Raw genomic sequence first — 144179 nt, 5'->3', positions numbered from 1 at the left:
GGCGGCTAATGTAAAACTTAAAAGTGTCATAACTTTGCAAAATGCAATTCTACTAAAAAATGTCGTATGCAAAAAGTGTTTAGAAACTTAATTTGCATTTAAAAACAATTTTTGAATATTTTTTTTTCAATAAAAACCGAGTCTTGCGGTATATTGACAGGGACCCCGAACGAGCTTTTATGCGACTCTGCATATAGTTAACGCTCGTATTTGGTTCCTATTTAAGATATTGACTTAAATTTTTCAACAAAAATAGAGCTTTAAAATATGCTTACGATACAGTTTAGAAAAAATTCTAAATAATGAAAAAAAGGTTTTTTTTTCAAAACACGTTTAGTGTTATGAGTCGATCGACCCACCATACATACGCTTATAAGATTTGCAATATAGTTAAGGTCAGTGTGAGCTTATTTATACATATTTTAATTTAAATTTTTGTGACGGTAAAGAATTCTTCAGCATCCTGTGTATGTTTGTTAGCAAAATCCATTGTGTCAATATTTTGCAAAATGGCGACAAGTATAAAAATTCAATCATTCATAACTCAGAAGTGTTAACTTTTACCAAAAAGTTTGCTTTATATGAAACGTTAAGAAGCCTTAAATACATATAAATAAAATATAAAAAATATATATTTTTGCTTCAAAACAAGCGATGTATCAGTTCGATATTACCCCCATACTAGCAATTTTTAACTTTCGGAAGATTTAACGCTCTTAACTGCTTGGTTTATAAGATTAAAAATTACATTTTTAGTATAGCATAAAAAAACCGTGCACCCCCTATACGTTATGTATTAAAAAAATATATAATTATTTTTTTCAAAATGGCGGCTAATGTAAAACTTAAAAGTGTCATAACTTTGCAAAATGCAATTCTACTAAAAAATGTCGTATGCAAAAAGTGTTTAGAAACTTACTTTGCATTTAAAAACAAATTTTGAAAATTTTTTTTGTTAATAAAAACCGAGTCTTGCGGTATATTGACAGGGACCCCGAACGAGCTTTTATGCGACTCTGCATATAGTTAACGCTCGTATTTGGTTCCTATTTAAGATATTGACTTAAATTTTTCAACAAAAATAGAGCTTTAAAATATGCTTACGATACAGTTAAGAAAAATTCTAAATAATGAAAAAAAGGTTTTTTTTTCAAAACACGTTTAGTGTTATGAGTCGATCGACCCACCATACATACGCTCATAAGATTTGCAATATAGTTAAGGTCAGTGTGAGCTTATTTATACATATTTAAATTTAAATTTTTGTGACAGTAAAGAATTCTTCAGCATCCTGTGTATGTTTGTTAGCAAAATTTATTGTGTCAATATTTTGCAAAATGGCGACAAGTATAAAAATTCAATCATTCATAACTCAGAAGTGTTAACTTTTAACAAAAAGTTTGCTTTACATGAAACGTTAAGAAGTCTAAAATGCATATAAATAAAATATAAAAAATATAGATTTTTGCTTCAAAACAAGCGATGTATCAGTTCGATATTACCCCCATACTAGCCATTTTTAACTTTCAGAAGAGTTAACGCTCTTAACTGCTTGGTTTTAAAGATTAAAAATTACATTTTTAGTATCGCATAGAAAAACCGTGCACCCCCTATACGTTATGTATTAAAAAAATATATATTAATTTTTTTCAAAATGGCGGCTAATGTAAAACTTAAAAGTGTCATAACTTTGCAAAATGCAATTCTACTAAAAAATGTCAACTGCAAAAAGTGTTTAGAAACCTAATTTGCATTTAAAAACAATTTTTGAATATTTTTTTTAATAAAAACCGAGTCTTGCGGTATATTGACAGGGACCCCGAACGAGCTTTTATGCGACTCTGCATATAGTTAACGCTCGTATTTGGTTCCTATTTAAGATATTGACTTAAATTTTTTAACAAAAATAGAGCTTTAAAATATGCTTACGATACAGTTTAGAAAAAATTCTAAATAATGAAAAAAAGGTTTTTTTTTCAAAACACGTTTAGTGTTATGAGTCGATCGACCCACCATACCTACGCTCATAAGATTTGCAATATAGTTAAGGTCAGTGAGAGCTTATTTATACATATTTTAATTAAAATTTTTGTGACAGTAAAGAATTCTTCAGCATCCTGTGTATGTTTGTTAGCAAAATCCATTGTGTCAATATTTTGCAAAATGGCGACAAGTATAAAAATTCAATCATTTATAACTCAGAAGTGTTAACTTTTAACAAAAAGTTTGCTTTACATAAAACGTTTCGAAGCCAAAAATACATATAAATAAAATATAAAAAATATAGATTTTTGCTTCAAAACAAGCGATGTATCAGTTCGATATTACCCCCATACTAGCAATTTTTAACTTTCGGAAGATTTAACGCTCTTAACTGCTTGGTTTATAAGATTAAAAATTACATTTTTAGTATAGCATAGAAAAACCGTGCACCCCCTATACGTTATGTATTAAAAAAATATATAATTATTTTTTTCAAAATGGCGGCTAATGTAAAACTTAAAAGTGTCATAACTTTGCAAAATGCAATTCTACTAAAAAATGTCGTATGCAAAAAGTGTTTAGAAACTTACTTTGCATTTAAAAACAAATTTTTAAAATTTTTTTTGTTAATAAAAACCGAGTCTTGCGGTATATTGACAGGGACCCCGAACGAGCTTTTATGCGACTCTGCATATAGTTAACGCTCGTATTTGGTTCCTATTTAAGATAATGACTTAAATTTTTCAACATAAATAGAGCTTTAAAATATGCTTACGATACAGTTTAGAAAAAATTCTAAATAATGAAAAAAAGGTTTTTTTTTCAAAACACGTTTAGTGTTATGAGTCGATCGACCCACCATACATACGCTCATAAGATTTGCAATATAGTTAAGGTCAGTGTGAGCTTATTTATACATATTTTAATTTAAATTTTTGTGACAGTAAAGAATTCTTCAGCATCCTGTGTATGTTTGTTAGCAAAATCCATTGTGTCAATATTTTGCAAAATGGCGACAAGTATAAAAATTCAATCATTCATAACTCAGAAGTGTTAACTTTTAACAAAAAGTTTGCTTCACATGAAACGTTAAGAAGCCTAAAATACATATAAATAAAATATAAAAAATATAGATTTTTGCTTCAAAACAAGCGATGTATCAGTTCGATATTACCCCCATACTAGCCATTTTTAACTTTCGGAAGAGTTAACGCTCTTAACTGCTTGGTTTTAAAGATTAAAAATTACATTTTTAGTATCGCATAGAAAAACCGTGCACCCCCTATAGGTTATGTATTAAAAAAATATATAATTATTTTTTTCAAAATGGCGGGTTATGTAAAACTTAAAAGTGTCATAACTTTGCAAAATGCAATTCTACTTAAAAATGTCGTATGCAAAAAGTGTTTAGAAACTTAATTTATATTTAAAAACAATTTTTGAATATTTTTTTTAATAAAAACCGAGTCTTGCGGTATATTGACAGGGACTCCGAACGAGCTTTTATGCGACTCTGCATATAGTTAACGCTCGTATTTGGTTCCTATTTAAGATATTGACTTAAATTTTTCAACAAAAATAGAGCTTTAAAATATGCTTACGATACAGTTTAGAAAAAATTCTAAATAATGAAAAAAAGGTTTTTTTTTTAAAACACGTTTAGTGTTATGAGTCGATCGACCCACCATACATACGCTCATAAGATTTGCAATATAGTTAAGGTCAGTGTGAGCTTATTTATACATATTTAAATTTAAATTTTTGTGACAGTAAAGAATTCTTCAGCATCCTGTGTATGTTTGTTAGCAAAATCCATTGTGTCAATATTTTGCAAAGTGGCGACAAGTATAAAAATTCAATCATTCATAACTCAGAAGTGTTTGCTTTACATAAAACGTTAAGAAGCCTAACATACATATAAATAAAATATAAAAAATATAGATTTTTGCTTCAAAACAAGCGATGTATCAGTTCGATATTACCCCCATACTAGCCATTTTTAACTTTCGGAAGAGTTAACGCTCTTAACTGCTTGGTTTTAAAGATTAAAAATTACATTTTTAGTATCGCATAGAAAAACCGTGCACCCCCTATACGGTATGTATTAAAAAAATATATAATTTTTTTTTTCGAAATGGCGGCTAATGTAAAACTTAAAAGTGTCATAACTTTGCAAAATGCAATTCAACTAAAAAATGTCGTATGCAAAAAGTGTTTAGAAACTTAATTTGCATTTAAAAACAATTTTTGAATATTTTTTTTTCAATAAAAACCGAGTCTTGCGGTATATTGACAGGGACCCCGAACGAGCTTTTATGCGACTCTGCATATAGTTAACGCTCGTATTTGGTTCCTATTTAAGATATTGACTTAAATTTTTCAACAAAAATAGAGCTTTAAAATATGCTTACGATACAGTTTAGAAAAAATTCTAAATAATGAAAAAAAGGTTTTTTTTTCAAAACACGTTTAGTGTTATGAGTCGATCGACCCACCATACATACGCTTATAAGATTTGCAATATAGTTAAGGTCAGTGTGAGCTTATTTATACATATTTTAATTTAAATTTTTGTGACAGTAAAGAATTCTTCAGCATCCTGTGTATGTTTGTTAGCAAAATCCATTGTGTCAATATTTTGCAAAATGGCGACAAGTATAAAAATTCAATCATTCATAACTCAGAAGTGTTAACTTTTACCAAAAAGTTTGCATTATATGAAACGTTAAGAAGCCTTAAATACATATAAATAAAATATTAAAAATATATATTTTTGCTTCAAAACAAGCGATGTATCAGTTCGATATTACCCCCATACTAGCAATTTTTAACTTTCGGAAGATTTAACGCTCTTAACTGCTTGGTTTATAAGATTAAAAATTACATTTTTAGTATAGCATAGAAAAACCGTGCACCCCCTATACGTTATGTATTAAAAAAATATATAATTATTTTTTTCAAAATGGCGGCTAATGTAAAACTTAAAAGTGTCATAACTTTGCAAAATGCAATTCTACTAAAAAATGTCGTATGCAAAAAGTGTTTAGAAACTTACTTTGCATTTAAAAACAAATTTTGAAAATTTTTTTTGTTAATAAAAACCGAGTCTTGCGGTATATTGACAGGGACCCCGAACGAGCTTTTATGCGACTCTGCATATAGTTAACGCTCGTATTTGGTTCCTAATTAAGATATTGACTTAAATTTTTCAACAAAAATAGAGCTTTAAAATATGCTTACGATACAGTTAAGAAAAATTCTAAATAATGAAAAAAAGGTTTTTTTTTCAAAACACGTTTAGTGTTATGAGTCGATCGACCCACCATACATACGCTCATAAGATTTGCAATATAGTTAAGGTCAGTGTGAGCTTATTTATACATATTTAAATTTAAATTTTTGTGACAGTAAAGAATTCTTCAGCATCCTGTGTATGTTTGTTAGCAAAATCCATTGTGTCAATATTTTGCAAAATGGCGACAAGTATAAAAATTCAATCATTCATAACTCAGAAGTGTTAACTTTTAACAAAAAGTTTGCTTAACATGAAACGTTAAGAAGTCTAAAATGCATATAAATAAAATATAAAAAATATAGATTTTTGCTTCAAAACAAGCGATGTATCAGTTCGATATTACCCCCATACTAGCCATTTTTTACTTTCAGAAGAGTTAACGCTCTTAACTGCTTGGTTTTAAAGATTAAAAATTACATTTTTAGTATCGCATAGAAAAACCGTGCACCCCCTATACGTTATGTATTAAAAAAATATATATTATTTTTTTTCAAAATGGCGGCTAATGTAAAACTTAAAAGTGTCATAACTTTGCAAACTGCAATTCTACTAAAAAATGTCGTATGCAAAAAGTGTTTAGAAACTTAATTTGCATTTAAAAACAATTTTTGAAAATTTTTTTTGTTAATAAAAACCGAGTCTTGCGGTATATTGACAGGGACCCCGAACGAGCTTTTATGCGACTCTGCATATAGTTAACGCTCGTATTTGGTTCCTATTTAAGATATTGACTTAAATTTTTCAACAAAAATTGAGCTTTAAAATATGCTTACGATACAGTTTAGAAAAAATTCTAAATAATGAAAAAAAGGTTTTTTTTTCAAAACACGTTTAGTGTTATGAGTCGATCGACCCACCATACATACGCTCATAAGATTTGCAATATAGTTAAGGTCAGTGTGAGCTTATTTATACATATTTTAATTTAAATTTTTGTGACAGTAAAGAATTCTTCAGCAACCTGTGTAGATTTGTTAGCAAAATCCATTGTGTCAATATTTTGCAAAATGGCGACAAGTATAAAAATTCAATCATTCATAACTCAGAAGTGTTAACTTTTAACAAAAAGTTTGCTTTACATGAAACGTTAAGAAGCCTAAAGTACATATAAATAAAATATAAAATAATAGATTTTTGCTTCAAAACAAGCGATGTAACAGTTCGATATTACCCCCATACTAGCCATTTTTAACTTTCAGAAGAGTTAACGCTCTTAACTGCTTGGTTTTGAAGATTAAAAATTACATTTTTAGTATCGCATAGAAAACCGTGCACCCCCTATACGTTATGTATTAAAAAAATATATATTAATTTTTTTCAAAATGGCGGCTAATGTAAAACTTAAAAGTGTCATAACTTTGCAAAATGCAATTCTACTAAAAAATGTCAACTGCAAAAAGTGTTTAGAAACTTAATTTGCATTTAAAAACATTTTTTGAATATTTTTTTTTTTATAAAAACCGAGTCTTGCAGTATATTGACAGGGACCCCGAACGAGCTTTTATGCGACTCTGCATATAGTTAACGCTCGTATTTGGTTCCTATTTAAGATATTGACTTAAATTTTTCAACAAAAATAGAGCTTTAAAATATGCTTACGATACAGTTTAGAAAAAATTCTAAATAATGAAAAAAAGGTTTTTTTTTCAAAACACGTTTAGTGTTATGAGTCGATCGACCCACCATACATACGCTCATAAGATTTGCAATATAGTTAAGGTCAGTGTGAGCTTATTTATACATATTTTAATTTAAATTTTTGTGACAGTAAAGAATTCTTCAGCATCCTGTTTATGTTTGTTAGCAAAATCCATTGTGTCAATATTTTGCAAAATGGCGACAAGTATAAAAATTCAATCATTCATAACTCAGAAGTGTTAACTTTTATAAAAAAGTTTGCTTTATATGAAACGTTAAGAAGCCTTAAATACATATAAATAAAATATAAAAAATATATATTTTTGCTTCAAAACAAGCGATGTATCAGTTCGATATTACCCCCATACTAGCAATTTTTAACTTTCGGAAGATTTAACGCTCTTAACTGCTTGGTTTATAAGATTAAAAATTACATTTTTAGTATAGCATAGAAAAACCGTGCACCCCCTATACGTTATGTATTAAAAAAATATATAATTATTTTTTTCAAAATGGCGGCTAATGTAAAACTTAAAAGTGTCATAACTTTGCAAAATACAATTCTACTAAAAAATGTCAACTGCAAAAAGTGTTTAGAAACTTAATTTGCATTTAAAAACATTTTTTGAATATTTTTTTTTATAAAAACCGAGTCTTGCAGTATATTGACAGGGACCCCGAACGAGCTTTTATGCGACTCTGCATATAGTTAACGCTCGTATTTGGTTCCTATTTAAGATATTGACTTAAATTTTTCAACAAAAATAGAGCTTTAAAATATGCTTACGATACAGTTTAGAAAAAATTCTAAATAATGAAAAAAAGGTTTTTTTTTCAAAACACGTTTAGTGTTATGAGTCGATCGACCCACCATACATACGCTCATAAGATTTGCAATATAGTTAAGGTCAGTGTGAGCTTATTTATACATATTTTAATTTAAATTTTTGTGACAGTAAAGAATTCTTCAGCATCCTGTGTATGTTTGTTAGCAAAATCCATTGTGTCAATATTTTGCAAAATGGCGACAAGTATAAAAATTCAATCATTCATAACTCAGAAGTGTTAACTTTTAACAAAAAGTTTGCTTCACATGAAACGTTAAGAAGCCTAAAATACATATAAATAAAATATAAAAAATATAGATTTTTGCTTCAAAACAAGCGATGTATCAGTTCGATATTACCCCCATACTAGCCATTTTTAACTTTCGGAAGAGTTAACGCTCTTAACTGCTTGGTTTTAAAGATTAAAAATTACATTTTTAGTATCGCATAGAAAAACCGTGCACCCCCTATAGGTTATGTATTAAAAAAATATATAATTATTTTTTTCAAAATGGCGGGTTATGTAAAACTTAAAAGTGTCATAACTTTGCAAAATGCAATTCTACTTAAAAATGTCGTATGCAAAAAGTGTTTAGAAACTTAATTTATATTTAAAAACAATTTTTGAATATTTTTTTTAATAAAAACCGAGTCTTGCGGTATATTGACAGGGACTCCGAACGAGCTTTTATGCGACTCTGCATATAGTTAACGCTCGTATTTGGTTCCTATTTAAGATATTGACTTAAATTTTTCAACAAAAATAGAGCTTTAAAATATGCTTACGATACAGTTTAGAAAAAATTCTAAATAATGAAAAAAAGGTTTTTTTTTTAAAACACGTTTAGTGTTATGAGTCGATCGACCCACCATACATACGCTCATAAGATTTGCAATATAGTTAAGGTCAGTGTGAGCTTATTTATACATATTTAAATTTAAATTTTTGTGACAGTAAAGAATTCTTCAGCATCCTGTGTATGTTTGTTAGCAAAATCCATTGTGTCAATATTTTGCAAAATGGCGACAAGTATAAAAATTCAATCATTCATAACTCAGAAGTGTTTGCTTTACATAAAACGTTAAGAAGCCTAACATACATATAAATAAAATATAAAAAATATAGATTTTTGCTTCAAAACAAGCGATGTATCAGTTCGATATTACCCCCATACTAGCCATTTTTTACTTTCAGAAGATTTAACGCTCTTAACTGCTTGGTTTATAAGATTAAAAATTACATTTTTAGTATAGCATAGAAAAACCGTGCACCCCCTATACGTTATGTATTAAAAAAATATATAATTATTTTTTTCAAAATGGCGGCTAATGTAAAACTTAAAAGTGTCATAACTTTGCAAACTGCAATTCTACTAAAAAATGTCGTATGCAAAAAGTGTTTAGAAACTTAATTTGCATTTAAAAACAATTTTTGAAAATTTTTTTTGTTAATAAAAACCGAGTCTTGCGGTATATTGACAGGGACCCCGAACGAGCTTTTATGCGACTCTGCATATAGTTAACGCTCGTATTTGGTTCCTATTTAAGATATTGACTTAAATTTTTCAACAAAAATTGAGCTTTAAAATATGCTTACGATACAGTTTAGAAAAAATTCTAAATAATGAAAAAAAGGTTTTTTTTTCAAAACACGTTTAGTGTTATGAGTCGATCGACCCACCATACATACGCTCATAAGATTTGCAATATAGTTAAGGTCAGTGTGAGCTTATTTATACATATTTTAATTTAAATTTTTGTGACAGTAAAGAATTCTTCAGCAACCTGTGTAGATTTGTTAGCAAAATCCATTGTGTCAATATTTTGCAAAATGGCGACAAGTATAAAAATTCAATCATTCATAACTCAGAAGTGTTAACTTTTAACAAAAAGTTTGCTTTACATGAAACGTTAAGAAGCCTAAAGTACATATAAATAAAATATAAAATAATAGATTTTTGCTTCAAAACAAGCGATGTAACAGTTCGATATTACCCCCATACTAGCCATTTTTAACTTTCAGAAGAGTTAACGCTCTTAACTGCTTGGTTTTGAAGATTAAAAATTACATTTTTAGTATCGCATAGAAAACCGTGCACCCCCTATACGTTATGTATTAAAAAAATATATATTAATTTTTTTCAAAATGGCGGCTAATGTAAAACTTAAAAGTGTCATAACTTTGCAAAATGCAATTCTACTAAAAAATGTCAACTGCAAAAAGTGTTTAGAAACTTAATTTGCATTTAAAAACATTTTTTGAATATTTTTTTTTTTATAAAAACCGAGTCTTGCAGTATATTGACAGGGACCCCGAACGAGCTTTTATGCGACTCTGCATATAGTTAACGCTCGTATTTGGTTCCTATTTAAGATATTGACTTAAATTTTTCAACAAAAATAGAGCTTTAAAATATGCTTACGATACAGTTTAGAAAAAATTCTAAATAATGAAAAAAAGGTTTTTTTTTCAAAACACGTTTAGTGTTATGAGTCGATCGACCCACCATACATACGCTCATAAGATTTGCAATATAGTTAAGGTCAGTGTGAGCTTATTTATACATATTTTAATTTAAATTTGAGTGACAGTAAAGAATTCTTCAGCATCCTGTGTATGTTTGTTAGCAAAATCCATTGTGTCAATATTTTGCAAAATGGCGACAAGTATAAAAATTCAATCATTCATAACTCAGAAGTGTTAACTTTTAACAAAAAGTTTGCTTCATATGAAACGTTAAGAAGCCTTAAATACATATAAATAAAATATAAAAAATATATATTTTTGCTTCAAAACAAGCGATGTATCAGTGCGATATTACCCCCATACTAGCAATTTTTAACTTTCGGAAGATTTAACGCTCTTAACTGCTTGGTTTATAAGATTAAAAATTACATTTTTAGTATAGCATAGAAAAAAGTGCACCCCCTATACGTTATGTATTAAAAAAATATATAATTATTTTTTTCAAAATGGCGGCTAATGTAAAACTTAAAAGTGTCATAACTTTGCAAAATGCAATTCTACTAAAAAATGTCAACTGCAAAAAGTGTTTAGAAACTTAATTTGCATTTAAAAACATTTTTTGAATATTTTTTTTTATGAAAACCGAGTCTTGCAGTATATTGACAGGGACCCCGAACGAGCTTTTATGCGACTCTGCATATAGTTAACGCTCGTATTTGGTTCCTATTTAAGATATTGACTTAAATTTTTCAACAAAAATAGAGCTTTAAAATATGCTTACGATACAGTTTAGAAAAAATTCTAAATAATGAAAAAAAGGTTTTTTTTTCAAAACACGTTTAGTGTTATGAGTCGATCGACCCACCATACATACGCTCATAAGATTTGCAATATAGTTAAGGTCAGTGTGAGCTTATTTATACATATTTTAATTTAAATTTTTGTGACAGTAAAGAATTCTTCAGCATCCTGTGTATGTTTGTTAGCAAAATCCATTGTGTCAATATTTTGCAAAATGGCGACAAGTATAAAAATTCAATCATTCATAACTCAGAAGTGTTAACTTTGAACAAAAAGTTTGCTTCATATGAAACGTTAAGAAGCCTTAAATACATATAAATAAAATATAAAAAATATATATTTTTGCTTCAAAACAAGCGATGTATCAGTGCGATATTACCCCCATACTAGCAATTTTTAACTTTCGGAAGATTTAACGCTCTTAACTGCTTGGTTTATAAGATTAAAAATTACATTTTTAGTATAGCATAGAAAAAAGTGCACCCCCTATACGTTATGTATTAAAAAAATATATAATTATTTTTTTCAAAATGGCGGCTAATGTAAAACTTAAAAGTGTCATAACTTTGCAAAATGCAATTCTACTAAAAAATGTCGTATGCAAAAAGTGTTTAGAAACTTAATTTGCATTTAAAAACATTTTTTGAATATTTTTTTTTTCATAAAAACCGAGTCTTGCAGTATATTGACAGGGACCCCGAACGAGCTTTTATGCGACTCTGCATATAGTTAACGCTCGTATTTGGTTCCTATTTAAGATATTGACTTAAATTTTTCAACATAAATAGAGCTTTAAAATATGCTTACGATACAGTTTAGAAAAAATTCTAAATAATGAAAAAAAGGTTTTTTTTTCAAAACACGTTTAGTGTTATGAGTCGATCGACCCACCATACATACGCTCATAAGATTTGCAATATAGTTAAGGTCAGTGTGAGCTTATTTATACATATTTTAATTTAAATTTTTGTGACAGTAAAGAATTCTTCAGCATCCTGTGTATGTTTGTTAGCAAAATTTATTGTGTCAATATTTTGCAAAATGGCGACAAGTATAAAAATTCAATCATTCATAACTCAGAAGTGTTAACTTTTAACAAAAAGTTTGCTTCACATGAAACGTTAAGAAGCCTAAAATACATATAAATAAAATATAAAAAATATAGATTTTTGCTTCAAAACAAGCGATGTATCAGTTCGATATTACCCCCATACTAGCCATTTTTAACTTTCGGAAGAGTTAACGCTCTTAACTGCTTGGTTTTAAAGATTAAAAATTACATTTTTAGTATCGCATAGAAAAACCGTGCACCCCCTATAGGTTATGTATTAAAAAAATATATAATTATTTTTTTCAAAATGGCGGGTTATGTAAAACTTAAAAGTGTCATAACTTTGCAAAATGCAATTCTACTTTAAAATGTCGTATGCAAAAAGTGTTTAGAAACTTAATTTGCATTTAAAAACAATTTTTGAATATTATTTTTAATAAAAACCGAGTCTTGCGGTATATTGACAGGGACTCCGAACGAGCTTTTATGCGACTCTGCATATAGTTAACGCTCGTATTTGGTTCCTATTTAAGATATTGACTTAAATTTTTCAACAAAAATAGAGCTTTAAAATATGCTTACGATACAGTTTAGAAAAAATTCTAAATAATGAAAAAAAGGTTTTTTTTTTAAAACACGTTTAGTGTTATGAGTCGATCGACCCACCATACATACGCTCATAAGATTTGCAATATAGTTAAGGTCAGTGTGAGCTTATTTATACATATTTAAATTTAAATTTTTGTGACAGTAAAGAATTCTTCAGCATCCTGTGTATGTTTGTTAGCAAAATCCATTGTGTCAATATTTTCCAAAATGGCGACAAGTATAAAAATTCAATCATTCATAACTCAGAAGTGTTAACTTTTAACAAAAAGTTTGCTTTACATAAAACGTTTCGAAGCCAAAAATACATATAAATAAAATATAAAAAATATAGATTTTTGCTTCAAAACAAGCGATGTATCAGTTCGATATTACCCCCATACTAGCAATTTTTAACTTTCGGAAGATTTAACGCTCTTAACTGCTTGGTTTATAAGATTAAAAATTACATTTTTAGTATAGCATAGAAAAAACGTGCACCCCCTATACGTTATGTATTAAAAAAATATATAATTATTTTTTTCAAAATGGCGGCTAATGTAAAACTTAAAAGTGTCATAACTTTGCAAAATGCAATTCTACTAAAAAATGTCGTATGCAAAAAGTGTTTAGAAACTTACTTTGCATTTAAAAACAAATTTTGAAAATTTTTTTTGTTAATAAAAACCGAGTCTTGCGGTATATTGACAGGGACCCCGAACGAGCTTTTATGCGACTCTGCATATAGTTAACGCTCGTATTTGGTTCCTATTTAAGATATTGACTTAAATTTTTCAACATAAATAGAGCTTTAAAATATGCTTACGATACAGTTTAGAAAAAATTCTAAATAATGAAAAAAAGGTTTTTTTTTCAAAACACGTTTAGTGTTATGAGTCGATCGACCCACCATACATACGCTTATAAGATTTGCAATATAGTTAAGGTCAGTGTGAGCTTATTTATACATATTTTAATTTAAATTTTTGTGACAGTAAAGAATTCTTCAGCATCCTGTGTATGTTTGTTAGCAAAATCCATTGTGTCAATATTTTGCAAAATGGCGACAAGTATAAAAATTCAATCATTCATAACTCAGAAGTGTTAACTTTTAACAAAAAGTTTGCTTCACATGAAACGTTAAGAAGCCTAAAATACATATAAATAAAATATAAAAAATATAGATTTTTGCTTCAAAACAAGCGATGTATCAGTTCGATATTACCCCCATACTAGCCATTTTTAACTTTCGGAAGAGTTAACGCTCTTAACTGCTTGGTTTTAAAGATTAAAAATTACATTTTTAGTATCGCATAGAAAAACCGTGCACCCCCTATAGGTTATGTATTAAAAAAATATATAATTATTTTTTTCAAAATGGCGGGTTATGTAAAACTTAAAAGTGTCATAACTTTGCAAAATGCAATTCTACTTAAAAATGTCGTATGCAAAAAGTGTTTAGAAACTTAATTTATATTTAAAAACAATTTTTGAATATTTTTTTTAATAAAAACCGAGTCTTGCGGTATATTGACAGGGACTCCGAACGAGCTTTTATGCGACTCTGCATATAGTTAACGCTCGTATTTGGTTCCTATTTAAGATATTGACTTAAATTTTTCAACAAAAATAGAGCTTTAAAATATGCTTACGATACAGTTTAGAAAAAATTCTAAATAATGAAAAAAAGGTTTTTTTTTTAAAACACGTTTAGTGTTATGAGTCGATCGACCCACCATACATACGCTCATAAGATTTGCAATATAGTTAAGGTCAGTGTGAGCTTATTGATACATATTTAAATTTAAATTTTTGTGACAGTAAAGAATTCTTCAGCATCCTGTGTATGTTTGTTAGCAAAATCCATTGTGTCAATATTTTGCAAAATGGCGACAAGTATAAAAATTCAATCATTCATAACTCAGAAGTGTTTGCTTTACATAAAACGTTAAGAAGCCTAACATACATATAAATAAAATATAAAAAATATAGATTTTTGCTTCAAAACAAGCGATGTATCAGTTCGATATTACCCCCATACTAGCCATTTTTAACTTTCGGAAGAGTTAACGCTCTTAACTGCTTGGTTTTAAAGATTAAAAATTACATTTTTAGTATCGCATAGAAAAACCGTGCACCCCCTATACGGTATGTATTAAAAAAATATATAATTTTTTTTTTCGAAATGGCGGCTAATGTAAAACTTAAAAGTGTCATAACTTTGCAAAATGCTATTCAACTAAAAAATGTCGTATGCAAAAAGTGTTTAGAAACTTAATTTGCATTTAAAAACAATTTTTGAATATTTTTTTTTCAATAAAAACCGAGTCTTGCGGTATATTGACAGGGACCCCGAACGAGCTTTTATGCGACTCTGCATATAGTTAACGCTCGTATTTGGTTCCTATTTAAGATATTGACTTAAATTTTTCAACAAAAATAGAGCTTTAAAATATGCTTACGATACAGTTTAGAAAAAATTCTAAATAATGAAAAAAAGGTTTTTTTTTCAAAACACGTTTAGTGTTATGAGTCGATCGACCCACCATACATACGCTTATAAGATTTGCAATATAGTTAAGGTCAGTGTGAGCTTATTTATACATATTTTAATTTAAATTTTTGTGACAGTAAAGAATTCTTCAGCATCCTGTGTATGTTTGTTAGCAAAATCCATTGTGTCAATATTTTGCAAAATGGCGACAAGTATAAAAATTCAATCATTCATAACTCAGAAGTGTTAACTTTTACCAAAAAGTTTGCTTTATATGAAACGTTAAGAAGCCTTAAATACATATAAATAAAATATAAAAAATATATATTTTTGCTTCAAAACAAGCGATGTATCAGTTCGATATTACCCCCATACTAGCAATTTTTAACTTTCGGAAGATTTAACGCTCTTAACTGCTTGGTTTATAAGATTAAAAATTACATTTTTAGTATAGCATAGAAAAACCGTGCACCCCCTATACGTTATGTATTAAAAAAATATATAATTATTTTTTTCAAAATGGCGGCTAATGTAAAACTTAAAAGTGTCATAACTTTGCAAAATGCAATTCTACTAAAAAATGTCGTATGCAAAAAGTGTTTAGAAACTTAATTTGCATTTAAAAACAAATTTTGAAAATTTTTTTTGTTAATAAAAACCGAGTCTTGCGGTATATTGACAGGGACCCCGAACGAGCTTTTATGCGACTCTGCATATAGTTAACGCTCGTATTTGGTTCCTATTTAAGATATTGACTTAAATTTTTCAACAAAAATAGAGCTTTAAAATATGCTTACGATACAGTTAAGAAAAATTCTAAATAATGAAAAAAAGGTTTTTTTTTCAAAACACGTTTAGTGTTATGAGTCGATCGACCCACCATACATTCGCTCATAAGATTTGCAATATAGTTAAGGTCAGTGTGAGCTTATTTATACATATTTAAATTTAAATTTTTGTAACAGTAAAGAATTCTTCAGCATCCTGTGTATGTTTGTTAGCAAAATCCATTGTGTCAATATTTTGCAAAATGGCGACAAGTATAAAAATTCAATCATTCATAACTCAGAAGTGTTAACTTTTAACAAAAAGTTTGCTTTACATGAAACGTTAAGAAGTCTAAAATGCATATAAATAAAATATAAAAAATATAGATTTTTGCTTCAAAACAAGCGATGTATCAGTTCGATATTACCCCCATACTAGCCATTTTTTACTTTCAGAAGAGTTAACGCTCTTAACTGCTTGGTTTTAAAGATTAAAAATTACATTTTTAGTATCGCATAGAAAAACCGTGCACCCCCTATACGTTATGTATTAAAAAAATATATATTATTTTTTTTCAAAATGGCGGCTAATGTAAAACTTAAAAGTGTCATAACTTTGCAAACTGCAATTCTACTAAAAAATGTCGTATGCAAAAAGTGTTTAGAAACTTACTTTGCATTTAAAAACAAATTTTGAAAATTTTTTTTGTTAATAAAAACCGAGTCTTGCGGTATATTGACAGGGACCCCGAACGAGCTTTTATGCGACTCTGCATATAGTTAACGCTCGTATTTGGTTCCTATTTAAGATATTGACTTAAATTTTTTAACAAAAATTGAGCTTTAAAATATGCTTACGATACAGTTTAGAAAAAATTCTAAATAATGAAAAAAAGGTTTTTTTTTCAAAACACGTTTAGTGTTATGAGTCGATCGACCCACCATACATACGCTCATAAGATTTGCAATATAGTTAAGGTCAGTGTGAGCTTATTTATACATATTTTAATTTAAATTTTTGTGACAGTAAAGAATTCTTCAGCAACCTGTGTAGATTTGTTAGCAAAATCCATTGTGTCAATATTTTGCAAAATGGCGACAAGTATAAAAATTCAATCATTCATAACTCAGAAGTGTTAACTTTTAACAAAAAGTTTGCTTCATATGAAACGTTAAGAAGCCTTAAATACATATAAATAAAATATAAAAAATATATATTTTTGCTTCAAAACAAGCGATGTATCAGTTCGATATTACCCCCATACTAGCAATTTTTAACTTTCGGAAGATTTAACGCTCTTAACTGCTTGGTTTATAAGATTAAAAATTACATTTTTAGTATAGCATAGAAAAAAGTGCACCCCCTATACGTTATGTATTAAAAAAATATATAATTATTTTTTTCAAAATGGCGGCTAATGTAAAACTTAAAAGTGTCATAACTTTGCAAAATGCAATTCTACTAAAAAATGTCAACTGCAAAAAGTGTTTAGAAACTTAATTTGCATTTAAAAACATTTTTTGAATATTTTTTTTTTTATAAAAACCGAGTCTTGCAGTATATTGACAGGGACCCCGAACGAGCTTTTATGCGACTCTGCATATAGTTAACGCTCGTATTTGGTTCCTATTTAAGATATTGACTTAAATTTTTCAACAAAAATAGAGCTTTAAAATATGCTTACGATACAGTTTAGAAAAAATTCTAAATAATGAAAAAAAGGTTTTTTTTTCAAAACACGTTTAGTGTTATGAGTCGATCGACCCACCATACATACGCTCATAAGATTTGCAATATAGTTAAGGTCAGTGTGAGCTTATTTATACATATTTTAATTTAAATTTTTGTGACAGTAAAGAATTCTTCAGCATCCTGTGTATGTTTGTTAGCAAAATCCATTGTGTCAATATTTTGCAAAATGGCGACAAGTATAAAAATTCAATCATTCATAACTCAGAAGTGTTAACTTTTAACAAAAAGTTTGCTTCATATGAAACGTTAAGAAGCCTTAAATACATATAAATAAAATATAAAACATATATATTTTTGCTTCAAAACAAGCGATGTATCAGTTCGATATTACCCCCATACTAGCAATTTTTAACTTTCGGAAGATTTAACGCTCTTAACTGCTTGGTTTATAAGATTAAAAATTACATTTTTAGTATAGCATAGAAAAAAGTGCACCCCCTATACGTTATGTATTAAAAAAATATATAATTATTTTTTTCAAAATGGCGGCTAATGTAAAACTTAAAAGTGTCATAACTTTGCAAAATGCAATTCTACTAAAAAATGTCGTATGCAAAAAGTGTTTAGAAACTTAATTTGCATTTAAAAACATTTTTTGAATATTTTTTTTTTTATAAAAACCGAGTCTTGCAGTATATTGACAGGGACCCCGAACGAGCTTTTATGCGACTCTGCATATAGTTAACGCTCGTATTTGGTTCCTATTTAAGATATTGACACAAATTTTTCAACATAAATAGAGCTTTAAAATATGCTTACGATACAGTTTAGAAAAAATTCTAAATAATGAAAAAAAGGTTTTTTTTTCAAAACACGTTTAGTGTTATGAGTCGATCGACCCACCATACATACGCTCATAAGATTTGCAATATAGTTAAGGTCAGTGTGAGCTTATTTATACATATTTTAATTTAAATTTTTGTGACAGTAAAGAATTCTTCAGCATCCTGTGTATGTTTGTTAGCAAAATTTATTGTGTCAATATTTTGCAAAATGGCGACAAGTATAAAAATTCAATCATTCATAACTCAGAAGTGTTAACTTTTAACAAAAAGTTTGCTTCACATGAAACGTTAAGAAGCCTAAAATACATATAAATAAAATATAAAAAATATAGATTTTTGCTTCAAAACAAGCGATGTATCAGTTCGATATTACCCCCATACTAGCCATTTTTAACTTTCGGAAGAGTTAACGCTCTTAACTGCTTGGTTTTAAAGATTAAAAATTACATTTTTAGTATCGCATAGAAAAACCGTGCACCCCCTATAGGTTATGTATTAAAAAAATATATAATTATTTTTTTCAAAATGGCGGGTTATGTAAAACTTAAAAGTGTCATAACTTTGCAAAATGCAATTCTACTTTAAAATGTCGTATGCAAAAAGTGTTTAGAAACTTAATTTGCATTTAAAAACAATTTTTGAATATTATTTTTAATAAAAACCGAGTCTTGCGGTATATTGACAGGGACTCCGAACGAGCTTTTATGCGACTCTGCATATAGTTAACGCTCGTATTTGGTTCCTATTTAAGATATTGACTTAAATTTTTCAACAAAAATAGAGCTTTAAAATATGCTTACGATACAGTTTAGAAAAAATTCTAAATAATGAAAAAAAGGTTTTTTTTTCAAAACACGTTTAGTGTTATGAGTCGATCGACCCACCATACATACGCTCATAAGATTTGCAATATAGTTAAGGTCAGTGTGAGCTTATTTATACATATTTTAATTTAAATTTTTGTGACAGTAAAGAATTCTTCAGCATCCTGTGTATGTTTGTTAGCAAAATCCATTGTGTCAATATTTTGCAAAATGGCGACAAGTATAAAAATTCAATCATTCATAACTCAGAAGTGTTAACTTTTAACAAAAAGTTTGCTTCATATGAAACGTTAAGAAGCCTTAAATACATATAAATAAAATATAAAACATATATATTTTTGCTTCAAAACAAGCGATGTATCAGTTCGATATTACCCCCATACTAGCAATTTTTAACTTTCGGAAGATTTAACGCTCTTAACTGCTTGGTTTATAAGATTAAAAATTACATTTTTAGTATAGCATAGAAAAAAGTGCACCCCCTATACGTTATGTATTAAAAAAATATATAATTATTTTTTTCAAAATGGCGGCTAATGTAAAACTTAAAAGTGTCATAACTTTGCAAAATGCAATTCTACTAAAAAATGTCGTATGCAAAAAGTGTTTAGAAACTTAATTTGCATTTAAAAACATTTTTTGAATATTTTTTTTTTTATAAAAACCGAGTCTTGCAGTATATTGACAGGGACCCCGAACGAGCTTTTATGCGACTCTGCATATAGTTAACGCTCGTATTTGGTTCCTATTTAAGATATTGACACAAATTTTTCAACATAAATAGAGCTTTAAAATATGCTTACGATACAGTTTAGAAAAAATTCTAAATAATGAAAAAAAGGTTTTTTTTTCAAAACACGTTTAGTGTTATGAGTCGATCGACCCACCATACATACGCTCATAAGATTTGCAATATAGTTAAGGTCAGTGTGAGCTTATTTATACATATTTTAATTTAAATTTTTGTGACAGTAAAGAATTCTTCAGCATCCTGTGTATGTTTGTTAGCAAAATTTATTGTGTCAATATTTTGCAAAATGGCGACAAGTATAAAAATTCAATCATTCATAACTCAGAAGTGTTAACTTTTAACAAAAAGTTTGCTTCACATGAAACGTTAAGAAGCCTAAAATACATATAAATAAAATATAAAAAATATAGATTTTTGCTTCAAAACAAGCGATGTATCAGTTCGATATTACCCCCATACTAGCCATTTTTAACTTTCGGAAGAGTTAACGCTCTTAACTGCTTGGTTTTAAAGATTAAAAATTACATTTTTAGTATCGCATAGAAAAACCGTGCACCCCCTATAGGTTATGTATTAAAAAAATATATAATTATTTTTTTCAAAATGGCGGGTTATGTAAAACTTAAAAGTGTCATAACTTTGCAAAATGCAATTCTACTTTAAAATGTCGTATGCAAAAAGTGTTTAGAAACTTAATTTGCATTTAAAAACAATTTTTGAATATTATTTTTAATAAAAACCGAGTCTTGCGGTATATTGACAGGGACTCCGAACGAGCTTTTATGCGACTCTGCATATAGTTAACGCTCGTATTTGGTTCCTATTTAAGATATTGACTTAAATTTTTCAACAAAAATAGAGCTTTAAAATATGCTTACGATACAGTTTAGAAAAAATTCTAAATAATGAAAAAAAGGTTTTTTTTTTAAAACACGTTTAGTGTTATGAGTCGATCGACCCACCATACATACGCTCATAAGATTTGCAATATAGTTAAGGTCAGTGTGAGCTTATTTATACATATTTAAATTTAAATTTTTGTGACAGTAAAGAATTCTTCAGCATCCTGTGTATGTTTGTTAGCAAAATCCATTGTGTCAATATTTTCCAAAATGGCGACAAGTATAAAAATTCAATCATTCATAACTCAGAAGTGTTAACTTTTAACAAAAAGTTTGCTTTACATAAAACGTTTCGAAGCCAAAAATACATATAAATAAAATATAAAAAATATAGATTTTTGCTTCAAAACAAGCGATGTATCAGTTCGATATTACCCCCATACTAGCAATTTTTAACTTTCGGAAGATTTAACGCTCTTAACTGCTTGGTTTATAAGATTAAAAATTACATTTTTAGTATAGCATAGAAAAAACGTGCACCCCCTATACGTTATGTATTAAAAAAATATATAATTATTTTTTTCAAAATGGCGGCTAATGTAAAACTTAAAAGTGTCATAACTTTGCAAAATGCAATTCTACTAAAAAATGTCGTATGCAAAAAGTGTTTAGAAACTTACTTTGCATTTAAAAACAAATTTTGAAAATTTTTTTTGTTAATAAAAACCGAGTCTTGCGGTATATTGACAGGGACCCCGAACGAGCTTTTATGCGACTCTGCATATAGTTAACGCTCGTATTTGGTTCCTATTTAAGATATTGACTTAAATTTTTCAACATAAATAGAGCTTTAAAATATGCTTACGATACAGTTTAGAAAAAATTCTAAATAATGAAAAAAAGGTTTTTTTTTCAAAACACGTTTAGTGTTATGAGTCGATCGACCCACCATACATACGCTTATAAGATTTGCAATATAGTTAAGGTCAGTGTGAGCTTATTTATACATATTTTAATTTAAATTTTTGTGACAGTAAAGAATTCTTCAGCATCCTGTTTATGTTTGTTAGCAAAATCCATTGTGTCAATATTTTGCAAAATGGCGACAAGTATAAAAATTCAATCATTCATAACTCAGAAGTGGTAACTTTTAACAAAAAGTTTGCTTCACATGAAACGTTAAGAAGCCTAAAATACATATAAATAAAATATAAAAAATATAGATTTTTGCTTCAAAACAAGCGATGTATCAGTTCGATATTACCCCCATACTAGCCATTTTTAACTTTCGGAAGAGTTAACGCTCTTAACTGCTTGGTTTTAAAGATTAAAAATTACATTTTTAGTATCGCATAGAAAAACCGTGCACCCCCTATAGGTTATGTATTAAAAAAATATATAATTATTTTTTTCAAAATGGCGGGTTATGTAAAACTTAAAAGTGTCATAACTTTGCAAAATGCAATTCTACTTAAAAATGTCGTATGCAAAAAGTGTTTAGAAACTTAATTTATATTTAAAAACAATTTTTGAATATTTTTTTTAATAAAAACCGAGTCTTGCGGTATATTGACAGGGACTCCGAACGAGCTTTTATGCGACTCTGCATATAGTTAACGCTCGTATTTGGTTCCTATTTAAGATATTGACTTAAATTTTTCAACAAAAATAGAGCTTTAAAATATGCTTACGATACAGTTTAGAAAAAATTCTAAATAATGAAAAAAAGGTTTTTTTTTTAAAACACGTTTAGTGTTATGAGTCGATCGACCCACCATACATACGCTCATAAGATTTGCAATATAGTTAAGGTCAGTGTGAGCTTATTGATACATATTTAAATTTAAATTTTTGTGACAGTAAAGAATTCTTCAGCATCCTGTGTATGTTTGTTAGCAAAATCCATTGTGTCAATATTTTGCAAAATGGCGACAAGTATAAAAATTCAATCATTCATAACTCAGAAGTGTTTGCTTTACATAAAACGTTAAGAAGCCTAACATACATATAAATAAAATATAAAAAATATAGATTTTTGCTTCAAAACAAGCGATGTATCAGTTCGATATTACCCCCATACTAGCCATTTTTAACTTTCGGAAGAGTTAACGCTCTTAACTGCTTGGTTTTAAAGATTAAAAATTACATTTTTAGTATCGCATAGAAAAACCGTGCACCCCCTATACGGTATGTATTAAAAAAATATATAATTTTTTTTTTCGAAATGGCGGCTAATGTAAAACTTAAAAGTGTCATAACTTTGCAAAATGCTATTCAACTAAAAAATGTCGTATGCAAAAAGTGTTTAGAAACTTAATTTGCATTTAAAAACAATTTTTGAATATTTTTTTTTCAATAAAAACCGAGTCTTGCGGTATATTGACAGGGACCCCGAACGAGCTTTTATGCGACTCTGCATATAGTTAACGCTCGTATTTGGTTCCTATTTAAGATATTGACTTAAATTTTTCAACAAAAATAGAGCTTAAAAATATGCTTACGATACAGTTTAGAAAAAATTCTAAATAATGAAAAAAAGGTTTTTTTTTCAAAACACGTTTAGTGTTATGAGTCGATCGACCCACCATACATACGCTTATAAGATTTGCAATATAGTTAAGGTCAGTGTGAGCTTATTTATACATATTTTAATTTAAATTTTTGTGACAGTAAAGAATTCTTCAGCATCCTGTGTATGTTTGTTAGCAAAATCCATTGTGTCAATATTTTGCAAAATGGCGACAAGTATAAAAATTCAATCATTCATAACTCAGAAGTGTTAACTTTTACCAAAAAGTTTGCTTTATATGAAACGTTAAGAAGCCTTAAATACATATAAATAAAATATAAAAAATATATATTTTTGCTTCAAAACAAGCGATGTATCAGTTCGATATTACCCCCATACTAGCAATTTTTAACTTTCGGAAGATTTAACGCTCTTAACTGCTTGGTTTATAAGATTAAAAATTACATTTTTAGTATAGCATAGAAAAACCGTGCACCCCCTATACGTTATGTATTAAAAAAATATATAATTATTTTTTTCAAAATGGCGGCTAATGTAAAACTTAAAAGTGTCATAACTTTGCAAAATGCAATTCTACTAAAAAATGTCGTATGCAAAAAGTGTTTAGAAACTTAATTTGCATTTAAAAACAAATTTTGAAAATTTTTTTTGTTAATAAAAACCGAGTCTTGCGGTATATTGACAGGGACCCCGAACGAGCTTTTATGCGACTCTGCATATAGTTAACGCTCGTATTTGGTTCCTATTTAAGATATTGACTTAAATTTTTCAACAAAAATAGAGCTTTAAAATATGCTTACGATACAGTTAAGAAAAATTCTAAATAATGAAAAAAAGGTTTTTTTTTCAAAACACGTTTAGTGTTATGAGTCGATCGACCCACCATACATTCGCTCATAAGATTTGCAATATAGTTAAGGTCAGTGTGAGCTTATTTATACATATTTAAATTTAAATTTTTGTAACAGTAAAGAATTCTTCAGCATCCTGTGTATGTTTGTTAGCAAAATCCATTGTGTCAATATTTTGCAAAATGGCGACAAGTATAAAAATTCAATCATTCATAACTCAGAAGTGTTAACTTTTAACAAAAAGTTTGCTTTACATGAAACGTTAAGAAGTCTAAAATGCATATAAATAAAATATAAAAAATATAGATTTTTGCTTCAAAACAAGCGATGTATCAGTTCGATATTACCCCCATACTAGCCATTTTTTACTTTCAGAAGAGTTAACGCTCTTAACTGCTTGGTTTTAAAGATTAAAAATTACATTTTTAGTATCGCATAGAAAAACCGTGCACCCCCTATACGTTATGTATTAAAAAAATATATATTATTTTTTTTCAAAATGGCGGCTAATGTAAAACTTAAAAGTGTCATAACTTTGCAAACTGCAATTCTACTAAAAATGTCGTATGCAAAAAGTGTTTAGAAACTTACTTTGCATTTAAAAACAAATTTTGAAAATTTTTTTTGTTAATAAAAACCGAGTCTTGCGGTATATTGACAGGGACCCCGAACGAGCTTTTATGCGACTCTGCATATAGTTAACGCTCGTATTTGGTTCCTATTTAAGATATTGACTTAAATTTTTTAACAAAAATTGAGCTTTAAAATATGCTTACGATACAGTTTAGAAAAAATTCTAAATAATGAAAAAAAGGTTTTTTTTTCAAAACACGTTTAGTGTTATGAGTCGATCGACCCACCATACATACGCTCATAAGATTTGCAATATAGTTAAGGTCAGTGTGAGCTTATTTATACATATTTTAATTTAAATTTTTGTGACAGTAAAGAATTCTTCAGCAACCTGTGTAGATTTGTTAGCAAAATCCATTGTGTCAATATTTTGCAAAATGGCGACAAGTATAAAAATTCAATCATTCATAACTCAGAAGTGTTAACTTTTAACAAAAAGTTTGCTTCATATGAAACGTTAAGAAGCCTTAAATACATATAAATAAAATATAAAAAATATATATTTTTGCTTCAAAACAAGCGATGTATCAGTTCGATATTACCCCCATACTAGCAATTTTTAACTTTCGGAAGATTTAACGCTCTTAACTGCTTGGTTTATAAGATTAAAAATTACATTTTTAGTATAGCATAGAAAAAAGTGCACCCCCTATACGTTATGTATTAAAAAAATATATAATTATTTTTTTCAAAATGGCGGCTAATGTAAAACTTAAAAGTGTCATAACTTTGCAAAATGCAATTCTACTAAAAAATGTCAACTGCAAAAAGTGTTTAGAAACTTAATTTGCATTTAAAAACATTTTTTGAATATTTTTTTTTTTATAAAAACCGAGTCTTGCAGTATATTGACAGGGACCCCGAACGAGCTTTTATGCGACTCTGCATATAGTTAACGCTCGTATTTGGTTCCTATTTAAGATATTGACTTAAATTTTTCAACAAAAATAGAGCTTTAAAATATGCTTACGATACAGTTTAGAAAAAATTCTAAATAATGAAAAAAAGGTTTTTTTTTCAAAACACGTTTAGTGTTATGAGTCGATCGACCCACCATACATACGCTCATAAGATTTGCAATATAGTTAAGGTCAGTGTGAGCTTATTTATACATATTTTAATTTAAATTTTTGTGACAGTAAAGAATTCTTCAGCATCCTGTGTATGTTTGTTAGCAAAATCCATTGTGTCAATATTTTGCAAAATGGCGACAAGTATAAAAATTCAATCATTCATAACTCAGAAGTGTTAACTTTTAACAAAAAGTTTGCTTCATATGAAACGTTAAGAAGCCTTAAATACATATAAATAAAATATAAAACATATATATTTTTGCTTCAAAACAAGCGATGTATCAGTTCGATATTACCCCCATACTAGCAATTTTTAACTTTCGGAAGATTTAACGCTCTTAACTGCTTGGTTTATAAGATTAAAAATTACATTTTTAGTATAGCATAGAAAAAAGTGCACCCCCTATACGTTATGTATTAAAAAAATATATAATTATTTTTTTCAAAATGGCGGCTAATGTAAAACTTAAAAGTGTCATAACTTTGCAAAATGCAATTCTACTAAAAAATGTCGTATGCAAAAAGTGTTTAGAAACTTAATTTGCATTTAAAAACATTTTTTGAATATTTTTTTTTTTATAAAAACCGAGTCTTGCAGTATATTGACAGGGACCCCGAACGAGCTTTTATGCGACTCTGCATATAGTTAACGCTCGTATTTGGTTCCTATTTAAGATATTGACACAAATTTTTCAACATAAATAGAGCTTTAAAATATGCTTACGATACAGTTTAGAAAAAATTCTAAATAATGAAAAAAAGGTTTTTTTTTCAAAACACGTTTAGTGTTATGAGTCGATCGACCCACCATACATACGCTCATAAGATTTGCAATATAGTTAAGGTCAGTGTGAGCTTATTTATACATATTTTAATTTAAATTTTTGTGACAGTAAAGAATTCTTCAGCATCCTGTGTATGTTTGTTAGCAAAATTTATTGTGTCAATATTTTGCAAAATGGCGACAAGTATAAAAATTCAATCATTCATAACTCAGAAGTGTTAACTTTTAACAAAAAGTTTGATTTACATGAAACGTTAAGAAGTCTAAAATGCATATAAATAAAATATAAAAAATATAGATTTTTGCTTCAAAACAAGCGATGTATCAGTTCGATATTACCCCCATACTAGCCATTTTTTACTTTCAGAAGAGTTAACGCTCTTAACTGCTTGGTTTTAAAGATTAAAAATTACATTTTTAGTATCGCATAGAAAAACCGTGCACCCCCTATACGTTATGTATTAAAAAAATATATATTATTTTTTTTCAAAATGGCGGCTAATGTAAAACTTAAAAATGTCATAACTTTGCAAAATGCAATTCTACTCAAAAATGTCGTATGCAAAAAGTGTTTAGAAACTTAATTTGCATTTAAAAACAATTTTTGAAAATTTTTTTTGTTAATAAAAACCGAGTCTTGCGGTATATTGACAGGGACCCCGAACGAGCTTTTATGCGACTCTGCATATAGTTAACGCTCGTATTTGGTTCCTATTTAAGATATTGACTTAAATTTTTCAACAAAAATTGAGCTTTAAATTATGCTTACGATACAGTTTAGAAAAAATTCTAAATAATGAAAAAAAGGTTTTTTTTTCAAAACACGTTTAGTGTTATGAGTCGATCGACCCACCATACATACGCTCATAAGATTTGCAATATAGTTAAGGTCAGTGTGAGCTTATTTATACATATTTTAATTTAAATTTTTGTGACAGTAAAGAATTCTTCAGCAACCTGTGTAGATTTGTTAGCAAAATCCATTGTGTCAATATTTTGCAAAATGGCGACAAGTATAAAAATTCAATCATTCATAACTCAGAAGTGTTAACTTTTAACAAAAAGTTTGCTTTACATGAAACGTTAAGAAGCCCAAAGTACATATAAATAAAATATAAAAAAATAGATTTTTGCTTCAAAACAAGCGATGTAACAGTTCGATATTACCCCCATACTAGCCATTTTTAACTTTCAGAAGAGTTAACGCTCTTAACTGCTTGGTTTTGAAGATTAAAAATTACATTTTTAGTATCGCATAGAAAACCGTGCACCCCCTATACGTTATGTATTAAAAAAATATATATTAATTTTTTTCAAAATGGCGGCTAATGTAAAACTTAAAAGTGTCATAACTTTGCAAAATGCAATTCTACTAAAAAATGTCAACTGCAAAAAGTGTTTAGAAACTTAATTTGCATTTAAAAACAATTTTTGAATATTTTTTTTAATAAAAACCGAGTCTTGCGGTATATTGACAGGGACCCCGAACGAGCTTTTATGCGACTCTGCATATAGTTAACGCTCGTATTTGGTTCCTATTTAAGATATTGACTTAAATTTTTTAACAAAAATAGAGCTTTAAAATATGCTTACGATACAGTTTAGAAAAAATTCTAAATAATGAAAAAAAGGTTTTTTTTTCAAAACACGTTTAGTGTTATGAGTCGATCGACCCACCATACATACGCTCATAAGATTTGCAATATAGTTAAGGTCAGTGTGAGCTTGTTTATACATATTTTAATTTAAATTTTTGTGACAGTAAAGAATTCTTCAGCATCCTGTGTATGTTTGTTAGCAAAATCCATTGTGTCAATATTTTGCAAAATGGCGACAAGTATAAAAATTCAATCATTCATAACTCAGAAGTGTTAACTTTTAACAAAAAGTTTGCTTCACATGAAACGTTAAGAAGCCTAAAATACATATAAATAAAATATAAAAAATATAGATTTTTGCTTCAAAACAAGCGATGTATCAGTTCGATATTACCCCCATACTAGCAATTTTTAACTTTCGGAAGAGTTAACGCTCTTAACTGCTTGGTTTTAAAGATTAAAAATTACATTTTTAGTATCGCATAGAAAAACCGTGCACCCCCTATACGTTATGTATTAAAAAAATATATAATTATTTTTTTTAAAATAGCGGCTAATGTAAAACTTAAAAGTGTCATAACTTTGCAAAATGCAATTCTACTAAAAAATGTCGTATGCAAAAAGTGTTTAGAAACTTAATTTGCATTTAAAAACATTTTTTGAATATTTTTTTTTTTATAAAAACCGAGTCTTGCAGTATATTGACAGGGACCCCGAACGAGCTTTTATGCGACTCTGCATATAGTTAACGCTCGTATTTGGTTCCTATTTAAGATATTGACTTAAATTTTTCAACAAAAATAGAGCTTTAAAATATGCTTACGATACAGTTTAGAAAAAATTCTAAATAATGAAAAAAAGGTTTTTTTTTCAAAACACGTTTAGTGTTATGAGTCGATCGACCCACCATACATACGCTCATAAGATTTGCAATATAGTTAAGGTCAGTGTGAGCTTATTTATACATATTTTAATTTAAATTTTTGTGACAGTAAAGAATTCTTCAGCATCCTGTGTATGTTTGTTAGCAAAATCCATTGTGTCAATATTTTGCAAAATGGCGACAAGTATAAAAATTCAATCATTCATAACTCAGAAGTGTTAACTTTTAACAAAAAGTTTGCTTCATATGAAACGTTAAGAAGCCTTAAATACATATAAATAAAATATAAAAAATATATATTTTTGCTTCAAAACAAGCGATGTATCAGTTCGATATTACCCCCATACTAGCAATTTTTAACTTTCGGAAGATTTAACGCTCTTAACTGCTTGGTTTATAAGATTAAAAATTACATTTTTAGTATAGCATAGAAAAAAGTGCACCCCCTATACGTTATGTATTAAAAAAATATATAATTATTTTTTTCAAAATGGCGGCTAATGTAAAACTTAAAAGTGTCATAACTTTGCAAAATGCAATTCTACTAAAAAATGTCGTATGCAAAAAGTGTTTAGAAACTTAATTTGCATTTAAAAACATTTTTTGAATATTTTTTTTTTTATAAAAACCGAGTCTTGCAGTATATTGACAGGGACCCCGAACGAGCTTTTATGCGACTCTGCATATAGTTAACGCTCGTATTTGGTTCCTATTTAAGATATTGACTTAAATTTTTCAACAAAAATAGAGCTTTAAAATATGCTTACGATACAGTTTAGAAAAAATTCTAAATAATGAAAAAAAGGTTTTTTTTTCAAAACACGTTTAGTGTTATGAGTCGATCGACCCACCATACATACGCTCATAAGATTTGCAATATAGTTAAGGTCAGTGTGAGCTTATTTATACATATTTTAATTTAAATTTTTGTGACAGTAAAGAATTCTTCAGCATCCTGTGTATGTTTGTTAGCAAAATCCATTGTGTCAATATTTTGCAAAATGGCGACAAGTATAAAAATTCAATCATTCATAACTCAGAAGTGTTAACTTTTAACAAAAAGTTTGCTTCATATGAAACGTTAAGAAGCCTTAAATACATATAAATAAAATATAAAAAATATATATTTTTGCTTCAAAACAAGCGATGTATCAGTTCGATATTACCCCCATACTAGCAATTTTTAACTTTCGGAAGATTTAACGCTCTTAACTGCTTGGTTTATAAGATTAAAAATTACATTTTTAGTATAGCATAGAAAAAAGTGCACCCCCTATACGTTATGTATTAAAAAAATATATAATTATTTTTTTCAAAATGGCGGCTAATGTAAAACTTAAAAGTGTCATAACTTTGCAAAATGCAATTCTACTAAAAAATGTCGTATGCAAAAAGTGTTTAGAAACTTAATTTGCATTTAAAAACAAATTTTGAAAATTTTTTTTGTTAATAAAAACCGAGTCTTGCGGTATATTGACAGGGACCCCGAACGAGCTTTTATGCGACTCTGCATATAGTTAACGCTCGTATTTGGTTCCTATTTAAGATATTGACTTAAATTTTTCAACAAAAATTGAGCTTTAAAATATGCTTACGATACAGTTTAGAAAAAATTCTAAATAATGAAAAAAAGGTTTTTTTTTCAAAACACGTTTAGTGTTATGAGTCGATCGACCCACCATACATACGCTCATAAGATTTGCAATATAGTTAAGGTCAGTGTGAGCTTATTTATACATATTTTAATTTAAATTTTTGTGACAGTAAAGAATTCTTCAGCAACCTGTGTATGTTTGTTAGCAAAATCCATTGTGTCAATATTTTGCAAAATGGCGACAAGTATAAAAATTCAATCATTCATAACTCAGAAGTGTTAACTTTTAACAAAAAGTTTGCTTTACATGAAACGTTAAGAAGCCTAAAGTACATATAAATAAAATATAAAAAAATAGATTTTTGCTTCAAAACAAGCGATGTAACAGTTCGATATTACCCCCATACTAGCCATTTTTAACTTTCAGAAGAGTTAACGCTCTTAACTGCTTGGTTTTGAAGATTAAAAATTACATTTTTAGTATTGCATAGAAAACCGTGCACCCCCTATACGTTATGTATTAAAAAATATATATATTAATTTTTTTCAAAATGGCGGCTAATGTAAAACTTAAAAGTGTCATAACTTTGCAAAATGCAATTCTACTAAAAAATGTTGTATGCAAAAAGTGTTTAGAAACTTAATTTGCATTTAAAAACAATTTTTGAATATTTTTTTTAATAAAAACCGAGTCTTGCGGTATATTGACAGGGACTCCGAACGAGCTTTTATGCGACTCTGCATATAGTTAACGCTCGTATTTGGTTCCTATTTAAGATATTGACTTAAATTTTTCAACAAAAATAGAGCTTTAAAATATGCTTACGATACAGTTTAGAAAAAATTCTAAATAATGAAAAAAAGGTTTTTTTTTTTAAAACACGTTTAGTGTTATGAGTCGATCGACCCACCATACATACGCTCATAAGATTTGCAATATAGTTAAGGTCAGTGTGAGCTTATTTATACATATTTAAATTTAAATTTTTGTGACAGTAAAGAATTCTTAAGCATCCTGTGTATGTTTGTTAGCAAAATCCATTGTGTCAATATTTTGCAAAATGGCGACAAGTATAAAAATTCAATCATTCATAACTCAGAAGTGTTTGCTTTACATAAAACGTTAAGAAGCCTAACATACATATAAATAAAATATAAAAAATATAGATTTTTGCTTCAAAACAAGCGATGTATCAGTTCGATATTACCCCCATACTAGCCATTTTTAACTTTCGGAAGAGTTAACGCTCTTAACTGCTTGGTTTTAAAGATTAAAAATTACATTTTTAGTATCGCATAGAAAAACCGTGCACCCCCTATACGTTATGTATTAAAAAAATATATAATTTTTTTTTTCGAAATGGCGGCTAATGTAAAACTTAAAAGTGTCTTAACTTTGCAAAATGCAATTCTACTAAAAAATGTCGTATGCAAAAAGTGTTTAGAAACTTACTTTGCATTTAAAAACAAATTTTGAAAATTTTTTTTGTTAATAAAAACCGAGTCTTGCGGTATATTGACAGGGACCCCGAACGAGCTTTTATGCGACTCTGCATATAGTAAACGCTCGTATTTGGTTCCTATTTAAGATATTGACTTAAATTTTTAAACAAAAATAGAGCTTTAAAATATGCTTACGATACAGTTAAGAAAAATTCTAAATAATGAAAAAAAGGTTTTTTTTTCAAAACACGTTTAGTGTTATGAGTCGATCGACCCACCATACATACGCTCATAAGATTTGCAATATAGTTAAGGTCAGTGTGAGCTTATTTATACATATTTAAATTTAAATTTTTGTGACAGTAAAGAATTCTTCAGCAACCTGTGTATGTTTGTTAGCAAAATCCATTGTGTCAATATTTTGCAAAATGGCGACAAGTATAAAAATTCAATCATTCATAACTCAGAAGTGTTAACTTTTAACAAAAAGTTTGCTTTACATGAAACGTTAAGAAGCCTAAAGTACATATAAATAAAATATAAAAAAATAGATTTTTGCTTCAAAACAAGCGATGTAACAGTTCGATATTACCCCCATACTAGCCATTTTTAACTTTCAGAAGAGTTAACGCTCTTAACTGCTTGGTTTTGAAGATTAAAAATTACATTTTTAGTATTGCATAGAAAACCGTGCACCCCCTATACGTTATGTATTAAAAAAATATATATTAATTTTTTTCAAAATGGCGGCTAATGTAAAACTTAAAAGTGTCATAACTTTGCAAAATGCAATTCTACTAAAAAATGTCGTATGCAAAAAGTGTTTAGAAACTTAATTTGCATTTAAAAACAATTTTTGAATATTTTTTTTAATAAAAACCGAGTCTTGCGGTATATTGACAGGGACTCCGAACGAGCTTTTATGCGACTCTGCATATAGTTAACGCTCGTATTTGGTTCCTATTTAAGATATTGACTTAAATTTTTCAACAAAAATAGAGCTTTAAAATATGCTTACGATACAGTTTAGAAAAAATTCTAAATAATGAAAAAAAGGTTTTTTTTTTAAAACACGTTTAGTGTTATGAGTCGATCGACCCACCATACATACGCTCATAAGATTTGCAATATAGTTAAGGTCAGTGTGAGCTTATTTATACATATTTAAATTTAAATTTTTGTGACAGTAAAGAATTCTTAAGCATCCTGTGTATGTTTGTTAGCAAAATCCATTGTGTCAATATTTTGCAAAATGGCGACAAGTATAAAAATTCAATCATTCATAACTCAGAAGTGTTTGCTTTACATAAAACGTTAAGAAGCCTAACATACATATAAATAAAATATAAAAAATATAGATTTTTGCTTCAAAACAAGCGATGTATCAGTTCGATATTACCCCCATACTAGCCATTTTTAACTTTCGGAAGAGTTAACGCTCTTAACTGCTTGGTTTTAAAGATTAAAAATTACATTTTTAGTATCGCATAGAAAAACCGTGCACCCCCTATACGTTATGTATTAAAAAAATATATAATTTTTTTTTTCGAAATGGCGGCTAATGTAAAACTTAAAAGTGTCTTAACTTTGCAAAATGCAATTCTACTAAAAAATGTCGTATGCAAAAAGTGTTTAGAAACTTACTTTGCATTTAAAAACAAATTTTGAAAATTTTTTTTGTTAATAAAAACCGAGTCTTGCGGTATATTGACAGGGACCCCGAACGAGCTTTTATGCGACTCTGCATATAGTAAACGCTCGTATTTGGTTCCTATTTAAGATATTGACTTAAATTTTTAAACAAAAATAGAGCTTTAAAATATGCTTACGATACAGTTAAGAAAAATTCTAAATAATGAAAAAAAGGTTTTTTTTTCAAAACACGTTTAGTGTTATGAGTCGATCGACCCACCATACATACGCTCATAAGATTTGCAATATAGTTAAGGTCAGTGTGAGCTTATTTATACATATTTAAATTTAAATTTTTGTGACAGTAAAGAATTCTTCAGCATCCTGTGTATGTTTGTTAGCAAAATCCATTGTGTCAATATTTTGCAAAATGGCGACAAGTATAAAAATTCAATCATTCATAACTCAGAAGTGTTTACTTTTAACAAAAAGTTTGCTTTACATAAAACGTTAAGAAGCCTAACATACATATAAATAAAATATAAAAAATATAGATTTTTGCTTCAAAACAAGCGATGTATCAGTTCGATATTACCCCCATACTAGCCATTTTTAACTTTCGGAAGAGTTAACGCTCTTAACTGCTTGGTTTTAAAGATTAAAAATTACATTTTTAGTATCGCATAGAAAAACCGTGCACCCCCTATACGTTATGTATTAAAAAAATATATAATTTTTTTTTTCGAAATGGCGGCTAATGTAAAACTTAAAAGTGTCTTAACTTTGCAAAATGCAATTCTACTAAAAAATGTCGTATGCAAAAAGTGTTTAGAAACTTACTTTGCATTTAAAAACAAATTTTGAAAATTTTTTTTGTTAATAAAAACCGAGTCTTGCGGTATATTGACAGGGACCCCGAACGAGCTTTTATGCGACTCTGCATATAGTAAACGCTCGTATTTGGTTCCTATTTAAGATATTGACTTAAATTTTTAAACAAAAATAGAGCTTTAAAATATGCTTACGATACAGTTAAGAAAAATTCTAAATAATGAAAAAAAGGTTTTTTTTTCAAAACACGTTTAGTGTTATGAGTCGATCGACCCACCATACATACGCTCATAAGATTTGCAATATAGTTAAGGTCAGTGTGAGCTTATTTATACATATTTAAATTTAAATTTTTGTGACAGTAAAGAATTCTTCAGCATCCTGTGTATGTTTGTTAGCAAAATCCATTGTGTCAATATTTTGCAAAATGGCGACAAGTATAAAAATTCAATCATTCATAACTCAGAAGTGTTTACTTTTAACAAAAAGTTTGCTTTACATAAAACGTTAAGAAGTCTAAAATGCATATAAATAAAATATAAAAAATATAGATTTTTGCTTCAAAACAAGCGATGTATCAGTTCGATATTACCCCCATACTAGCCATTTTTAACTTTCAGAAGAGTTAACGCTCTTAACTGCTTGGTTTTAAAGATTAAAAATTACATTTTTAGTATCGCATAGAAAAACCGTGCACCCCCTATACGTTATGTATTAAAAAAATATATATTAATTTTTTTCAAAATGGCGGCTAATGTAAAACTTAAAAGTGTCATAACTTTGCAAAATGCAATTCTACTAAAAAATGTCGTATGCAAAAAGTGTTTAGAAACTTAATTTGCATTTAAAAACAATTTTTGAAAATTTTTTTTGTTAATAAAAACCGAGTCTTGCGGTATATTGACAGGGACCCCGAACGAGCTTTTATGCGACTCTGCATATAGTTAACGCTCGTATTTGGTTCCTATTTAAGATATTGACTTAAATTTTTCAACAAAAATTGAGCTTTAAAATATGCTTACGATACAGTTTAGAAAAAATTCTAAATAATGAAAAAAAGGTTTTTTTTTCAAAACACGTTTAGTGTTATGAGTCGATCGACCCACCATACATACGCTCATAAGATTTGCAATATAGTTAAGGTCAGTGTGAGCTTATTTATACATATTTTAATTTAAATTTTTGTGACAGTAAAGAATTCTTCAGCAACCTGTGTATGTTTGTTAGCAAAATCCATTGTGTCAATATTTTGCAAAATGGCGACAAGTATAAAAATTCAATCATTCATAACTCAGAAGTGTTAACTTTTAACAAAAAGTTTGCTTTACATGAAACGTTAAGAAGCCTAAAGTACATATAAATAAAATATAAAAAAATAGATTTTTGCTTCAAAACAAGCGATGTAACAGTTCGATATTACCCCCATACTAGCCATTTTTAACTTTCAGAAGAGTTAACGCTCTTAACTGCTTGGTTTTGAAGATTAAAAATTACATTTTTAGTATCGCATAGAAAACCGTGCACCCCCTATACGTTATGTATTAAAAAAATATATATTAATTTTTTTCAAAATGGCGGCTAATGTAAAACTTAAAAGTGTCATAACTTTGCAAAATGCAATTCTACTAAAAAATGTCGTATGCAAAAAGTGTTTAGAAACTTAATTTGCATTTAAAAATATTTTTTTATTATTTTTTTTTAATAAAACCGAGTCTTATGGTATATTGACTGGGCTCCCGAACGAGCCTTTATACGACTCGGCAAATAGTTAACGCTCGTATTTGGTTCCTAATAAAGATATAGACTTGAATTTTTGATAAGAAATAGAGCTTTAGAATATACTTACGATACTGCTTAAAAAAAATTAAAATTAAAAAAAAAAAAGTTTTTTTTTTCCAAATCCTAAGCTACATCCGAATAAAATATAAAAAAATAGTCTTTTGCTTCAAAACAAGCAATGTAGCAGTTCGATCATACCATCATACAAGCCATTTTGAGACGTTCAGACAAGTTAACGCTCTTAACTGCTTGGTTTTAAAGATTAAAAATTAAGGTTTCAGTATAGCATAACCATACCCTGTACCTCCTTTACGAAAAAAATATATAAAAATGAAATCCTACTGAAAAATTTTGTATGCAAAAAGTGTTTGGAAACGAAATTTTCAGTTAAAAATAATTTTTAATAAATTCCGAGTCTTACGGTATATTGACCGTGCCCCCGAACGAGCTTTTATACGACAGAGCATATAGTTAACGCTCGTATTTGTTTCTTATTAAAGATATAGATTTGAATTTTTGATACGAAATAGAGCTTTCGAATATACTTACGATGCTGTTAAAAATAATTTAAGATTAAAAAAAAAAAAAATTTACTAAAACACGTTTACTGTTATGAGTCGATCGACCCATCATACATACACTCATAAGACTTGCAATATAGTTAAGGTCAGTGTGAACTTATTTAAACATATTTAAATTGCAATTTTAGTGACAGTCTAGAATTCTTAGGCACTTAGTGTATGTTGTTTGCAAAATATCGACAATTATAAAAATTCAAACACTTGTTACTCAGTAGGTTTAAATTTAAACAAAAAGATCGCTAAACATAAAACGTTAAGAAGCCTAAACTAAATCTAAATAAAATATAAAAAAAATAGTTTTGTGCTTCAAAACAAGCGATGTATCAGTTCGATCGGACCCCCATACAAGCTATTTTGAGACTTTCAGAAGAGTTAACGCTCTTAACTGCGTGGTTTTAAAGATTAAAAATTGAATATTTAGTATCGCATAGAACTAATGTGCACCCCCTATACGTATTGTATAAAAAAATATATTAAATTTTTTTTAAAATAGCGGCTAATGTAAAAAAATTAAAGTGTCATAACTTTGCAAAATGCAATCCTACTGAAAAATTTCGTAAACAAAAAGTGTTTATAAACTTAATTTGCATTGAAAAACAATTTTTCATTATTTTTTTAGTAAAAAACGAGTCTTATGGTATATTGACCGGGCCCTTGAACTTGCTTTTATGCGACTTGACATACAGTTAACGCAAGTATTTGGTTCCTGTCAAAGATATAGACTTGAATTTTTGATACGAAATAGAGCTTTCGAATATACCTACATAGAGACGTAAATTCTAATAACTGCTAAAAAAATATTAGATAAATAATATATTATATTTAAAAAATATTGACGTAAAATTTTACTACATAGATTTTTTTTTTAAATAAATTTAATTTTTAGTATAAACATTCCTATTTTACAATAAACTGATTTTATAATCGTCTTTATATTTTTAGGGAAATCTACACCTTGATGAATATTGTAATTCAATAAGTTATAATTATATATTTTTCAGATAGTTGCGCAAAGTAAGTTGACAATTTTTCTTTGTAATTACTTTTAATTGGAATGAACAAAATACGGCTCTACAAGTTATGGTTTAATATTATATATTTATATATTTTGTTATAAAATTTTCGCTACACGGTTATCATTTGGTTAAGTTTGAACAGTAAATAAACGTTTCGCAACTGTTACAATGAAGTTACATTTTTAATAGTATGAATATAATTTTATTAACTAGGCCTGGTAAAATGTATAAACCCATTGATTTATAATTCCACTGGATAATATCAGTGACACTGTATTTTTTTCACTGCGTGAATTATCCGTCAAAATGTCACGTCCGTTGGGAACATGTTGGCCTTAACAGTTGTGTTCATAACTATCAGTTTAAAACCACCACTTACGTACCTACTGTATTATTCACGCAAAACATCCAACGTATCTAAATTTTATACGGTAGTAGGTAAAAGTCCAAGTGAAAAATGCGCCAAAGGAAGCCATAAGAAAAGTGCAAAAGCTGCGAACGCTGTCGCATTGACAATTCCGGGTATTCGACCACACTTTCACTTATATTCTAGGATGAACGGACGCCATGATGATACACTTACATCTCCAACGCTTCCAGTTTCTACAAATTTTTCACTACTAATGGTCGCTTAGTATGACGATGAAATTAACCATATTCTTCCCGCAAAATTTCGATACACAAAACGTACATAAATGTGTTGTTGTAAACTAACATTTGACACTTTGAACACACGTGTGTATTGACAGCTGTCTGATTTATTGTTGCCAACACAGGAAACTTGAATTGGATGACCCTGTATGACGTGGGTTACATTAGGCATGCAAGCCCGCCAGAGTTGACAAGAGAAGAGAGTCCGTCACGCCAGTGTTACCAGAGTGCCGCCAAGTTTTACCCATAATAAACACATACATAAATAGGCCCCCTAAAGACACAGCTCTAATTGCTGTGCACGATGGTGAATCGACTCATTCGGGTCCTCCTCAATACTACACTCCACCGCAGAAACAACTTCGGTGAGCACTGTACGACGTCTCTGCGGATGCGTATTGTCAATTAGAGTATGCGTAGTGCGAAAACGATCTATGGTTATCCGAATTATTTGCTTGAAAGGACATTTATGTCGACCGTAAAATGGACGTAGCACACGGTAAGTTTCGCTAACTAAACCACGATTTTCGAAATAAATTTGCTTAATTTGCAAGCGTTGTTCTGGCGCAAGTCTATTCATTATGAAATGACAAACCAAACAGCTTAAATCAGTGTAAGCTGCCAAATTAGCTGCCGCTAGAAAGTGTTACCAATTCGAAAACCAAACCTCTAAAAAAACACGCTTTAAATAGTACATATATAATTAATTAAAAGCTATGTTTCAAGACCAGATTATTTAAGAGAAAATTTAAATTTATCTCGTTAATCGTACATTATTTTTAATTCTCACTCGGTCTCAATCGTTATTTGATATTTTCCCGGTCGATTTTGGACTTATATATTTGTCGAAATCTCCTCATCTTTCAAAGGTTGTTATGCACAAATCGGATAGTTTTATTTCATATTTGAGATTCGAGTCTAATCGTTCCCGCGCAACGGGAGCGGTCGCCCGATAAAAATAGACGGCTCGGGAAATCGCCGGCGAATCCGGGTCAGAGCATGGAAAACGACGAAGAAGAACCGGCGTACCGCGCGGCGCACTGGAACTACAGGGGCCTCGCCTCGTTCCCAGAAGATCTGGACGAGTCGGTTCGCGACGCCTACCTGAAGGGTAACCGTATCGATGGCTTTCCCGACGAGCGGCGGACGCGAAGGCTGCGCGGCCTTCGAGAGCTGTACCTGTGTGACAACCTGATCCGCTCGATCCCCGAAACGTTGCACTCCCTGAGGCACCTGCGACGATTAGACCTCTCCAGCAACCGTCTCGTTTCGCTGCCAGAGAGCCTAGCCGAACTCGAGAGTCTGGAGACTCTGGTGCTCGACGACAATCTGCTGTTGCGACTGCCGGAGTGTCTGCGGAGGATGCGGAGACTCGAGACGCTCCGCGCGAGCGGTGAGTGTAAACGGAGTCGACTCGAGCCTCGCCCTTGTTTGTATCTCGCTTTCAGATAACCGGCTGCTGTGGCTGCCACAGCGCGTCGGGGCGAGCTTCTATTCGACGCGATTCACTTTCTGGAGGAATAGGAGCCTGCACCACGTGCCCTTCGCGGTGTGGCTGCACGTTCTGCGTGGCGGCCGCCTCTCGTCCGACGCCGGCTTGAGGTGATCGCTTTTCCTAGGACTCTCCGGATATAAAGAGGCGTCGACTGTGACCTTCGATAAAATCGAGTTTTAAATTATGTAACGAAAGCTTCTAAAGCATCTGACTTTAGCCCTTATGACGTCAATGACGATCGTCATGAATGCATATTTGCTGCAGTGGCGTAGCTATGGTGGGGCGAGGGGGGCGGTACTTGCTTGGGGGCGGTATATTTGCGATGGGGTCGTCTAGTGTGGTACTTAACCTAAAATGCACGAAAAAAAAAAAATATATATATATATATATATATATATATATATATATATATATATATATATATATATATATATATCCACGAATAGCAAGAGCTTAACAGAGAGTGTTACTACATGATCGATTGCCTAAACTACTGCCGTTACCGGTATAGGGCCCTACGAGTCCAACCCAATGGGTGGCATCCAGCTTTTTTAGGGCTAGATGAGCGGGAACCACCCCCCATAGTGCTACGTTATTTGTTAGAGTCTCGGTAGTGTTTCTCCTTTTGCTACGTTATTTGTTAGAGTCTCAGTAGTGTTATTGGGAAACGCTCTCCTGATCACCTGCAATCTGTTGCATAGCATTAGCCTTGCATGCTCCTGGATTTCTATGCTTCATCCTTGAACATCACTTTCGTGATGCCTCAGTTCCAGTTTCGACTCCCGTTCCCTAAGGGCCGGACCCTTATTAGCCTGCTGGTTTAAAATGCAGTGCTTTGCTCGTCATTGGTAGTCCAAAGGACGCTACCTCGGTTGGGGTTCACAAAGTTTACTTCCTCTTAAGAGCCTGGGGGTTTTCAAGCTCAAAAGAGGTCCCTCACTCTCCCACTGTTAACGGCGAACTCCAGCGTGTGGTCGACTGGCGCCAAGCAAGAGCTTAACAATAACTAATTAGTTATTTTAAGAAATTCTGATTTTATGACCATGCAAAAAATGTATAGGGAGAGGGGGGGGCAATTTTAAGGATCGCCCCGGGCACCACATACCCTAGCTACGCCACTGATTTGCTGTTATCGCGAATGACAATTTATCGCCGTTTAACAGTTGGAAGGGTTAAGCACCATCAAAACGCAAAGGTCTAGTTACCGTCGAGGACGATTTACCGAAGGGTGGAAGTATGAGAGATCCAAATGAGATCCATAGTGCACCTTCCGTCCGAGGAAGAGTCCGGCTGGATACGAATAATCTAATAAAAAATAATGAGCAGTCATACTTTTAACCTACGTTATTGCTATGAAAAAGAAACATGTAAAATCTGTAAGTAAAAAAACGCCGAAGACAATTTTTAGCTTTTAACCTTTACCAAACAAAATCTTTTTTATAATTGAATCCACTGCGGTCCAATTTATTTAATCACAAAAATTAAGCTTATAGAAATATTGCTTTTGGCGTGAATATTTTACTTCTAAGAACTGATCATTTTTTTGTTCCCTCCCATTGACTACAACTGAACGACTACTCTTGATCAAAATAAAACATTCATCGTAATTAATCCTCGCGACGTTATAGACGTTATAAGGCACAAAATCATAAATACATGGTAATTGATTCGTCAACATCAACTTCACGATTTGGAATTTAATGCTCTCAAAATATATTGTCTAAATATTGAGTTGAATTAATAATGGTAATTTAAACTATTTTTAAAAAAATGTACGTAAATGAAAAAACAAAACCTTTTAGATTGAGAACCATGGATAACTATTTACATGTCTAGGTTTTGAGCGGCTGATACAGACTGGTCAAAAAATTGTTAACAAAATCCATCGATGGATCAACAGATTTTACGACGAATTTTAGTAATTTAACAATTCCAGGTAAAATGGTTTAAAATTACTAAATCTTTTTATCATAATATATTGATAGAAGTATCTCTGAGTAACTAATAAAATAAAATACTGGAAATTATATCATCAAATAATTTTAAATGGCTCCAGAAAATATAAAATATATTGGGCATAACAGCTGTCTTTGAGCTGTAATAGTAAAACCATTTTGGGCATGACATACATACCTGACATTGGACTTCTAAAGGTTAAAAATGAATAATCAAACATATTTATTTTTTTAAGTGCACGTATTAAAAGATATACTAGTAACTATTGTTATTTTTATTTAAATTTCAATTTAGTTTGTAATATAAGATAAATTTTATATACAATTATTATTAATCTAAATGTTTTAATAGATTCCGTTTTAATGTTAAACAGTCATATATTCCTAGAAAAAATAATTGCGTTTTTCTTCAGAGCACTAGAGAACTATTAGGTGATTCTAAAAATAACATTATATTAGAATATATAAGATTATAACGCAACAAAACGAAAAGTTGATACCTGACAAAATGACAAATAGATTGCCGAGTACTATTTTCGCTAATATATTATGTACATATATATCAGTATCGAATGCATTTATTTTATTTATATATAAGTGCTTGTCTAGGTTGGAATGTTAAAAAACATTAGTGACCAAAAAGGTGGCAGATGTCATATTTGCCAGAAATCAGACTATAAATATACATTACAATGTATATTGTTTATATGCACATTCTCAAAATGTATGTAATAAATTAATGTATTCATATTTCTTAAAGAGTAGAAGCCACTAAATTGTGATCACTATGGGATCTGTAACTCTTGATAACAATAACTAATTAAACATTAACAGGGCGATAATAAAATACATAATTATTGAATACAATTTATTAAAATATAATACAATCTGCATATATTTAACCAAAACTATATAGTATGTATCAACATTTTTTTAAAACTAAAATTTATTTGAAAAATTCATTGTTTTGTTTTTTTTTATTTTAATTCAATAACTCCTGAATATATTCATAGTTTATTTTCAAACAAGTTTGCTCTGCATTGAGCACAAGGACGAATAGTCCGTAGTGCATTTTGCATCCATTAGTTGGAGGAGCTTCTAAAATTTATTCTTCTTCTGTATCAATGTTACACTCACTATTTTGTGATAAGGATCATGTTGTAGGAATTTCCTAAAAATTTACATCTTTTGTATCATGTATAATTACATAATCTATAACAATGGCTGAATTTTTATTATAATAAGTGATCCGTGATTATAATATCCAGCTTCCTCTATATTACTGTTAAATATAATGTTTCTAAGAAAATAAATATCAATATTTTATGATTTATATCAAAATCTCTATATGGGTAGAAAATGATAGGAGAAACTTTAGTGTATAGTCGATTTAAGAGACGGATGAATGTTTGATTGCTTTTCATTAATTTCGGGTAAAAAAGGACCTTTCAATTCTATATCCTTACTCGCCGTGGAAAATAAAGATTTTCCAGCCTAAAAATTAAATATTTTTGCTGTCTTCTGAGGATTCGATCGAAAATTATAGATTCACTGTACCAATAAAACGAAACAGAAAATAAACCAAAGTAAATTACTGTTAGCATATTTAGTATCTGTTCCATGGAATTCGGTCCAAACGAGCAGCCGTCAATTTTATCAATTGTAATATCACCGGCTCGATAATTAGGAGTCAATGAAAAATGCATAATCGCACCCTGCTTACATTGTATTTTATATGATTGCTGTTAATTTATGTCGCATACTATTCGAAAAGTTATATTAATTATTAATTAAAATTCATATAGTCTAATGTTGAATTGGCAATTTACTACATATCACAACACAGACAGTCATTCTTTAACATCGCTAGGATTGAAAATAAATAGTGAATTACTTGTAATGTAATAAGTTTTTAATAAATTTTAAAAGTTTAAACAAATCAACTCGAGCTGAAAACTTGACTTTATTATGCCATTTCACTTTTTGTTTATGGATAGTGAAATACTATTTTTATAACGCACGTTATATTTGTGTTTTATTCTTCGTACGTTAAATTATTTTTACGTTACTCTTTGAACACCTTGTATTCTCGACGTCTCTCATATATACTCACCTTCGTGGATAGGTTTGCCGACGAAGATCTGCAGTACGAGTGCGATGTCGCTAACACCATCGAAATGAAAGACACAGGCGCCAAGTTGATCGTGTCGCCCTCTCTGGAGCGCATCGACGACGCCATAGGAACGAGTCCTCCTCCACCTCTGGCCGAGCTGTGCCTCCGACGGTTGCGACCGGACGATGAGACGCCCGCTGCCGTTTGCGATTTTCCAAAGTGCGAGACGCCGCTCTTCACCCATGCGGTGCTTGTCGTCTCTAGCGGGTGAGCTCGGCGACGACTTTGCAACATCGTTATTCGCTTACTCAACGATTTTCTGGTTTAGCTAATTAAATATTTTAGAATATTTTTAAAATAATGCATTTTGAATAAATAAAATTGACCCTATTTAAAAAATTACTATCTGAAAAAATAAAAGTAGAGCTGAAATCTCACACATCTGTCAACATACATATACACTACGGTCGAAAGTTTCAGATCAAAAACCTGCAATCCACCTTTATTTATTATAAACATTAAAAATATTGTTACCCAATTAATAAATCGATGATTTTCTGTATTATCCATAATAATAATATTAAGTCATTTTTTTTAGATATTTTATTCTATTCAAAGGGTCGTAAAAGGGACAAGCAAGGTCCAGCTGTTAAATATACAACGGCGAGAGTTTAACAACTCTTTTAATTTTGTATATATGCACATTCATTTACGTATATTCTAAAACTATACAAATCACAACTTGGAAAAAATTGTTTCTTTTTTTCATTAAATTTCATCTTATAAACTTACTACGCGTTGGTTATATGGGCGTTAAAAATTAAAATCTCTTTCCAATGAGGCGGAAAAATAATTTGATGGCAAAAAAAAGAACTGCAATTGCCACTCTTCACCAGGACAATAGAACTCGGTGACATATTGCCTATAAATTAAAGACTTATCTAATAAGGGTAATTTTTTGATGAAAAGGTATTAAAATTATTTTTTTTATTTTGTTTCAAAAATACTATTTAAAATATTATTATTAAGTTTAATGGTAAATATGTATTTGATCTTTCATAAAACTTTTTTTTATAAGTTATCTAATTTATATTAAGAATATCAACAAAAAATAGTTTTTGACCTGTAGTGTATATGTACGTAGGTGTTTCGATCACTTCATCGGTGACAGGAATCTACTCGAGATAGGCAATTTTATGTCGCAATTTCAAAAAATAATGAAAAATAGATACGTATGTTTATTGATTTATTGCTACTTTTTATAAATTTTTATTCTACTATTCTTATGGAATAAGCGAAAACGTTTTTATCTAGACAAACTTTGCGCTGAATTCAAAATCTAAGCAGTCTCTTACAATTTTCCGTGCGTGCTCTATTATAAAATATTTATAAGGAGATCATTCGACGAATATGTAGATTTACAAGTATTTTATTTATAAATTATTCATACGAAGTATACTTACGAGTGATTCGAACAGTCGGCTGCTATTCTTATTAATTAGCCAAAGCGGTAACATTACGAACGAAATCATATCTAGGGGCAGAGCCGTCGATGTTATTTATTGAACATTTTTTCACTTTCAGGAAGGCCGGAGCAAATGAAACGAGAGACATTTGGATAACAGCATATTTTTGTTCGAAACGGTGCGGCCGCGAATGGGCGGCCCTTTACAAAATGAAAACGTTCGAGTGGACGCGCAGGCGCTGACTCTCCGGGTCAGCGCTTGTCTTCGACGGAGGAAGACAGTCTCTCCCGCCGCTCCTCGTCCAGCTCTCCCCGCAGGCGCGAGACCTCTTTCTTCAGGCATCCGACGTCGGCTTCGAGACGGACGAGCTTCGGCCACGGGCTGGACGGGCCTCCGGAGCCGTAGTGCAGCGGAAGGGACGGAGACCTCACAAGCCAGTCGCTTCCGTTCCTTACCGAAAAGCTCTCTTCGGATTCTGCTTCGCAAACAATACCACTTTATTACGGAGCCGAACGAACGGGGGACGGACGACGTGAAATAAAACGTTCACATATACGGCAACATCTATTTCCAATACGTATATATATACACAAACATGTCCCGTTGCGAATAAATTACAATAATATCTTCTTAAGTTAAAATACATTTCAGATCACAGTAGTGTTTTTTATTTTACAAACGAACGCCCTTTGGTTAATAAATTATTATATACGAACCCTTAAAAACGAATTAGTGGTTATCGACAAGAAAGTTATTGAACAGTTTAGTACGGAGGAAACGCCACACTGACTACGATCCGAATCGCGAGCTGCGGCAATGAGAAAATATTAAAAAAATTGATTCGCAACGGAGAATTCGGATCGCAGTCGACGAGCTCCTATTCGTTTTCGGATATGTTTCTACTCGTACGATTAGCGACGAAAGTTACGGTCGTTTCGTCCGACAGTTTTAGTAATATAAAAAAAATGTTAATCCACAATATCCCAAAACGATTTTTAAAATCACCGCAGGCGGTTACGGGAAAACGTTCTCATACCGAAGGTGTAGATCGTTTCGCAGAGCCTAGGATACGTTTTGGAAACGACTCTTTGGCGTCCTACGAGTCGCATCGCAGTATACTTGAAACTCGATCGAGTCGAAGGCGAACGCGAAAACTCGCTCGAAATATGAGAACACCTTCCTCGGAGGGTTACGGAGGGTCAGTCGAAGTGGTGAGTCTTCCTCAGCTGCTTGGCGAAGGAGCCGCAGCACCACGCCGAGGCGAGGGGGAGCGAGGGAGCCCTGGCGGGAAGCAGGACGGCGCCCCGGTCGAGGCGCGCACACCCGACGGGAGGGCTAGAAGCCTTTCCGGTGGGTGCGGCGTCGAGCGGGGGCGCGGATCTCCTGGCGGGATTACCGCGGCCCGAGTCCGCGACGGAAAGGTTAGAATTGTTAGATCTCGTCTTGCGCTCCGTCAGAAGTTTTCTAGTCTCGGGTCTCCCGGGACAGTCCGCCTCGACGGAGCGCTCGAAGGTACCTTTACGGTTAGAGTCGGAGGACGCCCTCGATCGCGCGTTACCGCAGGACGATCGACCAGAACCCGCTGCGAGGGACATGAAAAAAACAAGGCGGCTTTACGCTTCCGGACTCGGACGTCTGAGGACGCGCGGACACGACGGCGTTACGTAATTTTCAACAGACACTCACCCGAGTTTAGCGCGTTACGGGATCTAGCCGACGAGCAATAAGCTTCGATAACCCTGAGGACGAGGGCGTCCTCCTCGTACGAGTTGACCTTCCCTCGCCGCGGCGCATACGGACCGGCGGCTTCGGCCGTCTCGTCTCCGCCTCGATCCGATGCGACCGGACGCAGCGGAGGCGCGGGTCGCAAGCACTTGGAGCTCCATCCTGGCGATCGAGAAAAGAAAAATCAGACCGTTTATCGAATTTTACGAATCGCGGAAGCAGGTAGACTTACTTTTGGATTCCCTGTATCGACCCTCGCGCGTCGCCTCGTCCGTAGTCGACCGCGGCGCAAAAGAGGCGGACCTGGAGGCGAGCGCCGGAGACTTTGTCTGCGCGAGTAAGGCGTCGCAGGAAGACTGAATCCAACCGTTCTTGTCGTGACGGTCCCTCTGCTTCTGCTGTTGGAGATGTTGCGCGTAGCTGTGGTGGTTGTTGAAGGAGTGCGACCGCTTATGATTGGAGATTCCTTGCGGCGTTGCCGCTCCGCTCAGTGAGGCTTCCGTCGGAGACGTCTGCAAAAGTTAAAAAATGAGCCACGGTCGCAGAGCGTTAAAAAGCGTGCCTACGAAATCAAACAGTTAGTGCGTTAGCTGCAGCCTCCGCTCTCGTACGGGAATCGTCCGATCGACGCCGGTTAGTACGGTGAGAGATGCTATTAATATTGACACAATCACAGGCAAGGATGACGATCAAAGCTATGGACTGATCTGCGGCGGAAATCGATACAAAGCGTTAACGAAAACTGAAAAAAAAACAAGACGACCACAAACGCATCCTTGCCTGAACTTGTGACGATCGCGGGCAACTTGGCTTTCATCCACCAGTGCGCGTACAGCTCGGAGCGGTAAGTGACGCGCCCCGCGTCGACCGTCGCCAGCTTCTTCGCCAGGTCTTGACTCTTGGAGCGCGTCCGTTTCGCCGCAGCCGAGGCCGTCTGTCGAAAGTCACCCTCGGGTCTGTGGCGATCTTCGTTAAAATTGTGCTTTCTCTCACGTCCGAGTTCCTCGCCGCTCAAATCTGGTATGCTCCGTCCGCGAATCGCAATGTTGTACGGCCGTCCGTCGCTATTTCGAGCTCGTCGGTCATCGTTCAAGCTCGGCCTCAAAGATAAAGGCGGAGGTTGTTTAGTTTTAGCGTTTCCTAACCTGCAGCTTTCCAAATTTAGCCTGTCGATTTCGCCGGTGGACATGCTGTAGTCGTCGGAGAGATGATCCCCGACGTCGCGAACGGCGTCGCGAAGCGACCTCGTCTCGCCCCGTGCGTAAGCGAGATCGTCTCGGTTCGCAATCTCCGGCGACGCCAGATTGCAACTACCGGCCACTCCGGAATCGGAAGAGCGAGGGGTGTGACACTGAGACCGGTCGCACATGGAGCAATTTTTCTTTTCTTGCGGAACGCATAAGTCCTCGAAATTTAAAGCGTTTCTTAAATCTAAGAGATGAGAGGCTATCGAAGGAACTGGCGCCTCAGCTTCGTTTTCGACGTAGTTTCTGAACATAGGAGGAGGTTCCAAAATCGGCACGGGACTGGAGGGCGAGTCTAGGTCGGAATTTTTTAGTTCGAGATCTCGAAAATTCGCACGCTCGCATCGTTCGACCGACAATCCGTACGAATCTCGTCCCGGAACGCAGACCAGAGTCAGAGTAGAGTCGTTGAACTTGTTGGCGACGAATTTGGTGGGACAGCTCCTTCTAGTCGGCACGCTTCGAGCGAAGTCGCCAAAGGGGGAGCTCTTTATGCTCAGATTCTGGTCCGCGTTCGACAGATCCTCGCAGGCCATGTAGTTTTTGCTATCGTCGCGTTCGAAACTTGAGTTGTCGGAGCATTCTGAATTTTGGTTCAAGAGACACGGAATTTTCAAAGTCTGCGGAGGGTTTCCTTCGGTTCGGTCTTCGGTTACTGCTATATTTTCGAATATTTCATAGGTGCAATCTATTTTCGGATCGAATTCGGTCTCATCGCAGTACCGGACGAATTCAAACGGACAATCGTCGCTTCCCCTATCTAGGGCGTTCTGTCTGGACATCTCGGGTCCTGCGATCGCTTCGTATCGAGAAGCCTCGTCGCTCTCGCTCGTCTCCGCGTCGGTTTCCGACTCGTCTTCGCCGCTCTCGTCCTCTTCGGAATCGAGGACGACGCGTTTTTGGCGCTTTCTGTACACGACGGAGGACAGGTCCGGCGGCACTCCCGGCCGAAGGTACAATAGACGTTTGAGCGTCTTCCTGGTTATCACACGTAACCTGACGAGCTTGGCGAAATATTCGGAGAGAGCGGAGTACGGCGAGGCGGAGGGGTACGTAGAAGGAGGCAGAGTCACGTGGTATAAGCTATCTCGAGGGTTGCGAAACTGGGATTAACAAAAAAGTTAAATTTTTATAACAAAAAATATACATATTCATCCCTCAATTTTACAGAGAGATAACTCGGACTCGGAGTTTAAAGTAAAACTATAATTCGTCTTTTTTCAACATTTTTGCAATCGACGTTACTGTGCGGCGTTTATTATGCTAATTATTTTAGGGTGTGAATTAATTTCACTTTAAATGTATATGTATATCAGTGGCGTGCGGTGACTTTGAAACAAGGCATGCGGTTAGGGGGGGGGAGAATTAAAACTATATTTTTAAATTAATTTTCTTTATTTTATAAACATATTATGTATTTATTTTTTGAAAATTAATTTTATTCGACGCTTCTCATTTACGGTATTATTATTTTCAGAATGTCCTCTTCTTCGATACGATATTCTTTACCAAATCTTTTTAATTGTATAGTAGCGTATATGTGAGGTTGAGAGCATTCGTGCCTTTTACGAGCTTGACTTAAATTGCTTAAATCTTTATATCCAAATTTATTCCAGACATTCAGCTCTTGAGAAAACAATAAACATGGCCAGCAAAATAATTTTGCTAAATGAGCACATCCACAAATCCACTTAATTTTTTCATATACTTCACTATTGAAATGTCTCTTGAATGTTTTAGTATTATATTTGATGTTCAAATGGGATGTGGGTTTTGGACCAACAATAATAATTTCCTTTTCATTAACCCATCCGTGCCGATGGGGGATTCGGATACCCGAACTTTTTATTATTTCTTGAATAACTCGTTTGATATTAATACTATAAATTTGAAACTTCGTGTATTTGTTAAAAATATGTCAATGATTATATTTCCATAATAATAATTACATTTTTTCAATTATAAATACAGCAAAAGAATATAAAACTACGATTATCCATCAGATTTGCGTACATGTGCACTGGAATGCGTGCGTGAAGACGAGCGGAACTGAGTATTTCCCCCCCTCCACCGCCCAGACGACAGTGTTACTCAAAAAAACAGTATATATTATATGATATTTTTTCACCTAGTGTAGGATTTTATCAATTGCTTGAAAATGGCAGAAAAATTTATCCCTGATGCGAAGTTACTTCGAATTTTACAATACTCGGATGAAAGTGATCACGAATATGATAGTGATATTGATATTGAGGAAGGATGTAACATGACCGACGAAGAAGATTTAGTAGAACGCGATAACAACAACGACACTGACACGGTAGAAAGGGAAGAAGACTTGGAAGATCATAACAATGCAAACACCGAAATCCAGGAACTCGACGATGGATTGATATACGTTTCAAAATCATTATTTTCTTGGAAATCCAACCCGCCTAGACAGTCGAGAACCCGTTTAGCTAACATTATCAACTTTGCATCTGGCCTAACTGACTCGGGTAGAATTTTACGTTTATAAAAGATGTATTTTTACTTTTTTTAATGGAAGAAATAATTACTCGCTTTTGCAGTGAAAAAAATAAACAAATAGATCGAGATAATAAGGAACATATTAGAAAAAGTGTATTTCTCCAATTAGTGTTGTCGAAATAAATGCATTTGTAGGTATATTACTTTCTTCGGGAAGACTCAACGGCCGCAAAATTCAATTTAAGCAATTGTGGACAACCAATGAAATGTTTAGACAATATTTTAATTCGGCTGCAATGTCAAGAGATAGATTTACAGAAATTTTTAGTGTTTGATTTGATGACCGATTGACAAGATCAGAGAGAACGAATGCAAGTGGAGATAAAATGGAAGCATTCAATTTTGTTTTCGACAAGTTTGAAAGTGCAGGTAAACAAAATTATATTCCTGGTACACTTATTACAGTTGACGAAAGATTAGCAGTGTATCGAAGAAATTGTAAATTTAGAGTTTATATAAAAAGCAAACCAAGCCTTACGTTTTTATTTGAATTTCACACGTTCGTTTTTTATTTGATTTTTTTTAAATATACCTATATTATTTTGAAAAATAGAATTTCCAAAAAATAATTATTGAACTTTGATTTTAGTATATCCTGTAAATATATTTTTACGTATTATTATATGCAATAATTATATATCTTGAATAAAAATTAATTATATTCAGGGCTGTGGAGTCGGAGTCGGAGTCGGAGTTGGAGTCGCGGAGTCGTGGTGTTTTGGCCGGAGTTGGAGTCGGAGTCGTGAAAAATGAGCGACCCCGAACATTTTTTATATAAACTGCATTTTTTTAAATTATGAAATTTATGAAATTTTAATTGCGTAATGATGAATGTGAATAGCGTATGAATATAAAACGCGTAGAAAAACATCAAAAATACCTGATAAAATTAAACTTTTTTGAGTCGGAGTCGGAGTTGAAGTCGGAGTCGGAGTGGAGTCGTGTTATTGGTAAATATCGGAGTCGGAGTCGGAGTCGTATTTTTTTTAAACGACTCCACAGCCCTGATTATATTGATTATACGAGTGTAATTTATGGGCCTTGCTGTATTAAAGCCGATGCAAATCGAAAAAAATACCACCACCAGTGCGCAATGCGTTTTTGGAGTGGTTGGACCTGCGTTACTTTTCGTAATATTTATCCGTAATTATTATTGATAAATATCAACAAAATGACGAAATTTAAAACAAATGGTTATATGTATAATGATATGAATGCATTATAAAATAAATCTATTAGCGTATATTTGGATTAAAATACTTTGGGACCAAAATGAACCCCATCGGCTCGCGTGTTTCGTTCCTTGACACCGTGACGTATAGGTTAAACGGAAGACTGCTAAAACTTCTTTTCAGTAAAGATTAAATTAGGCAATTGCAATTATTTTCCATTAGGGGTTATGACAAATAACTAATATTTTTATGTCGTAAATAATGAAACAAATCTTTCATTTGAGTACACTAAAAATAAATAAAAATTAATAATTGAGACAGTCAATATTAAATTGAAAAAGATTAAAAAATTGCCGAAGAAATAGACAGATTCAAAATGTTAACCGCGTCAACGGTTGATGGCGAGCGATCGTAAGTACGACGACTTGTATAGGCTCAAGTTGTAGTGCGACAAATTCCTTGCGACGAGCATGGCGCACGCGTATCGACTAACCCACTCGCTCTTCAGTCGGCATATGCCGTTCTATCGAAGGGTATCGAACGTATGGCCGATTTTCTGAGCGTTTGCGTTTCATAATTACGTAAATTAAAAAAATTAATAAATGATAAAAATATTTAATTTTTAGAATCGTATTACAATCCTAAGGCATGCGCTGCATCTACCGCATGTATGGACCGCACGCCACTGATGTATCATATATGTATATGTTTATGAAATAACCTGCAGCTGCTTAGCAGCTGAATCTTTATAAATAAAATGAATTTATTAAAAAATATCTAATTGTTTATTTTAATTTGAAATTAAAAGGCTGTACCGTCTTTTTCCGAAAATAAGACATCCTCCGAAAATAAGCCCTAGCGTGATTTTCAGGAGTTTTTGGAATATAAGCCCTCCCCCGAAAATAAGCCCTAGTTAAAATAAGGTGAACGCCAACATGTGGCGATTATTGCTAGTGCTACACTATTTATATTTTCTCATTTGCAACACCGATTACAAAAAGTACAAAAAGGGAATTGTGAAGGACTACTGGGACGTAAATCTTGTAGCCTTATGTAAAGAGAAGATGTTGGATTTCCATATGGTTTGAAAATGGCGAGCAGACTACGATAACTTGTGACAATTGATGGCCCAGGGAAATGAGAAGAAACGCAAGGTTGGATCAGGTCGACAACCGTTATTTTCTGAGCTGGAAGAAAGCATCTGGGGGTTACCTGTATTTTGGCGATTCGTCTGAATGGCAAGAAAGTCTCACCGTTAATTATCACTAAAGGTAAGAAAGACAAGATTGAACGCGTTTTAGGGTTTTGTGTCCTTGAAAGTGAAAAGGCCTGGTGCACCCAAGCAGTTATAAGATATATTGCAGGACATGAGAGATTCAACAGAAAATGGACTTGATTGAAATTCAGTACGGAATTTAGAATTTGATTAGTTATGACGATATTCCAGAAGAAGATGAGATGACTGCATTCGAATAAATTTGAAATAAATGTAAAATTCCTATATAAAAATAAATATTAACCGAAAATATATCAATTTACTTATTGTACGTGAAAAGTAATAAGCCCTAACCTAATCATATTTCGGACAAAAAAGAAAGTAAGACAGTGTCTTATTTTCGGAAAAAGACGGTAGCATCAAATGCACAGTCAGTTTTTCGCTCATTTTTACCCTTCAAAAGCAAGTTTTAGAAACACATATAATAATTTGGTAATTTTGTATGGAAATTACAGTTAAGACTCACTTTGAACGGCGACCGGCGAAAAGCTGAATCGGAGCCGGAATACCGTCCTAGCAGCTGGACCCACTTTTGAGCCTCGGCGTCGCTCTGACACACGGCGAAGACGGTGTCGATGAGCGCGCCGCTGATCTCGAAGGCGTTTTTCCTGTCGTCGTCGTCCTCCAGCTTGGTGGCGGTTATTCCGGCGAGCGGCAGACATCCCTGAAATTGGAATTATAACTATATGTGTATATATATATATTACATTATAATATTAGACAGGTAGGTAACGCGCGTAGATGCCGCACCTCGTAGACGAAGGCGCTCATCCTCCGGCTGACTGAGAGGATGAGGAGGGCCGACGGAAAGAGAACAAAGTAGCGATCGGCGTGGGCGTCTCCGAGGGCGACGCCTCCCATGTGTAGCACTTCGCCGAGCGACGCCAGATCCTTGGAGCCGCCGGCGCCCTGCCAGCCGCGAACGGCGCCCGTCACCACCTGCAGCTCCAGCTCTTTCTGACGTCGGACGGCGGCGCAAGCGGTCTGAAACAGAAACGAGAGCAACGGTAAATAAGGAAGGAGCTAGAGTGCAACTGTGATGCATACCGCGATGTCTTTGTAGACGGCGACGGCGCGGTGAGCGTCGCCCCGGTCGGGGTGCGATTCGAGCGCGTGCCGCCCCAGCTCCTGCAGCATGGCCGGATACTTTTGCAGGCGACGGAACGGCTTGCTGAGGCCCGTCGTCAGCACCAGCAGTCCGGGACACGCGGCGCCGCACTTCTCCATGAAGGCGTTCAACTCGTCCCGGTGCTTGTCGAGGACGCACACGGCCCTAGGGTGCTTGGCGCAGTACTCCCGGTGCACGGCTTCCAGGGCGGGCGCCCGCTGCAGGAAGAGGCCGCCCACCCGCTGGTCCGCGCACGCCTCCACGGCGGCCGAGAGGTCTTCGTGCGCGCGCAACACCTCCGAGATGTTGCCCGTCAGCTGGCGGTACTCGTCCCGGGCCAGCACGTCGGCCTTCTCCAGCGGCGCCAGGAAGTGGTGCACCAGGTTGCGCAGTTCGAGGACGTGCGCCCTCTCCGAGTCGGCGATGTCGTCCAGCACCACGTTGCGGAACGCCTGCACTTCGTGGGGCGCCCTGCTCCCCTGCGCCCGCTCCTCCTTGCACTCGCGCACGTAGTTGCTCGGAAACCAGCCCGTCGTCTCGCCCAGCGTGCCCTCCCACCAGCCGCCGTCGTCCCTCTGCGACACCACGATCACCTCGCCCTTCTTGAAACACAGCTCGTCGTTGTTCTTGCCCTTGAACGAATACACGGCCTGCACCAGGTGCGCCGCCTGCTCCGCCTGCCCCCCTTGCCCCCCCTGTCCCGCCTGCCCCCCGGCGGACGCCATGGTCCCCGAGACGCAGCCGCCTCAGACGACTAAAAATAAACACCCGGCCATACCCATCTGACAGTTCCCCCGAGATCGGGGTAATGCCGAACACATTTTAACAAAAACACCTTATTAATCTAAACTACTCAAGTATTTATTCTTCAATAAAAATAAATAAATAAACACTGTTTATTTTTCTATATATTTCTCACGAATCTTTCTCAGCTAATAATAATATTTAGCCTTTTGGGAAACACAACAAAAAATTCTAACTTGTTTAGGCACAAATAGTTCAGCACACATTTTACCACTTAATTAAATAATTGTTTCGTATGCTATTGAAAACAATTTCAATTTTTCTACTAATTTCATTAATAATCTCACTTGACCCTAATTCATTTTTATAGTCATATTTTAAGAGCAAGTTTACATTTTCTCTTTACCATAATAAGATTGATTCTTAAGGATATGATGAGATGTATTTTATGAAACTCTAGTTTTATAATAATATAATATTTTATATATATTAATTGATTAAAGCATTCAAGAATCAAGATTCCGTTACTTTAGATTAATAACCCTTTCTTAATAATTACAATTTATATTTATGCTGGTTAATTTATATAAAATAATAAAATAATACATGTTATTTGTCTATTTCTAAATAATATAATGTCATGTGGTGAAATGTCTCAATTTTGAAGTGCCTTGTGGTGAAATGGTCTAGGACGTAGGTTCTCAAAGTAAACATATTGCATATTTCCCACCATAAATAAATAAATTTGATAAAACTTTTTCATTATTTTTATTAATATGTTTTAATGGCATGTTTGCATATTTTTCATAGATGCGAATTTACGCAAGTTAGTATGACTATTACAAAACGATTAAAATGTAATATGTTAAATATGTAAATATTTACAAATTAATCGATACTTAATTGTTTTTTTTCAAAATAATTGGAAAAATATTAATTTATATACATACATATATAACATGACAACCTATAATTTTGATGATTTTAAGTGTTCGACATATTTTTCTTAACAGTAGTAAAAAATTTCAACACCTACAATAATATATGTATATATACATAACTTGGGCGTTTCACCAAGGGAAACGGTTCGTGTTCGATAAATACGTAAGGCGATTTGCACGAAATGTGGAATTATACACGGAGACGGTATCTGTCAAATCGACTATATGACATTTATTTCGATCGGGCTCGGGGTCATTACGAATGTTAAAAAAATAGGGACAAGACTCGCGATGCGACGCGTTAAACTTCCATCTTTCTGATCATCCAATGGAACACCGCCAAGATGGAGAACGACATGCTCAGCGGGACGAAAGCCGCTTTCAGCCAAGCCCACGCGCTGAAAACGAACGTTCGATAAAAACGGCATTTAGTAGTCGAAATTCACTATTACTCACTCGTAGGGTTCGTCCGAAACGTAGAAGGGCGAAGGCGTCGGCACCTCTCCGCAATCAGCTATGTGCACCTTGCGCACGGGGCGATCTTTATAGTCGGTGGAGACGCGCTCCACTGCGTGGACCACTCCCTGGCCCCCGGTCACCTTGCCAAATGCGGTGTGCAGACCGTTCAACCAAGGTGCGGGGACGGTGGTGATAAAGAACTGACAGCCGTTCGAGTCTCTCCCTGGAATTCGAAGTCGTAATTAGTCTCTACGGATAGACCGGAAGCTCTCCGGCTCCTACCTCTATTAGCCATCGCTATCAAGCCGGACACTTTGAATTCGGTCTCGAGATTTTCGTCTTCGAACTCCCCTCCGAACGAGCTGGTGGATCCGGAACCGTTGTTGAACACCACGTCGCCGCCTGAAATCGCATTTTTATTTTATCTTCAGTTATGAAACGCAAAGAGATGCTGTCACGAAGACGTTCCATTGACGTCATTATGGGGGAGGGCAGGTGGAGGGTTCTGCCCCCCTTGAATTTGGCCAAAAAAATGTATGTCATTTAATTAAATACTATGAATATGAACGAAATCGAAATATTAAAAAAGTTAGAACAAGATAAAAAGACGTTTCTGACCAGAAATTCTCAAGTTATCCATCAAATAATCATATTCGTGTGCACTTGCAGTGTATGCTTGAATTCGGCCAGAAAAGTGTATGCCATTTAGTGAAATACTATGAATCGTAATGAAATCGAATTATTAATAAAGGACCACCGACTGGCTAACTTTTGCTCCCCTTCTTGAAAAAAACTGAAATGACGTCCCTGGTTCTAAACCAGAAATTCTCAAGTTTATTCTAACCAAACGTTGGTCAAGAGTAGGGCGAAAAACAATTATCCCTTCTCAGAAGTCAAAATATCACGTCAAAAACAGTAAAATTGCCGTTGTAGTGGGAACGCTCGATAACGAGCTGCAACGGCGATGATACGATTTTATTGATTTTGACGTGGATTTCTTACTTCTGAGAAGGGGTATTTTTTTGCGCTCTCCTATTGGTCAAAATTCGGTTTAAATATGCTTCATTCGATTCTAAAAAGATTTCGATTATAAAAAGTTTTTATCCACCAACTATCCACTGAGACTTCGTACAAGTAGCTATAAATTGTTGGTTGTTGGCCAAGGATACAAATAAAATCATTGGAGCAGTGTTCATGAATTTCAAGAGAGCATTCGTAACAATAGACAGAAGAATAATATTGAATAAATTAGAGAATTTCGGTATAAGTGAAATAGTTTTAAAGTGGTTTAATATTTATTTAAAAAAGAGAAAGCAAAAGGTTAAAATAAGTTGTACGTATTCCAAAGAGTTATATTTATTTCACGGTGTACTTACAATAGAGGTCCAAATTGGGACAATTGCTGTTTATATTATATAATAATGATATAATTAATAATATAAAAAAAGTTTGCAGACGACACATTAATAAATTGAATAGGTTTTAGATAAATTAAATAATGAATTAAGTATAATATAAATATGGTTCAAAAATAATGAACTTAAACTAAATGAGGATAAAATTAAATGTATGTTTATTAATTATAAAAATATGTTAGCTAATAATATAAAAATAGTTAATAATATAGATCACTCAATCATAGAAATAGTTGATAATATAAAAATTAAATTTTAAGAACATTGTAATTACATATTACAATGCTCCTAACAATTACTTAACAAATATGTATATTATCTAGAATGAAAATTAAGTATAAGCACAAAAAAATAAGCCGCATTAATATTATATTGCCCTATTTTAATTATTGTGCAACAATATTATATATGCATAATAAATTAGATTAAACGATGTTGCAAAATTTACAAAATAGAGCAATGAGAGTAGTTTTAAATAAAAATATATTTATTAGTTGTAGAAGTATGATTGATAGATTGAAATCGTTGGATGTTTAAGAAATATTGAAGATGAATGTTTTAGTATTCACGTACAAGTTAAAAAAAATAATATGTTACCAGAGTATTTTAATAAGTAAGTATTAAATAATAAATAAAGATGTACATAGATTTGATACTAGAAATACAGACGATTTAGTTAGGTAGAAAACGAGTACGGCCGGGATAGAAATATTCCTAGAACAATCCGTAAAAATAAAAATGTAGCGTGTTTCTTAAATAGAATAAAGAAATATCTTCGTGCATTAAGAAATAATATAGTATTTTTTTATATTATGTTTTATAAATATGTTTTGATTAAATTTGATTAGTGTATAAACAACCTATATTAGCTTAATAAATTAATAAAACAAATGAATAAATATATACGAAACCAATTACATGAGCGAGGTTGAAATTGATATTTTCTAAAAGCTCTTACATCGTTAGGTCGATGTATTCTAGTACAGTTTCAACAAAAGTCAGTACCGTCTTGTGACCAATGTAATTGTTAGTATCTTCTTCACTCGTATTCTCACTTTCTTTTTTTGATTGAGTGACCATCGAAACCATCGAAAATACGGATAATTTGAATCGTGAATAAACCACTCCTCTATGTTTTCCCGATGGAAATTTTAAATCATTTTAAATTTTTCATTAATCTGCATATTTCACTTATAAATATCACTTGCTCTTCAGTCTCTTCAGAATCCAATACATTTTTTTTCAATTTCGCGTAAGGAAGAATCTTTCTCTACGATCGAACAAGTGTTATTTATTGGCTTTACTTTTGATCAAGATAGTGCTATTCCATGTATAGCATTCAATGTTTTATTGAGATTTTAGAAGATGAGCACGGTAAAGCCTATATATTGATAATATAACACTAGTCCATAGGTTGGATTAACTTGTAACATTAGGCGGCGAAAGTTTTGCAACCATAAGACCGTCGTTCGTTTTTAATATGCTTTCGCTTGGACGATAAAGAACATTATCTATGAACAAAACTGTGCCAACCCTTTACTTTTTAGAAAATCTCTGACTCCAGGAGTTCATTTGGTTTTGAACCAATTTTCAAAGATCTCTCTATGCATCCATGATATCTTGCTTATAATAATCAACTGCGAGATCTTTTATTTCAGTCTCTTAACCAAATCACACAAAATTAATTAATTTTTAAAAATATTTAAAGCACGGATAATTCGCACCCGGAAAATCAAGAATACACTGTGCTACGAATCTAAATAAAATCAAAATATTAAAAAAAATATCACTGACTGGCCAACTTTTGCCCCCCCCCCTCCCCCACCTGAAAAAAGCCGAAATGACGTTCCTGAGGCGTTCTCAATTTTATTGTCGGTAAGTGAGTAGCTTTTTAATAGAAATGTCAGTGAAAAAAAATGTCACCTTGAATCATGAACCTCTTGACGATCCTGTGGAAGTCCGTGCCGACGTAGGTGCGGCCGTCGACACCCTCGAGGGCGATGCGCTTGAAGTTGTCGGCCGTCTTGGGCGCTAACTCTCCGAACAGACCGATCACTATGCGACCGAGCGATCTCTCTCCCTCCGCCACGTCAAAGTAAATCCTGTCCGTCACCTTGTAGTGGGTGGCCTGAAAGACGAATAGAACCGAACCTCCTCCGCTTGAACGTATTTTGCGATCCGAACGAAACACTCACCGCGCACAAGGAGACCAGAGCTAAGATCGAAAAATATATCGCCGCCATTGTCGAAGACGTCCGATCAAATCGGACGAAGAGCGACGAACGCGAAGCCCTATGAACGTAATCGGATTGCGGTAATGCGCGATCAATGGCAACGGTCGCCGGACGACCAGTGGTGTCGCCCTAAGGTTTCCACGGGTCTCCAGAAACATGTTGTTAAAACTAAAAAGTTTGAAATCAGAAGATTCATATAATTTTTGTTAAAAATTGATTGTTAGACTAACCCTGAGGGGTGTGACTTCGCAGCCAAAAAGACGCCGTTGGATACTGGTAATAATTTATTAGTTAATATTACATAGTGCGACAAACTGTGATGGGCGAGATCGTTATTCTCCGAGCGGTGGTTGAGAAGCTGGCGGAGGGAATATCATCAGATGTCTTGTAGTTGTGGCAGCGACAGTGTAGTAGAGGTAAGTTCATATCTGCTGCGGTGGTACTCTCCGCGAGTCCCTCTCTAGCGTCGAATCATCTCTGACTGTGTCTAAACATATCTGCCCTCGTCTCTTCGTTGAAGCCAGCCTTAAGTATTAAAGGCTGCAAAGCTCGCTGACGAATCACAACCATGCAGCAACCATCCAGACAATTGTTGCACTCGTTTCTTCAACAAACGAAATATGTATACGTCTCTAGTAAGTGACATTTGTTTAATGGACATCTTTCCGAGGTCGAATTGTGCAACAGGAATATTGTGACTTTACTGTGCTTTATGTTTTCTGGTAATATATTGTTTCCCATAAGAAATATTCTTTCAATGCATCGGAAAATAATTGCGTATTCTTTATGTGAAACCCTTTTTTTATTGGCTTTTGTGTGGTTCCATCCTATACATTATATTATCTCATTCATCCTTATTATCATCCTTGGTTAGGGTAATTATTGCGCGAGTTTCAAGAATATGAACCATCACAATAGTTTTAAAATTATTTTCGTCGATTATTATTTCGAAAAAAAATTATAGTAGATTCACAATCAAATACGTAGCAGGTAGGAAAAGGATCTTCTATGCTTAAGCGAAGTTAGCTGTTAATCATTTAAAGGTAAACTAACATGACGGAAAGATAAAAACGTTGCGTACTCTCTATCTATAATACTACATGGGGTAGAAAATTCATGAAAATTTGATAAAATAAAAAAGGTAATCTCGAGGCTGTCGTTGATTATAATTTTATCTAACTATCCGCTTCTTAGGAAAGTGGGAAAATATTTTCTTTTATTATGAAGTTAAGCTCACGTGTCGTAAACCAGTGGCGTACCGTGACTTTTAAAATAAGGGATTAGGTATGGAAAAATATAAGTAGTAAAAAAAAATTCAGTCGGTAATTAAGATATGATTAATCTTTCTCTATTTCAACCATATATTTATTTATTTTAAGTCTTCCTTTATAACCTGACAGACATAAGTCTAATGCGTTACAACGGGGTTAATCTATACCAACTGTGTAAGTCAATCAGACATAATGAATACCTACAAGTAAGTATTAACTACCAGACAAAGTCTAGTCATAAAGATAAATTGTGAAAAAATATTGGAACAAGCATTTTTTATTAAAAAAGCAATAACAAATTAATTAAGTAGTAAATGACTCATAAAAGGGATTTATTGTGTGTAACATTTTTCTTATTAACATACCATAAATAAATAGTACGATTAAATTAACTAATGATGATGCGATTGAATAAATTGAAACTAATAACGTGAATTTTCAAAATCATTTATTTATATGTTTTTTTAAAGATATTTCCTAATTATTGTATCAATCAAACAAATTTGTTCGATTTGGTATTTTTCAAGTAAAACTTTTTCCTTCGACACTAGCGAAAGCGTGAAAAGCAAGGTTTCAGTATTTCGAACTGATAATTTTATGCGTTTCAAACATGAGAAGGTACTTTGCCTGTTGAATTGCTGACTGGAATAGTGGAGATCAAGCAACAGAGCTTATACATTTCTGAAAACGCTTCTTCCTCCAGTTCTATGTCCTTTGAGAATTTCATAATCCTCGTAATCGTTCTGGCAGAAAAATCCAATAGACTGTATATGGCCATCAACTCAAATTTCAATTTTGATGAATCAAATAAACCTCCATACGTCGATCTCAGGGGAAATGAATATCTGAATTATCAATTAATTCTATAAACCGTAGTTTCTTTAAATCTTACCTCCAATTATTCTACTAGTGTCATATATCTCATCAAACAAGCGCAGATACTTTTGTCGATATTAGCTATAACATTTTCTCTGCGTCTTTTATTTTTGGTGGCTTGATAGTGTTATAAGTTTATTGGAGAAATAACGGTTATAAAAGTTGTCCGCGTGTGTGTGGTTAACGAAGCGAAGAATGTTGCCTTCTGCTCCGGACTCCTCCGTTGGTCGATGTATAGTGGCTCCACTGGCTTGGCGTCGGGACAGCTCAGTAGCCCTGGTTGAGATTCTTGATCTTCGGGTAGGTGTTGCTCGTCTCTTGATCGCCGCGGAGTGAGTGAATTGGGTCAGTTGCGCCCATCTTATATACTAAATCGCTGCTATCTCCAATGCAGTAATTGATATTTTAACAATAATCGACGTAGCGCACCGTTAGATCGAACATTTACAATAGCTGTTCTGTCGTTTTTTAAAAATCGAAATCTTTCAACGATGATACATAACATTTAGCGGCCATAAACATATTTGTATCCCAGTTATCCGGATCATTCACAATATCATTAAAAAACTCGATTAGTTTGAGTTTATTTTCATATATAGTTGTAAATCGTTTCTTAACCTCAGATGCAATTAACACGTTAATGCGTTAATTGCATCTGCATCATAATAATGCGTCTCGAATCTATCACAAAAATATTAAGTGAATATTTATATTTCAGTGAAGTTAAAATACATTTTCACCAGTAGATATATATATTTCTATTAGCGAAAATATAATTAAACTAGTAGGCGTTAGTGAAATTAAATGCTGATCTTAAATGTCTATGAAATTCAATTTGACAGTTGTGATACGTCCATTTGGTGTTCAAACCAAAACCTAACCTAATGAAAATATTGAAAAATAAAAATGTCTGATATGCGAAAACCAAGGTTATTTATCCGTTTCGAACATAATAGAAAAAAAGTTGTTTTTCGATTTACACGCAATTAGCGATTTTGACGAATTATAATAATCTGTGTTGAAGTGACGAGTACAATTTTTCATTTTTGTGCTAGCAGAATTATCCGGAGTAGACCTACCATTCTTGTTTGTCTTCAAAAGTTCAATTACTGTGTATATGTGTGTTATTGTAACGAGAAAAAAAATCATAAATTTGAATCATTTGAATGATACAAATCAAAATATTGTTACTAAAAATTGCATCGAAGAGAAGAGTAAATTAAAAAATGTTTCGTCTTTGACACGACAGTACCTTTAAAAGTTTTACGTTTTGAATTAATTGTAATAGTTAGTATTGTTGATATTTTAAAATTTTAGGAGATTAAGATTTGAATAATTGAAAAAAAAGGCAAATATTGATTTATTTATAATTTGTAGTAATTTGATGGATGGACAGAAATGAGTTAAAAGTTAATAACGCTGGCCAGCTTTTTGACCCTGTTGAGCAAGAGATCTCCCTCCCTGATGATTCCCTGGTAGAGGGCGCTTCGGTCGGTGGCGCCCGGAGTCCCGCTTCCGGCTCCTCCTCCCACGACGGCCACTCCGTCGGCGGCTCCGGTTATCACGCAGCCGTTGACGGCGTCTATCCGACACTGCAGTCTGCCGGCGGCTGTGAATCTGTAAGTAACGATATTGATATTACAATAATGAGTAGTAAACGAATGCGATCAAGAGCATACCTGGATATCTCGTCCTCGATGTAGTCTCTGGTGAGGCCGAAGGTGTCGGCGATGTTGTTGAGACTGAGGCTGCGGTAGGCTCGGAGGAGCTGGACGTAGGCCTTGATCCGCATCTCTCTGACGTAGTAGTGGTAGTGGGGGTAGAAGACGGGGTCGGCGCATATCTGTGTCTCGACCCAAGCCAGGCTCTTGACGAAGTCGGCGTAGCGGCATTCGTGGAGCGACTCGACGAACTCGCGGAGGCGCGGGAACTGGCAGCGCAGCGCCTGGACGGTGGCGCCCTGCTTCTGCAGCGTGGTCTGCAGTTGGTGACGGGCGAGGGCGATCATGCACGCGAGCACGCAGTACTGCACGATGGTGCCGAAGTCGACCAGCTCGTACGACTCGAACGTGGAGACGCAGTCGACGAAGAGCTCGGCGGCGCGCGCGTAGTCCCTCACCGACAGACAGTACACGGCCTCGTACGCCTTGAGCTTGTTGCGGGAGCGCCAGTCGCCGCCGCGGTCTACCAGCTCGTGAGCCTTGCGCACCGCCTTGCCCATCTCGCGCACGTCGCACCCGTGGAAGTAGGCGAGGCGGAAGAGCGCGAACACCGCCTCCAGCCGCTTGTTGGTGGTCAGCTGCTTGTCGTCGCACTTGGCGTTGGCCAGCGCCTCGGCCTCCGCCCGGTCGCCCACCGAGCACAGATACTCGAGCCGGTCCTGCCACTCGGGCGGCTCGGGCCCCTCTTCGCGCTCGAACGCCGCCTTCTTCGCGGCCGCCTCCTTCTCCAGCGGCGCCAGCCTCGCCTCGTCCGGCGTCCAACCGAACTGGGCGCACGTCGACCGGTAGTACGGCGCCATGCCTCCCGCCCAGATACCCTCCTCCAGCTCGCGGCGCAGCGCCTCGTCTGCGCCCCCGCACAGCCCCAGCCGGAACCGGATCCGGGCCAGCTTCATGTACGCGGGCGTCTCGCCCTCGGCGTTCAGCTCCATCTTTCCGACTGCACTGTCACTCTGCGCACTCGCGCTCGCACTCGCGCTCGCGAACTCACCGTCGCTTTTGCACACTCACCCTTCAAACGCCGCGTTCGCGAACTAGACTAAAGTAGATCATTTTAATCATTTTAAGCTTTTCGTAACCGTATAGTCCCAGTCTCGGACTGTATCTCTGCAATAATTATTCTTTCAATGCATCGGAAAATATTTGCGTGTTATTTATGTGTAGTTCCATCCTTTACATTCTATTGTTTAATTCGTCCATATTATCATCTTTGGTTACATAAGTTACTGTAAAAGTTCTAAAATTCCCCCTCCCCAGAATTTAAAAAATAAATGATGGTAAAAAATAAATAACCTTAATTACTTTAAATAAAACATAAAAAGTTACACGTACATCTTGGTCCAATATGACGAGTACTACTGGGCAAAAACGATGTAGGAAGATCTTCGGGAGCAAAAGTCTAAAGCTAATTGCAATAATCTTTGTCTGATTCCATTTCGAACATTTCAATCGCGTCTTCGTTATTCGAGAGAAAAAAATTCGAGATATAGTTCATCGGAAATATTATATATTTCGGCCATCGCTATAAATATTATTTAAACTAAAGTTAGTTTATATTGAAATTATTTAACGAAGTAAAAATTTAAAATATATCTACCAAATCGAAAAATAATTAAGAGGCGCAGGAATATTCTGCGCTTCGACGTAACTCTCCCGACGACAGGCTAACAAATACTGACGCATGATTGCAACGCCAATTACGCCATCAAACGAGTCAGATCGTGAAACACTTCGCCCTAGCTCTCTCGCTCTGTCACGCGTACTTGTATCTTGCATCTCGTTCAGAGCGAATCCAGGCGAGAGAAAAGGGGATATGCTTACCGTCCAATATACTCTCCCATCTCTCTCTTGCAAAATTCTCTGACAAAGCGGTATAGCATGGGCGCGTGAAAATTAGGCTAGACGCGCACTAGGCAACATGGCTGCCGCAGTCATAAAAGACAGAGACGACGCATAGAAATGTATTGGGTGCGCGAGATATGTCGCATACGCGGCAGCCGTCTGTCGACAGCTTTTCTGGCTGCGGCAGCCAAGTTGCCTAGGTGTCGCTGATTTTGCTTTGTCCTTGAAATCGCTATCATCACTTTCAAACTTTTTAAACAATCTATTTCACTTAAGATGATTCAACGTGTCTTATAAATATCTCAGATGGTAGGTTTTTTCGATTTTAATCCTTTATTGAATAAAAACAACATAAAATACGGCAAACGTGTTTCTTCGATCTCTGCATCTGCATTATTTTACTATGTGGCAAAAAATATTTTATCAAAACAGAAAGATTACTAGCAGAGCTTCGAAATGATACCGACCTGGATGTATTGATTTTACTGGAGCTAGTGATAGACTGACTATGAAAAATGGCATTTCTTTTCGCTTTACATAATATATCATACAATAATAAAATTAGATTAAATGAATAAACAGATCAATTTGCAATACCAGCGTATTAAGGAGCCAAATGCCGATAGCCATAGGCGAGTCTGCAAGCGTTATTGTCCTAGTCATAACGGCAGGAAAGTCATTCCAGCTTTTTCCAGGGGGAGGCAAAAGTAGGCCAGTCAGCGATCGTTATTTTATTATTGTCAATTTATCAAGATCCATAGTGTTTTTTAATGCGGCCTTCATAAATTATGTTACAGATTTATGGGGGAAATGTTGCAATGTGAAACAAAGGGGGAGAGGGGGTAATAAAAGTACGAAAAACCTGCGACATAATTTATGGTAGCCGGCAAATGACATGCATTTTTCTGGCTAAATTTAAGGGAAAACATTAAAAACATTCTTTTTTATTTTCAATAAAATGAAAAGGCGATTTTATCGTTAATTAAAATGAAATGGCCGTTCGAGAGTCTTGTTTTGGCCAACTGTCAATTCGCGAGCATATTCGTTGAAGTTTGTATATTTGCTTATAAAGATACAGCAGCAGCAGCAGCAGCAGCAGCAGTTGAATCGCAGTATTGCTAATCGGCGGTAGCGTTTTTCTTGAATCATGAATAATATAATTCCGAAAATTTTATTAGAAGAAGAAGACGACTTGTTATTTTACCATTACTATTTGTTATTACAGAAAACCAATACTACCAATGTACATTTAATAGAATCTAGGAAGGCTCTTATGAATCTTTAATAAAAAGACATCGAAATTCCGAAATTATTGCCGGTTAAATAAAAAAAACAATTTAATTTGGTGCTTTCTTTAATTTGCAATGATCTTGCTCCAAAAACTGTGAGGAATACAATAACGCCAGAAGAAAAATTATATTTAACATTGAGGTAAGCAAGTTACCTACCGTTGAAATCATAATTTGTTATAAGTGTAAAAAAGTTGGTTGTGAAAAAAACATATTTATTCATTAATTAATGACATAAAATCACTATGTTGTTTTTCACATTTACTGAAAATTTCGTTACAATATATACATTCATTCAAAATATACAAAGCTTTTAAATAAAAAATACAGTTAACTGACTATACGGACTTTGGACTTTGATTTTGAGTAATCTCTTCTGCAGCCAATAATTCGTATTTGGTTATAACTCAAATATTTTTTGTTTCGCCTTTATTTGAAGAACGAATGGAAGCTTTTAGTTTACTTCTTATAGTTAATAGTTCAATAGCTGCGACTGGCGTAACCCATCTCTCATCTCTACCGCGATTGCGTTTTTATTTTTTTAAGATTCATAGTATTTTATTAAATAACATACATTTTTTTTGTCAAATTCAAGAGGGTCTCAAGCAATAAGTTCAGCAATGGAAACGCTCGGTTATTTACGACGTGACGTTTTGACTTGAATTTTTGACCAAAATTCTGTTTGAATATACTTTGACCGACACTCTTATATCATAAGTCTGTAGTACCTAATATCGGTAAAGATAGTTTAAGGTTTGGGAACCCTAGGAGGTGATGACTTCGTAGACTCGGGTGGAATCTAGTTAGAGTTTTATTAAATTATATTTACAATTGTTGTGACAGACGATAAACGGCAAGATGTCTTCTCCGAGCGGTGGTGGAGAATCTGACGCAGGGATGATGTCAGTGGGAGGTCCTCAGAGGTCTAGTAGGTGGCGTGGCAGCGAGTGTACAGTGAAAGTTGATCCCTCTCTACTACAACGGTGCTCGGTATCGAGGAGTTTCTCTCGGAATGCGAGCGCCCATGACAGTATGTTGTCCGCGGGCGTCTGTTGGTCTCTTCGAGTAGCTGCTGGTGACTGCCTTCTTCTCATCAGAGTCCATGCTTAAATATCTAGGGCTATGAAGCTTGCTGACCAATCGCAATTATGCAGCAATCATCCGCCCAATCGCTGCAGTCACTTCTTAGAACGGCTAAATAGGTATTATCGCCCTTAGAAAGCGATGTTCGCTCGATGGGCATACGATTACGATTTTGGCATGAACAAACATCACTGTAAACTATTACGTGTTTATGGCTAGTCACATTTTCACAATGCTTTAAAATACACGAGGCGACTTCTTGTGAACCTCTTGAAGCTATAGTCTCATCCCATACATACATTTTAACCATATTATTGTGAAAATTATGGCAACCTAAGCTGTATACATACATATTACGCTTATAATAAGCAACCGAAACTGAAAGTTTGGAATACGGAAGCGCTTTTTCTAAATCAAATGAAAATACAAAATATTCTTCAGGATTTTCTTTTGTTTTTTTGCTGATCGTCTGTTAGACATTTCCTTGCTTGTTCGGCGTTTTTGAATGTAAATCATGTATTCGTGTAAGTTCAAATTCTTCATTGCTGGATGCATCAATTTTTAATTTCAGTATATCACATTTTTTGACACGTATCTTTACGAGAAGAATGAAAGCTTATGTTGAACTCCGTATTAAATACTTTTCTGTAAATTCACTCATTAACGTACGATTCATTATTTTACTTACATTTCTCTACATGAAGGCCATACATTTTTTTAATATCTAAATCCGAGTTTAAATATTTTCGATCTGGAATGTGATGAGATCTGGTATAGTGGCTTTCATTTGCTGGCAAACTTAAATTTTATCCTCACTGGTTTTCCGAGATGATCCGGGCATTTTCCCGCGACCATCTATTCTACCTGTTTCGGTATTCAGGGTCCGAGATGGAGTTATTTAAATTTAGCGGTTGTATGTCTATAAACCACATAAGAAAATAACTTTAATAATATAAACACGTGATAAATAGATATTAATTACATGAGTCACAATGGAAAATCAAATTCAGGTTTACAAGTAGAACAGAGGTAAAAACAGCGATACAAGCACTGCGTCACGGAAGCTGACATGCGGCAAACTGACTTAGTCCACTATCAAAATAAACATTAGCGGAGTACCGTTGAACGTTGTAACAATACACTGTGTGTAACGCTTAAAATTTTTCTCAATCTTAAATTTTGCATCATATTATATTAACTTAAAACAGTGTGACACGAAATAATTAATAAATTCATTTTTTCAATTTCTTTACTTTGACTACTTTCATAATTATGGGCTCATATAAAGAGAAATAAAATCGTTCTGTATCATTTTATTGTTTTTAATCTTTTTACTACTGAAAACAAACATTTCCAATGAACAAATTTTTCAATATATAAAAGGCCATTACGACGACTAGTCGTCGTATTATGCTTCAAAAACATTCACACTAGGCTAACACTAACATACAATACAAATAAATATAGGGCTATGATCATTTTTAGTCGTATAAACTAAGTCATATTACGACGACCGGTCGTTGTGTGGCGCATTCATTCAAAAATATGTACGACGACCAAAGCGTTGTATGGCAGTCAAAATGTTAATCAGCGTGAGGACCACAAATGCATTCACTGATTCAAAAAGACAAAGTGAAAGCATTAGAACTAGATTACAAAAAAATATCTTCGATATGTGATTTCTTTAAAATTAATTCTGCCCCTGAAATGATATTGAAGTGAGCAAAGATCTTTTTACCGAACATCTGCAAGGTTTGATAGTGCACTATTCGCATCATATTTCCAAACCGAAGGATAGCAGCGCGTAACAATATTTTATTAAATTTATAATATGTGAAGAAATGGGTAGATTTAAAAACTCACTTCAACGATAATCCTTCTTCAACTGGTATATAAATTAAAGATGACCGGATTTTGCTTCACGAAGGAAAAAACATTTATTTCAAATCTTGTGCGTTCTTTAGTCAATCGTCATATTCCGGTAAAATCGATCATAAATCTGCTGGATTTGGACGGGTGTTCTGGTTTATCTCATAAATATTTTTTACTAATGCGTATTTATGGTATGATATTTTTTTTCCAAACAACTAGAGTTAAAGTAGGGCCTTTTTGATGAATGTATTTTCTTCGATGGTTTTCAAAGTTGTCTACAATTTTCCATGCGATTCAGCGTAGACGAGTAAGAACTTTATTTTTTGTTATATCGGTAAAGCTAAAACGCTTTAGTAAATAAATTAAGTCGACGATCGATTATTTGTTTTCAACTGATTTAATTTTTTAATACAACGATTTGGGACCGCCGATAACTTACAGTCGCATACTCACCTATGTACCTTCTTGTCCTCTTGCGGGAGTCCCGGGAGAGTGAAACAACCGTGCACGTTTGAGATTTTTATTTATACAAGTTTTTAACAAATTCTTATACCTCGTCATACGCTCCCGACCGTCAGTCGCCGGAGCGACGTCAGGCCGTGAGTCGGAATAGAATATCGCAACCGTCGCCGCCTGCCGATCCTCGTTTCGGAAAATATCTTCTTTTTATACAATAGAAATTATATATGATATGTGAGTTAAATTATTTAAGTTACGTCCAGCGAAGCGACACTAAGAATCCAAAGACGACTATTGCGTTTATACGATACGGTCGCGAGACCTAACGGTGAAAGCGCATCGTTCGACGCGGACGATTCGTCGGTTAAAGCTACTCCTTAAAACGATTCAGATTGGGAGAACGAACGAGACGCTCAATAAATAAGTACTATTTACACTCTCTCGCCCTCGCGTACTAACTATCATAGATTACAACGTACTCTTTAGGCAGTCACTGAAATTACGATAGATAAAATACGTCACACGACTAATAATTATGTACAGTTATGCGTATGTATGTATATAATGTAGCGTATGTTTATTTATTTATACGTATATATATAGATATATACATATATATATATATATATATATATAACGTAACTAGTATAATGCCACGCGTAGCGTCGGAACGGTTCGTCGACGCGCGTAAATGCTCGTTCCGAACGAAACTCGCCTAAAAACGAATAATACTGGAGATCATCGTCGACGAAGGTGGCGAGGGTATCACAGGTGCGCAGATCATTGCCTCGGGCCCGATTGTCCTTACGTGGCTAACTTAAAACTAAGACGCGGAGTCGCCGTCGCCGGCTAATACTGACGGGCGAGGACTAGCTTCGCATAGGAACCTCCTCCGCGAACAGACACAGTGCAGTTACGAGACCGAGGTCCCGTCGTCGTCGCCGTAGCCGCGGTACAGTCACGCGGCCAGGCCCTCCCCTCGCGCCGGGGCTCCCAGCAGGGGCAGCGGACCTCCCGGCGAGCCGCTCATCCGCTCCCCCGACTCGCCGTTGTTCTTGCGCTCGTAGTGCAGTTCCCACATGCGCGGTAGCCCCTCGCTCGCCCCAGCGCGCCCCCTCTCGGCCAGCTCCATCTCGACCATCTCGCGGCGCCGCTCTTCCATCATGGCCACCTCCCGGTCCGAGAAGTCCCTCCGACGCTCGTCCGCTTCCCGGTCCGAGGCGGGCGAGCCGACCGACGCCGCCTGCCGGTCGCTGAGGGGCGAGGCCGGCTGGGACAAGGGCGGCGGTGGCGGCGGGGGGAATGGCCCAAAGCCAAGCAGGCCGGGGAACTTGCCACCGGGCGACGCCAGCCCGTTCTGCCCGCCGCCTTGCTGTATCACCGAAATCTCGTTCAGCTGCAACCGAAGAAAAAATACATTATAGTTTATTTTTTGAAATTCATAATACACTGTGACGACAAAACGTTTCTGAACTTCGAGCCTTCGATAAAGTACGGTACGTAAGACTCAAATTCAGAATGAGAAAACTGTGACTTTTAAAACCGGGAACTAGTAGGTATGGAAAAAATATATAAAAATAATTTAGTTTCAATCAGCAAACAAGATATGATGAATTTCATATTTACGATCATTATTTTATATATTATACTCTCTATTTCAACCATACATTTATTTATATGACGGACATAATTCCAGTGTGTTACAATGGGGTAAAGTCTAAATTTGGAGAATTTTTTAGAATTAACTAATTCTATAAACTTTTGTTTCTTTAAATCTTACCTCCATTTATTCTACTATAGTGACAAATATCTAATTCAACAAGCACAGATACTTTTGTCAATATTAGCTCAATCGTCTTCTCTGTCTTTTTTGGTGGTTCTATAACTTTTCTGTCTTTTATTAATAATCGATATCTTTCAACGGTGTTCCAAACATTCAGTGGCCATAAACGTATTTGAACCCCAGTTATCTAAATCATCGATAATATCAAAAACTCGATTAGTTCGACTTAATTCACATATAGTTGGAAAACGTTTCTTAACCTCAGATGCAATTAACGCGTTAATGTGTCTCGAATCTATCCCGAATATAATTGTTAAAATGTGTCATTTCAGTAAAATCGTATCAGATCACATTTTCTCTGATAAATACATATTTTTACCAGTGAAAATATAATTTTTCTGGCAGGTCCTAGTAAAATTATATGATTTCAACTTCTCCATGTGTAGTAATATATGCATATACATACTGATCATTATTTATTTACATACAGTGTGTAAATGTTACAGTGAATGTGTATTTTTCAGTAAAGTTATTTTTCACTAGTGAAGTCCAAATATATTTTCACCAGTATAAATATATTTTTATTAGCGACAATATAATTTAACTGATAGACGCTAGTGAAATTATATGCTGATCTTAAATATCTTATATATAATTGTTCTAAGCCGTCGCTTCCGGACGCGCATAACTTTAAACGAGACATTCTCCGTTCAATTCTATACTCTATAAATCGTAACGCTTTGTATGAACGGTGTGTAGCAATACACGTAAACAAAGGAATTATAATAATAAATAATAATAAAAATAAAAATTGAGTTCTGTTGTTTCGACCAATCAAAAATAAGCATTCAAATATTCAAATAGCTTCGACCAATGAAAAATAAGCATTCAAATTCAAATAGACAGTACCGTGACAACACTTTTAAATAATTATTATTTAATAATAAAATTTTGCTACGCGACAATAATTTTCATTAATTCGTCATTTGACTGAATAAAAATGAAATATATACATAATGTGTTGAGGATTAGAAGAATACATTGATTAAACTAGATAAACAATCATAAAATAATCTTCGTATTGAAATTTTCAAATTTTGAATTCCCGGCGACGGGCTCCGAGGCCTAAAAATGAGTTTTTGCTTATATAAATAATCGGATTGCAAATTAACTAGGTGTGTTATAACTATGAAAATTAAATATATTCATAATGTGTTTAGGAAAGGAAGAATACATTGATTAAATTAGATAAACAATCATAAAACAAGCTTTGTAATGAAATCTTCAAATTTTGAAATCCCGTCGCCGGGCTCCGAGGCCGAAAAGTGAGTTTTTCTTTTATATTACATAAACATTATCATTGCTTTCCGATTTAATACACATATACGTTAGAATTTAAGAATTTTAAATTAACCAGTTATGTTTTAAACATGAACGTGTAATATATCCTTAGTATGTGAGGATTGAAAGTTAATGTCGATCAAATCGGCGCTGTCGGACAGCTTATAAATGTGTAGTTTCTTGGATGTTATCTAATAAACGACATTTTACAATGATTATAAATATGTGATTGCATACCTGGAATAATCGATAGCCAAAATATCTAATAGTGGGTTATTTTTAATTCCGATGTGGCAAAATATGTACAATTTTTGTTCTGTGCCATCATTCCTCTTTCTGAATAGCCAAATTTAAGATATTCAGTTACATCAAACTTATGTAGTATGTTCTTTATAAAAAGATATTACTTGCTGACAGTGACTTCAACACGAGAAGATTAACTCTTTGTTTATATATACCAATTCTACGTTGTAGCCATATAGGTCATCAAATTGTTCCATCATTGCTTCTGAAAAATAATTAAGAAACAATAAGACTCTTATCAAGAGTAAACATTGAACACATTATTACTACTAATATAATCCATAAATTAAATTTAAACGACAACCGAAGAACAAAATTGATGGATGTACTGTAGAGGATTAAACACGTAGATTGGCATCTCTTCATCTTCTACAAAATTGTCACAATATGTCATATATTTTTTATTATTACTAGCATTGTAATATGTTTAATTAACTTCGGTATGTATACCTTTAATTGCCAAATCACCGCTGTTTATCTTTTAATATTAGGTCCTGGAAAGTCAATAGTAATTTTGTTAGAATAACCGTGTTATATTATTCATTTATAACCAAACACTTACTGGCACACCCACAATTTATAGTTTTGTCTATAATTTCAAATGCTGCATCACTTGCATCATCTTCAATTGTCACTTTGTAAGGAAAGTGCCGCGATTACAACATAATTCGCAGCGGGTGCAGCGGCATAGCGAGCGCTTACCAGATGTGACAGCTGTCAGATGTAAGCAAATTTGGGAAGTCCCGCGCTTGAGAACGAACTAAATTGATTTTAACGATTTAAATTGTATAACATATATTAAAATATGTATAAAAATCATAAAATACTAAAAAAAATGTTTTTTAAAATATTTTTTTAGTTTATAAATTTAAAATATAATATAAATAATCTGGATATGTATTAGCTTCTCTATACAGAAAAAATATGCACCTAAATTTTGGCGAACGTTGGCAATTTAAAGTTTTAGTTTTTAGAGAATTTTTAAAACTTTGCTTTAAAAAATATTTTCAATAAAAAGGGGCAAAGTTTCAAAATAAGTACTATTCATTACCAACCAACTACTAAGCGCACAGTATTGCAAAAATCCCTCTTACTGACGCCTTTGAAAGTAAACTACACAAAAATGTATAACACTAATTTAAATATTTTTTAAATTATAATGTTTCAGAATAAAATTTCAAGATTTATTCAAAATATTTTTTTCAACATTAAAAATATTTTCTATTTTATTATGGATTTTAAATATTAATAATTTATTATAGATTTTAAATATCTTTAGTTTATTATTAATTTTAAATATAGAGAAAACTTTTTACACTCATTAATTATTCAAATATATAATGCTGTGCAGAAAAACATTTACTTTAAAAAAGATGTAAATCAAAATATTTTTTAATCAAAAAAGACAAAAGTTTCAAAATTAATAATATTTTTAAAGCGCACTTTTGGTCTAAAGAAACCGATTAGGTGCTTGATATTTTTAGTTTATTGTTTCTTTCTAATTAGTAAATGTAATTAAAAACTGACATAGAAATATTTTTTTTTAATTATAAAGTAACTTATGGTGTCACCAAAAAACTTTTTTATTACGAAAATTTAAATTTATGATATAATTGTGTTATGCAGCGTTAAAACTGGCACTCAAACTCCTAAAACACCCTAAAACACAATCAATGACTTATAATCACTCACATTGCACTAACTATATATGATCGATTGTGTTGTAGCGTTAGTAAGGTGTAACAAAATATTTTTTCATATCAGTAATATTTTTGAGCGGATGTGTAACCGGTGCTATAAATTATTATTATTTATTAAACTGTAAACCTACTTTTAAATGATACAAAATGTTACGTTTTAATATTATTTTTAATGTTGAAAACATTTTGATAATTTTTGTTTTATTAATATTTAGTAAAGTTACAAACCTATTTTAAAAAATAATACAATGAAATCTCTTTGTAACGAATACCGAAATAACAAAATTCCCAGTATAACGAATCTTTAATTTGTCCCCGAAAAACTTGCATACAAAATGTTTTCATTGTAACGAAGACTGATCTCAGTATAACGAAATATTTTGATCCGAATTTAAGAATGACGTTATAACTTGACAAATATTTTTAAGAATTCAGTTCATCATTGACTTGGCGTGTGCCAGATGTGTTCAAAAGCGACATTACAGATGTTTCGCTGACTCTCAAACTTTTTTTTCACAAATTTTATTGTTTCATACAGTATCCTTAAAAATGGGCAAAAAACTATCTGTCAACCTTATAAGAGGTTATTTTGATGTTGTAGTAATATGGTAATTAAAAATAAAATATATCATCTTCCTTACATTCAATATAACGAATTTTCAGTACACCAAAATTTATTCATTGGTTCCGTGAGCTTCGCTGTATTGAAATTTCATAGTACAATTTTTAATTTATTATTATCTAGCCAAGTTTTAAACCTATTCATAAATGATATACAATATTTAGATTTATCATTAAATATCTAAGTTTCAATATAACGATAAAATCAAACGTTGTAAATCTAATAAATAATATAAAATGTTTTCTTCTGGAAATATTTAGTCAAGTTGTAAACCTATTTTCAAATGAATTGAAAATGTTAAGTAGTTTTTTATAGATTGAACTATTTTGTCTATCATTGAAAATCCTAAATAGTAATGTCCAATTTGAACCATTAAATTTTAAAAAATATTTTAAAAAATCAGAACGAAGCAAAAATTATATTTAAAACCCAAAAAGTTGAGGGTCCGGTATTCGCACACTCGCTAGCAATCGGTACCTCACGATAGTGAGGTACCGACAGCTAGTTAGCTGATAAAGGAATAGAAAATATGACCAAACAAATAATTGGAAAAAGCTTCTGATGAGCAACATTGATATAATATTTTTTCTTTCTGAAAGGGCTACCATTCTTGTCTACATAATGGTAATTTTGTTGGATTAGTTGAGTTATATGATTCAATATTAGCGGAGCATGTTTTAAAAGTTCGAGCTGCACAAGGAGGCAAAAAGAGAATGCAGGTTCATTATCTTTCAACGAGTTTATTAATATTTGCGGTTCATTTGTTCAATACACGATTATTGGGAAAGTTAAAAATGCTAAATATTTTGTCATTATTGCTGATGCAACTCCAGATTCATCTCGTAAGGAACAAACAACATAACATCATTAATTATTCGTAATGTCAAGTTTAGCGAAATGGAATTTTCAATTGAAGAACGTTTTACATGCTTTGATATTTTTTCTAATAAAACTGGTCAAGAAATTACTAGCCGACACTTAAATTTGCTACAATCATATAATTTTACTAACACCTATTAGATAATTTTCACTTAACACCTGAAAAATTATATATTTTTTGGTAAAAATATATGTGGTTTAGAATCAGGGACGTCATTTCGGCTTATTTTAATATTCATTAAGATTCATAGTGCGGCAGCGTCATGACAGTTCCCAGTGTTGCCACACCGCCGCTCGACATGAAAAGCTGGTGTTTTTAAGAACTAGCAACACTCAGTCTCTCTCTTTCAGAAAAAAGGGCATTTTATTAATATCCATCAAAACCCACATGCAATACAATAGTATTTAATTAAATGCCATGCATTTTTCTGGTCAAATTCAAGGGGGTGCAAATGCCCCTACCTGCCCCCCCCCCTCTCCAAATGACGTCCCTGATGGAATATAACAAAAATTAAAGTCTGTAATGACGAAGAGCGACAATAAATAATACTTTTTTTATCTATTGTATGTTAATAATATGTTTCAACATATTTTTTAAATTAATAATCAATTGCACCCGTACCTCGATTTACGTGGTACTCTTTTTACGCGGTTTTGATTTAATGCGGTCAAGAAAATGCTGTTGAATTTCAGCAAGATTTAAAAATCATTTACGGGCAGTATCAAGAAATTTACAAGGATTTGAAAAAAATAAAACGCAAAAATTGGAAACAGATTATGGTATAAGGGTAAATCCAGAATAATCTATTTCTAGATATGACACTGATAAAAATTATTTTGAACCAATTCTAAGGAAACAACAGGTTAGTTTAGAAAACAGCAGCGAAGAAGAGGAATATTAAAATTGTTATTACGTTTTAAGTTATGTACATATTGTAAAGAACTCGATATACGTGAAATTTCTCGGTACTTATCTACCGCGCCAATCGAGGTATGACTACATATTTCTTTATTTTTCTTAAAAAATAGCTTATTCATCTCTTCTATATATTTGTAAGTCTCGCTTTATGTAGTGATCTAGTGGAACCTAACTTTCGTATTGAGCGAAAGACAATATATTATTAACGTTATTAGAGAACTTGGAAATTCAAGCTTAGCCGTTAAGAAACATTTTCAAAAAAATTTAAATTACCCCGCTAATTAGTCGAACCGAATTTTTTGCCGCGATAACTATTTAAAAACGCCGTATCCCGAAATCGGCTGCAATTTAAAGGAGTTATTGAGCATTTTTAAAATGAAGATGTTTCGATAATCGTCTAAGCTGAAACGATTGTGATAATATTTTACAACGTCACCTTCTGCTGCATGCCGTTAAGGAACGGCGCCGGCAGGTACGGGTAGAAGAGATCCGGCCGCCGTTGCAGAAAGTCCGAGTCCTGGGGGCTGAGCGGCAAAGGGCGAGGCGGCAACTCCAGAGACATGCGCCGCCCTCGCCGCGACGCTCCGTTCGACCACATGTGCGTTCCCATGTGAACCTGAAACGAAAGAGGAGACGACGGTCAGCGACGGGGAGAGTTAGATGCGGGAGAGTGAGAGCGATGGAGAAGCGTTAGTGGCGCGAGCGGTCCGGCGTCCGTACCTTGAGGTTGCCTTTGGTGGTGAAGGCCTTCTGGCAGACGGAGCAGCGAAAGGGTTTGTCGCCGGTGTGCGTGCGCATGTGGATCTGAAGCGCCGAGCTGGACGAGAAGTTCTTGCGGCACACGCCGCACAGGTGCTTGGTGGAGAGCGGCGGCGCGCCGGGGGGACCCGCGGCCAGGGGCGGGGGCGCACCCATCGGGGGCCCGTCTGCAAAGGGACACTGCGTTATTCGGGCACTCGGACCGGCCCCGCGGTTAGAAAGCGGCGCTGATGACGGGTTAACAAGCCGATGTGCGAACGGGCGGCGGCGGTGGCGGGTACTCACTGGACGGTCGCTTGGGCAGGGGCGGGTCCGGGTCCGGGCAGGGTGGCGCTCGTTTCGGGGGCTGCTCGGCCGCCTCCCCGTCGGCGCTCTCCGACGATGCGTCCCGGATCTTGTGCGTCAGCATGTGCTGCTTCATGTTGCCCTGTCGACAAGAAGCTACCGTGAACCGCTTGAGGCGAAATGACGAATCGACCGGCTGTCCGGTAAGGACACTCCCTTACCGGGGGCGAGAAGGGGCTCCAGTGATTCAAAGCAGTGGCCGACTGCGGCTTGAGGGGGCGTCTTGGTGCACTGCTTCGCCCCTGGCACAAGCAGCCGCCGCCACTGCTCTGAAACCAGGAAAATAACATTCTACATTTAGTGCGAGGGTCGCGAGCGCCGCCGAGTCGAACCTTTCGTCTTCGTTCGTCCGTTCGTTTGGAGCGTTTCTCGGCGGCGTTCGCGAGATCTACGGGTTCCGGGATTCTACGGGCTGTCTACGGGATAACACCTACTACCGAGACGCGACGAGCGACGAGGATAGACTCACCTTCGTTGAGAACCCTCGGTCGCAGACGGTGCACTTGAACGGGCGCTCCTTGGTGTGGCTGCGGTAGTGAATCTCCAGGGCGGAATGGCAGGCGAACGTCTTGTAGCAGATGTTGCAGGTGGTGTTACCGCGCACTGCACACACACACAACGCCAGATTAGCAGGGGAGTCGAAAGCGAAAGATAGACAGAGCGATCGAGCGGAGTGCGGGAACCGTGCGACGCGACACGCCGGTCAGTCGAACGAAGCGCGCGACGGTCTGCGAATGCGGTTAGATTCGTGCGCGGCGACAGTGCAGGGACGGGGCGGGACTGGGGGAGGAGGCCTGCCCGTTTCGAGGCGTGAACCGACCCCGTCGGGTCGCGAGCCGCAGAGCGCGCTGGGGCCCCGCAGGTCCCGAAGAGGTCGGTCTTCCCGGGGTCGGGCAGGCGCTCTCTTTTGGCGTACCTGCGGGGCCCAGCGCCGCGCCAAGCGGCCCGAACGGAGAGTCGGCGGGGGAGCGCGCTCCCGGAGTTCCTTCCGAAGGCGACCGCGCCGGCGACGAGGTCCGCCCTGTCGACGAGTCACCGGAGAAGCCGGAGCACAGCGCCGACCTCACCTGGCTCTCGAGCGCCGCCAGGGACGCGGCGAACGACGACGGCGGCGGCGGCGAGTCGGGGAGGCGTCCGGCGTCCGAGTCGTTCTGGAAGGAGTCGTCGTCGAATTCGTCGCCCTCCCCGAAGTCGTCGTTGCTGAACTCGTCGTCCCTGGTCGAGTCCGAGTCGCGGAAGACGCCGAACGGCAGCCCGGGCGCTGGGAAACCGCGCGGTAGCTGCGGGTACCCGACGCCGGGCGGCAATTCTCGGATCTCGGCCGCCTGGATCTGCTCGGGAGTCAGGTCTGTGGGCTCGCCGGTATGCAGCCGGATGTGCTGCTGCAGCACTAGCGCGTTCGTGAACTTCTTGTGGCACACGGGGCACTGGTGCAGGACGCGCGCTGGCGGCTTGGTCCGGTGCACGCCCATGTGCGTCTTGAGGTTGCCCTTGGTGGTGAAGGCTCGGCCGCAGATGCGACAGCGGAAAGGTCGTTCGCCCGTGTGCGTTCGGTAGTGCATCTGAAGCGCGCTCTTGCAGGACAGCACGCGCTGGCACACTACGCACTGGTTCGGATCCGTCAGCTTGTGCTCGATGTTGTCGACGAGTCGCTGCAACTTGCTCGTCTCTGACGTTTTGGTCACCTCGATGAGGCTCTCCCAGGAATTGTCGTTGCTGCCGGGGCGCGGCAGAAGCGAGTTGTATATCGCGGGATCTCTGGTGGGGTCGAAGTCGCGCGGCGCGCCGGCCGGTCGAAACGGGGGCAGACTCCCCGAGGAGGCGCTACTGGGAGGGGACGCGGCGGGAGCGAAGGGGAACGAAGAGGGCGGCGGTCGCCGGCCGGGGGGCGGAATCGAAAAGAGACCCGCTATCGACGAAGCCTTACTTGAGAGGTTCTCCGGCTGGTCGGGGTCACGGAGCAGGCTCTTGTCGCCGCCGGGGCTGTCCCTGCCCTGCGTTCCCTCGCTGCTGTACTTCGAGTCCATGCTGCAGTCGTCGTAGGGCGAGGGGGTCGGGTATCGCTCGATCGGATCCCGGTCGACGTCGGGCGAATCACGGTCCGCGTCGGGCTCGCGCTTCGGCGTCACTCGGTCGCACTCCTCTTCGAACGAGGGCTCCTTCTTGAAGCGCTCCTCGGAGGGCGTCCTCGGCGGCGGGCTGCGCGTTTGGTGCGTCTGGTGCGGAGGGTGCGGCTGGGGTGTCCGGTGCGGCGATCGGAGGAGGCGCTGCGGCGGCTTGCTCAAGTCCGCCGGCAGCTCCTGCTCGTCCCTCGGCCCGAAGAGCGGGTGCAGAGGCGCCGGTTTGTCGGAGAGCGGCCTCTGGGGCAGGTGCGGCGGCCGGTAGAGCGGCAGAGCGGCCGGGAAGGGAGGCCCGCCGGGAGAGAACGACAGGGGATGGGGCGGCATGCCGGGGATGGGGCCCGGAGACAGTTGGGCCAGCAGCGGAGGGTGGTACTTGTCCAGGTGTTCGGGGATCGGGTTCGGGTTCATCTTTACGTGCGGGAACTTGGCCGTGTGCCGTTGGAAATGCACTTTCAGGTTACCCTTGGTGGTGAAGCGGGAGCCGCACACGTTACATTTGAAAGGCCGTTCACCTGTGTGCGAGCGGATGTGGATTTGCAGAGCGGAATCGCTGCCGAACACCTTGCCGCAGTAGCGGCACCTGTGCTTGAAGAACGGCTCGTTGCGGCCGCCCGCCTTGCCGTCGTACGGCGACATCTTGCCCGACTTGCGGAAGGCGAGCTCGTCAGCCAGGTTGTTGGCCAGCAGGCCCTGCGACGCGCTGTCGAGCACCTCCTGAGCCCGCCGCTGCAGCATCTCGAGCGTGTTGGGCTCGTTCAGCGACGGCGGCGGGTCGTTGTTAGTGATGATAGTCGACGCGAGCGCCGACGAGATCGAGCTGTAGGGCGGGTGCGCCGATATCACGGACTGCGTCGGCGCGGGGGGCGTCGGCGTTGGGGGCGTCGGCGGCTTGGGGATCGAGATGAGCTCGTGTTTGACGATCGGCGGCGTCGCCGGGACGGCCGCCGAAGCCGGGATCGGGGTCGTAGTCGGCGTCGGAGATCGCTCGAACCGAACGGGCGTCGGCTCCGCGGCAGGGAGTTGCGCTCTGGGCGGCGACGGCGTCGGCGGTCCCGGGACGGAGATCCGCGCCGGCATGGGCACCGTCAGCCGAAGGTCCGCCGTCGGGAGCGCGATCGGGCCCTCGCCCGGCCTGAGCGAAAGCTGATTCTGGAGCTGCTGGATCAGCTGCAGCTGGAACACCTGCTGGTGCTGCAGCGTGAACAGTGTGCTCTGCAGCACGGCCAGCTCCTGCAGCGCAGCCTCGTTGTCGGCGTTGTTGGCCATGGTAGTGGCGGCGAACTGCGCCACGGCCACCTTGGTGTTCTGCAACGCCTCGAGAGTCACGTGGCTGGCGGCCGGGAACGAGAACGCGAGGGGTGGCGCTAGGGGAGCGCCCGGCTCGCCGTCCTCCAGGCTGTTGTTGTTTTCGGCGTCTTGGCGGTGGCGGCGCACCTGCTCGAGCCGCTTGCCACCGCTCTCCGAGAGGTCCCCTTCGGGCTCGGGCTCGTCCATGTCTTCGTCGCCCGACACAACCATGTCTTCCGGATCGGACGGCATCGGCTCTTCGCCGACGGCGTCGTCGTCTATCCCTTCGTCCCGGCGGAGGTGCGCGTAGCTCGCCATCTCTGCGTCTCCTCCCTTCGCGACGTCCTCTTCCGAGCCGGATCCGGAGCTTTCGCCTGAAAACGAAATCGAAATTATTGCGGATGTCTAGAGACGTGCTCCAAGTACGATTGAAAATAACCGACTTGTGCCGTTCTTTAACTCTTATATATGTAAATTGTTAAATTAAACTTTGTGTGTTTTTATAAGCTTTTGAGAAATATTTTATTAATACTATTTACTAATTTATGTTTTCTAATATGTTTTCATCGGTTCTTAGACAGCTGTCTCTTGTCTGTTTAATTATGATTGGTGCACATTTGCATAGAAAAACATCGCCATTTCCCATTGCAATATTTAATTATTATTTAAATCAAATATTTTTTATTTATTCCTCGTATAACATGGATATCGGCAATTTTTCGTGAGATTTAATTCTGTGCTGATTTTTTTTTAAATTTAAGTTATAGAAGTGTTCTGTATCCATTGCTTAGTATTCAGTAGTTCCTAAATTATAACAAACATATGTGAAATTAAATATAACTATTACACTTTTAACACTTTGTTAAAAGTGTACTAGTTATATTTTTCTTTGGGTCTTTTTGTGCTTAGGACGCAGAAATAATCATACGTTACTATAAATCACTATAAAATATAAATAAATAAAACGTTATTTTTGCCGGAATAAAAACCGGAACTTAACCGAAAGAAATATATGTGTATTTCGGTTCGGTACACGTTCAAACAAAATAAAATTACGAAATTTAAAACAAATCTTTGCAGATATTTTATATAATGAATTATCTAATAGGGAAACATCATTATTAGAAAGTGATAGTGTACTATGAGCACTTTATTTTACTATCGACGTCACAAAAAATGCAAGCTGTGCAACATTTAAAAAATATTTAGATTTTAATCACAAATGAACAAGCACAATTATCTAGTGAAACGATCGATGAAAAGGTAGGCGATTTAGAGAATTTTTTAAGATGTAAAGAATTGGCAATATAGACACAGATTCCCTATTTTTAGTGACGTGGACATTGAATTCATATTGAATAACTTTAACTGTGTTTAAAGATTAGACAGAAAAATCATATTTTAGAAATTTGCGAGGGAAATAAAAATATATATCATCATTTATACAAAATTACAATGGTGGTATTAGGAGCTCCATCCACAGAAACACTAACTATTAAATCGGAGAAGGCCTTTCCTTCTCCGGTTGAAAGTTTATTCTACGAGACATTAAAAATACTTTGGAAGATATTTTAATAACTAGAGGTAACTCTCATATTTTTAATTATAAATAAGTATACTTCGTTTCGTTTAATAAATTAAATTATTATCATATATCTTATATTACATAATTCTAGTTCTATTTTTTATACCTCTAATTAATTATTATTATTTATCAATTTATGTGGTATGCTTATAACAAAAGAAGGAATAAAATGTTTTAAATGATGGTAGAAAATACATTTTTAATACAAATTAAAACATTTGAAAAATTTAAAAATGAACCATTTGAGGCTGAACCGACATATATTTTTTAAATAAACCGGAATGAAAATTGAAATAAAAAAACGATTCGAAGCCCTGATACTTACTGACACAACTATTAAATATAATAAATATATTTTGGTTTGATAATAATTAAATCAAGATATTTAAAATTTATAAACACAAGAACTACCACTAATATTATTTCACAGTTTAAAACACCTCCCTTTGTAAAGTGGCACTCCACATAACTTTCACAAATATTTTTTGTGCTGCACACACTCGACATTGCAATATAAATTGTGCACACTCTTAAATGAAAGTTAAGAAAAAATAAGGTAAGCAAAATATCACTTAAAAATACGGGGTGCGACAACTACCGACCCCGTATTTTTAAAGGTCCAAGTAAAAAATGTAATTTACGTCTCCTGCAAACATGTGTGAATAAAATATTTAGTAACGGTACATAACCATCTCTAGAGGCTTCTGCGAACAGTTATTACAATAGTTGTACCGTATTAAATCGGGGACGTCAATTCAGCAATTTTTATAGGGGGGGGGGCTTCAAATACATATTTTCATAGTATATTAACGAGCATGCATCTTTCTGGATTAATTCAAAGGGGACCCCGTTTAGAATACATGTCAAAAGCAATAAAATAGTGTTATCGCCGTCGCAGTTGAAACGCTCGGTTATCTAGCGTTCATATTAACAGTTTATATAACAATATTACGATCTACAATAAGTGAGAATCGAATGAAAGAAGCACATGTAAACCGAGTTTTGACCAAAAGGAGAGCGCAAAAAACAATTATCACTTCTCAGAAGTCAAAAATCTACGTCAATAGCAATAAAATCGCGTTGTCGCAGTGGGAACGCTTGTTACCGAGCGTTCCCACACGATTTTATTGTTTTTGATGTGAATTTTTGACTTCTGAGAAATGATAATTGTTTTTGTGCCCTCCTATTGACCAAAATTCGGTTTGAATATACTTTGAAACTCTAATATCAGAGGTCCATAGTAATATCGGTAAGGACAGTTACTATATTTTTAAAACATAGTGTAATATCCAAGTGCAGACAAACTATGGAGCAATATGTGAGATGTACTGGTGAAAATATATTTGGAATTCTTTAGTGAAAATATAACTTCACAGAAAAATACACAATCACTGTAATATTTATTCATCTCATGTAAATAATTAATGATAAGTATGTAAATATATGGAAAAGTTGAAAATCAAATAATTTTATTAGCACCTTCCAGATAAATTATATTTTCACTGAAAAAAATCTATATCTACCGGTAAAAATGTATTCCGATATAATTTCCCTAAAATGACATACATACATATTTTAAAAAATATTTTCGGGGTAGATTTAAAGCTTAGGGACGTTATTTCAGCTTTTTTTATTATGAAGATATGTATTATATTTTTGGCCAAATTTAAGCACCCTCCCCCTAAATTACGTCCCTGTATTGAATTGAAAATCGAAATAAAATTATGAAAAAAATTGTTAAAGCGGCGCCCCTGCGAGGAAATCGCGGCACCGAGGCAATTTGGAACCACTGGTTTAGTTAATAATTATCTCTAACTAAAAAATAGTTGTATATATTCTTATACTTATGCGGCTTATATCCGTAATGTTGTACTCCTAATTTATAATCTGAATATAAAATTATGAAAATATGTATTTTAATTAAATATTATATATATAATATAAAAATAATATTAGAGGTTTACATTCGGCGACACCGCGTTCAGTATTATTATATATATAAAAATAGTTGGGTTGTGAACATGACTAAATTGAAACATGTTTTGCCATCTAGCGGCTAGTAGCAAAATTAAATATATGATATAGACTGAAAATTATTTAAAAAAAATTCTCCATATAAGACGATTAAAATATATAAAAATAATAGTTTTTTCATATTTTATTTCATGCGTATATTGATATTTTCTGTTTAGTTTCGTGCAATATTTTATTTTTTATAAATCGTGTATTATAAATAGTTTTTAATAGGTAGTAATTTAAAAATAGTATTTTGACACTCGAGTTTATTTTTATAAATTTAAAAAGAGTATTGAATAAAAAAAATTGTGCGAAAATTAAAAATAAATTACACAGCTGATCGAATCTAATTTTAAAAATAAATAATCAATGAGAAAAAGTTAGAGTAAAAATATTGATTTTACTTTTATACGAATATTAGTTGGGTATTATTTATCACATTATCCGGTCGATATTCGTAAGTAGTCACAGTGCGTTCGTTTTGAGATATAGCAGTGGCAAATCGATAGTTTATTGCGTTTTTCTTCGAATAAACATCCGAGCCGCGTGCGTTAGTACGTTTTGTGTTTATATTTAAGTTATGTTTATTGCGAAAGATTTATAATACACTTATTTTATTTTGAAATCGAAAACAGACTGCTACCGCAGCCGAATCGATGATATTTTTCGGCACTTTTGTAAATAACGAATCGATCTAATATACAAATGTATTCAAACCTACTTATTAATATACTATAAGTATATAGTATGGAAACATTGAAAAATCAACGAAGGCTATGTATAGTTTAAGTAATTATGAAGTGTGGATAATTATTATTTATAATCTATCACTTAACTGTTTAAATTTGTTTAGAACAATGTGTCAAATATATCACTGCGTTTATTATTTTTTTATTTGCACAAATCGAATTAACGTTAAAAAATAGTACAGTATTGTGAGCGGGATTTTAAATCCGACGCGGCGGTAATAAACAGTTAAATTCAAATTTAAATGTTTATTAAAATTCAAAATAATGGGGTATGGCCGAATTAATTTATTTTATTGACGCGTTGTTATACATACATATATAACGATAACATCGCGTCGATAAAATAAATAAATTCGGCCATACCCAATTATTTGAATTTTAAATATCAGGTGCTTATTATTATTTTTATCGGCGTCGCCGATATTTAAGCTGAGAGTTATAATATGGTAAACGGTAAACGAATAGTTTATTAAACAAGATAACTTTTTAATAAAAATCGGTAAATTTCGTGGTTTTGCTCATTTCGTCAAAATATTCCAACGTCATTATTAAATATATTTATCCATCTTGGGCTATAATTTCTTTTTGTTGTATATAGTTGATATATTTGTAAGATCACTATTTAATAAAAATCGGTAAATTTCGTTTTGCTTATTTTGACCAAATATTCCAACGTCATTATTAAATGTATTTATTCATTGGGTTCTGGTTTAAATTTGTTTTATTTTCTGTTATATTTGATATATGTATAAGATAACTTTTTAATACAAATCTTCATTTTGCTTATTTTGACAAAATATTTCATTGTCATTATTAAATGTATTTATCCGTCTTGGGTTATGTTTGTTTTTCTGATATAGTTGATAGCTATATTCTACTATTTGGGTGTATCGTTATTTTGTTTCAGTTGATTAAATTATTTTTTAACGTCTCAAATTTATAATTATCCGATTTATATGTAAAATTGTGCATTTTTTTGTTGCAACACTTGCAAATTATAAAATTGACTATAGCAAAAACATGATTGAAAATAAAATGATTATTTTACTCACCGCAATAATGCACAATAACAAAACGGTAATAAAATGATTTTTTGAGTATTTTGTAAAAATGAAAAAAACACACGCGTTATAATATCGAGAGTGCACCTCGGGGTCCGCGTTATCACTGTTAATCACTGTCACTGTTAGAGAATAGAGAAAAGCGGCGTGCCTATGTGTCTGGGGTGCCTCGGTCCGCCGGCGCCGGCCCGGAACTGGATGCCATACTTGACGGTGCCGAAGCGGATCATTTCGGCGGCGGAAGGCGGAAGGAGCAACAGCAGCAGGCGTCCGCGCGCCGCCGCGTCCCGCCCGCGACTGAGCGCCGCCCGCGCCCCTCTCCCCCACTCCGGCCGGCGCGCCCCCTCCCTCCGCTCGACCGGTTATGACAGGGGGCGGGGCGCGGCGCTCATAAATCAAACCGAGTCATAAGTACGCCCAGCCATAGGCGGAGCGAGTGCACGCGCCGCTCATATTCATAGCGGTTATGATTTATCGCGAGCGGCCGACCAATCGCCCTCCGTCGCCCTCTCCTTCCCTCGGCGGCACACTTGGCGCTTCCCGAATATCGGATACCGATATGACTAATGCGCGTTTCTCAAATGTCACTAATCGGCCGCCGCCTATTTTTATCCGACCGGGCCGACGCCCGGACTCTTCGATTCCCTTTGCGCGCTGTTTACTTTTATTTCGGGAACGACTCGACAATTAATTATTTTACATCTCTCGGCGAAAGATCCAAAACTTTTTCAAAAATCTATTCAATTGTATTTATTCAATATTATACAAATGAACCGGCAAATACAGGGTAGCTTCATTTTATGATACGTTATATGAAGTGTCATTAGTGTCTCTGATTTTTTTTTAATTTTCCTACATTTTAATAACCTTTTGAGCTACAAAAATATATATCATGCAACTTTTTATACTAATCTTAATAAATTTCATTATAACCTATAAATACCAACAGTCAAAGAACATTGTCATTTTCATACCAGAAAATACTATAAAAATATTTGGCGTAAGCCACTAATCTCACGTGCTAGAAAATACGATAAAAACTGAGCGAAATTATTGAGCCACAATGTACACGCATACAACTACAAACTGGAATGTCTATCGCAAGCGTACTCTAATAAAAAAAATATTATTAAGTTTGGCTTCGGATGATTCTCAATGCATATTAGTAAAATGCAGAGATAGCATTAAAAAAGGGAGGGAGAGATTTGCCCCCCTTTAAATTTTACCAAAAAAATATGTCATTTAATGAAATACTATGAATTTTAATGCAATCGAAATAGTAAAAAACGACTATTAACTTTCCAACTTTTGTCCCCCCCCCTCCTAGGAAAATACTGAAATAAAGACCCTGATTCTAAATCAGTTTTTAATTATCCCTCTAATAAAATCTATCACGAAAATATTTTATTTATAAAAAAATCTGCAATTTTTCGCGATCCGTAAGTTTTTTCACATGTGGCAACACCGATGCGCGAAGATTGTGTGGGAACATCATGACGGAAATAAGAACTAATGTATAAAACCCAAGACTTATATTAAAATTGTTTTATATTCTCTCTAGAGATGACATTATTTTTTCAATATAACCACCCTAAACGTCAACTGACGTCCGTAGCATCGATATAACGGACTTCGTATATAACGGATAAAATATCCGGTCAAATGTTCAAATCTAAATCTAGTAAACAATGTTCTGTCCATGATTATCATACTACAAATAAAGTGTATTTTGGAAAAAATGTTTGCTTATAGATAATTTTTCTGTGAAATATAGTTTTATACCTACCTTATCATTGTTTAAAATCACATAATTCAATTCATATATGCCAACTATACTGATATTGTAATGTGTCGTTTATTTTTTACTAAAAAAACATGTTCAGAAAACATACTTTTATATAACGGACTTTCGACTTAAACGGACACCCCCTTACATGCATTAGTCTATTATAGGGGGGGGGGTTACTGTATTAAAAAAGCTAAAGTTATGACCAGAAATACTCTGGTTATACATCAAAAAATAGTCTTGAATCTATCCCTAAAATATTTAATGATTTCAACTTTTCCATACGTATACATATTATACTTATCATTATTTATTTACATGCGATGTATAAATGTTACAGTAAATGTGTATTTTTCAGTGAATATCACTGGTGAAGTCCAAATATATTTTCACTAGTTTTACTAGTGCAAAAATAATTTAACTGCTCTTAAATATATATGAAACTAATTTGAAAGTTGCGAATTACGATTACGATACCCATTCGTATTAACTGATTATAGTTTTAGAACTTTCATTAGGTCAAGTTTAAAATACAAACCAAGCCAACTCAACTCCAATTAGTACAGACAGATGTCGCATGTCACATAGTGTTTTATAGTATGTCAGCTAATTCACGAATATTTTTTTCTTGATTTCACAGCCCCCATGAAACCGTTTACCCATTTGTGAAACACTGTTTTAGACAGTATTTTTTTGTCATAGAATACACAGAAGTTTCTAAGTTAAAAATAAGTTTTAATTTTTTTTTATTTGTGTTACAGAATTTTTATTGGACATATTATTAATATGTGACGCTCTCCAAAGATTATCAGAATTAAGTTTGGATCGCAATACGAGGCGAATGAGAAAATTAAAATACTGGTACAACTTTTTGAATAAATAAAACCATATCCTGCTGCTATACGTGATCTTCGCTTTCGTGGAATTTTGCTTTATGGGAAAGATTCAAGAAAGGATCCTCTCATTTTATAGAAAATTTAAAGAGATGAGTTGGCGTTTTAGTTTCGCGTAATTGATAAAAAACATTGGTCTGAAGATATTAATACTCAACTGACGAATAGAGAAATAATTTGTGGGTTTCGTGAATATACATATAAAATTACATATCCAGAAAATCTGTTGGATTTGATACAGACTTTGAATACACATTTCTGCGAGTGATTATGAACACAAGATTTTGCAGATGAATTCAATTGCCACCCCAACAAGAGATTCGTTGAGGACTAAGGCAATTTCATCAATTTTGTTCATCAAACTTGAATGAATAATTTCTTAATTTTTTAAATTTCTTAAAAAAAATTCAAGCTAGATTATGCATAGTGAGATCTATTGATTGTAATAAGTTTTCTAAACTCGTCGTTTGTCAAGATACATTATAACCGAATTTAATGGAAAAAAATGAGTTATGCGAGATTAGTAAGTCGTTCTAATTTTTTTATTGCTCTGTTTGTTAAAATTACTTTTTCGTGAATATTGCAAAAATATTTTTATAAGACATAAAAATAAAAAAACATTTTAAATTTCTTAAAAAAATATTCTACATTTAAAATTTTATGTTAAAAACATAATTGTAAATTTAACCTAAATAGGTACATTGTTTTCATAGCGCGAGTCAGACGCGAGTCGTTAACGCGAAGGGGCAAAAGACAAGACGATGTCAATTAAATCTCGATACACTCCCCTAGCGAATTGTCACGAAAACTATGATGATTTACAACTTCCTTCGCTTCTATATTTAGGTATGAAAGCGCAACAGTCGCGCGCCGGATGGGGGAATTATTAATATTCGCGACGACTTCTCTCGATCCCCGCGAAAGGGGTCGGTGAAAAATGCACGAGACTCGTCTCGAGCGGGAAGGGTCCGCGGCGAATAATTCATAGATGAAAAATGTTTTCGACCCGGACGAGGGTCACTCTTTAAATATTAAAAACGCGTCCGTGTAAACACGTCTCCGCCGACGACAAATCATATCGCACGATACTACCTTAGGTATTCCATGCAAAACGTCTCTACTTATACCTTTACCTGGTTTATTAATAAACATAAAGTTAATCGCTCGATAGAGCGATACGAATATTATCATCCGCTCGAAACCTACCGATCTATAAAACAGACACTAATTATTATCGGTGAATCAATTAAACTCGACTCACAGATTTTTAATCAATTTTTGTAGCGTTCGTTTTAGGCAGTGTCAAAGTCGGAGAATCGCCGACCGACTAAAAAATGATTAAAAATCCACACAATCCGAAGAACCGTAAAAGCGTAATTCTGATTTCCGTTTACTGTCACTACCTGCAGTTAAATCTACAGTGACGTTCTAAAATTAGCTATAATGAGACACGTGACACTAAATAAGTCGCGGCGTTTTATAATAATAAATAAAGGTACGTTCGTATGCACAAAATATTTTATTCCATTAATAAATTGTTTCACTGCACATGTATCTAAATTTAATTATTTTAAATACGTAAAATGTAAATGAATATAAGCCTTTTAGATTAAATGAATATTCCAATTAAAAAAACCTATCATTAAAAAGGATCAGTCGATTATATTAGATTATTCGAATTATTTGTACAATTCGTCGTTTTTTACCTAATGTATCCGAGTGATCAATGCCGCTCCAAAATTCATAGTCCTTTATTTTGTTTCGAAATTCGAGACAATAATATGCTTCTTCTTAACAAAAAATGCTTTTACGCGATTGAAAACCATTTGTGAATATAATGTATCTACTATGATCAAAATACGCAGAATTAATTAGCTGAACAAAGCAAAATATTAAAAAGTCCCAACATTTATTATCGTTTAACGCTTACCTCAAAAACAGGTGTGCGTCGCAAATTTTCGTGAAGTTCGAGTTATGTTTTTATATTTTTTCTTTCAAGACGCAAACATTTTGTTTCAGTCAATTCAATAATTTGATCGCGATTAATTTATATCAAGTTATTTAATTCATATGCAAATCCACACAAAAAAAACGCCGATACAGACCCGATCTTAATGTATATCAAATTCGTTCTAATCATTATTAGCTATTGTATGTACAAAAAAATCGATTTAAAATATTCCAATCGCAGCTTTGAAAAAGCACAGTGGGAACGTTCGGTAACGAGCGTTTCCACTGCGACGGCGACGGCACGATTTTATTGATTTTGACGTGAATTTTTGACTTTTGCGAAGTGATAATTGTTTTTACGCCCTCCTATTGGCCAAAATTCGGTTTGAATAGACTTCGATCAACACATCAATTTCTCTAGCGCCCATCGGTTTAATTATATTTTCGCTAGTAAATCTATGTATATATATATCTACTGGTGAAAATACATTCGGACTTCACTAGTGAAAATACAACTTTACTAAAAAAAAATATATTCACTATAACATGTATACATCGCATGTAAATAAATGTATGGTAGCATATGAAAAACTACACATAAAAAAGTTGAAATCATATAATTTTACTAGCACCTGCCAGATAAATTATATTTTCACTAGTAAAAATATAATATATATTCATTAGTAAAAATGTATTTTGATTAAATTTCACTGAAATGACACATTATAAAAATATTTTCGGCATAGATTTGAGACTCTTTTTTTAGATTTTTTTAGGGATAACCTGAGAATTTCTGGTTTAGAATCTGGTTCGTCATTTCAGCTTTTTTAATATTACTATTTCATTTAGATTCTGTTCCCCCTCTATAAATGACGTTACTGAATTGTCGCCAGATGGAGTATTAAACGACGCGACGCAGATCTCGTACTTTCTCAGGTTCTTAGCGGCTGTCTACGTGTGGATGACTTACAGCTTACGGTTTATAATACAGATTCGAACATTAAAGAAATAATTATCTTTTTAAAAGCGCATACCTCAAATTAAATTTAAGTATTTTACATTAAAACATATTTATATCCTCCATAAAATTATGACTACAACAAACGAGAAATAATAAAAAAAATTCACTTCAACTACGTTAACGATTAAAAAACGTATATCCATGGGTCGTGACAAATTTAAAAATGGGGCTCGAAAATAAAAATAGTTTGGGCACCACTGCTCTATAAAACAGAAACTACGCTCTTCACCTTAAGGAAATTGCATAATTATTGAAGTCAGGTTTGTTTGGAACAATGCGGTGTTAGTCAACCTGGAGCAAAACGAGTTCAGTACATCGACTCTTACCACAAAGAGTTCTCTACAAAAAAATACTGTATCTATACATATGTCACAATTATTACTTTTCAGAAAAAATCTTATTATAACGTTCTGTTAGAATTTAATATTTTCATTGATAAAATTAAATATTCCGTTTTACTAATATCTAGATATGCTTAAAACTTTTAAATTATATTTGTCTAATAATAACTGGAATACAAGCGTGCTTTATAAATAACTTAAAAATGTATAGTATTACTATAACCTCTGAGAAAGAAGTGATTTGAAATGAAAAATAGTTAAATGATTCGCCATTTAAATATTGGGTTAGTAAAAACAGCTTTTAAATTATTTAAGCACTACTATATTTTTGTCGGTTCAGTGATAATTGCGCACTGTAAAAATTCTGATCATAGATGATCAATATACACATATACGTATGTGTGTTCAAGAATTTGTCAATATATAATATTTATATAAAAAAATAATATCTATATATATAATATATGTCAATATGATTTTAATTAAAAAATAATTTCATGTTTTAAAAATATTTTACAACTACATATATTAGTAATTAACATTAGCACGTTTCCTACAATTACACAAATTTTCACTTTGAAATAGAAAAAAATATAAAGCAGTTGGAATTAAAAGTAAAAAATATTTGACAATAAAATAATCATCTAAATTCAGAAATTTCGCTGTGTAAATTTCCGTTTGCGCAATAATCCGGTCACTGTTTTTGTCGGCAGTGAAAAAATATCAGTCTCAATACAACAAACAAACAAAGTAAATTTTATCACAAATGAACACATCTTTAGTCAGTTTAATTATTATGCTTTAATGAAACAGTGTTATTGCTTGGTCAGCAGGATTATAAAATTAATCAGTAACAAAATAATATCCATATGCTATAATATTTATGTATTTGCATATAAAAGTCATAGTCATCTGACAAATTAGGTTCGCTAACAGCTTACCAAAATATAATTTAATTTTACATATTGCTGCGAATGTATTTAGCTATAAAAAGGAACTGCCCAATACGACATATTTGCTGATCTTGCTGACAATCAATGGAGGCTTAACTGACTGTATTTGCCAGTAGAAAACATTTTAGAGCTAACCAAAATCTCAATATTATGCAAATGATAGCCATTTGAAATTGCCAACTGCTAGTAGGTATAGTTGTTATAGCGTACGAGGATCTTGAAATAAATAACGGTTACTTTCTCTTCGGTTGTGCTATTGTGATTATTGTATAATACGGCTCTAAATAATTGAAGACAGTGCATGAAAGGTATGTTTATTAGTTAATAGCAATTAATATAAACTATAGTTATAGATTTGATACATTATTTGGTAAATATACAATATTTGGATTTGTGAAGAGAAAATGTACGAGATAGCAGATTTTTTAATTCACGCCAACTCTTAAATATAGAGTTTTTGATTCAGATTCAGTTGCCCTTTGCTTCATAAAATATGCATATGAAATTGTTTCATTGCTGAAGCTGAAAAATGTTGACAAACACAAAAATTAAAAATAAGATTAGAATCAAAAATGGTATTAATTCGTGAGTATGGAAAATGAACATAGAACGAGACAAGGATGCGTTTTATCGCACGATATTTTTATATTTTAGTAGAGAAAAATGTTCAACTTATGTTAAGTAATTGCTTAAAGCTATCCATCAATAAATTTAATACGTAATGATAATTATTAAAAAAAATAGTTGTACCGAATATTTTAAATAAAAAAATATTTTGTAAAGAATATAATATTCTCCGTTTGTATTTATGCTTCAGAAACGCAGATCATAAAATAAATTAGATAAAATCAAAACGTATCCACATTTTCACTTGTAGATATCATATATATTTTTACTAGTGAAAATATAATTTATCTGGAAGGTGCTAGTCAAATTATTTGATTTCAACTTTTCCATACGTTGTAATATATACTACATTTACATACTGATCATTAATCATTTACACGCGATGTATTATATAAATGTTACAGTGAAAGGTAAAGTTATATTTTCATAAGTGAAGTTAAAATACATTTTCACCAGTAGATATATTAGGGGTACCCAAAAGAAAGGACGTTTTAATATTGAATAACTTTGACGATCAGTTGTGACTTCAGGTAGCATGTCATTCTTTCGGTAGTGTTTGGATTAGTGCGTTACAAAAATCTCTGATCCGTATGAAGGAAATAAATGTAAAAGACAGTCTTTTGAACGTGTATATGTAGCGGGTTCTCTGGTTCTTAAAACCTAGAGTTTGGATGGGGACAGAGGCAGAGGGAAATCCCGACGCGTCGGACTGACCGAATGGCGGCGGCGACAGGATCTTCGGCGGTGGAAGCGCTTCGGGCAGCAAAATCGAGGAAGTGCCGGAGAAGGGTCGTCAGTAGAGTTGGAAATTATCACGAAGATCTCGTTCCTCAATAATGAGGCTTCGACTATAAACAAGATTATAGATGTAATATATATATATATATATATATATATATATATATATATATATATATATATATATATATATATATATATATATATATATATATATATATATATATATATATATATATATATATATATATATATATATATATATATATATATATATATATATATATATATATATATATATATATATATATATATGTATATATATATATCAAAAATCCGATTAATCGAATTTGCTAGTTTTTGACATCGTCATTGAACAGAGAATCAGATAAGTTTTAAACGGACTGTGGAGTATTTAATTGAAGATAAATAATATTTTGCAAAAAAATATTTTTTTAATCGTTGATATTTGAATAATAACCCTAAAAAGCTCGGCAACCAAAGGGTTAAAAGATTTTTATTATGTTTTTTATTAATCCTCATTTCCTTTTAAATATTATTTTATGATAATTTAGGTATAATATAAATCAAAATAAATTAAAAATATCTGGAAATGAAATAGCAAATCAAATCAAGCCTATTTGCTACTAATAGATGTAAAACGTCATGTCGACGAGTATCGGTAACAAAATGCGCTATAGTCGTTCGTGGAAGGCAGGCGGTTTAATTAATAATTAAACCGCCATTCGAGAGAACATAATCGAATATTCCATTGCGCAGAACCGGAATATTTAATTGAAAATCGACGGTGTAAATATGAAAAACGGACCTTTTTGCGATCGGTACGGTCGGCCACGTTTCGGCCTCTTTCCTGTCTTTTTCTTAAGTTTTTAGACGACGGGCTAACAAACAGTGGAAAAAGCGATCCAGTCGTTGCACTTCCGTCGTCTAATGTCAAGGTTGGAAGCGGATCAACGCTCGGAAAATCGCGCACTGCCAGCTCGGTTATGAGTTATGGCGGGCGAAAGACGCGCCATTAATCTCCGCCCGTCGATCTAGTTTAACGAGCTGCTTAGCATTTCGGTCCGCGGAACCAGTCCGGCGTTTTGACCTTTCGCAATTATTTTTTTCGATCGCGCGGCGACGGGGGGTCGAGCATTTATTACGTCTACTGTGAGCTACCGATAGCTCGAATCCGCTCTGAGAATATTATGACAGGAAGTTTTTTGTTAAAAATAAAATTTGTACGAATATTTTCAACTGGTGCATAAAAAAGGGTGGGTCCATGCCAGCTGTTTGAAAATATGTATGCTTTTAATAGAGCTCGGAAGTATGTTTACAATTATCTTAGCTACTCTAATCGGCATTGGTACTCTTATAACTAAATCAATCATCAAATACGAAGAAACCGCTCCGCGTGGAAAATTGCAGATTGAAAAATTGTATGGGGGCGTTTCACAGAGTTATGCCTCGTTTTTTTTATATTTCAGTTATGTTTTTTTTATATTCATCTTGTTTGAAATATGAAAAATATAAATATCAATAATATAAAGATATCAATAATAATATACTGTATTATTAAAATCACATATGTATATATTTTTATTTATAAAAAAAATCTCGTAAAAATCAAGAGGTGAAAATGAAAATTATCACATCTCGAGAAAAGCAAAACATTAAAAAACTAGAAAACCTAATAAAGACCAATTTTCTATAGCGATGCTAATTTTCAACTAACGCTTAAATCTATTTAGGGCAACGTAGAAAAAATACAGACATTTTTATATTTTTTTAAAAGGGGACATTTTTCAAGCTACCATAATACTTATGGATATATTGCCACTTCCTAATAAAAGTTTAAATCTTTATTACGTTCACACGCTTAACCTTCGAAAACACGTGTAGCCTATCACGCGAAAATGCGCCACCAGACCTTAATGTGTCAAGGTGCATCTATAAGATTTGAATGAAATTGAACTGTACAGCGAGAGCGATTTTAATAGTATGTTATATGTAAAGGTATTTTTTTTATTATAAATATATAAAATGTTTAAAAATGATTTAGCAAATCTATATAAGTAGTAGCTTGAAATAAATATTATTTTTACGGCAGTTAATTTATTTTTAAATAATAATTTAGATGTGTAGTATCATTTATCACCATAAGAAAAATAATTCTATAGTAAAATATGTCACATTTTTTACACGACATGTAATTAAAATATAATATAATTTCAATCAACAAATGTTAGCTTATTAACAGCGTTTTTCTGTGTAAAAATTCGAATCTGTTACAGAAATGGCAAAATATGCCAATTTTTTTTTTTACACATTTCGCGATAGTTATTTTTTTGTTGAAAATTAAATTTATACACATATTTTGATATAGTAGTTTGAATTCACAGCTGAATTCAGAGCAGGTAGTAAGAAAAGGGGCAAAGTAGAAAACATTGTTTGAAAATATAAACTGTATAATTAAGCATACCATTTAAAAAAAAGATCATCTCGAAAATTTTGATATACTAAGATGTGCTAGGTTTGAATGCGAAATGTTGGCGAGTTAAAAAAAGATCGGAAATGTTGTAAAACTGAAAGTGATAATTGTTTTAGCGTCCTCCTATTGACCAAAATTCGATTTGAATATATTTTGACCAATACTCTCATATCGTTAAGGATAGCTATTATATTTTTAAAACATAGTGCAATATCGAAGTGCGGACAAACTATGGAGCAATATGCGAGATGCTGTTTGTACTTTTTCTTCTGCTTATTTTCCCCTTAGAGGTGAGTTGGCTTAGTTTATATTTTGTACTTGACTAGTTTTACAACTTGCATTAGGTAAGTTGGGGTTGGTTAATTCGTGTAGGTTAGGTTTGTGTTTGAACAACAAATATCAAATTGAGTTTCATAGAGATTTTAAAACAGCATATTTTATCAGTTAAATTATATTTTCGCTAATATAAACATACTGGTGAAAATATATTTGGACTTCACTAGTGAAACAATACACATTTAGTAACATTTATACATCACATGTAAGTATATAAATGTATATATTTAGAAAAGTTAAAAATTATATAATTTTACTAGCACTTGCCAGATAAATTAAATTTTCACTGGTAAAAATATACATAAGTACTATATCTACCTTTAAAAATTAATTAAGATATGACATATTAAAAAAAATATTTTTGGGAGAGATTCGACACTTTATATTTTATTTGGGGTATTACCCTAGAAACTCTGGTTTAAAACCAGGGGGGGGGGCAAAAGTTAGCCAGTCAGAAGTCGCTTTTTTAATATTACGATTTAATTCAGATTTATGTATTTTATTAAATGGCATGCAATTTTCTTGGCAAATTGTAGCAAATGCCTCCCTGTCTGCTTTTACATAAAATTTTCATTAATAACTAATGCTACTTATTAAATTAAAAATACTATTTATAATTATTATTTTCTGTTTATATCAAATACATTTGTTATTTATAAAAATAGTAATCGAAATTTAAAAATAAATAAAATAATAATATCTAACCTAACGGTTCGGGCCTAACTCATAGGTATAGTCCATACAAGATGTTAGCGCTCATCATCGTTGTGTTGGAAATAAGGGTGCGTGTACGCATGCAAGCATACATATACAGTTTTCTGCGAATTTGTTTACACCGATAGTAGAACGTTACTAATATTAAATCAGGGCTGTTTTAAGAGTAGGGTGACCGTATGTTGGAAATTGAATTAAAAATTATAATGTGTTATATTTTTATTATAAATTATTGTCATGTTGTGTAATTTTATAATCAATAAAACAATTCCTGTAATATTTAAAAAAATATTATATTAAACAGCTATTGAACCTGGAGAGTGATACCAAAACTGCTATCATGTTTTTGAGTTAAATATGAATATAAATAAACAAAATAAGTAAGAAAGTGATATTTTACACTTTCCTCAACAAATTAAATTAAAAAGTTAAAAAAATTAATTGCACTTGTAATTTCACATGGTCACCCTATTATATTTTCTCACCAATACTGTGACGATGAGCGTTCATATCTTGGACGGACTGTATCTATATAAAAAAAACGATAAAGCGGCCACTTTCAAAATATCCTAGAACACATTTTATAAATAATGCAATAAAATATACAATTGTCTTTTTCAGTTAAATAAATAAATTTTTAATTTATTATAAATATAAAATGCTTAAAACATAAATTTTTGCGCAAAAAACTTTTTGCACACTTCTGCATCGCCCTCCATGGCTCCTCCATCCATCGCTCACCAGTGGGTGATATTGTATTTTTTAAGAACATATGTTCTATATTAGTGGACACTGGTCTTAGTATATGTGCATAAGCTGTGTATGTACATGAACACACGTAGCCAATCATTGCGCATTGATTGATGTTATTTGAATCGATTTATGTAATATGTAATTTCAATACAAGATATGTTAACGAATTCTGTATGCTGTATGCATTAAAAAAATTAAATAAAAATATTAATATTTTTCAAGCGTGAGTCAAATAGTTGTTTAATTAAATGAATTAAAGATTGCAACACCGTTGAATAATCAATGCATAAAAGAAAAAGCCTTAAAAGTATTTGCTCATTTAAAAACAATAAAAGATATTCTGTCATTGTAATTCTATAAGACTTTTGCATGTTTCACATGAATGTACATATTTTACTTTTGATAGTAAAAATATATAAAAAAATATTAAATGGTACTCGATCCCTGCCGCAACAGTATCAATTTAGTTGTTTGGACGGCTGCTCTAAATATTCTCAAATTATGTGTATATTACTAGAATAAACGATGCCTTGATAGTATCATTAAGTGACATTAGATCGATGGTATTTTATTATTTTTCAAACCTTAAGGCGATTTCCTGTCGGCGAGATATAAATTTACAATTTCACAATGAGATTGGAAACGTTTAATTCGGAAGCAAAGACCCCAGACGTTCGTATGTGGGCACAGACGCAGACGGGAAAAAAGGAGTAAGGCACTGTCGTGAGGCGACCGTTCGATGCGAAGATAACGAGCCAATAATTAGAGCGACCACGACTCTAAATAAATTAACAGCATATTTCTGCGACTCGCGGCCATTTTGTTTTATGTAAATAGGGGCGGGTAATATTAATCAGGCGGGGGCTTATCGCGCATTTGCATAATCCATAACCGCGACTTATATCTCTTTTCCTTTTATTATTAATATACGTAGATACGTCTAGATTTAGGCGTAGCTATTACATACACACGGGGGAGGGACTATCCCGCGGGAATCCCGCTAAAGATCATATTTCGTCGCGGCTTTACGACTCCCGATAGCGGGTGTAAACTTTGTCATCCGCGATGTGAATTGCGAGGGTCGCGCTGAGAGTCACTACGCTGATGTCGTAGGATGACGCGTTTCAATATCGACTGATTTTATTAAGCTTTCCGTGCGTTACGTTTTTAACACTCACTCTAGAATTTCTGGCAGGCGTTTCGCAAAAAACGCCATCCCTCGCCAATCCACGGTATCGTCAGGGTTGCATAGACAAAAAGAAGTATGTAAAGAAAATTTGCCCCCAACGAGTAACTATCGAGACGCTCCTCCGCAGCGGATACGTAGGGAAATATGCAGAGGCGCTCGGGCCGTAAAATTGGGATTTTCAATTCGGTTTTGCGAAAATCATCACCCTTTTTTATGTCCGCCCGGGGGCGGAAAGAGACGTCTCCGCCGCCCCTATAATATGCGAGACGAACGGGGTAATGGGGTGTAAAATTATTAGTATAAAGCCTCCGGGCGGGGAGATACCGGATGATATACATTTTTGTGTATCGAAATACGCGAGGCAGTTAAAAAGTTTCCAGTCTTTACGACGACTCCGTTTACTCCTCGCGCATGATAAACTTTGAATAAGCCTCGGATCTCATAAGTCATATCGGAGTAATGGCCGAATTTATCGGCCGTCAACTCGTAATGACCCCCGAGACGTTAATATATATACGCAGGGGTCGGTGTGTATATTTGAGGTGATGTATCGTCGGACAGCGCTTCTTTCTCCGGACTCCCCCATCGCATCGCCGCAATTTATTTACGATTATTGGATGTATCGGACGTAGCAGACTTTTGAGGCATTCTCTTTCGCCTATTCCCAGTCGGGATATTAGCCCGCTGTTGATTTACGGGTTTCCCTTTCATAATTCCGCCCGCCTCTGCGCCACCGCAATAAACTATCGCATCCTACTGCTGCACTCTCCGATATTTATTCGCGTACCTTTCGCGAAATTTAATTAGCGAACGGTGGCTCATTATGCGGCCGCCGATCGAGATCGCGGCCCTCGCGAATTGGCCCAAATTGCCATCGGGAGAGCGTGACTCGGAGTCGGGAGCGCGAAGAGCCATTTCATGCGAGTTTGATGGATTACCATCTGAACTCTGCGGCCGGAGAGCGGGACCTGCGCTTTAACGAGAACGTTTCGAAAATCGCAGCGAGGAACGACGCGGATTCGAGATAGGACGCGACTTTTGCGCTTCTTAACATATATTTACAAGCCAATGTATCGATTTATATACCCTATGCGTATCGGGGGTTGTCAATAATACGAAAAGTTCATCTAACGAGTTCAAAAAAGTGAGCGTTTTGGTATATACTGTCCCAATTGAGATATATGATTATTTTTTAATATTTTTTTATATATTGATGAAGAAAATATTTCTTAAATTTTTTTTAATTATATCAGTTTTAATATTAATAACAAATTTTATAATGCACTAAATCGCACAAAGTTTTATCGGAGAAAAATAAAAAAATTAAATCAATAGCGTGCCATTAATTTTTGCGATTATATGATCAGCAGGATCATTTCAGTTTTTTCCAGAGGGGGGCAAGAGATGGTCAGTCAGTGTTTTTAATATGCATTTTTCTGACAAAATTCAAGAGGAGGATGCCTCGACCTCCTCCCTTCCCCAAAATGTCCCTGTTTAAAATCCATGTCAAAAGCAATTAAATCGTACCGTCTCAGTAGAAACGCTCGGTTATCTAGCGCTCATATTAAGACTTACAATAAGTGAGAATCGAAGAAAGCATACCTAAACCGAATTTTGATCAATAATAGGGTGCAAAAAAAAATTATCCCTTCTCAGAAGTCAAAAATTCACATCAAAAGCAATACAATGCCGTCTATATTTTTTATTTTCAATATACAGCCTGGGCATAATTATGGGGCACCGCTAAAAATGGTATGTATCTCTTTACAAGTGCATAGTCTAGTCGAAATATTTTAGCAGTAATTTTGAAAACTAAACAAAGGAATTTATAGTTTTTTATTGCTCCCTTGAGTTTTAAAATGGGATTGAAAATTAAAAAAAAAAAAACAATCTCACCTATACGATCATTATGTTCATTTGCGTGATTTCGGCCTTTATTTCTTGTTATAATTTTATTTTATTTAATAATTTATTTTAAATATTAAATAAATATTTAAAAAATGATATAAAAACAAGATTAAAGTAAAGATAAAGACTAAATATATATCGAAAATTAGAAAACATATTAATTGTTCACGACACACTGTTCAAAATGATTTGAAACAGTTCAAAAAATGTATTTCTTACAAATCAAAGCCAAAAACTGAAAGAAAACGGAAGATAACTGCCCAGGAAGATTGAATCTTGGTTCGTATATCGTCGAAAAACGACTTCAAAGCTGGCTGCTAAAGTCTAAAGGCTCAACTATAAGGTACTTAGAAATTGTAAAGCCCGACACAAACCATAGCTTTCAGAAATAAATAAAACTCGAAGGATAGAGTGGGCCTGTAAACACTGAGATTGGGCGAATGTCATTTGGACTGATGAATCCAATCTTAATTATTGGTTAATATAAAAAAATATTAAAAATTTATTTTATTTAAAATTTTTTAAAGATATCGTTTTCAAAAAATAAAATGTACAGATTTAAAAAATAGTTTTTTCGATACTACCGGTATTTCATTTTGTAATACCAGTAGTATCAAAAAGGAAGATTTTTGCCCCAAATACGGTATTACCGATATTGCAATCCCTAAACTCAGCTTCTCAACGAACTTGCCAAATACAAGGATGTTTTCAGCGATAACCATGAGGAGCTGAAAAAAATATGTGAGATGGTGCTAGTCTTTTTTAAGTGTGCATTATATATTTTTTTTTAAATATGTTTTAAATTTATAATGAATTAACCACCAGACCGAATGTATAGGAATCAGTAACATCTATGTATATATGTCACTTTGCAGCTGGGCTAGTTTTTTTAATAGCGAATTTTAATTAAATTATTGATTATTGATGTAAATATATAAGATATGCCATAACAGAAAACTGAAATCTTCGGAGCATTTTATTAGCCATTATTTTTTACATCTGGAAAATTTATGTAACAAAGTTTTAAATATGAACCATGATAACGCAATAAAAAGCAATTCTTTGAAGCATCGTCAGTTTCAAAATTTAGTAACTGAGTATAATGATTTACTTTTTTACTCAAAAATTCGATTGCTAAGTCGCGGAAAATGCTTGAAAATGACACGAATATAGACGAACAATGGCTTTTGGACTTATGTGTTCTTATAAACATCACTGTGAAATTTAACAACCTTAACAAGCAGCTTCAACGAGAAAACAAAATGATCACAGATTGTTAACCAAATATAAAAGCATTCATAGCAAAACTCAAACTTTATGAAAGTCAGTTGAAATCAAAAATACAGTCCATTTTCCATTATTACATAAATTCAAAACATTTTTCTAAGTATACGCAATAAATTACTAATATATTACGAAAATTTATATATTTAAATAATTACGAGAATATGTTCATTATATTTTTATGTCCATTTGACATTATCGTGGAATCAGCTCCAACAATTTTCAGATGGAGTTATTAGATTTCCAGTCATCTTCTAAATGTTTGTATGTATGCGAAATGTTAAAATAAAATTTGTTATCCAGTATTTTACTATCTTATTTTTTTAAATAGCTTGTGGTGGGTCGCAGAATTCTGGAAGAGATTAATAAATCTGTGAAACCTTATGGAGCAATATGTAAATAAACAAGATTACTAAAGCAAAAGACACGACATTTTGACACGGCATAAAAATAGTGATTTTAAAACGCAGAAATTCTTTACATCATTTAGGAAGAAATTCATAGAAAATTATAAGAGTCCATATTTAGATAGATTGCTGATCGTCAACACATAAAGGAACTTGGCACTTTAAAGGAGTAGATTTTTACATTAAGTGACTTAAAATAAGGTTTTGAATTTTCCAAATTATTTCAACTCGTTAATTACGTGCAATGAAGCGTTCACAGCTCTGAAAGTATACCGATCATAAGTTTGTTTGCGCAGAACTGGAATATACGATCGTAGTACGACAGAGAAGTCGGTACGTAATAAATTTATTAGACGGACCAAAAGTTGAGGGTTTACGGCGGAGGATCTCGAGATCGGAAACCCGATCCCTTCCCATTCACGGACGCTCATTCACCCCGTAACCGTGAAGAGGGCGAGAGGTTAGAATTTTTTCGCTCGATTAGATAGTGCGTTCTAAAAAGTGGCATCTGTCCCCCAGGTGGTCGTTAGGTATGCGGCGATTGTTTGTTTACGGACACCAGATACGGGCTAGGTGGACGGGAAGAGAACGGCAGTCAGCTGCCCAGGAGTGCTATTTCGATCGATTGTGACCGTTCGATCGGAGCTGTCATCGGAAGAGTGCGAATTAATTTTAGCACTCGTGCGACACTCCGCTTTTTGGACAGAGCGCAGCAAAAACGAGCGCATTCTGCTACGCCGTCTGCGAGCGGGCCTATTAATCTTTCTCGCAAAAGCGAAAATCATCCACCATTGTCTCCGCTTCAATTATAGACTCTTCACAACAAACAACGCCACACTTCGAGACTCATTAAGCGACTTCGCTTGGTTTTCGACATTCTAACCTATTGTTTTTCCGTCTAAATTGGACTAAGAACTTCATTCCCTGCTGTGACTCCGAAGAAAGATCGCACCGTCGAAGACTCCTGAACCAGATTCAAAAAGAATAACTGATCGTTTAAGAACCATTTTTAAAAGTTGGGAAGCATTAAATAATACTAACGAGAATTTCAACTAAATGGTAGAGTCGTCTATCATATATTATGAAAACTAAGCGTCTCAAATATATCTTTAGAAGGAAAGCTACAACATACTAAATGGAAACGTCGAAGAAGATAGAGAAAGATCTTACTTAGACCGAAATGTTTGGAAAGTCATTAATTAGAGATGAATCTATACTATTTCTTTACAGAATGTTCTGCTGCGATTTTTAGGCTAACGTAGCTAAAAATATATATATTTTATGGTGATCGAATTTTCAGGACACTAATTTTTACGACAAGGATTTTTGTGGACACTGATTATTTTGGACATGGATAAAACAACCGGACAAAATTCTTTAAAATTAAAATGTTTTGAACTCGGTAGTTAAAAATTAAAAAATCCAAACGTGTATCCCTAATTTTTGTTTAATAAAATAATAAAATTATTTTTTTCGTCCGGAATAATCAGTGTCAGAAAAATCCTGTCCAGAAAAAAAAGTGTCCGGAAAGTTATTGTCCGCAAAAATCTGTCCTCGAAATTCTTGTCCGGAATAATTCTATTCGGAAAAATCACCGAAACATATTATATAGGTACATAAGAAAATTCAAAAATCTTAATTTTTGTTTAATAAAATAATAAAAATATTTTTTTGTCCGGAATAATCAGTGTCCGTAAAATTCCTGTCCGGGAAAATCAGTGTCCGGAAAACTCCTGTCCGCAAAAATCAGTCCTTAAAATTTTTGTCCGGAAAAATCACCAAAACACATAAAGGAAAGTAAATTAAAAATTCAAAAATCCAAAGTTTATTTCTATTTTTCGTTTAATAAAATATTTTCTATTATTTTATTAAACAAAAATCAACGAAAAATATTATAGGTAAAAAGGCACCTATGTACACAATAATTTACATTAAAAAAATATAGATTCAGTAACAGACTTAAAATAATGCATCATTATTGTTAAAATCGATTAAATAAATTTTCCGATTTTAAGGATGATGTCAGTTGCAGCTTGTTTATTTATTTATTTGAGAATGCTAGTATACTTTCGAATTGGGATCCATCATCATGTGGCGACGATCGTGACTGACATTTAAATACGAGAATGTGCTTATTGACTTGGAGCAGCATCGATTTACAATTCGTCTTTTCTTTGTTATGACAATAAATAAGCAATGACAGTCTATCGATATGACAAGTATAGATTCGAAAGGTAAATGTTTCTCTCGAGTAGTGACGTCATTTCAGACTTTTCCGGGCGGGGGGGGGGGAAATGTGATCATTTTTTAATTTCATAGTTTTTCATAAAATGATATGCATTTTTCTGGGCAAATTTAAGGGAGGGGGGGTGCCCCCACCCTTTCCCCAAATGACTTCCTGCTTTCGAGGTAAATATAATGTCACAATAAAATAGCTGAACGTACAAAATGCCATAGACAATGTTTTTTGTTGACTACTCATAGTTTTGGCGACTCTTAACTTATCAAATTCATAATAAGGAACGTCAAAGAACTTCGCTTGCAATGTGGACGTTTAGAGACAATAAAGGACTCTTACCATAGATACATTTATTATATTTTCAGAAACTTCTATAAAGGTTAAAATGCAGACAAATAAATAACACCTGTCTCACTGATCTTAATAAAATAAAACCTTATTAACTTACCGTTTAGGTATAATAAACCGTTCAATAAGTTGAATGATCTGCATTCAGGTGTTTACTACTGTGACATATGAAAATTCCCAGAGAAAGTGGGGGTGCCAAATGTTCGGTTTGAAATCCGCCATTAGCTCCGGCACTCAAAATTAAACCTCTCCGTGCGAGTACATCTATTAGTATAATTTTAAATATAATTAATTAGTTATTAAACATATTTAAATTTAAAATGCCAGATCCACAGATCCTATTTTTTTAAATATTTAAAATAAAGTTAACATATCCACAAAGAGATTATTGTCAACTCTAATATTATAGACTAAAATAATAATTTTAAGAAATTAAAAATTTTGTAGAGTAAGATAATAATTAATATTATAAAAGGTATAGCACCCAAAAATAATGTAAAATTATGAATAAATAAAAAACTTAATAAATTATGTATTTTGAAACGCTGCGGTATTAACGGAGAGCGCAAAGATTGCTCGGAACGACTGTCGGTTGAGCAATGAAAGCGATTAACGTCAGAAAAGTTGAAGCATACAGATAAATGATAATTTAGATCGAAGTTATGAAGATGTTGAGAGTTTTAAATATTTATAAACTTAGTACGTAACTGTTGCAGTGATGGAGAGGAAAGATGGAGATGAGATCGCAACGGTCACTCTCCCGTACGCTCGAACGGCATTGTTTCCTCCCGATCCTCTCGGGCTCGAAAGGGTCCCTCGAGCGCCCTAAACCCCAGATCGATCATCTCTCGCTCTCCCGATTATCGAAAGAGGCTCGAGTCCATTGTCGGCGTAACTGGGTCGACCTAACCGACGCTGCGTGTGCAATCGGCTTGTTTACTTTTCTGCAGCTCGCGCCGTAATAACGCAATCGAGTCACGTAGCGAATTTCGTCGATAAACAAACGTAACATGAAGAGTGTAGATATTTAAATAATGGAGTTTCCGCATTCGAATATTACATTATTTTAATCGCAGACTACTTCCTTTTGCACTATATATCTAAAGCGCCGAGAGCCCAAATTTATACCATAGAGCAGAGAATCGCTCGAAAAGATCTACCCTGGTCGAATGTTTTGTTCGTACGCCATTTTAATTAAAAATTAATACTCAAAACAACCGACCGTGAAGGGTCGAATAATAAATAATTAGCAGAGAACAAATTTTCATTCCTGTCCTGCGTGACGCTTCGGTGAGCTGGCGCACTTTTTAACACGCGCGCGAGAGGTATTGCATTGGAAAAATCATAACATAAGCTTGCGGTGAGAAAGAAGCGAGTTTTAATAGTTTAAATATATTGCAGATATATAGACATAAATAAGGCATCAAAATTTATTATAATTTTATTACAAATATGATCATTATGAATCGACAAAATTCCTCAATGCGTCAGGAAGGTTATTATACAAAAAATAATTATATCAAATTATGTGCTTCTAAACTATTCTAAATAATGTATTTATATTATATAAAAAACATATTTTTTTACTATATAAAATTAAAATTGTGCTTTTTAAACTGTATTTTTGAATTAATTAATTAATTAATAAATTAAAATATTTGTTATCAAAATCCCACATTGCTTTTCAACTTTTTTTAAATTTAATTTAGGCAATGGTGATCGAATCGGTGGCGCGTTATGTGATTATTCCCTATACCTATATACGAAAATAGCATAGGGAAAAGTCGGGCGACAAGTGACGAGACATGAATGGACTTTGACTTTCAAATGTCGCGCATAATATGTTTACAGCGGCTCCGATCCTGAATTAACCATTAGATCCGCCGCCGATATGACTCCGAAAATCAAATCGAGATGAATTATTGAAACACAGCCCTTACTGCTTTCTTAAAACGAAGCGAAGACTAACGAAGCCTTTCGCAAAAGGCAGGTGCATGCAGATCGTTCGTCAATCGTCGAGGACAAATCCCGTGTCAAATTTGATTGAGATATGACGCTAATTAGCATGGCAACCTCTAGAAAGCGCTATGAAATCGAAAATTATGCATGCAAGAACGGTACTGAAAACAAGACAAGCTCAGTTTCCCTCTAGTTTAAATCATCTGATGATTTAGAAACAAATTTGTTCAGAAGAATGTATGTCAATTAATTAAATACTACGAATTATAATAAAAAAAATAATAAAAAACGAGCAATGACTAGTAAACTTTTGACCCCCCCCCCCTCTAAAAAAAGCTGAAATGTCATTCCCGATTTCAAACTAAAAATTCACGGGTTGTCTAACAAATAAAATCTAAAAAAAACAGTCTCGAATCTATACCGAAAATATTATCACTTCAGTGAAATCATATCGAAATACATTTTCATTAGTAGATATGTGTTTATACATATACCAGTGATAATATAATTTACCTGACACGTGCTAGTAAAATTATATGATTTCCACTTTTTATATTTATATATGTTTACATACCATCATTATTTATTTACATGAGATGTGTAAATGGAATAGTGAAGTTATATTTTCATTAATGAAGTCTTAATTTCAGCAATATAATTATATAAATTATTGATAGTGAAATTATATACTACTTTAAAATGTCTATAAAACTCAATATGACAGTTGCGAAACGTCATTTGTTGTTCTAACCCAAACCTAACCGAATGAAAGTTTTACAACTAGTTTTAGAAGTTCAAAATACAAACTAAGTCAACTCAATTCTCAAGGGGAAATAAGCGTAAGAAGCAGTATATACAAGCGTCGCATCTCACATATTGCTCCATAGTTAATCTGCACTTCGATATTACACTATGTTTTAAAAATATGATAGCTATTCGTACAGAATAATGAGAGTTGATCAAAGTATAATTAAATCAAATTATTATCACTTCTTCTCTATCATTTAATTCCTACCATTAAAGAATACTGTTATTATCAAACCGAAAAATACTATAAAAAAATCTCGCGAGACCACGCAAACTCACTAATTTCAAGAATCGGTGATTACGACAAAGCAAAACTTAAATTTCAATACAAACATAAAATGCCTAAGCACATATTGCTTTGATGCAGTTAAGCTCATCACAGTGTCATCAGTTTCAGGTCTACAGGGCTAGGTTTATTTACCTTTGTATGTGTTTTATTTTGTATATTATGTATTTTGTATAATTTGTTTTTCTCATCTGCTTCATTCTTTTCCAAAATTTTTTTTTTTTTTTTTTGGATTTTTTAAATTTGTAAAAGGTTTTATGTATTTTTCCTTTAATTTAGTATATTCTCGTATAATTTATTTTTCTTTTTATGTTATTGTATAACTTAACAATTTGTAAACAATGTAAATGGTTATGAACCAGTATTGTGCATTTAATATATCTGTATGCTATTTTACCTATGTAATTATCACTTCTTAGAAGTCAAAAATTCATGACTAAAGCTATAGTTTGATATAAAGGCAAACGAAATATTTTATTAAAAATTATTTCAATGCTTCATGGTTTGTCCACTTTTTTGTGTTTCACCACAGCTTAAAAAATCAATAGATATCTTTACCGATCATTTATATTTAGATAGTAATTGCGCGTTTTTTTAAGTATTGATCGAAATATATTCAAACCAAATTTTAGTCAATAGAAAGGCGCAAAAATAATTATCACTTCTCAGAAGTCAAAAATTCATGTCAAAAGCAATAAAATCGTGCCGTCGTCATCGCAATGAAAGCGCTTGGTTATCTAGCGTTGCCACTGCAACGGCACCGACACGATTTTATTGCTTTTGACGTGAATTTTTGCCTTTTGAAAAGTGATACTTGTTTTTGCTCCCTCCTATTGACCAAAATTCGGTTTGAATATACTTCGACCAATACTTAAGAAAAAAAATCGGCTTGGATATGCTTCGAGTGTTTCCATTGCGACGGAACGATTTTATTGCTTTTGCCGTGGATTCTAAATAATCATTTTCTAAATAGTCATTTAATCAAATATTATTACTTCTCAGAAGTCAAAAATTCAGTCAAAAGCAATAAAATTGGGTGGGCACTTCGTAAGATGTAACAAGATTATCTATATGTGCTAAATTTCAATAATACTTTGGCGGACAGATTTTCACATTAAATATTTATAATAGCTTACAAATTATATTTCATAATAAAATATGGGAGTGAACAGTGGATGAGGTACCACCGGCCGTTGTCTTTCCGTCGAGGTCCACCAAAATAATGCACTGCCCTTCGCCACCGTCACGTTAGTATTACTAGATTTCAGCCAAGTTTTGGCCATAATAAATTAATAAATAAGGAGATGAATAGGCCCACACAAAACGTTTTCTCAGATTTCGCGCTTCTTTTTATTTGACAATTTTTTGGGATTGTATTGGGTTTCAATGAATATAAATAAATAATAATGCGCCTGTAATAAAAATGCCAGTCGCTACCAAAGATACTCTAATTGTAACAAGTATAATTGCTGATAATAAAAATTACTTAGCAATTATTATAATAAAATACTTTATTCCTTCTCTCAAATATCAACAAAAATTCCGCGTAGCAGGCAACGGGAAACTATTTACGCAGATTGAATACCTTGTTATTCTAAGAGGCAATTTAAATTTTTTATACATACAGAATACGGTTAAGGCTTTGCCCCGACTTTACTTTTACTTTGCATGGGATTTCTTATGGTACATAAAAAGAAAAAAAAAAGTATTTTATTAAAATATCAGCGCAAAATTAAAAAAAACTTATGTTAAAAACTAACGCAAAAGATTACCGCTGCCTTTATTTTTAATACTATGAAACAGGTTTAAAACTTAAGACTTAAAATGAATAAATAAGGAAGCATGCATGCGGGCATAAGCTGCGTATGGTTCAGCATATGCGTGCTATTAAATGCCGCTGATAATACTCGTTAAATAATGCGATCGACGGGCATTTTTGAATCAGTGATATTGATTAGATAGATGATGTTTTATGTTTGTAGTCTTATGGAAAACACTGTTATTATTTCCAGCTTTATTTAAAAAATCACAAAAACGTCGAACATTTGTATATACACCACTGAGGAAGATTTTTTTGCGTAGTTTAACGAAGCGCTTTGCGTACGGCAGGTGCATGTAAATCGGCGCATGCGTAATGCACGTCATGTCACGTCATGTCGTTAAAAGACAAATCGTGTGTCAAATCTGAGCGGGATATGACGGGCTAATTAATCGAGTCGTCCCCAGGAATCCGCCGCATAACTCAATTAGTCGGAAGAGGCTAATTGCTCGCGATCGCGAAAGGCGTTTATGTCGCATGCTGTACTTTTGAAGTATGTCGGGTGTGACGGCACATTTTTCATCCCCGCCGTCGCGTCACACTAATATTAATAGGGGGTGGAAGTGATGATGACAAACGACGCCAGCGCCGCGACGATCATAATAAATTAGTCGCCTTTTTAGCCGCAGACTTATGACTTGCTTTTCGTCCCTAATTCAATCGGTCGCTTTATTAATAGCGTATATTGGTGATCGAGCATGTTCACAGTTGATTACTTCTGAAATTAGTATCGTATGCGTTGATAAATCAACGGAAAACTCGAGCACAATAGGGGCGACAAAAAAACGATATACCTAATTCGTTTAATTTTAAAACTCATATGGAATGCAAAAGATAAAATATGCAGTAGTGATATTACCATACATGCACTTTGACATTATCGTTTTAGTTGCATCTATTCGAGATTGTCATTCTAAAAGTTAAAGACACACGAAATGAATATAGGTGATTGAACTGTTCCCAGGCATTTTAAACACGTTTGGCAGTAATCCAACCCCGTTTTTTATACGAATCGTTACCGAGGACAAAACACGTGTTCATCATCCGAAAACAAGTCCAAGACTAACTGTCGATTTCGATGCGATCTCTTTTCGGCATATTTCTTTCCCTTTATATGTTTGGAATTTATCGAATGCTGATTTGAACTAATATATAAATATATATTATTATCCATATTTCTAAAGAAGCGCGGACGAAATTATTTTTTAGTATGTTCCTTAGCAGTTTTTTATGCATAGGAAAAAAATAAACGCGACGTTAGAGAATGATAATTGAGTATTTCTTCTGCGTGAGAAAGAAAAAGATTTCATTTTTTATTCCAATAATATCTTATTTACTTTTTCTTTAGAAGCAATATCTATTAACTGAGTTATGATTTATTTTACATTTTTTTTATTAGCTGAAATATTTAAAATATATTTTTTTACAGAAAAAATGTGACATCCGTCATTCGATTACGATACAGTCAGCTCTTGTTTTTTCTTTATAAAAAGTGGATTATTTTCGTTATCTTTGTAAATTAACTACTCACAAGACGTTTAGAGCTTTAATCATTTTCTTTGTTTTAAGCGTTACAATATTAGTTTAACTAGAGTATAGATAAACTTTTTAACGTAGAATGGTTTTAGGTTCTCTAAAGTGGATATATAGCTTTCAATTAAATTCTCAATTATAGATTAGATGGTGCTTGGGTAGTACCTATTTTTTTCAGACATATGTTTATTGCAAGAGAAGACAGTTTTCTCTTTAGTTGAGAAAATGAAATATAAGGACACATAGTGTAGTCCGTAACGTCTCAGACAAGTAACTCAGGGGTTGCGAGTTCGAGCATGTTGGTTATAAATTATGTTACACATATTAATTATTAATATATGTAGATCTCGCCGACTTTGTCTGGTGGCTAATACTTAATTTGTAGGTATTCATTATATCTGATTAATTTACTCAGTTGGTACAGATTAACACCGTTGTAACGCATTGGGGTTACGCCTGTCAGATTACAACGGAAGACTTATGTATTTTGATAAATGTAACCAGAATACATCTGTAACACAATTAAAGTATAAATTGTGCTGGTTGATGTGTCCGTGATATAAAAGGAATTTAAAAACAATCTGTGCCAAAAAGATTTTTAAAATGTCATTTCAGTGAAATCATATCGGAATACATTTTCACCGGTAGATATATATTTGTACACCGTGAAAATATAATTTATCTGGCAGGTGCTAGTGAAATTATATGGTTTCAACTTTTCCATACGTTCAAGCAAAGAATCAGTGTTACAGTTTTGAAGTGAATTAATATATTCACTAGTGAATATCAATACATTTTCACCAGTAGTATATATATTTATATTAAATATAATTTAACTGATAAGCGCTAGTGAAATTATATGCTGCTCTAAAATGTCAATTTGACAGTTGCGAAACGTCCATTTGCTGTTCCAACCCAAACCAATGAATGTTCTAAAACAAATTATTGTTTTAAAATATAAATCAAGTCCAAAATACAACCTAAGTTGACTTATTTCCCAGAGAGAAATAAGCGTAAGATTTACATAAAAACATCGCATCTCACATATTTCCCCATAGTTAGTCTGCACTTCGATATTACACCGTTTTAAGGATATGGACTTAAAATATTGGCATTAGGTAAAGTGTATTTAAACCGAATTTGGGCGCAAAAACAATTGTCATTCTCAGAATTAAAAAATTCACGTCAAAAGCAAATTGCAGTTTCCACTGCGACGACAAAGAAATATTTATTTGTGAACTTATAAAAAAAATATTATTTACCCCTTGCATATTAGTAGATTGCGATGATTTTTTATAGAGACAAGTAAAAAGTTGGGCAGCCCTGTTACAAAGAATGCCAGATATTTAGATTAATACGTAGAAGTCACAAATAGTGATTCTCATTTTTCGAAATATAATAAATTAATTAAACTTTATAAATTATAGCGATTCCTCGAGTCCGTCATAAAACTTATGTTGGCTAATAAAGGTTTCAGAGTGTCATTCGCAATGATAACGATATCTTAGAGAGCTCGCGATCTCTCCACCGACAGTAGGTCTTCGCAGAGGAGTGAAAAATGGATTTAGGCGTTTTTTGGATAGCGGTGGGTCTTTAGTAATTCCGGTCGATACCGGTAGCCCCGATGACATGACCCCCATGTCATCGGTGGATTTATATTACAGTAATAAACGGCTCGCGTGCGCCGAATACATCATCCGAGGATGACTTCATTATTCGGGGTCCACAGGTAGCGGCGGCCGACGGACCCCCGCCACGGGACAAAGGACCCCTGCGAGGAAAACGGCGGAGGTATGTTTGCGCAAAGATTAACCTTAATTACTTCACACTCTACTACATTATCGGTGGCGTTATCAGTTATTAATATGAACCATTATTCGGCCGCTTGCATAATTAGAGCTCCGTTTTATGATGTAACTCCGACGCTAGAAAAAGTAGACGCCATTAATAAAAATTCTCGATGATAAATCTAAACGTACGCCATAAATAAAAACGAAAAGAACGCTCCGTATGTAACGCCGCGTGACAAGATAAATATACATATGAACTCTTAATGAATGAAGCCTTTTTCGATGCGCCGCCATTTTTATACGTACATATATTAATCACCGATATTCAAACCTTTTAAAAAAATATCTGTTATTTTATCGAAAGTGGGCGTGTATTTGTTTCACTCAATATATACCTATAGCTACCTACACGTTGCAAAAAATAGCATACTGTATTTTTTCTATAATATATCGTAAATCAAAACGAGATATAAACTGAATTGAGTTTGCCCTAAGCGAATATTTTTGGACTGTAGGTATTTTTTAGCAATCAGATTCGATTGATTCCGAAGTAACATTTAAAAAGCAATCTATCATTGACTCTTCAATGCGATGATCTTGACTATTGTAATAACAATATAAATTCAATAAAAATACTGATATTTTGATATTAACTGTGACTGCAGCGAGTCTTCAAATAACAATATTAACTAAAGTAAAATTATGCAGCAAATATTTTGTACAAAGATAAGCTCATGCTGTATCGATAATAATGTCTAAGAGAAAAAATAAAAAAATATACCAAGGTGATTTTTGTCAATACAAACATCAACCAAAAATAAATAAGCAGGTAAGGGACCACGTTCTAGAAACTGCAAAACATATACATACAAAAGCAAAATCTGTTGATTTTTAGAGCTATTATAGTTATTTTTCCTATTTTAAGTACTTGATAATATACATTTTAACAAAAAATTTAAGATATGTATCCAAAATATGCGCCGTTTTTAAGAATGTATATTTGAATAGTATTTGTAATTTTGTCATTTATTAAATTAGCATATATTTTTAAATTAAAGAAGTTCATCAGTGGTCGGAAAATTATAGTTTCCGATCCAAAAATAAAAAAGTCGCAAAATTTAAAGATTTTTTGACAAAAATATAAGAGTTATTAATAATAACTAAGTGTCAGTAAAATAGCCGAATTATTTTTTACTATCAAAATGAATATTCATTCCTAAAAGGCAAGAGGGACGAATAGGGAACAGCCCCAATAGCCACTAGAGTGCCAAGCGGCGCGACGCAGATCGCGTACTCTGTCTTGAGGGCTGAACGCTGGTTACTGAGCGTTTCTACTGCAACGGTATTAGTTCCTCCTTGAATATGGTCAGAAAAATGCATGTCATTAAATGAAAAAATCGAAATATTAAAAAAAATGACCACCGACTAGCCAAATTTTACCCCCCCCCCCCCCCCCGGAAAAAGCTCAAATGACGTTTTTGGTTCTAAACTATAATTTTTAGGCTTATCCCTTTAAAGAAATTAAAAAAAATAGTCTCGAAACTACCCAGAAAATATTTTTTTATATTTTCAATATATTTTTATATTTTTACCATTTATCAGACAGGTGATAGTAAAATTATATGATTTTAACTATGCGATGTATATATGTTACAGTGAATTTATATTTTCACTAGTGAAGCCCAAATACATTTTTACTAAATGCAAAATTTTACTAAATACAAAATATAATTTAACTGATAGACGCTAGTAAAATTATATGCAGTTCTAAATTGTCTATGAAACTCTATTTGACAGTTGCGAAACGTCTATTTGCTGCTCTAACTCAAACCTAACCTAATGAAAGTTGTAAAATAATTATAGTTTTATAACTTTTATTTGATCAAGTCGAAGATACAAACTAAGCCGACTCATCTCTCAGGGGAAAATAATCGGAATATTAAGTACAGACATCTCGCATATTGCTCCATGGTTAGTCTGCACTTTAATATTACAATATGTTAGCTATTCTTACAGATTTATAAGAGTTGGTTAAAGTATATTTAAACAGAATTTGGGTCAATAGAAAGGCGCAAAAGCAATAATCACTTCACAGAAGTTGAAAATTCCCGTCAAAAGCTATATTTTTATATAAAATCGAACGAAATATTTTATTACAAATCATTTCAATGCGTCATGGTTTGTCCACTTTTTTGAGTTTCATCATGGCTTGAAAAAATAATAGATATCTTTATCGATCATTCATACATACGATTTTATATTTTTATCTTAAATATTAGTCAAAGTATATTCAAACCGAATTTTGGTCAATTGGAGGACGCAAAAACAAGTATCACTTCTCAGAAGTCAAAAATTCACGTCAAAAGCAATAAAATCGTGTCGCAGTGGGAACGCTCGGTGAAAGCTGAAATGACGTTTCTAGTTATAGAATAATCCACTGCATGGCGCTATCGTTAATTTATTGCGCATTTGTTCGTTGGTCACTTATAGAGCAGACGCGACGTTCCGTATTTAAAGCTGCTTATATCTTCCGTATATTTTATTACGTTTGCATGTCATTTAATGAAATACTTCGAATCTTAATGAAATTAACATATATAAAAAAGTATCTCAGTTTCTTAGTGACTGACGGAAAATTAACACACGTGTGACAAGTCCATACGATGACTTCTACAAATTTCTGTGTTTTTTTGTAAGTGCAAGCGCAAACCTAACATTAAATTAAAGTATTCCACATTAAAAAATATTAATACATACATGCATAATTTAAACTATGTGCCAGAATAAGTGCAAGTCTTCAACTACATTAACGATTAAATGACCCATGAGCAGCGACAATTTTTAAAACAAAATTGGGGATTTGAAATAGAAATAGTTTGCGTACCACTGGTATGTACTGCGCCTGACACAATCAGTCAAAAATGTAATTTTAAATACTGTTCATAACAAGTGTTTAAATCATCATCATCAAAATAAAACAATGACATGTAAATTGTTTGATCTAAAAGTGTGTTTGGCAGAAAGTGAAAAATTGTTAAATAGTGATAATTGACAAAGTCAAATATCTTTTGACTCAATTATAATAATGCATATATTATATTCAACAACATAAATAATACTGCTTTATATCGTAAATGTTTATTATTTTATTGGTACATAGAGGTTTTGCTAAAACGCACGTTATAGATATCTAGATAGAGAGCAAGTGCTAAATAATGCAAAAGCGGTAGTGCGAATATTTGATCGCGGGTTAAAATTCGCAGTAACGAAGTCGAGCTGCGTGTTGTAGTACGACAGAAATAAAATGGCGTTTTGTTTGCGAAACGCGCGCTAATGGAATCCGCAAAAACGCTATAGAGGGAATTATTCACGGGCATATTTTGATGCGTCGATTGCTTTTGGTCGAAGGGCGCAGTGACTGGCGGATATTCATCTTTTAATTTTGTCCGACACAATAGCCCGACACCGTGTCGCATCGACTTATTATAACCGCATCGTGAAACGTCCTTTTTATAAGGAATATAATTACAGGTGTAAACCTGGCACCTTTACTCCTCGATCTTATCCTTATCGCTTATCAAAATCCGATTGCAGCGCGCGTGCTATTTATAACGGTAACCTCAAAGAAGCGTCTCAAGGTTGGATCGTTTCTTTTGTTCTATAAAAAACGTTCGCAAGTGCCATTTTTTTTAAATAGCGGTGTTCTTTTCTGCTTTAGAAAGGCTTTCTATTCAAATATGAAATATATTTATGCCCTTTTCAGATTACCGACAGAGCTGTATCTGTTCTAGGAAAAAACGCATTGTTAAAAAGGTCGCTAAAAGCTATTTCAGGGTGTAAAAATGTTTATTGTTCGGAGCCGTCTCAATTATCCAATCGGTCCAATTTCATAAAATTGATCGTCGAAATTGTTAATTTATCGCATCAATTTAGAACTCAATTAACATATTGAATCGATCGAATTTTTCAATTAAACTCAACAATGAAAGATACGCTTTCTCTACCATATAAATAACTACGCATATAATTGTATAATAAGATACTCATTTAAGTATTCAGTCACCAAAATTCCAAAAATATCTACTACTCGTATGTATCGTATATTTATGGGGTTTCTGTTACTGGCCATCGCCTATCCTTTAGCTCTTGGGTGCTGATGAATAGAATATTATTTTTGGATATTTTAAATATTCGACTACAACGAAAGAAAGGGAGCTTTTTTAATTATTGTAATAAAAATATATTTGTATGTTTCAAGATATATATTTCATATCAAACACATTTGGACAAAAATGGTTTCAATTATTTTTTCAGCGGTTATAGTAATGTTCTAAAATTTATATATATAGAGGTATTTAGTTCTTGTACATTTTTTTTGAATTTAAACAGTAACGTTATAAAAAAGTATAACGTTTCTAAGAATACCGCGGATTAAGAAAATAGTTTTTAGTTTAAAAGTTTTTTATAAATATTACTTTTAAACCCTAATATTAAGATTGAAGATAACGCTTATACTGACTGATAAGCTGAGCTATGGATTCGTAGTAATAAGAAATTAACTTATTCTAACTGTAATGTTTTTATATTATAAATAAATATACATTTTGAAAAAATCTTTGACATTAAAAAATAAGATCGATACAAAGTATTCCTTTTTTTAAATTAAAATATTAATAAAGTAAAACTTGATATAAAACTATTTTTCGCGTTTTACTCATTGAGATATATTTAAAGATTGCAATAAATACTTAACAAATAGTTAAAATGACAATAAATTTAAAAGATGAAAAAGTTAATTTAATCATATCTAAAAATTTTGAATATCGTAATCACTATTTTTATTTATATCAATTTCATATGCTAGATAAAGAGTAATTTTATTAAAGTTGTTAAAATATATAATATAATTGTTTTCGATTGGGTCTACCATGGTCTTAATTTAATTTAAAATATCATTTTTACTTATAACGTACGAAATATTTTATTTGTATCGATTACGTCATTGATCAGTAAATTGATCACTTGCAAGTCACGAGTCACTCGCTTCGCGTCATCGGGTCTTCGTCTCATATTGACCCTTTATTGCTAGATGGACAACACGAAACTAAATTACTTTCGGTGGTGAAGAAACAAAGTAAATACGTTGAGAATATAAGTTAGCGCGGTAGTACATTTAAATAAAAAAAAAAAAACGATTTTTCAATTATTGTCCTGTAATTCTATCGAATATTCTGTATAAAATAATATTTTTTACAAAAAATCTGTCTTACTGACCTTTATACAAACAATAATTATAGAATTAAATATTTAAAAAAATATATGCTGTACGCCTAAAACAGATAAGCACTATATAACATAATTTTTTTAGATCCTCATCTTTGTGTTTGGCTCGTTGAATAACTAGTGTCACGAAGAGCAAGAATAAGGGATGTGATCGTGACTTTAAGACAAGTAACCGTGCATGATTAATGTAGTGGGTCCGGAACGCACCGCTCCGGTATTTTTTTATAAGATCAAAACAATATTTGTTAGAATATATGTTTCTTTGTTTAGGAAGAAATACTTTTTTTAATATTTTAAATATCTAAAAGTCATTCTAACAAATCATTGTTAGAAGATCTGTTTTTTCTTCTGCAAAAACTTTTTTTGATCTTATCAAAATATACCGGAATGGTGTGTTACGAACCCACTACACCACTCGTGACATCCGTCGATGCACAGTTACTTATCCTAAAGAGTCGCGATCGCGTCCCTTGTTCTTACTTCTAGCGACGCTAGTAACTCAACGAGCCAAACACAAAGATGAGGATCTGAAAAAAATATGTTAGATGGTGCTTATCTGTTTTAGGCGTAAAGCATTTTTTTTTTAATATTTTAAAATAAATATAAACAGATTTTTTAATAAATCGTTGTTAGATTAATCTGCATCGCATCAAACAAAATAACTAGGGTTTCACTACTTTTTTTAGAACTACATTACGCGATTAAGACTTTATTTTAAATAATCCAAATTAAACACATAAAAAGTAATAAAATCGTGCCGTAACATTTTCTGTGAAGTTTGACACCAATTTTTAAAATTAATTACATTTAAAACCTCTATAATTCACAAAATTTCTAGATTTTTTTTATGAATTCATGCAATTCTAAATAAATATAATTAATTCAATAAATAATACAAATAGCATATCATTATTAACTACAGAATGAGTTATTTCTTACTCATGCAGAATTACGTAAGTAAAAAAGTGTATCCTTAACAACAACAGAAAGCGATCTGCGCAATAGTTGGAACACTAAAATTAAATCAAAATAGAGAGCAGTGTACTAGTACAGTCCGTCCAAGATATGAACGCTCATCGTCACAGTATTGGTGAGAAAATATAATAGGGTGACCATGTGAAATTACAAGTGCAATTCATTTTTACTTTTTTAATTTAATTTGTTGAGGAAAGTGTAAAATATCACTTTCTTACTTATTTTGTTTATTTATATACTAACATAACTCTAAAACATGAGAGCAGTTTTGGTATCACTCTCCAGGTTGAATATCTGTTCAATTTAATATTAAAAAAAATACCAATAGAATATTACAGGAATTGTTTTATTGATTAAAAAATATTACAACATGACAATAATTTATAATAAAAATATACCACATTTTAATTTTTAATTCAATTTCCAACGTATGGTCACCCTACAATTAAAACAGCCCTGATTTAGTATTGGTAACGTTCTCCTATCGGTGTAAACAAATTCGCGGAAAACTGTGCATGTATGCATACATGCGTACACGCACCCTTATTTCCATCACAACGATGATGAGCGTTAACATCTTGGATGGATTATACGTTTTTCTACAACCGGAACGCGTCAGTTTTAAAGGCCTTTTTGCATGACAAGGTATTAATAAATAAGTTATTTGATACTTCGTGGTGAAACGTGTATGTCAGTTTTTGCAGTTAATATGACGATGCCTTCAGCGAGAGCAATTTGCGGGTAATAAAAATGTACTGTTTTAATAACGGCCATTTCAATCGCATAAAATGCAACTAAAGCGTAAACTCCAAAGCACGTTTCCATTATTAAAGGGAACAGTGTATGCTTTGGTACGCGTAAGGTCAATAGCAGCGTTCACTTTATTTTTACAATTTACCATAAGTAATAAATAACGCATCACTGTGGGCTTTACCATAAACGAAGAGCATAAACGCAATCGGTTCGACGTCTCTTTTTTGTTTATATTTCAGCAGTGTCTTAAGCTAGGGATGGGAGAAGAGTAACCATCATACCATTATTATAATATTTAGGCTAGGTTTTGGTTTGAACAGCAAGTGGAGTTTTGCAACTATCAAATTTTTAATGAAAGTAGGGCGACAAATCACTTGTTAATGATATTGTCCAGTAAAATTATGAATCAATTGTTTCATACAATTATATATCTAATAGTGAAAATATAATTTCACTGAAAAATACTAATTCGATTTCTCTCAACTTTTACGACGTTATCGGGATTTTCAGGAGCATCTGCGATCAGGAAGTCTATATTTGAGTTGAAAACGCCAAGGATAAAACGAAGAAACAAAAGCCGACTCTGCGCGCATTCGTACATGGCAAGTTTTGAGCGATTATTGTCGGCAAAAAGCTGCGGATATGTGACGGAATGTCCGTATGGCGTTTCGCGTCGGAATCGCATGAACTCATAAACTATCTCAATTATTGACGCTCAATGGATTTTTTTCGGAATATTCCGATAAAGCCGAGAGGAGAAAGTTCAGTGATCTCTCGATCGGAGCGCTTAGCGCATTCCGCCGATAGTTATTAAATGTTTATAATCGCCAATTACCTGGGGACATTATCTGCGGATAATATGTCGAGTCGTTCGAAGGCAGCGATCGGTATGAAATAATTGCCAGCGGTGCGGCTCATAATACTTTGTTCCTTTCCCGTCTAATTAATCCGACGACTGACTATGAATCGACGCATATTTCATTTCGACAATGTTCGGTGCGTAGCGTTTTGTTGCGCTTCGATATGCAAGCGGAACCGGTTTAGCTCCTCCGAGACCTCCGCCACAACCAAGGACCCTGGAACTGACGCAGCGTCTCCGAATAATGCCCAAATCGAACCCTTCGCTAATTAGCGAGCTTTCTTCGCGCATTGTTGCCGTCGCGTGGGATTTGAATCTCGCGAAGGCTGCAAAAACTCGCTCTATGATTCTTGGGAAATATAGTTCATAACGCCGTATCATAGCAACTCTCGAGGGATGCCACTGTTTTTTATTCAATTCTTTGAAATTAATTACCACCGCCTCTCCAAAGCGAACAAGACAATAACGTGAAAATTGAGCTTAAATTTAATAAATACACTCAAAAACTGCAGCTCTTGGAGCAATATGTAATAAAAAGAGCACGCTTACTACAAAAAATAAAACCCTAATATAAAAAAAAAATAATCAGACACATTTTTACATATGCTTGCTGGGTGTGGAGTAACACTAGCAATACTATTTTTTATAAATTTCAAGTCACCTATAATAAAACTACAAATAAGATGTAAAACACTTTTATACTGATCATAATAGCCTACAAATACCAACAATATTTGCATTTTCATAGCATAAAATATTGTAAAAATATTTTGCGTAACCACGCTAATTCACTAATCTGATGTATCGGAGACTAATATGGAAATATGCTTTCCAGTCTAAAGAACATATTTTATGGTTTCCGATTTTAGTCAGGTAAATATACTTAAATTAGCACATTATTTTGTATATGTTCCTTAAATTGTAACCATCAACGTTTTAATTTATATTTTTATTTGTATTATATTGTAGTCAGTGGCGGAGGGGACGGGCCGCCCCGGGCGGCACTTGCTTGGGGGTGGCATATTCGCGATGGGTGTGGTTCTTAACCCTGAATGGACCAAAACATATATAAATCCGCGAATAACAAGAGCTTAATATTAACCAATTTATTATTTTAAGAAATACTGATTTATGGGGGGGAGGGGGGCGGCAATTTTAAGGATCGCCCTGGGTGGCACATACCTTAGCTACGCCACTGACTGTAGCTAAAAACAAAAGTGTAAGCATGAAAATAGTATAAGCCGTTCATATAAACATACATTTTTTATAAAACTTTATAATTCAAATCGCATTTGATTAAAAAAAATGTGAAGCAATAATCTTTAAAATTTTACTTATAAACGCAATATCTCAAGATATCAGTTAAATAAATTTAGAGATTCCTTTAAGTGCACAGCATTTTTTAAGCTATTTTTTTTATTTTTAAAAGTATCAAAATATGTTTTTTTTTTTAAATAAAGCAGTTTTACTAAACGTTTAAATCCATTCAGCCAGTGCAAATTTTTTTTTAAATATTTCAAAATATGAGCTGGGTTGATAAAGTGAATAATAATGCAAAATAATAGTATAAGAATTAAAAATACTGAAACAAAAGATTTTTATCGTCATTTTTGATTTGAAGACCAATTTTATTTTTATTTATTTTGTAAGGATGCCATTTAACAGTGAATTATTTTAAAAGATATGTGCATTTAAATCAATACTTTGTACCATAAAACGAATTGTTTGTGCATTTATGTAAGGTAAATCTTTAAATTTATTCATGGGGTATTCACTGTTGTGATCAATATCAGCTCGCACCTAAACAATCGTTTTATAGAACAATTATTTGATTAATTGCTCATTTAAATTATCCTCTAATTGTAATATAAAGTAATTTTATAGAATAAATTAAAAGTCTTTTTAGCTATCTGTTATTAGACAATTTAATTTCACACCACAAAAGCCATTTTAAAAATTGTGCTGATTTTTTATTTTAATTTGTATATTGCTTTAATATGCATTATACAATAGAAAATTTATGAACCCTATTTTTAAACTGAGTAACGATTTTTTATATTTTTTTAATAAGCAAATAAGCTATTTTTCATTATACAGAAACACGTTAAAAATGTAATACATAAAATTCATCAAGCTGAAGATAGAACAAGGATCAATATAAAAAACTTCTCACGTGCCTTAGCCCTTGCAATAAAACAGTAGTCTATAAACTTCAAACTTCTTAAAAATGAATATTTTGACAATAAATATTGGAAATGAAAAAAAAAACATTAAAATAATTCATCAAAAATAATATTCGTACATCGGAATAAAATGAATTTTAAATTGAAACATAAAAAAAATCAAATGTGGTTTTTAAAGGGTTAATTTTTTTTGTAAGTCATAAGGAGGACGACTTTTTAATCCACAATTTAGAATAGCCGAATGTTTTTCAAAAAGTCATGACTCGATATATGTATATTAGCACGATAGATCAGTCGGTAACTAATACTTGAAAGACATAAGTACAAATCCCATACCGACTAAAATGTTTTTTTTTTTAAATTTATATTGTGATTATTATTATATATAATTGTAATCCCTAAATTTTCTTAATCTCGCGGATAAATAATTAAATTTAAATCGAGCAAAGACGTGCATTATATAATTAATAAAATAATCACTGATTTACAGTCTGATGTCCAATCATTGTGTTTACCTTCACATGGTTGTAACGCATTGGGTTAAGGCATGTTGCAATGAGTGAGGTTATGATATTTTACTATAAATGTAAAGCGTTTAATTTCAATTTAAATTCTGAATATAAGTGATACTTTGATTGGCAAATATATTTTAGTTTTAATTCTAATAAGTAAAATTTTGTGTAATTATAGAAAATGTAAGTGTATCAATGTAAATTACTAATATAATTAAATGACAATATTTTTTATATATATTTACGTATTCTTAAATATACATATATGTGTATATTGATCATCTATGATCAGAATTTTTATTGTTTGAAATTTTCACCGAACCATTATTTACATACTAAATCTAAAAGTGTTGCTTTTTGTCTAAAAAGTCTTCCTTTCGTTGACCTACGATTTGTGGAATTGGTAAATTTGTCTGACCTTTCGTTATCGGAAACCAAAGATCGAGTGTCTCACCCCACCCTCGCGCCGGATGAAAATAGTTAAATCTCTTTAGCTTTACGAATGAACATTAAAAATACATAAAATAAAATAATGCAAAGCTAGTGCTCGAATTTATCGTTTGGCATCATCGCGTTATAAATAAAAATGTATTGTGATAAGCGTCGAGAGAGCAAACCCAAAACTTTGGCTCCGAATTACAAAGGAGCACAATTTATTGACAACTTAATTTTATTGTCGCTTTTTAATAAACACTCATAGACAGTGGCGGCGCGTGGTGCTGTTTTATTTTTTCGAGCGCCGTTTATGATATATTTATTCGAAAAGAGAGCACGCATTAAACTAAAGATTAAATTGGATCCGGACTGGCGGAGCAGCAGTTGCAGCGAACGCGGGCTCCCGCTCCCCGAGGGCCGTAAAAGGCTCCTGAATAAAATATAATCTAATTTCTTTTATGCCTCAACTTCGCTAAAAATCGATAACTCACGTCGAAAAATTGTAGATATTAGCCAAAATAATACTTATTTACGTTTAATTTGTAACCGAGTAAATAATTACATAAGCTGATTAATTAGAGCGCGGTAGTAAAATTGAATAAGTTCGTACGGTAGCCCTCGTTTTTATAGCAGTTGTCCTAAACGAGGGTTCGCGGGTACTTTTATGGACACCCTCATAGCGACGAGGTGTGAAAACTACACAATAACTAGGCTGTGTTACTAAAATGGCGTGAATTAATTATATCGATTTTCCATTCACCGACTGCTGCTTTTTTATAAATAACTCGTTCTAAATATGTTTATATTGCAATTAAGACGTAAGAATAATATGGATAATCAACTATATAATTACATATTTTACTTTGAACGAGCGATAAAATATGTAAATAAATATAGTGTATTATGTAAGTACATATGTAGCATTTATATTGTATAACACATTATTTTTCCTATTAGTAGAGTACCTAATTAGTGTTTGTATATGAAAATCTTATGTTTTATAAAATCTGGCGTATATAAGAAATAAACCAAATTAGATTACAAAGTGTTTAAAGATTATGAATATCTGGTCCTTGAGCGTCGATGTTCTAAAATAAGCAAAAGGGACAAATTACAGTAACTAACAATAGATTGACAGAAATAAAATAATAGCAAGGTTAAATAACTATGCATTTTTGAAATATTATAATTTTAATTTATACATACATATATACGAAATTTAAATTTATTAGAAAAATAGTATAATTATATGTATATATTTATAATAATCAGGATGTAAAGAATTTTGTAATTATTACAAATAAAAATATGTTTGCATAATATTTTTTTATTACAATATTCTGATTATATTTTATTTGCTTTAAACTAATTAGATGACCTTTGTTTAAGATATGTTATAAATAACATATGATTTGTTAATATAATCGTATATAATTAAGATTTGTTTACATTCTTGTCATAGAGCAATTAAACCAACAATCGATCTACACGAATAAAAAAAAAACATCAGTTATTTCTGTCTGTTTTACGACAATCTGCTTTTTTAAAATGGATAACCTCAACAAACGTCTTCGTCGGTTTAGAGAAAAGATATTTAGGAGCTATTCTGAGAATATCCGTAACTAACCTAACGCCAGATTTTTGGAATGTCGTTAAAAAGCACTATTCTAACTAGAATTTATAGCATCCTTTATATACACATGTACAATACAATACATACTATAGGTTTCAGTTATTATCTTTTAAAAAGAGTTAATTCGTACGAATTGAGCTATTAGACTCAGTCGGTCTAAAAATAGTCTGGCACGCCGGATATAGAAAAGTAACCTGTCAACTATTTATAACGCACAATGTACTCGATTTTATTTCGTCAGATAAAATGGGAAAACGTCAAGAGAACTTTCCAACGCGTTTTTTATCGAAACTGGTTAACCGTTGAAAATTTGGTAAGAATTTTAACTTATAAGTAAATTGAAAATTATAGATAAATCGAGTTTTAAGATGTGTTGTCGATTGTTATGACATCGATATTTGACAATTTTTGATATTCGCTTAGATATTAGTCAATCGAAATGTAAACAAACTTTATTTATTTATATTTTTTTAACAACAAACATTCAGTTTGACAGTAATTTGAAAGAGTAATCATACTAAACTTTGATATATATTATTATCGACTTGCACAAGTTTGATATAATATAATATTAAATATAACAGCACTTTGATATATATATATATATATATTTAAAATTTCATATAGATAGCTCTCTGTAACAAGGCTTATGTTAAGATAATATTGCCAAATTATAAAAAAAAACATGTAAGCTATTACTAAAAATATCAAGAGTGATGATTAATTTAACAGTTAAAAAATTACACTATTTTTTTATGAGTGAAAACTCTTAATTGAATATAAAATAAATATATAAATGAGACAGATTACAAAAAAACTGTACTTTAAGATTACATTTAAAAATCATTAAATCACTATTTTTTTAATGAATTTCACTGAGATTTTGTAAGTTAAGACTGAAAGTTGAATATAAAAAATGAAATCAGTGTGTATCTAGTCAAATAAAAAAAATATTTTTTTAAAAGACTGAAGCTGAATATAACTGAAAAAAACATACGTAAACACTTTTTGAAAAAACACTGATTTTGTTGAATAAACTGGTAGCTACTTGTCTTATTTGGTAAAAAATAATTTAGAAAAAGATTTAAATCCAACTGAAATTTTTCACTGAAAATGCCACAATATGAGTTCGCAATCAGAATTAGCACTCGCGTTCGAAGAGAGAACGACTGTTGCCGTCGGTACCTGCGCTGGCGGGCAGCAGCGTCGTCGGTTCTTCCGGCGCTTCCCCCGGAAGGTCGTCGTTGGGCAGGCGCGCGGGCCGCGCCTGCTTTCTCCTGGACATCGTTCAGCCCTCCGCGGGGCCCCGTGCGCACCTACCGCTATGCATGCTACGGCTACGGCCACTGGCACTAGGGGCGCGGACCGAATTCGCGACGGTGACCGGCGGCCTCGGCGATCGCCCGCCGACTGCTCCTCCGCAGCCAAAGGTCGGCGGGCGGAGCCGCGCCTGCGCCCGCCCCGACTACGCCCCTCGCCCCCCCTTCGCCCCGAACCCCCGAGGTTGCACTAGCGATCGCCGGGCGGCGCCACAACAGGTGATGGCCATCCCGGAAAGGATCCTACAGGTGCCTACCCGAATATCGATGCTATCCTTCATACTCAAAATTTAACACGTGGGAGAATGTACAAACAATGTATATTCTCATTATGAACTCTGTACCTAAAACTAACAGACAAAAATATCTCCACATTGCTCGCATATAATTTGATTAAATAAAACGTTCAATTTAAACTCTGATTTCATGCATGCATTATAAAATGGGAGATCGCAACGCACGAGCGTGTTCCGAGACAAATATCATTACATAATTTTTGCCAAGTTTTGTTGGACCAACATCATAGGTTTCGTCCCGCCCGTTCCACTGTCACTAACCTTCTGTCTTTCACCAAAACGGTGACAACATCCCTCGATGCGGGAATTCAAGTAGACGTTGTATATACAGATTTTGAGAAGGCCTTCGACAAGGATTGTCATGGGTTATTATTAAAAAAATTATCGAACCTCGATTGCTCGGATGATTTAACTCGGTTATTCTCGAGTTACTTGAGTGATCGTAGACAGTTTGTAACCTATAGCGGCCAATTGTCGAAAAAATATTTCACCCCTTTGGGGTTCCTCAAAGGTAGAATCTGGGCCCTCTGCTCTTTATGTTATTTATTAATGACATACATATGGCAGTTACAATACGCAGGTTATTCAAAATTGTATAAATGCATTCGATCTGTTGCGGACGCCTCTCTACAGAGTGATTAAGACTCTATGGAAATGAGCCCTTTAGTGTCGGAAAGTGGCATACTGTATCATTTTCTCGATCACTGTATTCCTACGGTCTCGTCGAGAACATTTTTACTAGAGACACTTCCACTAAAGATATCGGAATCACTTTTAAGAGCAAGTGGAAATTCTCTCTACAGTTTTGTTATGAAGAACTCCTTTTACTTTGACGATCCGTCAGTTATTCGCGTCCTCTATGACATTCGTAGCATTCTTTATTCGGGATCTATAATTTGGAATTATCGAATAACCAAATATTCCCTTTTAGTAGAAAAGATTCAAAAAAGGTTTTTAAAATACCTTACAAAAGGACCATGGTGACGCGTTGGGGTAACGTTAGGTTACGATGGTCTTAATTCATTTAAAATAAATACATAAATAATAATATATAGCAAATAACTTTTTTTGTTATATAATCATTTGCAATCAAAATGCTTGTTTATTTTAGCGTATTTTTTTAGTCAGAGCGCATTTCTATCTTTGATCTGTTTTGGATAGAAGTAATTTTTTACAGTTTTCATTTTGTCAAAATCAGAAATATTATTGGCTGCTCATTGGCTTTGATCGATATTATTAGTAATAGCAATCGGCGATGTCTGACATTATTTTGTGACTAAACAATATGAAATATGAGGAGTTTCAATGACATATCCTTGTTTTATACAGAAACCTTATATTTTCTATACAATGTCTTAAATGTTATAAAATAGACAAGTCTATACATAAGAGTAGCATAATAAAATAATCATAGTCAGAGTCAAAAACAGGTATTAAAAAGTCTATATTCTATTGTTTGGACCATTGGATGCTTATTTTACGTTTTAGAGCAGATATCATATAAACATCCCTCAGTATTATCACAGTTAGAACATTCTTGATGTGTCTATAACTAATAAGTGCAGCATAAAAACAAACCTAACCTAATGAAAGTTCTAAAACTAATTATAATTTTAGATCTTTCATTAAGTAATCATATATCCAAAATACAAACTAAGCCAATTCATATCTCATATACAGACCGACATCGCATCCACAGTTTGTCTACATTTCTATATTACACTATGCTTTAAAAATATGCTAGCTATCTTTACATTAATTACTATGTGCTAATCAAAGTATATTCAAACGGAATTTTGGTTAATAGGAGAGCGCAAAAACAATTATCACTTCTCAGAAGACAAAAATTCACGTCAAAAGCAATAAAATCGTGTCGGCGCCGTTGCATGCCCATCATTATTTATTCTTATGCGATGTATAAATGTTACAGTGAATGTGTATTTTTTAGTAAAGTTATATTTTCACTAGTAAATTCAGAAAAAAATCCTACTAGCAAAAATATAATTTAATTGAAAGGCGCTAGTGAAATTATATGCTGCTCTAAAATGTCTATGAAACAAAATTTGACAATTGCGAAACGTTCATTTGCTGTTCCAACCTAAACCTAACTTAATTATAATTTTAGAACTTTTATTAGGTCAAGTCCAAAACACAAACTAAGTCGACTCATCTCTCAAGGGAAAATAGTCAAAAAAATAACTACAGACTGACGTCGCATTTTGCATATTGCATTTGGATATTACACTAATATTAATTATATAATTATTTATTAAATATATTTAGTAATGCATAAACATAATGATACATACTATACAGCTGTTTTAAATTAACAATAAATTATAGTAATCATCTGCATAGCTTTCATAGTATCATTTATATTTACTTCTGCAATAATACACCTAAATGCGATTTTATTTAACATATACATTTTTTAACCGAATTATTATTTCAGTATAACATTTTTCTGGTCAAAATTAGGCAATGCATTTTAAATGTATTAAGAAAAATGTGATTTTAAAATAATAATCTATTCCAAAATCTAGTAATAAACAAAGACAAGAAGAAACCAAAAATTAATATTGATCTATTTTTGATTCACTTAGAAGTTAAAGAGCTTTGGTAAAGCTCAGTTTCTATGCGTTGAATAATTAGAATAAATCCGAATTTTAATTGGCCCAGAAGTTAAGAAAATATTAATATTATCTAAAAAGGTGCAAATTGAAATCAATATAAGACTATGCGAATTGCGAAGTTAAAAATATATGTAACAAGCAAAAATTTGCACAAAATATTTGAGACATAAGTCAATTGGTTATTACTTAATCATTAAAAATACAAAGAAACAAATGTTGACTTATAACCTTTTAGGCATTCTATTATCTATAAAACGATGAATATATTAAATTTTTAACGTAAAAATTTTAAAGTTGTAGTAAATTTGTATTATAAATTAAACGCTCGGTTCAATGAAACTATAAAAAAAATACTATGCTGTACTTTGAAATGTAGCCCCCGCATTTTTTCTCCGGTCGTATATCTATATAAAATCTTGTTCAATTTTTACATTTCTAAAAATGTCAATATATAATAAATATAAATATAATTCATTACGATTAAAGCACACGAACCAATGACTTTTTTATAATAATGTTAGAAGCTTGGTCCCTCAAAGAAATCTCACGAATTACTCGTTTATTCACTTATAATGCTACTTATAAATTAAATTTATTATGTAAATTTAATAATTTTCATTGTTTATTATTGCGAGAGCGATGGCCGATGATTTGAATAGTAAGTAAGAAGAGTCAGAGCTCGCAAATTATCCCGTCGATTCAATCTCGCACAAGCCAGACTTGGAGTTGACTCTGAAACAGGTCTTGGACTCTCTCACAACAATAAATGTATAACATCGACCATTTTAATTAACAAATATAATGCTTTAGATTCGAGACGCGTCACTCGTCAGAAAAAAATACAAATAAAAGTACTACTAGTAGATAACGCAACTAGGCCATGAAGAATTTAATTCTGAAAATTATGTTTGACTATTATAATAATAATAGCATAATTAATAATAACATTGAAACAAAATAACAGGTGTAATGGACTGACTGATAAAAAAATCGTTAATCTTGTTTCTCTTTTTATGAATAAAACAATAGGTAATATTTAAATATGACTGTTATATTTCTAGAAGGAAAATATAAAAATGTCAAATGGACGATGCGTTGAATACAAATTTGACCAAGTCCAGAATTAAATCTGACTAACAAAATTCGCAGAATTGGCATTGTTTTGCAATATATGAAATATGAATTTCATACATATGTTAACCCAAAAAGATATACGTATATATTTTTCAGACTTTGAGGATTTTGTAGTTAGTTATGTTTTGAGGAGCATATGGAGAATTTATAAATTTCTTGCTGATCTCGACATATTTATTTATTTAAGTAATTTAGTGTTTAGCTACATATATTTTAGAGGTTATGGAATGACTGACATTATAATCTAAACCATCGTAGAAATCTATAATAATAGCTAAACTTATTCAAAGAGGTCCATATTGAGTATGAAAAAAGAAATATTAATTTATAAAGCAATAGTATGACATGGAATTTTGTATGCTTCTCCGAGTTATTGATACCTTTGCCCAATAAATCTGAATTAAGAATCGATGCAAATGCTCTGTGGTTTGTCCGCAAATTAACGTTACACCGTGATTTAAAAATAGATTTTCTCACCGTACACTTTATTGAATTAAGTAAAAAGAGAGAATTACATCTCAAAATTTGTAATAAAAATAAATAAATAATTAAAATTTAGTAATATTATTTTTACATAGGAGAGCCACATTGTACGTACTTCCGACATAGATATTTATCAATTCTAATGTAAGCAAATTTTCGTTGTAAATCTGAAAAAAAAACATTGGCGGAAGACGACACCGAAAGGCCATACGTGATTATTTTATTATTAGGAGGCCACGAAGCGAAACGTTTTCGGTTAATTCTGAGAGAGTTCGGGGCGACCGGGAGCAAAAAGCCGTCGCTGGATTTTCGGGTATAATAGCTAAAATATGGAGGTTTTTGTTTCGGCCGCGTGTTTTAAGAGGTGTCCGAGATCTCGCGACTCTCGTCACATATTTCGCCTGCGAAAAAAGCGGCGGGCCTATAAATATAAACAAAAACGGCGCAAAAGGTCGGACAAAAATCGAAAAATATCGCCATGCGAACATTCCTTCAAAAAAAGCAAACCGGATTTGCAAAAACGGCGTCCCTTTACGCCGGCCGATAATTTAAAGCGGAAAAATTCGAGTCCGTCCCGCTCCGGCCGCGGGAGAAAGCGCTGCGGTGCGACAAGGACGCGCTCTCAGAGAGATATGATTCGAGACGCGGCAATAAATAAATCCCGATTCGACACTGCATTTGTTCTCGGGGGCGATGCCGCGCGGTAATATGTCGATAAGGACTAAATAATTCATATCGCGGAAAAGTCGCAGCAGGCAAAAAAAGCAGCGTGACTTTCAACACGCTGTAGGACATTCGACAAGAATTTCGGCTTTTCGGGACAAAAGTCCTCGCCGGTGTATACACGCATTAGGCGTTCGTATAATGCGGGGATTGCCGCAAGAACTAGTCCCGAGACTGCGGGCAAAAACCTAATCCGGCGCTGCCTAATCATCACACGTCGGACTTTATTCCGAACGCGCTTCTACGGTCGAGAACAATGCGAGAATAATATCTTTAAATAAGTTAATATTTTTCAAGTCGGTTTAAAAATATCCCATAATTTTGGAGAACTAACCTAACCGATGTCTACTTTGTAATTTACCATCTTGGTATTTCAAATATTTGATGGCTTTAAAACAGGTTGAATAACACTAATTATGCTTCTAATTTTTTTGTATATTAATAGAATCGAATTATAAATTATAACCATTTAAAAAAAGCTTTTTACTTTTTTTGTCACTTTTTTTTTAAATATTTGTGAACCTAAACGCTGATTATTGAATTATGTAAAATCTAAACTGACAACTCTAACGAGTGTTTTCACGGACATACGCGGCGACGTGTCTTTACAGATTAATATTCCAGCAAAATTTATATAAATTTTATGGAAATTATGGCCGATGAGTATGTGTACTATACATAGAGACTGTTGACAGAATAATCGAGCAAATAAACTTGACTTAAGACTTTTTTGCTGGTTAATATATAATATAATTAAATAGATATTCAATGGATCAAAACAAATTGCGCCAATGTTTACAACTTAATATGTTATTATAACCAACCCTTATACTGTAGTGTTACCTAATTTTTATTTTTTGTTGATTTTTGTGCCAGTTATTGAAGAAAAGTGAAAGACATAAAACATACAATAAATTTTATTTTACGCCATTGGTGAGTAGTCCCCTAATTTATTGTATTTTTTAGTCAAACAACATGTATATAATCAAAATAAATTAATTACATACGTTGTATAATAATCGTATTAATGACATACGTATGTGAGTCGCCCCCTAGGTGCTAATTTCAGATGCGTATTACAAAAATAAATAATTTACATATGAAACATGAGCGTAACGAATGTTGATTAATCCAGTCGTATGTTAAGCTAATTTTAATTTTATGGCTGAAAACATGTCAAAAACCCCTTTCTTCGTAACTTACAACCGAGGGTGGGGCAAAGCCTCGGGCTAACCCTTATAACGTTTTTTATGCCTACACCTAACGCTCGCCGCAGATGCGACTCTATGATTACTCTACCTACCAAGCAAATTTATTAGCAGAGTGACCTGCAGGTTTTATTTTTATTAAAACGATACGCAAAATTACATAAACTTGCTTTACAACATAACTGTATTTAAAAATTATTTAATGAATATTAATATTTTGATTTTTACAATTTAAATATTGCAAGTGAGATCTGATTTTTGAATAGATATTATTTATTTCATATAAGAAGTTGGAGAACTTTCTAATTGGGCGTCAATTTTAACTTTTTTAATATACTATATGTGTTTTATATCTGTTTTAAGCTATTGTTTATTATGTGCATTGGCGTAGGACTAATGAAATACAATAAAAAGTAAGTTACATTAATTTTACTCTTAAGAAATAAGTATCAGGATGTCCGATTTTTTTACATTTGCAAAAATGTATACCTTTTTACAAATTAACGATAATTTTACTATTCGTTCTGCATTTTTTAACAGAAGTCGTATCAATAATGCTTCTTAGGAACAGGATATATTTGTTTCGATATTTTCAACCCTAAATCAAAAATGGTAGTGTAGATAAAATAATCTCAGTTGAGCTATATTATACTTTATGAGTTTCAACTCGATCATAATGCGATCTACAATAGCAGTTGAAAATGTCTGTTATTCAATGGACAGAAATAGCATTCAATTTCAAAGGTGTCAAATGTGGTTCTAAAAATTTGACATTGAATATCTCTTAATGGATTGTTAGTGAGGATATTAGGGTTGCCACCAAACAAGCCAAAGATTAATGATACAGGAGCTAGCACAAAAGCTTAACGTGTCGCCTACATTAGTTCACAGAAATAAAAGGTGTTAATTTGCAAGATATATGTATCTTAAAAATTGTCTGAGAAAAACCTCTCGCAGCAAATCCCAGTATGTAAATTTATTTTTGAGTTGAATTGTTACTGAAGATGAGTAGTAGATCTTTTACTTGAACACGCGACGTAAAAGGCAGTGGTTGGATGGTAATCAACCCCCAAATCGTACCCTAAGAACAAGATTCCACCCCAATAAGAATATTTTATGCATTTGATGGGTTATAAAGGGCATAATTCACTATGAGTTATTGAATTATAGATAAAAATACGATAATACTCAGCATTAATTCGTATAAAAGCAACTCAGACTATAAAAATATCTTCCCTTATAAATTAAATAATGATAATTTCACACCAAGACAGCGCAAGAAAACGATAGAAAAAATCAATGGATTTTCTTGCGAACGCTTTTCTCACCCACCGTATTTTTCAGACATTGCTCCAAACGACTATCATCTATTTATATTTTTGCAACAGTTTTTAGGAAAACAAATTATTTTACAAAAACGGATATAAAAAACGACATTAAAGAATTTTTCGTATCAGATATAAAACAATGATTAACAAGCGGAGAATAATTGTAGAAAAAGATGAGGAGTATATATTTCAGTAAAAGTGTTAAACATTTTAATTTTTAACTCATATAATTCTCACTTTCCAAGACGCTACGACTTATGGAACAACTGATATGCATAATCAATGTTTAATTTACTTATTTGCTTATTAAAATTAAATCAGGACCACCGTGACCTAAGAACAGATCACCCCAATGCATCACGATTGTCAAAAAACAATATATAGTATTATTTCAATAGACAAAATAATAAAGTAAAAATAATACACTTAAAAAGAAGCAATAAAAAAATCATATAATATTGAAATATAAAAATCGTATCAAAACAGATTGCGTAGAGCTATCAGTATTCAGCTGTGTTTCTTAAACTGTGTACTATTACATTTACAACAAAATTGTCGATTAAATAAGTAAGATTTAAAGTAATATTACCATTGCATTGAGTGATTTATAAGCTGTATGATTCTTTATAATTACTACAGACATATACATCTAAGAAATTTAGATATTTTATTAAAAGGAAGTTTTTTGCCTTTATATAAATTTAGATTTAAAAAAAAAAATTATATAAAAAACACAGGTTACGCAAACTGAAGCTATTTGTTCCTTATTTTAATTTAGGATGTTGTAAGTTATTCTGTTTTTTTTTTATTTGAGATAATTTAAGATGAAACTGTCAAACGGACTATAATTAGTAGAATATATGGGGGTCTGGAACTACTCGATGTTCCAGAATCGTGGTGCAAATCAAAAAAGCACCACCGAATGCAAATCTGAGCTGGGTCTGTTTTGAATAAAATAATATGGCGTGTGCAAAAATGTATCTGGGAACATATAAATTTGGGTCTCGGGCATTGTCAATCAATCGGAGGTCTCGAGAGCGGCGGTGGATTTTTTCATTAATTGACGTCCAAACAATGAATAGATATAAATCTCGGGACGTCCTTCTCCGTTTCGGCCGGACAATAACAATAATTAGTTGCGGCTATTTATAGACGGGGCGGGTGCAATCGCAGTCATAATCGCGGGTCGATAGAGTCGCCGCACGCGAACAGATAAGACCACCGCTGCCACAAATCAGATTAAGTCCGATCGATTTGAATTTATGAAACGACTCGGCTCGTAAATCTGCACGACACTTATCAATTTCACGACTTCGCTTATACTTATACATAAGTTTGCGCGCACCCTCACCTCCACAGCTGATCCCCCGTGACCCACTATTCTCCCCTACCCTTCCGCGGTTCGATATGTCAATATTTCGTCAATGCTTTTCATATATCATCCGGTCTGTTATTGCTGTTTACACTGAGCGCGTGTCTTTATCTACACATATGTACGTACGCACCTACACTTTTCCACGACAATGCGATTGATCGAATATAGCTTATTGTACCTACTTCAAACCGCAAATTTTAGATAATAAGGGAGAGGCGCGAATATTTCTACAAAAGAATATTACCTCTATAGTATTTTTTCAAACCAAATATTATATAAATTTTAAATCTATACATTAATTTACTATATAATGTACTCAGGTATATAATCTGTTTTCCACGAAGGTAATTTAGGAAAATAGTGTCCATGAAAGATACTGTAATATGTATATATTTTTTAAGCTCTGACGTCACAAAATTACTACTGATATTTATAAAACAACGAAACCAATTTCAGCTCGCAATATTATGAAGCTTTCATTTCAACTGTCAAAAACCTAACGCTATTTTGCTTAAACTATTCGTAAATTACTAAAAACCTGCTTTTAAATTTATATCTTGTGATTGGTTGGTCACCGTGGGGGATGTGCCACTATATGTAAGGACACAGGCTTATGTTCCTTAGATACGATTGCTAAGAATATTTCTTTCAGCTAATTTTTAAAATATAAAATTAATTCTGCGAAAACAAATAAGTTTTGTCACAGATTCGCTGTTGAATTTTGAATCAATTACAAATCTTTAACAAGCTTTCTTACATATGCTGATGAAATTTGCAGTATAATGCTTACAAAAAACCGTCCGTAAAAACCGGTTTTAGATTTTTTACAAATCAAAAAAATAAATAATAAAAGCCTTTGTAAACATGAACGGATAATACCCGTATTCCTTCAAGTATAAATATCGAAGAATTCAATTTAATACATTGAAGTTTTTTTAAAAGAGCTAGTTTCTAGTATGATGCGGACTAGAGCATCATAAAGAGTGCGCAATACTAATGTATTTCTAAAGTAGAGCGCATTTCGTAAGATAAAACCGTACATTTTTAATGATCTGCTGCGAGTAGGACTTCCAAACCGGGTAAGAAACGGAACCGGTTCCCCGGGTAACCGCGGGTTTTTTAAGGAACAGAAAACCGGGTATTTTAACGGGTACCCGGTTCATTTACTTTCAATATAATGTTTGATTTTTAAATTAAACATCTGTTGTCACATGATTTTAAAGAAGCAAAATTCTCCGTCTTTTTTATTTTTGCAAAACCGATTTAGAGATTAGTTAAACTCTTCCGGGCAACGATATTTGGTACTTCCAAGAAGTCCTTTAAAATCACAGCTGCATACAGAGTAGGTAGTGATAAGCGGGGTATCGAAAAGGTAAAATGAATTATGATTAAAATTCAAGACAATTTAAGATAAAATTCAAAATCCAAGATATATAATATTCGTAAATTTGAACTCCGGGTCAATATAAAATAGTTGACAAAAAATACCTGGAACAAACCGGGTACCCGGTTCCTCTATAAAAAAACCGAGAACCGGGTAATTAATTTGAGCGGATATTTGGATTCCCTAGCTGTAAGTCTCTGCAATGTGCTGACTAAATTTCCAACATTCTTCGAAAGTTACAGCTAAATCCTTAGTAAAAGAAGACCTGTCTAGAATATATCCGCCGAGATGGTGGAAATATTTTGCCGGCATCGACGACCTTGAAAATGAAATTATGTGACATTTATTTACACTGAAAGGCAATTGGTTATTGCAAGCCCACTTCCATAAATAATGAGATCCTCCTGCAAGTGGAGGGAACCCGAAATCAATAGCACTTAGATAATTTTTTCACAAGTAAAGCATAATTACTTTATCGAATGCCTTTTCAAAATCTGTGTATATAACTTCCACTTGTACACCAGAGTCCAATGATCTTGGAACAAAGTTAGAAAAAACCATAAGATTAGTGACAGTGGATTGAGATTGACAGAAACCATGTTGCTGCTCGAGAAGCATACGCCTGCAATGATTAAAAATGAATTTATGCAATACAATTTCAAATAATTTTGCAGGTGCTAAAAGCAACATTATTGCCTGTAATTATCAATGTGAGACTTGACACCCTTTTTATGATTCGGGGTGATTTCCACAACTCTAGAAAACAGGTGGTTCTCAATATAAAATTAAATATAAATCGAATAGGGTTCGACATACCAGATTTGCATACTTTCAGAATGTAGTCTGGGATAAAATCTGAAAAAAAAGGAAAAATAGACTAAATCCGTATTCCATATCAATCAAACTAAAGGTTTTGATTGATAACAAAGATGACCGTGAACGCTGTGTCTCATCGTAATTAGAAGTAAAATCTCATGGTATACGGTTTGAAAATATCTAGCAAACCCATCGGCGATTTTTTTAGAACTTTAAAAATTGATGTTGTTCCAACTCATTGATAACAGCAAGGAGTGGCTGTTTCGTTTTGAGTTAACGAACTTCCAGAATTTTCTTGGATCTAAAATGAATGATTTTTCACAGTCAGTAATATAAATAGATGCAAATGCAAATCATGCAAATCAACAGTCAGTAATATAAATAGAGGCAAATGCAAATCATGAACCTTCACGCGATCTCAGAGTAGGAAATTCTTCTTAGATTAAAGTATTTCGTGTTCGTTTCCAGATTTTATGAGAGACATGCTTCTTTATTAGAACAGCAATTACCTCTTTCAAGAATCATATTGGATAAATTCTGTTATTCGCTGGATATCTTATGGAAAAATATTAAATTTTTTCATTTATAAATGGACGTGAATTTAGTTGTTTGAACCTAATGGCAATTGCAAGCGCCGGATGATAATCATCCTCTTAAACGAGGAGATATTAACGTCATCGCAATTAGCATACATGTTTATTAAAATTACATCAGAATTCTTATTATCAATATTGACACAATTAATATCGGACAAATTAAACATTGAACAGGCGAAGTCAATCTCCGCACGCAAATATGGGGCGGGGCGGACGGAATATTAAAATCATTTAAAATGACTATATTTTTGCCAATTAAAAAATCCCTGTCAGACATTAAAGTATGAAAAAAGACATCACTTACTTCATATGCCTGCGTCGGTGGAAAATATACACCACACACATACAGCTGTTCTCCGTTTAATAGGTCAATCGCGACCCAAATGTGCTCTCCGGTGGTGTGTAAAGTACTAATCGGCATCGGCATGGAACGCCTCTGCCACTAGTACCTCGATCTCTTCTGAGCATCAGATATCGGTCATCGAAAATCTCACTCACTAATCACTCACTAAATCACTCACTATATCACTCACTAAATCACTTATGCACGTTTCCGTTAGGGCAATCAGATCATGATCCTGAGCTGAGACGGCAGAAAAACACTACACTGTTTTTTGTTGATCGATACCTAGTTACGTATTATTTCGAAAAACAAAAATTAAACAAAAGAAAGTTGTTTATTATTTATTTAAATGCGCATTGTTTTATTCGTTCAGTGTCTATCAAGATTTGAATCGTAACGGCAAAATTATATTCAAAGATTTTCTTTCGAGTAAGGCTAAAGGATGGATGCAGAATTCAGTGCAATCTATCGATTCTGAAGACATTACACCGGTTTCTACCACATCTTGCCGTGTCCGTGCTGTCGATCCACCAGTAAAGCTTTCGGGTAAGCTGAAAAATCATAAGCCGATAAAAATAAAAAGTGTGGCGTAATTGTGAGAAGAAAATGTCGTGTCTGTTCTGCATATGGAATAAGGAAAGATACGCATACATGTGCAGAAGTTGTGAAATTCCTATCCATATTGACGATTTTTTTGTACGTATCAAAAAATATTGAAATAGATAAAAAGTGTAAATAAGAAAATTATATATAAATAGTGTGGTTTATAAATATAAAAAGTGTAAATAATAATATAGTGTCGTGTATAAGTGTAATGATGAAAATAAATTGACGAATGTTTTTATACGTATCAAAAATATTGAAATAGATAAAAAAAGTGTAAATAATAAAAATAAATATAAATAGTGATATAGTGTAGTTTACAAGTGTAATGATGAAAATAAATATGTCTGTGACAGTTGTAAGCAGAAAAAGGACGCCGAAAAATTTGGTGAGTGCTAATTATTTTATATTATAAACGGGTATTTTTTAAAAATCGTGCGTACAAAAATTTATAGAAGCATTTAAACAGACATATTAATTAATTATTAATAACTGGTTTGTAATAATTGCAACCATTTTCAATTTACATAAATATTAGGAATGAAAAATACATTTCTATTCGTTCATGAATTTATTCCTCGAAGATTCTTTTAAGTGCCTTATTATTGTTTTTAAATTATTTTACAA

At 33.7% G+C, this 144179-nt stretch overlaps 5 protein-coding genes and 1 pseudogene across 12 annotated transcripts; 1 reads left to right on the top strand and 5 right to left on the bottom strand.

The window, feature by feature from the left end:
• The first annotated feature begins 39736 nt into the window (after positions 1-39736).
• Positions 39737-46428, top strand: LOC148235512 (uncharacterized). 3 transcript variants are annotated; one of them, XM_088187047.1, is made up of 4 exons: positions 39737-40135; positions 40191-40344; positions 44318-44572; positions 45890-46428. In XM_088187047.1, the coding sequence occupies exons 1-4, from the start codon at positions 39742-39744 to the stop codon at positions 46011-46013; spliced, it is 927 nt and encodes a 308-aa protein (XP_088043173.1). In that variant the 5' UTR covers positions 39737-39741; the 3' UTR covers positions 46014-46428. The 3 variants fall into 3 exon arrangements, with proteins under 3 accessions (XP_088043173.1, XP_088043174.1, XP_088043175.1); XM_088187048.1 differs by lacking the exon at positions 44318-44572; XM_088187049.1 differs by lacking the exons at positions 40191-40344; positions 44318-44572.
• Positions 46323-55595, bottom strand: RtGEF (Rho-type guanine nucleotide exchange factor). Its single transcript, XM_088186117.1, has 8 exons — positions 54765-55595; positions 54468-54701; positions 54184-54381; positions 48277-49843; positions 48073-48203; positions 47729-48008; positions 47436-47658; positions 46323-47382 (listed from the first exon to the last, which is right to left on the bottom strand). Exons 1-8 carry the CDS (start codon positions 55548-55550, stop codon positions 46971-46973), a joined length of 3831 nt encoding a protein of 1276 aa, XP_088042243.1. The 5' UTR covers positions 55551-55595; the 3' UTR covers positions 46323-46970.
• On the bottom strand, positions 50066-52788 carry LOC148235511 (uncharacterized; annotated as a pseudogene).
• A 729-nt stretch (positions 55596-56324) lies between the features above and the next one.
• LOC148235509 (peptidyl-prolyl cis-trans isomerase, rhodopsin-specific isozyme-like) lies at positions 56325-60722 on the bottom strand. The gene is made up of 5 exons (XM_088185688.1): positions 60580-60722; positions 60308-60512; positions 57252-57371; positions 56967-57192; positions 56325-56908 (listed from the first exon to the last, which is right to left on the bottom strand). Exons 1-5 carry the CDS (start codon positions 60625-60627, stop codon positions 56812-56814), a joined length of 696 nt encoding a protein of 231 aa, XP_088041814.1. The 5' UTR covers positions 60628-60722; the 3' UTR covers positions 56325-56811.
• A 3386-nt stretch (positions 60723-64108) lies between these two features.
• On the bottom strand, positions 64109-65475 carry Rpn7 (regulatory particle non-ATPase 7). The gene is made up of 2 exons (XM_088186889.1): positions 64445-65475; positions 64109-64382 (listed from the first exon to the last, which is right to left on the bottom strand). The coding sequence occupies exons 1-2, from the start codon at positions 65416-65418 to the stop codon at positions 64169-64171; spliced, it is 1188 nt and encodes a 395-aa protein (XP_088043015.1). The 5' UTR covers positions 65419-65475; the 3' UTR covers positions 64109-64168.
• Positions 65476-67664: 2189 nt separating this feature from the next.
• salm (spalt major) lies at positions 67665-130725 on the bottom strand. Of its 6 annotated transcripts, none has more exons than XM_088186124.1 (8): positions 130497-130725; positions 80599-83466; positions 80152-80285; positions 79844-79951; positions 79623-79764; positions 79299-79504; positions 79015-79194; positions 67665-72427 (listed from the first exon to the last, which is right to left on the bottom strand). In XM_088186124.1, the coding sequence occupies exons 1-8, from the start codon at positions 130594-130596 to the stop codon at positions 71990-71992; spliced, it is 4176 nt and encodes a 1391-aa protein (XP_088042250.1). In that variant the 5' UTR covers positions 130597-130725; the 3' UTR covers positions 67665-71989. The 6 variants fall into 6 exon arrangements, with proteins under 6 accessions (XP_088042250.1, XP_088042255.1, XP_088042256.1 ...); XM_088186129.1 differs by having other exon boundaries at positions 81610-83466; XM_088186130.1 differs by having other exon boundaries at positions 82318-83466.
• Between the last annotated feature and the right edge of the window lie 13454 nt (positions 130726-144179).

This window comes from Plectrocnemia conspersa, unplaced genomic scaffold, assembly GCF_051122295.1.
Source record: "Plectrocnemia conspersa isolate PC_06_02 unplaced genomic scaffold, ASM5112229v1 ptg000005l, whole genome shotgun sequence".
NCBI lineage: Eukaryota > Metazoa > Arthropoda > Insecta > Trichoptera > Polycentropodidae > Plectrocnemia > Plectrocnemia conspersa.
The sequence above is the reverse complement of the archived record's forward strand: the minus strand, read 5'-3'. Positions and strand labels throughout refer to the sequence as shown.

Bases quoted from the DNA above. Each gene is read 5' to 3' on its own strand.
- LOC148235512 (XM_088187047.1), top strand. From the start codon at position 39,742: ATGGAAAACGACGAAGAAGAACCGGCGTACCGCGCGGCGCACTGGAAC. The intron at 40,136-40,190 runs GTGAGTGTAAAC...TCTCGCTTTCAG, and splicing joins CGAGACGCTCCGCGCGAGCG to ATAACCGGCTGCTGTGGCTG. The intron at 40,345-44,317 runs GTGATCGCTTTT...CTTCGTGGATAG, and splicing joins TCGTCCGACGCCGGCTTGAG to GTTTGCCGACGAAGATCTGC.
- RtGEF (XM_088186117.1), bottom strand. From the start codon at position 55,550: ATGGCGTCCGCCGGGGGGCAGGCGGGACAGGGGGGGCAAGGGGGGCAG. The intron at 49,844-54,183 runs GTGAGTCTTAAC...TGTTAATCCCAG, and splicing joins TTCGCCGGTCGCCGTTCAAA to TTTCGCAACCCTCGAGATAG. The intron at 47,659-47,728 runs GTAAGTCTACCT...CTCGATCGCCAG, and splicing joins TCGATACAGGGAATCCAAAA to GATGGAGCTCCAAGTGCTTG.
- LOC148235509 (XM_088185688.1), bottom strand. From the start codon at position 60,627: ATGGCGGCGATATATTTTTCGATCTTAGCTCTGGTCTCCTTGTGCGCG. The intron at 57,193-57,251 runs GTAGGAGCCGGA...TTCGAATTCCAG, and splicing joins GATAGCGATGGCTAATAGAG to GGAGAGACTCGAACGGCTGT. The intron at 56,909-56,966 runs GTGAGTAATAGT...GTTCGTTTTCAG, and splicing joins GTTTCGGACGAACCCTACGA to CGCGTGGGCTTGGCTGAAAG.
- Rpn7 (XM_088186889.1), bottom strand. From the start codon at position 65,418: ATGGAGCTGAACGCCGAGGGCGAGACGCCCGCGTACATGAAGCTGGCC. The intron at 64,383-64,444 runs GTATGCTCTTGA...CGTTACTTACAG, and splicing joins ATCGAGGACGAGATATCCAG to ATTCACAGCCGCCGGCAGAC.
- salm (XM_088186124.1), bottom strand. From the start codon at position 130,596: ATGTCCAGGAGAAAGCAGGCGCGGCCCGCGCGCCTGCCCAACGACGAC. The intron at 79,952-80,151 runs GTGAGTCTATCC...TCCTGGTTTCAG, and splicing joins ACCGAGGGTTCTCAACGAAG to AGCAGTGGCGGCGGCTGCTT. The intron at 79,505-79,622 runs GTGAGTACCCGC...GTCCCTTTGCAG, and splicing joins CCTGCCCAAGCGACCGTCCA to ACGGGCCCCCGATGGGTGCG.